The sequence below is a fragment of the Perognathus longimembris genome, chromosome 2 (genome assembly GCF_023159225.1).
Source record: "Perognathus longimembris pacificus isolate PPM17 chromosome 2, ASM2315922v1, whole genome shotgun sequence".
In the NCBI taxonomy this organism is placed as follows: Eukaryota; Metazoa; Chordata; class Mammalia; order Rodentia; family Heteromyidae; genus Perognathus; species Perognathus longimembris.
In genome coordinates this window covers 30,885,565-31,016,190 of record NC_063162.1, presented here as the reverse complement: position 1 = coordinate 31,016,190, position 130,626 = coordinate 30,885,565, and the positions used below count along the sequence as shown (strand labels likewise).

Here is a 130,626-nt window from a genome sequence, read left to right as displayed (position 1 = left end):
AGGCTGGGCCTGGAGCCCAGACTCCCTACAGGGAAAACAATAAAGGTAACCATTTAAAAAGATGTTTGTACATACAGCAGAACTAAGATATACATCAAAGTACTTATACTAGCTTTGTGTGTAATAGATAAACGTTGGGAAACTCCACTCTTCCAAATGTATAACTAGATAAACAATTTGTGGATAAACAAATCATCAGTGAAAAGGAATTAATGCACATGAACGGATGGCAAAATAACTCTCCTATGTTAAAGAAGGAAGGAGAGAGACAGAAAGATGGGCAGATACACACACCACACACACACACACACACACACACACACACACACACACACACAAAAGAATCAACGTAGTCTCACTCATTCATTTGAAATTTTGGCAGAAACCAGGTCATTTATATTGACAGAAAATACATTATTACCAGAGAAAGAAGGAACAGGAGAAAAGGCCTACCAAGTGAAATGCACCAGAAATAGGTTGCAGAGGCGATACATAGTTGTGCAACAATGTACACTTGTACACATATATTGAAACCCCACAAGACTATATTATTACTCCTACAGTATAATAATAATATCTCCACACCACTGTTTAAAAAATAAAATCCATGCTTAAACTAAGTAATCCAGGACTAACGAGAAAGTGATTCTTGGATTACAAAGGTCAATCAATCCTCCCCTTCTGATGCAATCCACCCTGGAGTAATTTTTCCAGGCAATAATACACCTCAAAATTCTAGTAAGGAGATCATATTATCATGAGTCTATATTGGCCCTGCATCCCATTGCTTTAAATTCTGACTGCATCTTTCTTTCTTTCTTTCTTTCTTTCCTTACTTACTTATTTGGTGCAGGCAATCAAATGAAAGGCCTTCTGGAAATTGGAAAACGTTCTACAACTGAGCTACATATTCACCCAGGGAAGAGCTGTTCAACTCTGGGCTACATATTATGCTAAATTCAATTCACCAAAAGGCCCTTATGACTGGAGAAAAATGCACTGACTGAAAAAGAAACAGCAAGTTTATTGTCACAGTTCAAGTTGGCATCTGTGAGTAGCTGCTTTCAACCTAGTGACTATTCTGTAGAACCTGGCACAGCAAACCAATGGGTGGCCATTAGAGTGGCAGATGATGCTACTGATATGAACATGTCATCCATTTACTCTTTCCTTCTCCCAAAACACTTCACTTTTCAACATGCTCCACAATTTGTTCTTCTAGAGAAGATGGTGTGAGAGTTAAAAACACTAGATTGAGACACGACTGGACCATGCTTGTAGTCCTTGCTAAATAAGAGGTTAAGATGGAAGGAAGTTGGTTTAAGGGGAGTCTGGGTAGCAAAGTCCATAGGACACATATCTCTAACCATGAAGAGCCAGAAGTGGAGCTGTGGATCAAGTAGTAGAACACTGCCTATGTGCAAACAACTGAAGGGACAGGTCCAAGGCCCAGTCCTGACATAAAACCAAAACAAAACAAAAATCTTGGGTTTAGAATATGCTTCTGGCCCTTATACTTTTATATGGGTTCTTTTGACTTTGTATAGACATGATGAAGTAGTGCTCCTTTTCTTTGATTTCACCCAAGGAGAAGGGAAGTGCAGTCTGGGGCCAAGTAAGAGCCAAGTGTGGCAGAAATATCAGATTCCCAACGAGGATTCTGAGAGGGAAGATGGAGCAGCCTAAGACAGCAGAATCAGAAGACTCCCAGCTTATCCTGTGGTTTTCTAGTGAATAACTGGCCTCACTAGCTGACAAATCCCAGACAGCCAGGAGGAGGCTGGACCAGTGCCCAGAGCCCCAACTCCAAAGTGTAGGGAGATGCATAGGATTACCTCTACACCCAGGTATCGCAGGAACCCTGCACAACAAATGCCCAGGCCCAGTAGGGAGGCGCAGGAACCCTGGGTCAGACTCCAGGCAGGACCTGTGCGCAACCACCTGTCTAGCCTGCAGAGACATGTAGAGCACCATCACCCCTGCACCAGACCTCATCCTGAGCACAGAGGGCTGCTACTCACCACAGCTGCCTTCCCGGCCGCAGTCCTGCATAGTACTGCTCACTCCAATAAGAAGGGTGTTGGTAGTGAATCTGTAGGTGGCCCAGGAGGATGGACAGGTACCAGCACAACCAATCAGGGTGGATTAGCTCAGCTGTCTTCAACAGCCTGCCACTGGGAAGTGCCCTGAGACTCTGCTCTGGCCAGGCCCTGCAGCTTCTGACAGAGCACCATGGTGAACCTTACCTGTAAACCAAGGAGATTGATCCCTGGGCAGCCCAGAGGCTGTGGGGTCATCACCACTGGGTCATCAGTCTTGTCCCCAGCACTCTCTGGCCCCTCACATGGCCCCTCCTCCCTGCAACCCAACCCACAGATCCTGTAAAGCTGGGTCCACTGATACTGGAAAAGAACACCTGGGTCCTCAAATAAACACAAATCACATCTCCACACAAACTGCTCAGTGGGATTCTGATGCAAAACAGACTATGTGCATTGTATTTACTGGTGTTAAATATTTGTGAAGAGGAGGAACATAGCATCATTCAACATGCCTGTATTGTATACTAATCAGAGCATTTACCAAAATTTTATAACGCACCTTTTAGAGGTTATACATTATTCAAACTGGAATATACTTAGGAAAATACTTACTATTTTGCTTGTAACCTAATGGGAAGAATAAACAACTATTGAAAGTTATAGAAAGCAATAAAACAGAAGGAAAGAATGGACAATAATAAAGTATTTTCTACACACATTTCCACACAGATTCAAACCATATGGATGTATATGGATGGATGGATATATATGTACATGTATGTAATACACATATGTATATACACATAAGAATATAAATATTAAAAATCACTAATCAAGTGGCATCTGAGCTCAGACAGAAAGAGATTGAGAGCCATGTGGACACCGGAAAAAAGAACTCTGGGTTGTTAACATCAAGTGCAAAGTCCCAGCCACTGCTATATCTCCTATAAATTCTTGAAACAGCTATGAGGTCAATGCAGCTCAAAGAAATACTGCTTTATGGAAAAGGAGAACTTGAGATACTGGAAGTCATTGGCTGGACAGAGAATCAAGACTCTGGGTTCTTCTGTATTTTCAGACCAAGGTAAGAATCCACTGCTAGGATTTTAGTCAAAGGCAACATAATGTGGTTAACATAAAGATCAATCTGGTTGCTGAGGTTAGCGATGAAGGAGGAAATCAGATCACTGTAGTGGCCCAACAAGGAGTTACTGGTGATTTAGGCAAACATAGTGGTTACTAGTAAGTACTGTTGTGGACAACGTGGTAGCTCTACATATGTTAGTGGTGAGTTGGGCAAGCATAGCTATTTTCAGTCAGTATTTCATACAAGAAGTGGTAAATCTAGAATTTGCTCAAAGAGATAAGCTAAGAGGATTGGCTTGGGAGAAGATGGATTAAAATATAAGAAGAAAAAAAACTTCAGGGATACAATCATTGCATCAGGTAAAGTGATGGTGCCATGAACTGAAACAGAGAAAGCACCAGAAAGGACAGCTACAAAGGAATTCAAAAGTAGGTTCCAAGTGTTTTGATTTTGACAACATTATTAGGGAATACCAGTTATGGCCACTGTAGAAAAAGAAGCTATTGATGGAATTCCAAGCAGAATAAATGGTCACACAGGTCATGCAACTGTTGGGAAGCCAAGTAGGGTTTGAGCAGGCACCCCAGGGTTTATTTAAAACAATAGGAAGGCTGGGGCAATACTGAGAGAAAATGTTATCAGACAATAGGGGTTAAGCTGCAGATTACCAAAACTACTACCCAAGTTTCCAAAACACAAAGTTAGTAACACCTTGGCTCTCCTTTCCCTGTGCCAGCCCATCTTCCCCCAACTTCCTCCTCTCGTCAAATGCAGCCAGAAGCTAGATGAATAGGGAGTCTAACAATTTAGGCTGCAAGAGTCAGACATCTATACCGTCTGAGACACAAAATAGAGTCAAGAAAGTACAGGAAATGATCTGAGGAAATAAGTAAGTAAGTAAATAAATGCAGAAGTATACAATACATCCACAAGAAATGTTCAGTAGGACCCAGAATATGTAGTATGCAAAGATTCAAAGTCATCTTTTAGACTAGACATAGCATTTGGGAAGAACCAGGTGAGAGACAGAATGTAATCTCATTAAATCATAACAACTGCCTAACAGCAAAAGAATTAAAGGCAGACTCAGAAAATGTAAAAACTGAGAGAAGAATTGGAGAACTGAAAGTGTTGCACTTGACATAATGTAAGGAACAAAACGTGAAGAAAGCAGAAATAATCAACTGAGGAAATTGCTAATTATACCTTCAGTGAAGCAAGTCCTAAGAATTGACCATTAATTTAGCAATACATCTGCATTTCAGACGTTGTGATATTTCTTTACATGAGGGTCTCATTTGTCCCTCAGTAGTTGTTTCATATTCTCTATTTATAGGTAAACAAATTGAGGTTGTCCAGGCTGAGAGTGGGAAGGCATCCCTGGCTCCAGGTACAACCATGGGTTAAGGAATGGGTCTCCCATGTTCATAATGTCTAAAGATACTTTATAAACCCAAAGAAAGCAAGTTTGTCTACTGACTGTGATACCTTCTCAGATGTACCATGGAGAGTCTATGTGGTAGACTCAAGGGCTGGAAGCCTTGAGGCCCAGAAGCGATGATGGAATATGCCAGAGAGGAAAGGAGATTTGAATTGTCTTTCTGGGACCTTTTTCTCATCCACCCTGAGAAAGTCTCAACCTGGATCAATTCTCAGGTCACATTGAGCACTGCTGCTCTTTCCTGTCCAACCTGTGGTATCTGAGAGCTGTTCAAAACCACACAGAGCCCTGCGTAGCTGGCTGGGTCTGTCCATCCCAAACTCCCAATGCCCCTAGTCCTCACATGCATTTCAGTGTTTAAGAATTCAAGGCAGGTCAGATGGCTAGAACAGATGAAGACAGAACCTGAGCCAGGTACGGGTAAGGGACACAGTTCTGCTGAGAGCCAAAGATGGCAATGAATGTATATTCAAGGTCAGTAACCAGTGTTAACCTAAGTCGACCTGATATGCTGGCCTGGATCAATGAGTCTCTACAGTTGAATCTGACAAAGATTGAACAGTTGTGCTCAGGTGCTGCCTATTGTCAATTTATGGACATGCAATTCCCTGGCTCTATTGCCTTGAAGAAAGTGAAATTCCAAGCAAAACTAGAACATGAATATATCCAGAACTTCTAACTACTACAAGCATATTTTAAGAGGATGGATGTTGACAAAATAATTCCTGTGGATAAATTAGTAAAAGGAAAGTTTCAGGACAACTTTGAATTTGTCCAGTGGTTCAAGAAATTTTTTGATGCGAACTATGATGGAAAAGACTATGACCCTGTAGCTGCCGGACAAGGTCACAAAATCATAGTGGATCCCACCCTTGTTTCTCCAGCTCTGAATAAACGCAAGAAACCTCTTGACTCTAGCGGTGCAACTCCACCGAGGCCCCCATTTCAACACAGAGAACTACTGCAACTCCTAAGGCTGGCCCAGTGGTGGTGTGACAGAATCCTGGCGTGGGCAACAGGAATGCCTGCCTTCTTTTTGCTCAAGGCTAGCACTCTACTACTAAGCCACCTTCCCAGCCCCAGTTTTCTGTGTGGTTTTTTTTTTTTTAAATCTCACAACTACTTTTGGGAACTTGCCCACATCTCTGGGATTCAAATGGGAGTTGTATCGCATGTTACTGTTTTTTAAAGTTTACATTGAACCTGTTTCTCTTCTCTGCTCCCTTTAAAGTCCACTGGGGCCTCCTCTTTGGCTGCTTCAGTTTGCTGCTTAGTGTTGGAAGTACTGCAGGCAGGTAATGATGCTGCAAGTTCTCACAGGACCTCTGGCACAGGGAATGACCATTGACAGCCATCGCGTCACCTTGGCTCTACAAGGCTGGATGTGTTCCACATCTGCTGTGCACAGCTCTCCACTGTTATCTGGATACTACTAATCTCTTTGGAGATAAAATTCACTAGTGTGTTATTGAATGTCAGTTTTCTTTTGCAGAAAATACAGTACTGTGTCTGAATTAATTATTAATATTTAAAAGATTTCATTCCCTCTCCCTCATTTGCTTTGCCCCTGGCCTACTGAGCCCCTTTGTTTGGCAGAATTCTGCAAAATGTTTCACCCACTACTGAGATTCTTCAGTCCCTGTTGTGTTTGTATTGATTTGTTTCTGGTGGTAGCTTGTCCGAAAATGCGTGTAGAAAGCAAGGTATTTTATGATAAAATTGTTGTGTAGTGCATGCTTTGTGTGGAATTCAGAGGGAACCCCAGAGTCATTGATTAACAATGCCGAAAATGCAAGTAACCAGCCATTGTTGAAAGGACAGTGGTGCTATTTCTCTTTTGTGGCCTTTTAGACTTTTGTTGCCCCCAAATTCCATTTTATTGTGAACACATTTTCCACCTGGTCTACTCTGACAGGGTCTTTTCTACTTTTAACAGTTTCTAAATAAAATTCTGTATTTCAAAAAAAAAAAAAAAAAGAAGAGCTCATGGCACACCCTCTCAAGGAACCCTGCCCTGCCTCCCACTCAGAGTGACTTTAAATGATTCTTATTTTTCTCATCTCCATTTCAACTCCGATGCAGTCATTATTGGCATGGTGTTGAAACAACCAAGCATATAAGTTAGGGAGACAGTAAAGGGTGCTGAGAGAGGATGAATGTAGTTGTGGAATCCAGAACATTGCAGGTATTGACCAATGAAAAAGGTAACCAGAACAGCTACTCTTTCCTTTTCTGAGTTTTGCAGGTTGTTCCATCACAATAAATATACAGGAACTGGGCATTTCCTGACACCAGACACTACTGAAATCATTGAAAAGAGGCCAACTCATTCCAGCATGTGATTGCCTTTGATTAGCATCCTCTACAGCCACCTCTTTTTTTTTTATTGTCAATCTGATATACAGAGCGGTTACAGTTTCATACGTTGAGCATTGGATACATTTCTTGTACTGTATGTTACCTCCTCCCTCATTCCCCTCTCCCCCCTCCCCCTTTCCCTTTCCCCCCATGAGTTGTTAAGTAGATTTACACTAAACAGTTTTGCAAGGATTGCTTTCGTAATTGTTTATCTTTTCTACCCTGTGTCTCACGATTTTGGTATTCCCTTTCACTTTCCTAGTTCTAATACTTGTATACACGGTTTCCAATGTACTCAGATAAGATACAGAGATAGTGCAGGTACAACCACAGGAATGAGATACAAGAGGATGATCAATCATAGAAGCTATGGTTTCACATGGCATGTTGAAAGTAATTATAACAGTAATATAACAGTCCTTTCCATAACATGGAGTTCATTCCACTTAGCATCATCTGTGTGTTCATAAGGGTATAGCTGTTGGGCTCTTGTGATCCTCTGCTGTGACTAGCCTAAACCTGTGCTGATTATTCCCTATGATGGAGACCATAGAGTCCATTTTTCTTTGGGTCTGGCTCACTTCACTTAGTATAATTTTTTCCAGGTCATTCCATTTCCTTATGAATGAGGCAATGTCATTCTTTCTGATAGACTCATAAAATTCCATTGTGTATATGTACCACATTTTCCTAATCCATTCGTCTACTGAGGGGCATCTGGGTTGGTTCCAAATTCTAGCTATGACAAATTGTGCTGCAATGAACATTGTTGTGCTGGTGGCTTTAGTGTGTTCTTGTTTGTGGTCTTTTGGGTAGATGCCCAAAAGTGGGGATGCTGGGTCATAGGGGAGCTCTATGTTTAGCCTTCTGAGGAAACTCCATACTGCTTTCCAGAGTGGCTGAACCAGTTTACATTCCCACCAACAATGAAGTAGGGTTCCCTTTTGGCCACATCCCCTCCAACATTTGTCATTGTTAGTTTTCTTGATATAGGATATTCTTACAGGGGTGAGATGGAATCTCAATGTTGTTTTGATTTGCATTTCTTTTATGGCCAGTGATGTAGAGCACTTTTTCATATGTCTCTTGGCCATTCTCATTTCCTCATCAGAGAAGTCTCTTTTTAAGTCTTTAGCCCACTTTTGAGGGGGCTATTGGTCCTTTGCGGTTTTGTTTTGGAGGAATGTAATTTTTTTTAGTTCTGCATATATTTTAAGTATGAGGCCTTCGTCCATTGAATGGCCGGTAAAGAACTTCTCCCAATCTGTGGGCTTTCTGTTTTTCTTGCGAGCTATGTCCTTTGCCCTGCAGAAGCTCTGCAGTTTGATGCAGTCCCATGTGTCCATCCTTTCTTTGATTTGTCGCATTTCTGGGTCTTTGTTAAGGAAGTTCTGTCCTGTGCCAAGGAGCCCAAGTGTTTCTCCTACTCCTTCCTTTAGTGTTTTCAGGGTATCAGTTTTAATTTCGAGGTCTTTAATCCATTTGGAATTCATTTTGGTGCAGGGTGATATATAAGGATCTAGTTTATTTTTTTGCATGTGTTGAGCCAGTTTTGCCAGCACCTTTTTTAAAGAGGCTGTCTTTCTTCCATCCTATTTTTTAGCTCCTTTATCAAAGATTAAGTAGGCATAGCTCTGTGGGTTCATTTCTGGGTCTTCAGTTCTGTTTCATTGGTCTTCAGGCCTGTTCCAGTGCCAATACCAAGCTGTTTTTATTACTATAGCTTTATAACATAGCTTGAAGTTGGGTATTATAATTCCTCCAGCACTGTTCTTTCTACTTAGGATTGTTTTTACTATCCTGGGTCTTTTATTGTTCCATATAAATATCTGGATTGCTTCCTCTATCTCATTAATAAATGTGTTGGGATATTAATGGGTATTGCATTGAATTTGTAGATAACCTTTGGCAATATTGCCATTTTGATTATATTAATCCTCCCAATACAGGAGCATGGGAGGTTTTCCATTTCCTTAGTTCTGCCTTAATTTCATTTTTCATGTTTTTAAAGTTCTCATCATAGAGGTCTTTCACTTCTTTGGTTAAGGCTATTTCTAGGTATTTTTTTTGGGGGGGGGGCAATTGCAAAAGTAGTTGCTTTCCTGATTTCTGCCTCGGCTTTTGGGTCATTAGCATATAGAAATGCTATTGATTTTTTGAGTGTTTATTTTATATCCTTCAACTTTTCCAAAGCTTTGGATCAGCTCTAGTAGCTTTGAAGAGTAGAGTAGAGACAATGGGGTTCTTTAGGTATAGGATCATGTCATCTGTGAAAAGAGAAAGTTTAACTTCATCTTTTCCTATTTGGATCCCCTTTATATTTTCTTCTTGCCTAATTTCTCTGGCTAGGAATTCTAGTACTATGTTGAAGAGAAGGGGAGAGAGCAGATATCCCTGTCTTGCTCCTGATTTTAAAGGGAATGGCTTTAGTTTTTCACCATTTATTATGCTTGCTGCTGGTTTGTCATAGACTGCCTTTATTATATTCAGGAGTGTTCCCTGGAATCCCAGTTTTTCCAGGGCTTTTAGCATAAATGGGTGCTGGATTTTATCGAATGCCTTTTCCACATCCAGAGATATATAGCCATGTGTTTTTTTTTTACTTTGCTCTGGTTGATATAGTGGATTATATTAATTGACTTGCGTATATTGAACCAACTTTGCATCCCTGGGATGAATTCAGTTTGTTCATGGTGTATGCTTTTTTTGATGACCTGTTGAAGTTGATTGGCGAGAAGTTTGGTGAGAATTTTTGCGTCTATGTTCATCAGGGAAATCAGTTTATACTTCTCTTTCCGTGATGCGTCCTTGCCTGGTTTTGGGATGAGGGTTATACTGGCTTCATAGAATGTGTCTGGTAGTGAACTTTATCTTTCAATTTCATTGAAGAGTTTGAGAAACATTGGTATGAGTTCTGTTTTGAAGGCCTTGAAGAATTCTGCTGTGAATCCATCTGGACCTGGGCTTTTCTTGGATGGGAAATCACTTATTGCTGTTTCTATTTCATCGCTGGATATGGGTCCGTTCAGAAGGTTTAAATCTTCATGGTTGAGTTTGGGGATATCAATTTTTTTCTAGGAAATCATCCATTTCTTCCAGGTTCTCGAATTTGTTGGCATAAAGGTTTGCAAAATAGTCCCTTATTGAGTTCTGAATTTTGTTGTTTCTGTGGTGATGTTAACTGTTTCATCTCTGAACTTGTTTATCTGGGTTTGCTGCTTTTGTTTTTTGGTCAGGCTTGCTAGGGGTTACAGACACCTCTTAAAGACCTACCCAGATGTTATGAATCTGTGCACTCCTACGTAAATGTAAGTACTTGGGCATGAGGTTTGATACAGAGGTCATTCCCAAAGAGCCTCAAGTGAGCTTTGCTTGCTAATATATCCAGGCCTAAAATCTGAATTAATGATTATTTAAAATTAGGCAAATGCTTATAAAAGTATATATAGTTCTGATTTTGATTTCTTTTTAAGTTTTTGTTTATTTCTTTATTGTCAAAGTGATGTACAGAGGAGTTACAGTTTCATACGTAAAGCAGTGCATATAATTTTTATCTAACCTGTTACTGCCTCCTTCATATTTCCCCCATCTTCTCCCCTCCACGGTTCCCTCCCCCCATGAGTTGCCCAGTTGGTTTACAGCATGTACTATTTGTAAATATTGCTGTTTCATTGGTTTGCCTTTTATCCTTTGTTTCTCCATTTTGATATTCCCCTTCCCTCCCCTAGTTCTAATACGCATATATACAATATCCAGGGTACCAAAATCAGTTACAGTGATATCAGGGGTTAAACCATGGGGAAGAAAGACAAAAGAAAAAGGCATAATTTGGGCTGGGGATATAGCCTAGTGGCAAGAGTGCCTGCCTCGGATACATGAGGCCCTAGGTTCGATTCCCCAGCACCACATATACAGAAAACGGCCAGAAGCAGCGCTGTGGCTCAAGTGGCAGAGTGCTAGCCTTGAGCAAAAAGAAGCCAGGGACAGTGCTCAGGCCCTGAGTCCAAGGCCCAGGACTGGCCAAAAAAAAAAAAAAAAAAAAAAGAAAAAGGCATAATTTCACACAGTATGTTGAAAATAAGAACAACAATGATGGAAACACTTGTTTCCATAACTTGAAGTTCATTTTGCTTAGCATCATCTTATGTGTTCATATGAATATAGCTATTGAGCTATTGTGATTCCTCTGCTAATGTACTAGTTATTCCCGATGAGAGAAACCAAAGAGTCTATGTTTATTTGGGTGTAATTTTGATTTCTTTTATCGTAAGGGCCACTAGGTCTTCATCATGTATAACAAGAATGTGTTCAGGCTGGGAATATGGCCTAGTGGTAGAGTGCTTGCCTCATATACATGAAGCCCTGGGTTCAATTCCCCAGCACCACATATATAGAAAAAGCCAGAAGTGGCACTGTGGCTCATGTGGTAGAGTGGTATCCCTGAGCAAAAAGAAGCCAGGAACAGTGCTCAGGCCCTGAGTTAAAGCCCTAGGAATGGCAAAAAAAAAAAAAAAAAAAAAAAGAATGTGTTCAACAGCAAATGCCAATTTTGACAAGAACTCCAATACTCCCTAAGTACCAACCCAATTTTTTCCCATTCATTATTGCTTCACTTTTGGAAGCTGTCTGACCACCTCTATCTAGGCCAACACCAGTGGGTCTCTGTGGCTTCCTTTGATTATTTCTTCAATAGCATTTCCAGCCATACCCTTTCTCTCTTTTCACTTTCCAACAGGTCATCCTTCTATAAATTGTGTCTCTACTTGGAATGGTTTTATCCATCACGCACACACACACACACACACACACACACACACACACACACACACACACACACACACAATCTAACCCACCCAACCAGCAGCTTGGCCTATGCCTAATCAAATTTTGAGATTTATCTCAAACATTATTTCTCCAGAAAATTTATTTCCCATGTCAAATGGTTTTTGAAAAATAAACTCATGCATATTTATTGATTCCAGATGAGTTGGTCAAAAACGAATTATAAAGTAAAATATTACTCAAAAGCAGTACTTCTAGAAATGAATATTTTTCTGCATTAGGAATTTATTGGACACAATGCAGGTGACATACAATGCATTCAATGCTTCTGGCTCTTTGTTGCAGAATCTATAAACTTGTGACAATAAGTGTTCACATCTGACAGGGTCCCTAATGGGACTAGCCTCTGACCATGTTTTCCTTACTGGACTCAGGCCAGTCTTAGACTGCTGACAAGTTGCTCTCTTGGTCTCTCCTTTCTTCTTTGGGCACTTGTTGGAGTCTCTCTTTCCTGGCTTCTATTTGCCCACAGACAAGGCTCCTCCTATAGGATCCCATAATAAACAAGTGATCATAGAGTGTCAACATCCTTTCTCCTCTGAATCACAGCTTTTCCAAGTGTGCCTTGGTTGCTCTCATTTCTTCATTCTTCAAGTCTCACCAGATTGCCCCAGCCTTAACAACCTTGCTGTGTGGACCAGCACATTGACATCAGCCTGGACTGAGCAAGAGATGCTCAGAATCATCACATTAGCACATTGCCACTCATTTGAAGAATGCTCAGGAAGCATTCTTGATAAGATTCCAATTCAAAGTGACATCAGTTTAAGATTCACAAATTGAACATACTTACCACATTATTCTAATAAATTATCTAAATACCTTACTAAACCTTTGCAAACATTTTATTAGAAATGACAGTCAGTTCTGGCTTGGATTTTTTCTGATCTGACAATGACTTTTTTTGTCAAAAGGACAATATAAATTGCCAAGCTACTAACTGAAGTACATTGACTCATGTTCACACAAAATTTTTGTCTTTATAGCATTGACACTCCTGAGTTTGAGTGTGAGGAAGGGTGGGCATAAAATGAAATGAAATGGCCAAAGTGTGTTTCCAGAAGGCTCTGGAAAAGAAGGCAAAACACCCAGACTCCACCTTTGGATGGGCCATAGCGAGCTACCATCTGGATTGCTACCCACCAGTTCAGTTCGAGTGCATGCTCTGAGGTGAGCCATTGAGTTGTATCCTGACAATAGTATGTTAAAGTATGTTAAAGTTAACAGTATGTTAACAGTATGTTAAAGTCCTCTTAGGTATCGAACTCCAAAATATGAATGAAGATGAAGGACATGAACTTGTTGAAGAAGCCATAAGGAAAGCCCCTGGTGCCACAGGTGTGTTACTCAGGGCTGCAAAGCTTTATCAAAGTCAAGGAGCCCTAGACAAAGAAATTGGGCTACTTTGAAAGGCTTTAGAATGCATGCCAAATAATGCTTATTTTCATTATAGTATTGGCTGCTGCTATAAGTCAAAAGTCCTCCTGTGCCCCGGCCACTACAAACCCCAGGAGAAAAAGGAGTTTGGGGTCTTCTGACATATTTTGGGTTCAAAACATAAAATGGGAAAGGCCCGAGCTTACAATTTATATACAAGAAAAGCCCTTCCGAGGCCTACTAGATACAGGAGCAGATGTGTCTGTGATAGCCAAGAGACATTGACCTTCCCACTGGCCCCTTACTGCATCTCTCACATCCTTATGGAGATTGGCCATGCCACAGATGCCCAACAAATCAGTGCCATCCCTAACTGGAGAGATGGTGAGGGCCATTCTGGGACTTTCCAACCTTATGCATTGGATCATTTGCCCATAAATTTGTGGGGCAGGGATATTATGGAAAAGATGGGAGTTTATTTGTTTAGCCCTAGTGACGCAATTACTTGTCAACTCTTAAGTCAAGGACTACTGCCTTCAGGGGGATTGGGAATTCATCAACAAGGAATTCGAGAACCCATTCGACCCCAGCCCTGACCTCATAGACAAGGGCTGGGATATTTTTACTGGGGACTGCTGCTCATCCTGCCCTTCATGCCGATCCTATCACATAGCTATCAGAGACTCCAGTGTGGGTGGATCAGTGGCCCCTATCAATTGAAAAGATTATTGTCACCCAACAGCTGGTGCAGGAACAGCTGGACTTGGGCCACATTGCTCCTTCTACTTTCCCATGGAATTCACCTACTTTTGTTATTAAAAAGACGGTAACAAACAGTACAAGAAATGTATCCAATGCCTAACGTATGAAACTGTAACCTCTCTGTACATCAGTTTGATAATAAAAACTTGAAAAAAAAAGTAGAAAAAAAATAAAAAAAAAAAGAAATCTGGTAAATGGAGACTTTTTCTTACAACCAGGTTTGCCCTCTCCTATGGAAATTCCTCAAAACACATACAAAATAATAATTGACTTAAAGGATTGTTTTTATACCATACCCCTTGCTCCTCAAGATTGCAAACACTTTGCATTTAGTGTCCCTTCAACTAATTTTAAAGAACCTATGAAATGATACCATTGGCTCGTGTTGCCTCGAGGCATGGCAAATAGCCTCACCTTGTGCCAAAGCTTTGTAGCACAAGCTCTCTCTTATACTCGCAAAAATTTTCCTTCTGTTTATATTATTCATTATATGGATGATATTTTATTAGCTCACCTAAACCCTGCAGTAGTACGCCAAGCTTTTGGACAATTAAATCAAGATCTCACCTCTTTTGGGTTAATAATGGCTAGTGAAAAGGTGCAAGAGCATCCTCCATATACTTATCTTGGTCATATTTTAGGTCCTTATTATTTTACTAGTCAGAAATTACAGATTAAGGCTTCTCATTTGCATACTTTGCATGATTTTCACTTCACTTTGCCTCTTCTTACACCTTTATATTTCCTCGGATTGTATCTCTATCACCTCTTTCTATGGCTGCCTTGATGTTTACAGACGGATCTTCTAGAGGAATAGCCGCTCTTACTATTGATAGTGAAACTAAATCTTGGGGCACTGGTCTTTCTTCAGCCCAGGAAGTTGAACTTCAAGCAGTTTCACAGGGCCTTACATTTTTACCTACTAAAGCTTTTAATTTATATTCGGATAGTCATTATGTTATTCGAGCCCTTCAGGTCATTGAAACTGTCCCTTTTCTTGGGACAGTTAATTCCACTATCCAAACTCTTTTTTACCAGATACAACTTCTTCTTCGCTCTTGCACCTGTCCATGCTTTTTTTGATTTATACGTGCTCATACTAAGCTTCCTGGACCATTAAGTGAGGGCAATGCTATTACGGATGAGACTACTCAAATTGACTTAGCAAAGCAATCACATGCTGCCCACCACCAAAACAGTCATGCCTTACGACAGCATTTTCATATTACATGTGAGGCAGCTCGTCAAATCGTAAAAACTTGTCCCAACTGTACTACCTTCCTACCTGCACCCTCCAAAGGCAATAACCCTCGAGGCTTAGTGGCCAACCATACTTAGCAAATGGATGTTACCACATTCCCTCTTTCGGACGGTTGCGCTTTGTCCATGTTACCATAGACACCTACTCTAATTTTATTATGGCTACTCCTCTTATCAGGGAAGCTAGCAAACATTGTATCTCCCATGCCTTATGCTGCTTTGCTACTGTGGGACTTCCTAAATATATTAAAACTGATAATGGTCTGGCATATGTCGGACGAGCTTTTCAAACTTTTTGCAAATCTTACTAAATTGTTCACTCTATAGGATTCCCTATAATCCTCAAGGTCAAGGAATTGTTGAACAGGCCAACGGTTTGTTACAACACCAAATTTCTAAATTAAAAGGGGGGGGAATTATACCCCTTTTTCCTGTTAATATTCTTCCTCATGCTTTATTCATACTAAATTTTTAAAATCTGAATTGTAATGGCCGTTCTGCAGCACAGTAGTTCTGGGAAAAGAGAGAGCAAAGAGCTTTTGCCCAAGTTAAGTGGAAAGATCCTTTAACAGGTGCCTGGCAAGGGCCGGATCCAATATTGACATGGAGTTGAGGACATGTCTGTGTTTTTTCACACGATGAAAATTACGCCGTCTGGCTACCTGAGTGTTGCATTCGGATTGTGGAAGCTCATCAGAATGGCACAAGCGCTGACTCACTGGGCTTACATGCCAGATCCACCGATTGTACACCCTGCGACTTGGGAAGGAGCTGAGGTGTTAGTGCATGTCAACAGATCAGCCTACAGTACAGCTCCAGATCCTTTTGTCCAACATGTTACAATGGGAGACTTTGCAGCTTCTGGCATTGGAACCCCTTTGTGTTTTACAACTGACTCCAACAGTTATATTCCTGGCTGTACTGTAATGCAATCCATCAATCATGGAATTTGGATTCCTGATAGCAATCAAGTATATAATATACGAATGACTTCATTGCCTACTGGGTTCCCTGTACATGCTAATTCTACATCATCCTTCATGATACCTCGCTGCATCAATTCTTCTCAAATTGTAGAATCCATGGGAGAACTGTACCCCATAAAGTGTAGACATGAACATCCTTTTATAACCAATATTTCAGGAACTAATTCTCAATTGATGGACTGGTCAGAAGCCAATCTCACCAACAAGTACAACCCAGGTCTGTGGAGGATAAATGGACACCCTCAACATCATGTCTGGATGTTAGTAGCTGCCCTAAATAATATCTCCTGGCCCACTTCTTCTTTAAAAAATATTGTGAGTTGTGTAACACCTCCTTATGCCATCATGTATGGACCTTTTAATATTTCTATAGGAGCCATGTATTTCAATGTTACTTGTACTAACTGTTCTTTTACAAATTGCTTGTATAGTGGTCTTACTGATTCTGTAATTGATATTATGCAGCCTCCATTTGTCATGCTTCCTGTGAACATATCTGAAGCTTGGTATGAAGAAACAGGTATTCAAGTGTTAAAACATTTAAAAGAGCTCATGCGCCCTAAACGATTTATAGGGCTATTGATAGCAGGCATTGTTGCCTTTATTTCCTTAGCTGCCTCTGCTGCAGCAGCTACCATGGCTTCAACACAAAGTGTGCAAGCAGCTCTCTATGTTAATCAGCTTTCTCATAATACTACACAAGCCCTGCACTTCCAAGGCAGGATTGATGATAAGGTAGAACAAAAATTAGAAGCATTGTATGAATCTGTGTTGTCTCTGGGAGTACAAATTTGTGCTTTACAAATCTTGCAATGGGTGCGCTGCCATGCTGGGTTTGACTTTATTTGTGTGACCCTTCATAAATATAATGGGTCAAGCTATCCTTGGGAACAAGTTGTAGCACATCTTAATGGTATTTGGCACCATAATAATTTGTCCTTAGATCTCTTTCAACCCCATAGGCAAATAGCGGCACTAGAACAAGCTCCACCTCTGGAATCTGAAGTGGCAAAAACAGCAAAAGAAGTGTTTGAACAACTTCAACAGTATATCCCTTCCTTGACAAATGTTAAGGGGCTGCTAATGACATTGCTCGGCCCAGGTATACTTTTGCTGTTGGTTTTCCTATGCCTTCCTGGCATTGTATGTTTATTGCAAAACTCTTTTATGAGTTTAGCCAGCCAGTTGCATAAGATCAAGCTCCAAGAAAATGAATTTCCCCTGAGAGGAACTGCAGCCAGAGACAGGTAAGAGGGGGTCCCAGTCTGACCAAACTAAGACAGGGCCTTCAGCTTCGCTCTGAACAAGTTCCCCATGACTGGTAAGGCAGACAAGGCAACACACCCAACCTAAGACAGGCGGGTTCGCTTCTTTAAACAATGACAGGGGAAATGTTGGGAGCCAAGCGGCAGCTAAATTCTTCCTGACCTCTGCCTGTGTTTTCAAGGACGTGCAAGGACATGGCTTAATGGAAAATTGGAAATGCTTTACTATGTCTGCCAGAGTCCATTCTTATGTTAACCAACCTCATCCTGTCTTAGCTATCGTAGGGTATTTCTAATTCCAAGCCTTTTTGTGTTCCGGAATTTAAACATATGCTATACACTGGTTTTCAAAGTGCATATAAACTGGAAGTTAAGAATAAACATGGCTGCAGTCTTGAGATACAATCTTGAGCTGCAGACCTCCCAGACCCCATATTTGTCTCTTGTATTTTTCGATGGTCTTGTATTTTTCCTTGTCCTTAATCTTTGCCCCCCTCATTCAGGATTCCCTTTCATTGCCAGCTGGCTCCAGCATACCCCTTGCAAGAATTACAAAAAAAGAAGAGAAGAGACTCATATCTGTAAGATCAGGGACTCCACCGGAAAAATTACAACAAATACATACGATATTCAAACAAACATAAGAAATTATTTCCAGAACTTTACTCACTGAAGAGCAATAATTTTACAGAAATGGATCAATTCTTAGAGAAGTATAAACTGCCCAAACTGAATCAAGAAGAAATAAATCAACTAAATAAACCAACAACTTACAGAGAGATACAGGAGGTAATCAAGAGCCTCCCAACAAAGAAAAGCCCAGGCCTGGATGGATTCACCAATGAATACTTCAGTGAGGAGCTAATACCAATACTCCTCAAACTCTTCTGTGAAATAGAAACAGAGTGAGAAATCCCAAATTCATTCTATGAAGCCAATATTATAATCATCCCCAACCCAGGCAAAGACCCAACGAAAAAAGAGAACAACAGACCAATATCACTAATTAATACAGAAGCAAAGCTGCTTAACAAAATATTAGCTAACAGGATCCCAAAACTGATCAAGAAAATTATACATCATGATCAAGTAGGCTTCATCCCACAGACAAAAGGATGGTTCAACATCCGTAAAATGATAAGTGTAATACACCACATAAACAGAGCTAAGACCAAGAATCACATTGTCATCTCAGTTGATGCCCAAAATGCCTTTGACAACATACAACATCCATACATGTTAAATAGCCCTGGAGAGAACAGGAATAGAGGGAAAATTCTTTAAAACAATAAAAGCCATACACAACACACCAACTGCTGATATCATATTACATGGGGAGAAACTAAAACCATTTCCCCTAAACTCAGGAACAAGACAAGGATGCCCACTCTCCCCACTTCTTTTCAATATAGTGCAGGAATCCCTAGCCATAGCAATAAGGCAAGAGGAAGGTATCAAAGGGATCCACATTGGCAAAGAAGAAATCAAACTATCCCTATTAGCAGATGACATGATCTTATATCTGAAGGACCCAGGAAAAATTAGTCCCCATACTCCTAGACCTAATGAACCATTTTGGCAAAGTAGCCGGATACAAAATCAACCCACAAAAGTCAGCAGCTTTTCTGTACACCAGCAATGAACAAGCAGAAAAAGAAATTATGGAAATAATACCATTTACAATAACTTAAAAAAGAATAAATTACCTAGGGATTAACCTAAATAAGACCGGAATGACCTATTTTATGATAACTATAAAAATCTAAAAAGGGAAATCAAAGAGGATACAAGGAGTTGAAAAGACCTCCCATGCTCATGGGTAAGCAGAATCAATATAGTCAAAATGTCCATATTGCCCAAAATGTTATACAAATTCAATGCAATCCTCAACACAATACCAGCTACATTCTTCACTGAAATAGAGAAAACAACCCATAAATTCCTATGGAACAGCAAAAGACCTAGAATAGCCAAAGCAATTCTAGGCAAAAGAAGCAGCACAGGAGGAATCACAATACCAGACTTCAAGCTCTATTATAGAGCCATCATAACAAAACCAGCCTGGTATTGGTATAGAAACAGACCTGAAGACCAATGGAATAGAATTGAAGACCCAGAAATAAAGCCGCATTCCTACAGGCAGCTGATATTCAACAAAGGAGCTAGAGACATACAATGGAGAAAACATAGCCTCTTCAACTATTGGTGCTGGGAAAACTGGGCAGGCACATGTAGAAAACTCAAAGTAAACCCTAGCCTATCACCATGCACCAAGATCAACTCAAAATGGATTAAGGGCCTCAACATCAGACCTGAATCCTTGAAATTACTGAAGGACAGAGTAGGAGAGATGCTAGAACTTATAGGCACAGGAAGGAACTTCCTGAATAGAGTCCCAGGGGCACAACAGATAGGGGAGAGTCTCAACAAATGGGACTACTACAAAATAAAAAGTTACTGCATAGCTAAAGACATAGCCATCAAACTAGAAAGACAGCCAACCATATGGGAAAATATCTTCACCAGCACAGCAACAAAGGCCTAATATCCATCATCTACAGAGAACTCAAAAATCTAAGCCACTCCAAACCCAATAAACCAATTACTAAATGGGCAAAGGAGCTAAAGATAGACTTCACAGGAGAAGAGATAAAAATGGCAAAGAAACATATGAGGAAATGTTCAACATCCCTGGCAGTAAAGGAAATGCAAATAAAAACTACCCTAAGATACCACCTCCCTCCAGTTAGAATGGCCTATACTCTGAAGACAGGCAACAACAAATACTGGAGGAGATGCGGGGAAAGAGGAACCCTTCTCCACTGTTGGTGGGAATGCAAATTAGTACAACCACTTTGGAGAACAGTATGGAGTTTCTTCAAAAAGCTCAGCATAGACATACCCTCTGACCCAGCCATACCACTCTTAAGCATACATCCTGAATAACAGGTCTCAGGATATCAAAAAGACATCTGCACATCCATGTTTATCGCTGCACAATTCACAATAGCCAAAATATGGAAACAACCCAGATTGCCCCTCTACAGATGAATGGATCCAACAAATGTGGTACCCATACACAATGGAATACTACATAGCGATTAGAAATGATTAAAAAATATTGATATTCGCAGAGAAATGGTCAGAACTTGAACAAATAATTTTGAGCAAGACAAGCCTAGAACACAGAGAAAAAAGGGGCATGTTCTGCTTCATATATAACTGTTGGGGGTGGGGGCAGTAGAGACCAGATCTGCGAAACATAAAACATCTTTTCAAATGGTATTTCCCACATGTTTGAGTCAGCGACCTTACATTATGTATCTAAAACCAAACAACTAGTAAACATAAAAAGGTCTAGAATAGACCTCTCAGTGGAATACAATAGCTCAAGAGCTATGTAGATATGATCATTTAAGACAAGGATAAGCAAAAACAACCCCAAGAGAAGGACACAGGAGGACTCTATTGTTGACATCACATTTAAAGTTCTAGGTGAATTTCCTTTGTCATACGCCGCGTGGTTACTGTATATGATTTTGGTACACTGGTATTGTATATATGCCTACGTGATCTAGAGAAGGGAAAGAAAAATGAGGGTGTAAGATATCACAAGATATGTACTCACTGCCTTATTAGGTAACTGTAGCCCTTTTGCACAACACCTTGTCAACAAAATTTAATTGATTAAAAAAAGGAAAAAAAGAGAAAGAAAGAAAATAACAAAAATAAAAAAGGAGAAAAAGCTAAAGGGTAGAGTCCAGGCCCTGAGCTTAGGACCCATTAACTGGTACATGTACACACTTAAGCAGTAAAAGTGTTTATTGAATTTTAATTTTCAAAAAAGAAAAAAAGAACAGAACAAGCTATAGATCACTTAAGAAAAGCTGAAGATCTCAATGTGAATTTTGTGCATTTAGGTATCTATCCTGGTGGTATTTATGCCATCCCAGGTCAGTACAAAGAAGCAGACTTTTACTTCCAAAAAGAATTTAGCAAGGAACCTGCTCCTGTACCTAAACAACTGCTTCATCTACACTATGGCAATTTTCAGGGGTATCACATGAAACGCGAAGACAAAGCCATCCACCAGTTTATAGAAGGTGTAAAAATAAACCAGAAATCAAAGGCAAAGAAAAAATGAAAAGCAAACCAAAAACATATTGCTCAAACATGACTTTGGGTCTTGGCCTTTCTTCAGGAGTTAGATGGAGAGGCAGAGCAAACAGATGAAGACTCTGAAATGGTTGCAAACTCTGGAAGCCATGCTCCTTCCACATCATTAAATGAGATGGAGAATGCAGATTAAGGACCTGATGCCATAAGCCACTTCCCATCCATAAGACTGGATGGAAGTTGAAACCCCTCCACCAATTCATGGTGCAGAGATTTAACTGGAATAATATAAACATGTATGAAGACATAGGTCATTTTAGTGGATCAATATTATGGGAGAATCTTTTTGTGCCAGATGTGAGCATGTGAATTGCTGGATCATGGTGCATGCTAGCAGAAGGTTTACTTGGAGCATGTACCAAGGGCTTAGTGAACAGACTGTTCCCACTTCTGTCTCTCAGATGAAGTGGCATTCTTTACCTACCTTTGATATAATGATGACTTACACTTATTTCTATGTTTATGTTTATGTAAACCACTTAGATCTTTCACCTCTGTGGTGTTTTTCTATTGCTTACATCATTTTTTTTTTATTCTTCACTGGCTGTTCCTGCTTAGCCATTTATGTTCCATTTTAAATGATTACTCACGGCCATTATCTAGGTAGCATTTAGTATTTTTTTTACTAATATTATTACTAATTACTATCGTTTATTGTTTTTTTTCTCTGTGGCTTTCTCAAGAACTCGGTGTGGAAGAGCAGCAAGAGGCAGACAATGTTGTGCATCATCTGGAGCAGCTCCAGACTTTGGATGGCAGCAGCATGGGGCTCTGCACCCAGCTAAGCACCTTGGTGAAGAACAGGAACACCACATCACATGCCAGTAGAGCTTCGGTCCCAGGCAGGGGAGCAGCTGCAGTGGAGATGGAGAAAAGTCCGGGTGGGTTTTGTAGGTCTCAACTCAAGCATCCAGGGACACAGGGTGTCCACAAAGGCAGGCAGAAGCCCATTTAAGTAGTGCTCGAAAAGAAGACTGGGAAACAGGGCAGTTGGGTAAGCCAATCCCAGAGGGGCTGCAGGAACAGCTGGCCAGAACTGCCAGAGACCAGGAGCTCAGAGTTGCTGCAGCAACTCATGGCAAGACAGTGCCTGGCATCTGCTGCAGCTGCTTGCTTCCCATTGACTTTTCTTAGGACTGGCTCCAGCCCCAATTGATAAGAGGAGCCTTTAATTTATCCCCCTTTTCTGGCTGGGGGAATCTTGCATAAATAAACCTAGGAGTTATGCCTCCTTGCTACAGGTATGCTCATTCAGAGTTGCTTTAATATTTGCTTCTATGAAAGTGCAACTTCATGGCTTTTCATAAGCATACAGAGATTTGTTTGTGGTTTCTTCAGTTGAAATAGAATTTACACATGATACATCGTATACAGACTTACTGCAGAGAGCTTCTGAGGTTTTCTTTGTGCTTACCACAAAAGTGTTGCTCTGTAGCCTAGGTTGACCTGGAACTCTTTTTGATCCCCTTGTCTGAAGCTTTCCCAATGCTGGATTACGAGAATCTCTCACCACACCTGGCTGTTTCTGTGTTTTGACAACTTCATCCACCAGTGTCATCACAGCTTCCACACTAATGTCCTCAACACACTAGAAAATGCTGCTTGCAATCAATGCAGAATTACCTATATGCTAAAATGCATCAATTGGCAGAATTATTTCTATATTAAAATGCATAGAAGGAACAGTGTCATTTTGCTTTAGACAAGACACAAACTCTGCTCATATGAAACACGCAGAAACAACATACCTTGTGCAAGTAGGGTCTTTTCTGTGTGCCCAGCGTCTAGCACTATAACCAATTGCCAATTGCAAAATGATTCCTTTGCAGAGGGAATCATGGTCCAGGAGTCCCAGTGTCCGTCAGCTGAGGAGATCCTACAGGACAGATGGCTAGATGGAGACTTCTGCAGGACATACCTGCCTGGCCGACTAACCACAAGCTCCAGTTTCCTGAAGCAAACAGATTTGTTTTGGAAACTAAAGATGACTGACACTGACCATCATTCACAGTGACCCTGAGGTCTCTAAACTAGCTGCATAGGACTCAGAGGCACAGCACTGTTTAGGAGATGGGGAAGGATGGAAAGATACAGAGGAGGCCGGCGGGGGGGTGGGAGGCAAAGAAAGTGGAGAGTGGGAGAACTAAGACTGCTAGTTTGGCTTGGGAGTGGGAAAATGCTGGGCTTTATAGCCAGAGCCTCCACTGAGCTGCCTAAAAAGACATCTTAGCCAAAAGCCAGGAAGCAGCAGTCAAATCTAGTGAGTGGTTTGGGCTATCCTTAAAGTCTCCTGCTGGGTAAATGCCTGCAGTGTTCCATGTCCCCATCCTGCCCTTACCTGATGCCTACCTCTGACCTTCCTCCTGATTCCCTTAAAATTCTCCTAGCACAGAGAAAGCTAGCAGCAACTCCTGGTCACCCCCTGACCTGCCTCTCCACGCCCAAACTGGGATTATTGTGCTAGAGACTGAGGACCAGTAGGTCTGTCTAAAAAAGGCTGGGGAGATGGTGGGGCCAGAACAGAAACCAACCTCTCAGCCTTTGCCATGGTGACTCATACCATACAAGGAAAGTTTCAAAGATGGCCATTTGGGACAAAACAGAAAGCAGAGAACACTTGAGTCCTGCTTTAATTTCAGTATCTATATCATTGGGGCCGGCCAGCCCTTAGCCCCAAAGCTTACAGTTTTCTTATCCACCCAAAGGAAAACAACAGGCAATTATCTTCCAAATCCGTTGTATGGAAAGTGTAATAGACCTGCTCTCTCATTTCTCATAGACATGCTCCTGTCCATGGGGCAGCATCATGGACAGCAGAAGAGGATTTGTGATTCCCACACTCCCAGGTCCCTCGGGGACCCGCCAGGGCCCCCCAGAGCTCCCTTTATCAGAATTACAAATGAATGTCCTTCATGAAAACCACTCATATTTACCCTCCACTCAAGTTCAACTGGTGTGCAAAAATCCTACCAGAACACACCATGCTTCTTACACTGCAGTCTTAGCTCCCATGCCTGAGGGCCTCAAGTGTTTTTGCAGATTTTCTGAAGTGGATAATCTCGGAAGATTTTCTTGATTAGCATTTAGTTATGAGATTGACTGTCCCAAATGGGTCTTTTGAGTCTTCAGCCAAAACCAATCCATATCCTTCCTGTGTTGGTAGCTCTGTCTTTATCATTCTCAATGGATGCCATGAGCTAGTGACAAAGCCCTGTGAAGCAGCCCTGGAAGCCAGGGACAGTGACGACTAAATGAACCAGAGTAAAAGTGAATCCTATATTGTGCTGACTAAAGCAGGCAAGTGCATGCCTTTCAATATTTTCTATTTGTGTGAAATGCACTAGCTTGGCTTGACAAATTGGTCGTTCTAGAACCTCAGATGTATCTTTGAAACAAGCTCTCTATACATCTTTCTTCTTTTTCTTTTCTTTTCTTTTTTTTTTTTTTTTTTTTTGGTTCTGGGTATTGAACCCAGGACAATTTTTATGCTATGCATGCACTCTACCTAAGCTACACCTCTAGCCACAGCCATGGGCATTGTACCTAGCAATGAAAAGATAGTCGGTTCTTATTTTTAACTATATCAGCTCAAAACTGAAATGAAACTGTAGAATTACATTTTAATCTGGAACACTGATTGATGTAGTTTGGGTTTGTTCAGGTATTTTCCTCATGAGGACTGTTTTCTGTAATTAGATGACACTGGTACTTTGGTCACACTGTCTTTAACAGGAATCCTTTCTTTAGTTATCCTAGGGATCTACATATGGTTAACTCAGTGTCAAACTTATTTAGAACCAACTCAATGGAATACTTTAGATACTGCCCACCATCCTGTCATCAAAAAACACTGTTGGTAAACCAGTCACCAACCTTATTTTCTCTATTTTTTTCATGGTTGTGTAAGTCATTGCTTGTTTGTTTGTTTTTTACTTTCCAGTGTGAAGTGGACTGTCTACCTGGGACAGTTATTCCTGGATCTCAGAGATATGTAGTGTTGCATAACCCATGAGAATCAGAGTTGGAAAAATCTCCTAGGCTAAATCTAGTCCTGCACCTTAAAGATCAAGGATTCAGTCTCAGAAAGCCAAGACTAGGCAGTCTTAAATAGAAAACGAAAGCCAAATCAAGAGTGAAATTATGTCAGTGTAAATCCCACAAAGTATTGGACAGGAGTTTGATGTCAGGAGATGACCTGGAGCTACTTTTATGCAGCAATTTACAAAAGAATAAGAAAGCATGCATTAGGAATATTAATACCATAAGCTCTATTCAATGTTGGTGACACTTCTTTGATGCTTCTATTAATGTAACTTTTGAGACATCTAATTTTGGCTCTCATGCCACATGTAAGCAGCCACTACTACTTTTACTGTAGGGACTCATTTCTAAAACGTGGAAAGCACAGGGCTGGGAATATGGCTCAGTGGCAAGAGTACTTACCTCATATACATGAAGCCCTGGTTCGATTCCTCAGCACCACATATGTAGAAAATGCCCAGAAGTGGTGCTGTGGCTCAAGTGGCAGAGTGCTAGCCTTGAGCAAAAAGAAGCCAGGGGCAGTGCTCAGGCCCTGAGTTCAAGGCCCAGGAGTGACAAAAAAAAAAGTAGAAAGCACAGAAAATCATTCCCAATGAAAGGCATACTATGATCTGCAGAGAAGAGGAAATGAAGATCCTCACTGTTAAAGGGTCTGCTACAATGATCAAAGCCTTATGAGAAGGCTCTAACAACCCAGAAATGCATATGTTTAAATAAAAAGTATTATTTGTAGTCACGCTAAAAAGAGAAAGTTTTGACTTTCATGGTTTGGAAGTGAATTAGAAATTAAAATACAAGACATATTCAATGCACAATCAGATGCAATAAATATGCTTGAATGAGTGATTGACAACTTTTAAAAAATCAGAATATATTAACTTCTGATGTTACCGTTCATTTGCCACAAGATTATTTTGGAAATCTCACTATAGGACAAAAATTAAATGAGAAGATACCATCAAGTTATACTTAACTATTACATGTAGTAAATGAATCATTTAATATCCCAGGGCACAAAAAAAAATGATCTTCTCTGTTCACTAACTTAAGCCTGAGATTAAAGCCTTCTCCTCTCCCAATCTACCTACCACCCATGCCCAAGATTCTGATCATTCACTTATATTTATTTTCAAAGCAGATTTTTTTTTGGGGGGACAGCTATTCCTTGAGAATATTTTCTTGATGTTATACATCAGGAGAAATTTTTCATCATAATCCCAGATAGTAATGTCACAGCCATTGCTGGCCTTACCCATAATCAAAATACGAGCTGGCCCATCAATCCTTTTCTGTGTTCCCTAGACATAGGGCTCAGAGAAATGTTCCTCCTAAAAAAAATTATTAGGAAGTGGGATAGACAATCTCAGCACTTAGAAGAAAAGATAGGAAAATCAGGAGTTTGACATTAGCCTAACAACATGAATGAAACTGTTACATTTCTTGCCAAACACCACTCCCAACAAAAAAAAATAAGACAGGGAAGATGAGGAGCTTGCTGCTATTCCCAAGAAAGGCTGTTGGTGCCCTCTTGTGGTAAATGCAAAAAGAAATGTTCCTTATTATGACTTTTAAAGTTCCATTAAAATATAGTATCTTTTCATATGTTGTGTACAATAATGATGGTTATGGAAAATATAAATGAGGCACAGGGAGATAAAGGATGCATGTTCTATTTAAACTTCCCAAGTAGGTCTAATTTGTATATATTTAACTAAAAATATACAGAGATGCATGCATGTGTATTAAATGTATTAACCAAGTATGGAATGCACATGGAGACTTCTAATGCTTTAATTCCCTTAGAACAACTAACTCATAGGCTCACACAAGAACTGCCAAGGGCTGGGGATGTGGCCTAGTGGCAAGAGTGCCTGCCTCAGATACACGAGGCCCTGGGTTCGATTCCCCAGCACCACATATACAGAAAACGGCCAGAAGCGGCGCTGTGGCTCAAGTGGCAGAGTGCTAGCCTTGAGCGGGAAGAGGCCAGGGACAGTGCTCAGGCCCTGAGTCCAAGGCCTAGGACTGGCCAAAAAAAAAAAAAAAAGAACTGCCAAGATGCTGGCACTTGAAGTGTATAGGGTCCTCTCCTCAGATAGTGGGTTGCAGCGATAATTGTATGAACCACAAAAGTTCACAAAAAATAGTTGAAAAGAACAGAGACAGAAGCTTATGCTTTAATCCTAGCTACTCAGGAGGTTATGATCTGAAATTGTGGTTCAACTCCAGGCCAGGCAGGAAAGTCTGTGAAACTCTTATTCCAATTAACCAGAAAAATTCCAGATGAGGAATGCTGTGGAGCTGGTAGAGCTCTTGCCTTAAGCAAAAAAGCTAAGGGAAAGTTTCCAGGCCCTGAGTTCAAATCCCAGTACTGGTACAACACACTTTACAAGAAAAATACAGACCTAGATTCCCTGTCAAATTGTCACAGGCCTGTGATGAAGTTTGGTCAGCAAATCATGAAGCAAAACTACATGAATTCAGCCAGAATATGAAGGCGATAAAGAGTTTTGCAACTTCATCTGAGGTAAGAGGGCACGGCCAAAACCAAATGAACAATGTAATACAAACTTCACAAAGAGTGGCTATGCAGTATCTCCCCCATTACCTTGGTCTAGCCACTTGTCCTTGGAAACATCCCTAGTGAAAAGTTGGTAAAGAAGATAAAAAGGAGAAAAGACACCAGTGGAAATCATTCCCCTGCATCTTGTCTCTATGGGATGTTAGAAAACCACAACTTCTCAAGGGAACTGCTGCATCTTCTTCTGTGACACTAGCCCCCAACTAGAGAAACCAAGTCGCCTGCATCACTGAAGCCACACTCTGACAAGCTCTCCCTACTACTGGACAAGACAACAAACAGAAACACTCACTCTGTCCCTTTCTTTTTTGTCCTACCCAGGTATCCATACTTGGTTGGCTAGGATGCCTTTATCAAAGGAGAAAGATGAGCTCCCTGATGAGCTATGGCCAGGAAGAAGTTTGACATCCTCCTAGCTTGCCACCCTCACCACATCTCACTCTTCTGTGGCTGTCATGATAGATCAGGTTGGTGCTATGTCAGCTGCTAGGCCCTCCCAAAAGTTACCTGTGAATCCAATTTCATTTAGCTAAATGGAGATTCCACTATTATCACATACATCTGTCATAGATATTGACTCACAATTTCTCAAACGCTGTTATTGGGCTCTTGATTTACAAAGATCAATAAAAATACAGTCTTGGTACACAAAGAGACTACCCATAGGACTCACATCTGTGTTTTAGAGGCTGAAAGCACATGTTAGCTGGTAGTTTTAGTGAGGAAGGGAGTGGGATAGACAGGCCTTGAACTATGTTTCTGCTGCCTTCTGGGGTTCATTAATTCCTAAACTCCATTCACAGTTTCCAATGGAGGAGGCTATGTTTCCAAACTAGCCTCTTTTTAGCTTTGGTATTTATTTTCTTTTCTCCATGGGATTACAAAAATGCATGGACTGCATAAATTAAGTTTCCAAGGAGGAAGGACAAAGGACAGAGGAGAAAATCAGAAGTCCTGCTAAAAGTAAATCCTTTAACCATCAAGAAAGAAACACAGGGGCTGGGGACATGGCCTAGTGGCAAGAGTGCTTGCCTCATATACAGGAAGCCCTGGGTTCAATCCCCCAGCCCCACATATATAGAATATGCCCAGTAGTGGTGCTGTGGCTCAAGTGTCAGAGTGCTAGCCTTGAGCAAAAAGAAGCCAGGGACAGTGCTCAGGCCTTGAGTCCAAGCCGCAGGACTGGAAAAGAAAGGAAAGAAGGAAAGAAAGAAAGAAGGAAAGAAAGAAAGAAAGAAAGAAAGAAAGAAAGAAAGAAAGAAAGAAAGAAAGAAAGAAAGAAAGAAAGAAAGAAATACAGAAAGAGAGAGAGAGAAAGAAAGAAAGAAAGAAAGAAAGAAAGAAAGAAAGAAAGAAAGAAAGAAAGAAAGAAAGAAAGAAAGAAAGAAGGAAGGAAGGAAGGAAAGAAAGAAAGAAGGAAAGAAAGAAAGAAGGAAAGAAAGAGAGAGAGAGAAAGAAAGAAAGAAAGAAAGAGAGAAAGAAAGAAAGAAAGAAAGAAAAGAAAGAAAGAAAGAAAGAAAGAAAGAAAGAAAGAAAGAAAGAAAGAAAGAAAGAAAAGAAAAGAAAGAAAAGAAAGGAATACACACAATCCTTCAGGCCTATGAGGCTGAGTTTTATTGGAAATATTAAATATGATCTTTCAAATGTTAAAATGTTATTATTCTCCCTGAGTCAGTCAATGACAAGCACTAGTTTGCTGTTGTTAAGTAGCTATGACACAACGACCTATCAAGTTCCATTCTGTTCCTCACACAGTAATGCAGAGGCAACATGGAGGCAGGTGAACATGGGCTTCCACATGCAAAGCTGCATTGTTAAAAAATAGGAGCAAAAAAAAAAAATAGGAGCAAAAATAAATCAAAAACAATCCATGAGCTGAGCTTTACTCTGAAATCGTTCCTGTGCTTAGTTTCTGTGAATGTACATGAACTTGGACACTTTGCATGGGCGCTGGCTTCACATGGGCAGGCAGAGCCTACAGGACTGGTTCAGAGGCTATTATAATAGGGAGAGGGGTAGTGGTTTACTCTCTGTAGCACTTTTCTTAAAGTGTATGTCATCAAAATAACACAGACTCCATATGTCGTTAAGCTATTCATAATGACATAGACCTTTAAAAGTCTGTTTAGTCTACTATTTGAAGACTCCAGAGCACTATTTTGTGCAGGTTGAACCGTTACCTAATTTTGATTAAAATAGCTGGGATACCATTGGGCTTGACAAGGTACTTAGTAGAAAAAAACAACAGATAACAGTGTAATTTGATACATAAGTACAAGGTAATTACACAGGTGATTTTTCAGTTTTAGAAAAAGATGACAAAAACTAGGTACATTTTATATTGCACTCAAGTCAGCAACAGATTATCGATGACTACCAACAGTTTCAAATTTTCCAACATGATAATTTGCCTTCAGTGTGCGTAAAAAGACCACTGAGAAGACTTTAAATTGTGAGGATAAAAAGATAGGCATAATGACTTTTTCATGCTCTATGGTATTTTTTTAATAGACTACAAAATTAACACTATGCTTGAGTCCCTAACATGATTTATATAGTCATAATTAGAAAAAATATACCTAGTGTGTGTGCTTCTAATTTTATCTAATGAAGGTCATTCATCTTTAAAACCATGTTATCATGAATATAAAAATACAAATGACCTGGGAAAAGTGAACAATCATTTTACAGCAATTAAGCAAATACTCTTTTGTGTATCTCTGACTCTCACTGGTATTTCTTCATCAGAGTGATAATTTCATCATACAACCTCCAGGGGGCGTTCAAGCCCCAGATAAAGTCGATATGATTATAAGTAGGAATTTCTTTGTGGTAAACCAAGTTGGTGATCTGAGTCAGTAAGATATGGACATCACTGGTATCTGCCAGCCAATCTTGACCCCCATTCCACAAGGCCGTGGGCACCAGCATGTCTTTCACGTTGTACATGGGAGGGTAACTCTACAATTAAAAAGAAAGAAAGAAAAAAGGTTTATAATAATTTTCAAAACTACAATCAACACAATCTCAGTTAAACATTGTCCAATTAGTCTGATTTGAGAATAATTGACTCCACATTGAAAATCTATTTCAATAGTCTTTTTGGGTTGCCATTGCAACTACTAAACATAAAAAGGTCTAAAATAGACCTCTCAGTGGATCACAATAGCTCAAAAGCTATATATGTATGATCATATAAGACAAGGATAAGCAAACTCTATTGTTGACGTTATATTTAAAGTTCTCACTGAATTACCTTTGGCGTATGCCACGTGGCTACTGCATATATTTTTGGTACACTGGGTATTGTATATATGCTACCTGTTCTAGGGAAGGGAAAAATAAATGGGGGTGTAAGATATCACAAGAAATGTACTCACTGCCCTATTATGTAACTGTACCCCTTTTGCACAACATCTTGTCAACAAAATTTAATTAATAAATAAAAAATTAAAATATGCCCAGGTATAATTGCATTTGTCAAGGTATTTGGTACATAGAAACATAAAATGTATCATTTGATACTCAAGTACAAGTTAATTACACTCAAAAGTTTGCAAATTTGGAAAAGATGATAAGAACTAGGTACTGTTTATATTGATTTTAAATTAGTGTAAGATTATCAACTATCAACATTTAAAATTTTTCCAAGAAGTTAATTTGTCTGAGGTATGCATAAAAAAGACAAATGGGTATATTTTTAAATAGAGAAGAAACAGAGACTCATAACATTTTCATACCACTGTAGTATTTTTAAGAGACTACAAAGATGCCACTATGCTTGAGACCCTAACACCATGTATATGCATAATTACACCAAAGGGAGGCACTGTGGGCTTGGAATTCTAGCTAATGAAAATAGGTCACCTATAATAACAAGTTTTCTTTCAAATAAATGTATCAAAGAATTAAGAATAGAAAACAATCCCTTTACAACAATTAAGCAAACATCTTTTCCTATGAATGATCTCTGGCTCTCACTGGTATTTCTTCATCAGAGTGATCATTTCATCATACACCACCCAGGGGGCATTCAAGCCCCAGATAAAGTTCATATGATGATAGTCAGGAATTTCCTTGTGATAGAGCAAGTTGGTGATCTGAGGCAGTAAGGCATGAACATCACCAGCATCTGCCACAGAGTCCTGAGCCCCGTTCCACAAGGCACAGGGCACGGGCATGTCTTTCACATTGTACTTGGGAGGGGAAGGCTACAATTTAAATTAAAGAAAGAAACAAAGGATGATTAAAATTTTCAAGACAGCAATAAACAATCTTCATTAAGCACTATCCAATAAATCTGATCTGAGAATTACTAAAGCAGTTTTGAATAACTCTAGGTAAACTTTTTTCAGGTTGTCATTCAGAACAAAAAGAAATCCAACCCCCAAGTATAGAATGCAAGCTACAGAGTTACTACAATGGACTTAATCAGCAGGGCCTGTTGAAATCCAGGCAAGGGAAGCCCTACTCTCTAGAGGTGGACAGAGAGAACTGGAGGCCCAAGTAGGTGGGGAGGGCCTCTGAGATAGACCCTCCTACTTTCTCCTTTTGGTTAGGAAAGACAAGGAAGAAAAATTCAACCTCAATTTCTGCATCTTGAAATCAAAAGTAACTAGCTGTGGGTCACAGGGATGGTGTGAGTACGAAATAAGAAACACAGATAAAGTAGCTCACACATTAGTGTGCTTGGTACATAAAGAAACTAATTCTATCTATATAGGGAAGGGCTCGCACAGAGTCCAGGACTCCACAGCTAGTGAGCCTGTGCTAGACCTAAAACTACTTGATTCTGTAGTGTCTGTGCTCATGCTCACTCTCAATAACCTGTGGCTCTTACTTAGAGTCAAGGGAAGAGTGGAGAGAGAAAGGTTGGTCCACAACACCAAACCTGTGAGCTTCTGGAAAGGATGAAGGGAAATCAAGTACTACCTAGGCAACCCTTAGTAGCTAAGCATAGCCATAACCCCAGTAAGGCAGGCCAGTTTCATAGATGTGTTATTTTGGGGGTCCATTTCCATTAAAACAGAGAAACCTTTACCTGGTGGTAGTGTAGGTAGTTTTTGTCACTGCTTCCCCAGTCAAAGGCTTGAAACCTACCAAATTTTGCAAGCTAAAAGGAAGACAATTTGAGAAGTAAGAAATTCAACAAGTAAAGATATCATTAGAGATCACTAAAGTTATCTAGGTCTTCATATTGAGTGTTATACCAACATCCAAATATAATCTTGATTTTAAAAGAAAATGAAATGAATCCATTCTGCTTTACACTATGGCTCAATTTCTCACCGTATACTTGGAAGAATGTGATTTTATCTCAAAGGACAGCAGTTACAAATGTTTTGAATTTCACTGTGTCCATGTTTATGAGTGTTATGTTAATATTTTATTGTTGTGATCATTATTGTTATTTTGGCAGTCTTGGACTTTGAAACCAGGGCTTTACACTTCATTCCTTTTGGCAAATTTTCTACCATTTCAAGCATGCCTCCAACCTATTTTACTTTAGTGTATTTTCTGTATCCTCAACACTTTTAGCATAGGGCCCGCCTTATACGACAATCCTCCTCCCTGTGATTCCTCCACAACTGGGATTTTAGGCCTGTGCCTCTATGCCTAGCCCAAAGTAAGATTCTTTACACAAAAAATTTTCTAGTGAAACTTTCCTCTTCTCTTTCTTAAAAGAAACAGTGGTTTTAGGTATTGATACACAAGCATGATGACAATTCAGAAGTAATGGACTATTACTGTAGCACAATGATATGACATCACTGAGTGACATCATAGAAACCAATGTTTCAGAAGAAGCAATGTGATGTTCACACAATGACAAGATTGCCTAGTGGTGCATCTTTCTAAATGTTCCTGTGTTTAGAGATGATGATTTTACTTATGCATAATCTTATTTGAAATATATGTATGTGTCTATGTGTTTATACATACATATGTACACATCTATATACACATGTGCACATACACAAATACATAAACATAAACAAACATATATGCAGAAACCCACACAGAGATTCACAACAGGTCTTAGATATGCCCAATAATCTCTGTGTTTTTTTTAACACCTTAAGTAGCTGTGAATGACACTACAAAGGTCAGTTAAGCCAGACATCCACTCCAGAGGACCAAGTACCTCGGGGCTGCACAGGAATAAGGAACATGAGCTAATGCCCACAAGCTAAATTTTGGCAATCTCTGAAGCTCATCCAGTTCATAAAGAAAATAGGAAGACATGCTCTAAATTTGAAAGCACTGGATTAGGTTTGGGGGTGTGAGTCTGTGCCTTATTTAGCAAAAGTAAACCTAAGAACATATTGTGAATAAAAAGGCCTTAAAAGGCGCCCCCAACATCATATGGGAAGACTCCTCAAAATGCTCCCTGAAACTGAAGGCTGTGCTTGGTCAGTCCAGGTCCTTCCCACCTCAGAGGAAGCCAATCCCAGCAGGCACCAAGGCTGCTGCTGGACACAATGGTAGTCCCTGCCAAAGACCACAGGATGAGCAACCAAAGGGAGAAGGTGAAGGAAAAGCCCTTGTTCAGAAAGAGGCCTGGACCAGTCAGTACACAGAAGGGAAAAAGTCCAGATTACTTCTGGGAATCAGGACTTTAGAAGTCATCATCAGGCACTTTCTAGGATGATTAGAGAGAAGCAAAATCCCCTAGGTCACAGCTGGGAAAGAGACTTTAGACTGTAGCCTTTGACTTGCCTGGTATCTGGACAAAAGGATGTGCAATCCGTTCAGGAAGAAGCTTGTGGCCAAGACAACCACTCTACCATGAGCACAGTGTCCAGTGACATGGGCCCCAAGGAATGTGACTAGAACACCAAAGAGTGGAATAATATCACCCTGTGACATAAATGAGAACAGTCCTTTGCTGCCTGGGATTTCCGTATTCCCAAAGCTAGGGCTGGTGGAATTAGGGTAGTAACTGGAGCTTTGCCAAGGGGTGGTGTGTGCCACTAAACTGGACAGCAGCTGGGCCCTTGCTCTCAGCCTGGCTCAATCTTCCTCCTTGCATCTCTGGAGTGCACGCAGTCCTCAGGTGACAGAAATTGGGCCTATCTAACACATAGTCTATTAGGTAGGAGTCAACAAGGTTCATCAATGTTGGGGAAGGGTTTTGTTAGCATATGTGACATAAACAAGAGATGACAAACTGAAATGTAGCTAAAGAGACAAGAGATGACAAACTGAAATGTAGCTAAAGAGATAGCCTAAAGGAAGCACATGTGTGAATAAGTGGACTTTCAAAGGCCCAGGCCACAGCTAAGTGAGCTCTGCCAGCATGGTAGGAACAATTTGAATTCCAGGGGCTCCTCTTCTAAGCCACAACAAACTCTGATATTTAGCCTTTCAGTCTCTATAAGCTAAGACCTTGAAGCCAGAAAATTACTCCTTATAGCTGATCCACAGCAGAGGGCTCAGGTCAGTGATGTTAAAGCCATAGTTCCAGTAGACAGGGCTCAGATGAAGGAGACTAAATCCACAGTGATATTCCACACCGGGATATCCCACAGGTGGTTAGTAGAGGAATCTTCTAGGCAGATTATTCAGAAATACAGATTTCAGGAGCAAAATTTCACTACATAACAAGTACACGATGTACAGAATATAGCAAGTTTCAAACCAATTATGATGAGTGAAAAAGCTAGACCAACATATTCTCTGTGACTGCATAAAATACTACAAAAAAAGAAAAAAAGAAAAAAAAGAGGCACACTAACCTAAAGTGACAGATAGCAAATGAGTTACTGGAGTGGGAGGAGGGGCAGAGGAGGAGAAATTGAGGAATTGAGAACACTTTGGAGGGCAGATGGTAAGTTCATTATCTTCATTATATTCATTGATATGGATTTTGCAAGTGAAGATCTATGGAAAATTTTATCAAGTTATAATCATTGAGTATTATTAGGTCATTTACATCTCAATGATACTATCAAAGATCAAAAATAGAAGAGAGAAAGATGGCGCCGACAGAGTAGGGAGGCACCCCGACTCGCTCCAACTGAATAGCGAGCTGGGAACTCCAACACCCAAAACCCCATCAAGAACCCAGCAAAACCAGCAGCCAGAAGCAGTGGAGAAACGCAGGAAAACAAAAAGGAGCAAAAAAGAAGAACCGAAAACCTACATGGAGCCGGAGAATCTCCGGGGCACCCTCCCCCCACCAGCCGACCCTGGCCCAAACAGGGCCAGGCTGGGAAAGGGGAACCAGGGGATCGGCAGACAGGCTTCCAGGAGCGCAGAATTCATATAGCGGGAGACCCCACGGTCACAAGGCAGGGTGCGGACCAAGACACACACTGGCAGCGACGAGAAGTTTGGGTCCACACCGGGTTCGGACAAGGGAACTCAGCGCGGCAGAAAGAGGGAACCAGGGAAGCCACCACGACACTTCGCCAACCCCTGAAGGGCCAACGGCTGAGTGGGACACACACACAAAGCAGCAACTGTGAGTCCCCCATTATCCCCTACCCCAACGGGAGACCAGCTATCAGAGACCCAAGCCCAACAAAGAAGCTAGATCTCCCTCCCTCCCCCTCCCCACCCCGAGGGAACAAAGAACCCCCAAATCAGGCGGGGAGCCCCCATCAGGCGCTGGGAAGTCAGTTTAGCAGGGAAAGGGCAGAGCAGCCCCAAGGCCCCACAGGTTCTTCAACTGGCAGAACCGGCCCCGACCCCTTCCCAACAGGGGCCGGGGGACGGCTGGCAGGGCAAGCCTCACCCGAGGCGCCTGGACCTCGCAGACTCTTACAACCAAAATCACAGGCGCTGGTGGGCAATACCAGCCCAGCAGGGTCACCTGAGCCTGATCACGTCCCCCCCTCGCAGCGGAGGCAAGGTCTGAGGGTGCCAAGCAACACCCCCACAGTCAATCCCACTGGACCCCACACATACTGCCCCACCCCAACGGACTCGCAGGAGGGCGCAAGCACAACCCAACAACCTGGGGCTCGCTCTGGGAGGCATATCCCGCTAAAGTGCCTGTTGTAGTGGACGCACAGATCACAGGAGGGCGCCCTCTCCACCCCCCCCCCCCGCGACAGCGCCTGCTCTGGTAGGCGTACCCTGCACTGGTGGGCGGGGCCACAGCGACAGCACCTGCTGCCGTAGACACGCCTACACAGGAGGGAGGGAAGATCTACACAGACCTCCAGATGCGCAAATCACAAAGAAACATAACTCAGTTCATCAAAGGGCAAGCCAACTCGCCAGCTCCAAAAAGCAGCGCGACTGAAGAGGAGATGGAGACTAAAAAAGCAAATGAGGCCATGTTAACAGGAATGATCAAAAGCGTCAGAAATGAAATCAGAAAACAATTCCAGGAGTTTAGAGCGGAAATCTGGAAGGACACCCAGGAAGCCAAGAAAGAGATGGAAGCAAAAATGGATACAATGCAAGCCTCAATTAAAGAAATGGAAGCAAAAATGGATACAATGCAAGCCGCCTTTAAAGAAAATCTCCACATCCTGAGAATTGAAATGCATGAAAAAATAGATTTAAAATACAACTCTTTAAAGGAAGAAATTTCCACGATCAGAGCTGATATGACAACCATAAATAGCATTCTGACATCCATAAACTCCGCAATTGAAACCATAACACAAAGAGTGGACCATATAGAATCCAGAATCTCTCGCCTGGACGATGAAGCAGCTGACAACAACCAGAAAATGACCACACTCCAAGAAAAGGTGAAGCTTCAGGGAAGACTAATCCAGGAACTAATGGACAAAGACAAGAGATATAATCTGCGTATAATTGGAATAGAAGAAGGAGCCGAATATCAGAGCAGAGGGCTTAATCATGTTCTCAATAAAGTTATTGCAGAAAACTTCCCCAATCTCACAGGGGACCCCATCCAGGTAACCGAAGCCTATAGGACACCTGGCAGGCCAGACCCCAGGAAAACCACCCCAAGGCACATAATATTCAAGACTACAGACCTCAAGATTAAAGAGCAAATTCTGAATTCAGCCAAAGCGAAGAAGGAAACTTTTTTCAATGGGAAGAGGATTCGAATAACATCCGACTTATCCACACAAACTTACCAAGCTCGAAGTGAGTGGAAGAACACCATCCAAGTACTTCAGAATAACAATTTACAACCTCGGATCAAATATCCAGCGAAACTGGAGTTCACATTCGAAGGGAGAACCAGATCTTTCCACACCAAAGAGGAGCTAAAGGAGTATGTGAATAAAAAACCAGCCCTACAGCGAATATTAAGAGGGGAAGCCCACCCAACAGAGATCGTAAAAGACACACAGACAGATTCAGAAAGAAACTTCAATAGCCAAAGTCCAGCAGAAACACAAGCTCACTAAAGACAAGAAGAAAAAAAAAAAAACAACAGGAAAAAACAGCCCAACAAGAAAATGGAAGGAGAAAAAACACCCTTATCCTTGATCTCTTTAAATATAAATGGTTTAAAGTCCCCGATAAAGAGGAGCAGACTGGCAGAATGGATTTGCAAACAAAGAGTTGACATCTGCTGTCTACAAGAGATCCACCTTACAGCAAGGGACAAAAACAGGCTTCGAATGAAAGGATGGAGCAAGATCTACCAAGCAAATGCACCCACCAAAACGGCAGGTGTAGCCATTCTGATCTCAGACAAGCTGGACTTCTCATTAAAGTCCACTCAAAAAGACAAAGAAGGACACTACATATTAATACAAGGAAAAATCCAGAATCAAGAAATCATGGTGATAAATGTATACTCACCGAACAAAAGAGGCCCTACATATGTCAAGCAAATTCTCACAGAATTACAGAGCAAGATAGACGCAAACACAATCATAGTGGGTGACTTTAATACTCCTCTCTCTCCAAGAGACAGATCCAACACCCAGAGGATTAGTAAGGGAGCTGTGGACCTAAATAACACCATTTCCCAAATGGATCTAACAGACCTATATAGAACTTTTCACCCTACAGAGACCCAATACACCTTCTTTTCAGCAGCCCATGGATCATATTCCAAAATAGACCACGTCATAGCCCACACAAAGAACCTCAGCAAATACAAAAGTATTGACATCCCATGTATTATATCTGTTCACAGTGGATTAAAGGTAACCCTCAACAACAAAGGATACCACAGAGACTATACACACTCTTGGAGGCTAAACGCCACGCTGCTATCCAACACTTGGGCCACCGACCAAATTAAAGATGAAATCAACGAATTCATAAGCCACAATGACAAAGAAAACACATCACAAAGAAACCTATGGGACACAGCTAAGGCAGTACTGAGGAGCAAGATCATTGCACTCAGCACCCACATTAAAAGAAGGGAAGCAGAGCAGGTGAATAACCTCATGATGAAACTAAAACAACTGGAGAAACAAGAAATGACAGAATCTAAAACGACTAGGAGGGGAGAGATCACAAAGATTAAAGAAGAGATAAATCTGATTGAAAATAGAAAGACCATTCAACAAATAAATAAGACTAAAAGCTGGTTCTTTGAGAAAATAAACAAAATTGACAGACCCCTTGAAAGACTTACAAAAAAAAAGAAGAGAAGAGACTCATTTACGTAAAATCAGGGACTCCATCGGAAAAATTACAAGTACACACGATATTCAAACAATCATAAGGAGCTATTTCCAAAACCTCTACTCAGCAAAAAACAATAACTTTACAGAAATGGATCAATTCTTAGAGAAGTACAAACTGCCCAAACTGAACCAAGAAGAAATAAATCAACTAAATAAACCAATAACTTACAGTGAGATACAGGAGGTAATCAAGAACCTCCCTACTAAGAAAAGCCCAGGCCCAGATGGATTCAACAACGAATTCTACAAAACCTTTAGTGAGGAGCTAATACCAATACTCCTCAACCTCTTCCGCGAAATAGAAACAGAGGGAGAAATCCCAAACTCATTCTACAAAGTTAATATCATACTCATTCCCAAACCAGGCAAAGACCCAACAAAAAAAGAGAACTACAGACCAATATCACTAATGAACACAGACGCAAAGCTCCTTAATAAAATATTAGCTAACAGGATCCAGAAACTGATCAAGAAAATCATACATCATGACCAAGTAGGCTTCATCCTTCAGTCACAAGGATGGTTCAACATCCGTAAATCAATCAACGTAATTCACCACATAAACAGATCTAAAATTAAGAATTACATTGTTATCTCAGTCGATGCCCAAAAAGCCTTTGACAAAATACAACATCCATACCTATTAAAAGCTTTGGAGAGAACAGGAATAGATTGAACATTCCTCAAAACAATAAAAGCCATATACAACAGACCAACTGCTAATATCATATTAAATGGAGAGAAACTTAAATCATTCCCCCTAAACTCAGGAACAAGACAAGGTTGCCCACTCTCCCCACTTCTGTTCAACATAGTGCTGGAATCCCTAGCCATAGCAATAAGGCAAGAGGAGGGCATCAAAGGGATCCACATCGGCAAGGAAGAAATCAAGTTATCTCTATTCGCAGACGACATGATCTTATATCTGAAGGACCCAAAAAACTCAGTACCCAAACTCCTACACCTAATAAACCAATTCGGCAAAGTAGCAGGATACAAAATCAATCCACAAAAATCAGCAGCTTTTCTGTACACCAGCAATAGACAAACACAAAAGGAAATTATGGAAACAATTCCATTTACAGTAGCCAAAAAAGAATAAAGTACCTAGGGATCAACTTAACCAAGGACGTGACAGACCTATTCAATGAAAACTACAAAAATCTAATAAGGGAAATCAAAGAAGACACAAGGAGATGGAAAGACCTCCCATGCTCATGGGTAGGCAGAATCAATATAGTGAAAATGGCCATATTGCCCAAATTGTTATACAAATTCAATGCAATACCTATCAAAATCCCAGCCACATTTTTCACTGAAATAGAGAAACCAATCCATAAATTCATATGGAACAGCAAAAAACCTAGAATAGCCAAAGCAATTCTAGACAAAAAAAAATAGTGCTGGAGGTATCACAATACCAGACCTCAAGCTCTACTACAAGGCCATCATAACAAAAACAGCATGGTATTGGTATAAAAACAGATCGGAAGACCAGTGGATTAGAACTGAAGACCCAGAAATAAAACCGCACTCTTACAGCCAACTGATATTCGACAAAGGAGCTAAAGATATACAATGGAATAAACATAGCCTCTTTAACTACTGGTGCTGGGAGAACTGGGCAGCCATATGCAGAAAACTTAAAGTAGAACCAAGCCTATCACCATGCACCAAGATCAACTCAAAATGGATCAAGGACCTCAACATCAGACCTGAATCCTTGAAACTACTGAAGGACAGAGTAGGAAAGACACTAGAACTTATAGGCACAGGAAGGAACTTCCTGAATAGAGTCCCAGGGGCACAACAAATACGGGAAAGACTCGACAAATGGGACTACTACAAATTAAAAAGTTTCTACACAGCTAAGGTCATAGCCACCAAAATAGAAAGACAGTCAACGATATGGGAAAGGATATTTACCAGCACAGCAACAGACAAAGGCCTGATATCGGTCATCTACAGAGAACTAAAAAAACTAAGCCCCTCCAAGCCCAATAAACCTATTAGGAAATGGGCAAAAGAGCTAAAGAGAGACTTCACAAGAGAAGATATAAAAATGGCAAAGAAACACGTGAGGAAATGCTCAACATCCCTGCTAGTAAAGGAAATGCAAATAAAAACAACCCTGAGATACCACCTCACCCCAGTTAGAATGGCCTATACTCTGAACTCAGGAAACAACAAATGCTGGAGGGACTGTGGGGAAAGAGGAACCCTTCTCCCTTGTTGGTGGGAGTGCAAATTAGTACAACCACTTTGGAAAACAGTATGGAGGTTTCTCAAAAAGCTCAATATAGACCTAACCTATGACCCAGCCATACCACTCCTAGGCATCTATCCTAAACAGCAAAACCTAAGATATCAAAAAGACATTTGTACTTCCATGTTTATCGCGGCACAATTCACAATAGCCAAAATATGGAAACAACCCAGATGCCCCTCCACAGACGAATGGATCCAAAAAATATGGTACTTATACACAATGGAATACTACATAGCGATTAGGAATGGTGAAATATTGTTATTCGCAGGGAAATGGTCAGAACTTGAACAAATAATGTTGAGTGAGACAAGCCTAGAACACAGAAAACAAAGGGGCATGATCTCCCTGATATATAACTGTTAACAAAGGGAGACGGAGAGACAGTAGAGACCGAGTCTGTGAATACTGTATATGTTCTTGATATATTGTATATTGCATATATGTCTACCTGACCTAGACAAGGGATAGAAAAACTGGTCGTAAGATATCACAAGAAATGTACACACTGCCCTACTATGTAACTGCACCCTCTTTGCACAACACCTTGTAAAAAAATTTATGTTCAATTAATTTTAAAAAAGCCCTTTATATAAGCTCTTAAGGATATTTTAAAAAATGAAATCAAAATTCTCCTGTAGTTTCTCCAGTACAAATGAATCTGAGTTGCTGCACACATAGTAGTCTGTAATTTTTTTGTTTTAATAATTACATTAAATTTTAAGTATTTGCAAAATGTGCTTTCAATTGAATACATGATTAGGATTCCAGTGCATCTTTTTCAGTTGTTGTTGGACTAGGAGCTTGAATTCAGGTTCTGAGCACTGTCTCTGAGCTCTTTCTCTAAAGGCTAGCACTCTACCTCTTGAGACACAGAGCCACTTCTGGCTTTTCTATATATGTGGTGCTGGGGAATCAAACCCAGGGCTTCATGTATGCAAGGCAAGCACTCTTCCACTAGGCCATATCCCTGCCCCAAGTCTTTTATACACATTTATACACAGCTTATGTACACATACTTATATACGCATTTATACACAGTAGTACAAACCCAAACCTAATTATGTTTTCACAGCAAAGTTTAATTAAAAGAGGTCATTTTCAGAAGCAATCCAGTCAATTGCTATAATACTTGCTATGCGGGAGGCTGATGTGTGAGGACTAGATTCTAAGCAAGCCTGGGAAGAATATTTCATCCTTAAGCTCAGGAGTCAAGTATGAAATAAAAAACCAAATAGAAGCTCAAGACTTTGAGTAAAAGCTTCAGTACCAACACACAAACACACACACACATACATACACATATTCAAATAAACAAAACAATTACTAGTCCATTAAATCGTCCTGGCTGACTGACTTCCCAAAGCTTGAAAATTATATTGTGAAACACTTCTAATAAGGTTGTTTAAAATTTAATTGTGAATTATTTTACATATAAGATAAAATTGCCTGGGAAAAATCTCAAAGATGTCTAGACTTGCAAAAAATTCCTGACATATTGAAAAGGAAGAAAAAAATAAGAACAAAATAATCTATTTGTATATCTATTGCTATGTGTATATATACTTGTATCAATCATTTTATGAATATATAGCAGAATATAGAGGTATTTGATAACTCTAAATACACATTTTTAATTTGTGAATGTATATATGTAAATTATTTTCATTATAAAGTAATGCCCCTAGTTTGCGAGTATATGATATGGAGCAAGCATGTTACTTTTGTGATTAAATGAGCAAACTCTATTTTCAAAGTTAGTGTTTCCACTCCATGCTCATGCTTGGTGTGGCATTCCAAACACTTTGTACTCATAGGCGAGAGCAGAAATAACAGCTCCTATCTCCATTGCTACTCCCAAATCTTACGTTATGAAACAACACAGAATTAAAATAAATCTGTGATCCAAATGAACATGAGATGGAGAGGGAGGAAAGACAAGTAAGTAGGAAATAGTAACTGAGAGGCAAACTAAGTAGAAGGCAGGGGAAGAGAGGAAGAAGACAGAAGACAAAGCTCAAAGCTGTTTGGTGACCTCATCATCAACATTGGTGGCTCACATAGGAAACACAGACAACACAAACACAGGAATGAAACCTCATGAGATTTCTAATGAAACTGTCTTTCAAGTGTGAGAAAAGCTGGAGAGAGAGGTACATCAGCCAATGCTTGCCACTTTCCAACATCTCAGTTTACCCAAATCCAGCTATACTCCTAAAATGCCTACCTGCTTCCAGTGTAACAAGTTTTGCACAGAAGTTCCAGCAGGATTGTGTGCCACATACACATCCACTCTCGACTGAATGAGAAACATGACAAATTAAAGAATGAAAAACAGCACTAAGGTTATACTAAAAATCAACACATTTTGTCCTGCCAAGAATTAAACACTACAGAGCTACAATCTCAAATATATGAGAATACCATGAAAAAGAATTTTTTATTGTAAATATGTCCAATAAATTATGAATATGCATTGAGTGCATATGGAACAATATAGTTGGCAATCACAGGCCATTTTCATTTTCTTCTTTATGCTCTCCTGAACTTGCAAAATTTTAAATGACAATCAAGTTTCCTTTAACAAAAAGAAAGAAAATAGGGGCTGAAGATATGGTCTAGTGGCAAGAGTGCTTGCCTCCTATACATGAGGCCCAGGGTTCAATTCCCCAGAACCACATATACAGAAAACGGCCAGAAGTGGCGCTGTGGCTCAAGTGACATAGTGCTAGCCTTGAGCAAAAAGAAGCCAGGGACAGTGCTCAGGCCCTGAGTCCAAGGTCCAGGACTGGCCAAAAAAAAAAAAAAAAAAAAAAAGCTAAAAAATATAAAAATAAAAAAGAAAGAAAATGATTGTAATTGCCCTTACTACACAAATTTTTGTTTTGACACAGAGCTGCTAATTAGGCCCAGCTCGCCTCAAACTCATGATCCTCTGGCCGTCATCCCTCAAATCCTGGGACTATACAAAGGGCCAAAATACCTGGCTTTGTTTCAGACTTTTAGAACCTATTTTCAACCTCATCATTTCTAACTGGACATAGGTATATAAAAAGGTTATTTCTGCCCAATGATTTGCATTTAATAAAACAAATGAATACATATATAACATAAATCTATAAGAATTTCTATAACATGTATTTGTTATTAAAATATATATATACCTATCTATATCAGTATGTGCAACAATTAACATATATGTACATATGTATATACAAATATACATAAGTATTTGTTTATATATAATGGAAACTACAAATTGAAATAAACACTTTTGTTAAAAGAAATATATAAATATAATGGCTTAAATTGTGACATGTCCTTATATTCAACTCTCCACATGAGATAAAAGCAACTATGTGGAAGAGATGCCACCATAACCACTGGCTGAAAATCGTTCTTGTTCCTGTTCGAAGAAAGGACTTTCAGATCTAACAAGGTCATAATTGTGTCCTCTTCATCATCTGAAATAAGCACATTCAAAGAAAAAACCATAGAATACATAAATCAATCCTAAATAAGCACATTCAAAGAAAAAAAACATAGAATACATAAATCAATTCTAAGTGTCACTCTACATACCATATTTAAATTCCTCTCATCAAATCCAAACAAGAGGTAAAGGAAATTTCCACAAAGCTCTTTCAGAATAACATGGGAGCAAAAGTGGGTGCTGAGCCACTTTGTGACTATACTTTGCGGAAGGAGTTCATTGTGCCCACATATGTCCTAGAAAACACAAAGAATCCCACCATTATCTCAGCATTTCCTGCTGCAATGGAAGCTTCCACAACTCCCTGCAGAAGCACAGACCCAAAAGTCTTTTTGCCTGATGTCACTGTAACTGAATTTGGTACCTTTTGTATTGAGTACATGTTTATCAGAAGGACGGAAGGGAACAGGATCTTCAAAATGGAGAGAGACACAAAGGGTAAAACATGAACCAATGCAACAACAATACTTACAAAACTATATGCTGTAACCAACTGTACAACTCATGGAGGGAGGGGAAGGGAATTTGGTTTTTTTTTTGTTTTTGTTTTTGTTTCTTTGCCAGTCCTGGGGCTTGGACTCAGGGCCTGAGCACTGTCCCTGGCTTCTTTTTGCTCAAGGCTAGCACTCTGCCACTTGAGCCACAGCGCCACTTCTGGCCATTTTCTGTATATGTGGTGCTGGGGAATAGAACCCAGGGCCTCATGTATACAGGGCAAGCACTCTTGCCACTAGGCCATAGCCCCAGCCCCTGGGGAAGGGAATTTGGGAGGGAGGAAGGTGTGAGAAAAATGAGGGAGGAGGTAACAAGATTGATAAGAAATTTACTCACTGCCTTATGTATGAAGCTATAACCCCTCTGTATACCACTTTGACAATAAATAAGCCAATTTAAAAATAAAATATAAATAAGAAAATAATCCAAGGTATTTCAGTGTTGCCTGCTGGGATGGAAGGTTCCCAACTCCCTGAGGAAGCACAGACCCACAAACGTCTCAATCTGTAGCCTCAGGAGCAAAATGGAGACAAGGCAACGTCCAAACCAGGATACTCAACAAATTCAGGTATGTTAGACATGGAATTGGGTTTCAGAGTGAAAATGCAGACAATTAAATATGACTATAGCAGAAGTTTACAAGGGCAAGTGTAAGGACCCTCAGTCATACGGCCAAACCCAGTCAGTTTTCTGTGATGGCTGATAGTGACTTCTGGATAGTGAGACTGTGCATGTTGGGATAGATCAGTGCCATTCTAGACCTGTGCACATATGCACCAATACGAGCCACACACAGCCCCTGCTGGGAATTTTTAAGTGTTTCTTGCAATGATAAATAGTGTTTAATGCAAAACTTTTTCATTTTAATCATTTTTATATAATCAGATCAGCTGCAGCATGTATATTTGCAAAAATCACCATTATCTATTTCCAGAACACGCTCCATCTCCTAATATCAAACTGTTTCCTTTAATTAATCTGTTTCATCTCTTCCTCCTGCTCCCTTCATAGCATACCTATATATGGATAGTTTTATTGAAACAGACACATTATGTGTTACTGCTGGATGTTTTCATTCTACAAGAGCAGAGTGGAATCCTTACAAACGATAACAGGTGACATGCCTAATAGTTTAGAAAAGATGTTTGTTGAAACCAGTCTACAGTGTGCCTAACCAGTTCAGGAATCTGTGACCAGGTCCTACCAGGGAAATCATTACATTCTCAAGGTATGCAATGAGCAACAGGAAATGGGAAAAATCTCATTCTGTATTAAAATCAAATCAATCTCTTGCTCATGACACTTAGAAATGGAAGGCAATTTCAGAGATTATTATTATTATTCCTTTATAAAATGGATATACAGTTTTTAACTGCCGGTATTTTAGAAAGTCATTACTTGGAGATAGGATCTTTATAGCAGAATAAGGCAAAAATGGATAGCCACAAGGACAGGGAAAATGTGGAGATGGAAATAGCTAGACACAGAGAGAAAGACCAAGAGAAGAGGAAGGCAAAAATTGGAATGATGCTTCCACCAACAGGAATAGCCAAAGATTGCCAACAACTACCAGTAGGGAAGAGGCATGGAGCACATTTGTCCTCTGAGCTCTAGCAAACTAATACAAGTGGTCACCTAAATATGAAAGGGTAGACCTGAAGAGCACAAATGCCACCTGTCTCAGGCTTGATGAGTACAGTGTTCTTTCACAACCTAGTTGTACAGGGAAACCTCTTGCTTCAGTGACTATGAGCTGTGAGGTTTTGCTTGCACACAACATAATCCATTAGACAGAACTTTCCTTTCATAAGTAGGAGTAAACTCAAAAATAATGATCAGAATCATACTAAGGTAAGTACACAAGCTAGGGATAGTTGCTTATTATCATTCATAAATTATACTGATAGACTATTATACATGCTTGGGAATATCTAAATTGGTTTGAACCACCATCACAAATATAATAGTTTGAACATTGACTTCTCAAGTTATCAGGAAATGTTCAGTTCTATTAGAATCTTAGAGAGGAAAGCTTTGACATGTGGACCCATATTTAATGAAAGCACCTTGCATGTTCCATGATCCTGTAGCTTTGTGGACAACATTTCATTTGTGTACATGTGTGTGTAAAAATGCATGAAACAGGGCTGGGAACATGGCTTAGCAGTAGAGTACTTGCCTAGCAAGCATGAACCCCTAGGTTGGAGTCCTCACAAACAGAAAAGGCCAGAAGTGGTTCTGTGGCTCAAGTGGTAGAGTGCTAGCCTTAAGCAAAAAGAAACCAGAGACAGTGCTCAGGCCCTGAGTTCGAGTCCCTAACCTGGAAAAAATGCAGAAACCATGTAATACACACATAAAGTCCATTACATTTACAGAGGGCTTAAAATATCTTCTTTTGGGGCTGGGAATATGGCCTAGTGGCAAGAGCGCTTGCCTCATATACATGAAGCCCTGGGTTCGATTCCCCAGGACCACATATATAGAAGATGGCCAGAAGTGGCACTGTGGCTCAAGTGGTAGAGTACTAGCCTTGAGCAAAAAGAAGCCAGGGACAGTGCTCAGGCCCTGAGTCCAGCCCCAGGAGTGACAGAAAAAGTCTCATGATTCAATCAAGATTCCAAGTGAAGGTGTATCAAAAATATCATATTGTGCACAAGTATTATTATGCCCTAAACATTGTCAAATAAATGTACACCATTACTGAAAAAACAAATATCTTCTCTTGAATGCTGCTTCTCCATTGACTAGAACTTTGGCCTGCAGATTTATATGTTGAGGGCTGATATCTGTGGTAGACATATTGGAAAAAACAATTAAATAATATCTTTAGATCATCTTTGTGTGCATAAGATGGCCTATGGAAATGGTGCATATCCTGTCTCTCATTTCCCCTCACTCTCTTATACAAGAACTTATGTCCTGGAATAGAAAGCTACCCAGGCTCATATTAAATAGCATTTCCTCTGGAATGGGTAGAGAGCTGGACTAGCATGCTGGCAATGAGTACCACAGCTGCAGTATCTGAAAATGCTATGCCTCCAAAGGTCCCCAGTCATAGCAAGGAGGGGTGAAAGAAAGAAGAGAAACCCATTACTTCACTAAGAGCAAACAAGGAGGACAGCAGAATCTCCTTCCAAAGAGCAGTGCTTCAAACTAAACAAGAAATCTGTGAGGAGGGAAAAGATGGGGGGCAGCCAATTACCTCAATGACAACATCTGGGACGTCAGATAACTTGATTTCAGGGTTCAAATTGAAATCCAGTGAAATCAAAGGACCCAAGGCATAGAACATTTTGATTTTCTGGGTCAGCTCAGGAATCTGTGAAAATCCTAAGAAGCCTGTGGGAATAAAAAGGAAGATAAAAGGAATTGCACCTTATACAACATTTCTTCTCAGAAAATCTCAATCTCTTGAATCTCCAAGTCTGCCCTCCATCCCTAATTCACAGACCATACAAATAGCCAGCCATCACCCAAGGGGAACTCAAACATTTAGAAGTCCCTGTCACTAAGGTATTATATAGCCTGCTCCTTGGTCACTTCTTACAACTTGGCTCCTGGATATTACTTTAGGAAACCCTGGGACAGAAGTGGCTCTGTGGCTCAAGTGATAGGGTGCTAGAAGCAAAAAGAAGCCAGGGAGAGTGCTCAGCCTGAGTTCAAGCCCCAGGACGGGCAAAAAAAAAAAATGAAATAACTTAAAAAATGTACTATCTTAAAAAAAGAAAACCCTGGGACACGGGATGGAAGTAAAGTGGACTTGAAGGAGAAATGGAGAAGGATATCCACTTCCATGCTCCTGAAAGTGGGGTAATTTAACCAGATATCAATATATCAATATGACTAAAATCATTCAAACCATCCTGACTAATTCTCCATGTAGCAATGGATTGTAAACAGATCACATGATATGAAGACAAAGGTGTTCTTCATTAAAGACTAAAGAGGGCAATTAATTGAATTATGAAGCAGGTCCCTAGAGTCTCCTTAGAGAAATTTGCTTATTAGGATGATGGATAATATATTTTTTCTTAAAACTTTTCTACGTTTTTAATTTTTCCACATGTTCATTTTGTAATCATCTTAAAATAAAATATGCATCTAGATTCTTAAAAGTGTAAATAAAGTATAACTTGTCACACAAATTTTACCTCTTTTATTCCTTCTCTCTCCTTATTTATTTATTTAGTTACTTAGTTACTTACTCAAATTTTGTGTACTATGTATTACCCAAAGCTTTGCATACGCTGAGCAATTGGCTCTGTGATTTAGCCACACCCCCAATCTCACCACTAAACATGAAACTGTAACCCCTCTGCACACCACTTTGACAATAAATAAATTTTTTTAAAGAAATAGGAATAAAAAGCTAGCATGTCCTCTTGCTTCCATTTTTAAGTCTCTAACCTTAGAAAAGTTACCTCACTTCATCCCTCTCACATGCTTGCATTGCTTTACTGGAAAAATATATAAAAAAAAATGTGGGTCACATTAATCCTTTCAGTTTGAAGGGAACTATAAATACCATATTTAGAAATTTATAGCAAAATATGAATTTTGATATTACATGAAACTCGAATATCCTTTGACCATTCATAATCACTTCTTGGCATTAAAAAAGAACTAGATTTGAACTTGTGAGATGTTTATATTTGTCTTATAAAAATGAATGTGAACTCTGTATTATAGCCATTATATCAACTTTCAAGTCCTTACTACATACATACCGATGGTGCTACCTTGGGAATAACCCACATAATTCAATTGCTCTTGGCCAGTTTTATTCAGAATGTAGTCAATGGAAGCTGGGAGATCATATTTTGCCATCTCATCAAAACTATAATCCAAAAACAAACAAACAAGAACTCTTTCATTGAACTGGTACATAAACAGAAGATAACACAAATACTAAGCTTAGAACTTGAGGCACTGTCACATAATGACCTAGGTAAATCAGCTCTAGCTCAGGAAACTAAACCTTACTTAGGATACAGATTCCACTCCAGGTGTGCCTGTGAAACAGAACTATTAACCTGACCTTTCTGTGTACTGTCTGTGGCTATACTTAGTTTCATCCACGTTGGTGCATGGAGTTGTAGTAATTTAGTCACAGCTTATTACATTAATATACCACATTCTCATTGCCCGTTTATGACACTTATTACTGGCATACAATTGTGTACTTTCCAGTTTTTCACTATCACAAACAGGTAACAATAAACTAACTCTGATAGAGGCCTTTTGATAGAAGTTCTTATATGATTCCATGTCCCTAGAGAGACTCTGGTTGTATAAATAGAAGGCAAGACTAGAGAAACCCACAATGCTGACTTTTGCTAATACCTCAATCTAACTATAGCCAAAAACCAGATAGGTGGGTACTTGCTTGTGTTTGAGTATATGCGCGCGCGCGCGTGTGTGTGTGTGTGTGTGTGTGTGTGTGTGTGTGTGTGTGTGTGTGACATCAAGATCAGAAAAGCCAATTGTTCCCCCTTTTTTTTTTTTTTTTTTGGCCAGTCCTGGGGCTTGGACTCAGGGCCTGAGCACTGTCCCTGGCTTCTTTTTGCTCAAGGCTAGCACTCTGCCACTTGAGCCACAGCGCCACTTCTGGCCATTTTCTGTATATGTGGTGCTGGGGAATTGAACCCAGGGCCTCATGTATAGGAGGCAAGCACTCTTGCCACTAGGCCATATCCCCAGCCCGTTCCCATATATTTTACAACATGCAAGGCTCTGGGAAAGTTCTTTACCTGGACCTTCTACTATCAGCCTTCCAAAAACATTATGAGATAGGTGTTCATTATTCCCATGTCATAAATAATGAATCAGATATGAGGTTTTTTAATACATACACTATCATATGTCCCCTGTTGAGGGAGACAGAAGTAAGAGACAGAGAAGAGTTTCTGAAAGGAAGAAAAATGAGCACCTTGGGAATGTGTTTATGGAAGAGATAGGAAGGGTATCAGACTCTATAGAACCCGACACACAGAAATGCCAAAATTCCCAACTGAATCTAATTATTAATGTTCTTATTTCTTTCTAACTTACCTTAATATTAACTAGTAAGTTCTTGGCAAGGTTTAAATCTTTCAAAAAACACTAGTATCTTCACTCAAACAGTTTGATTATTATTTATGGATGGCCTCTTCTGTTGAATTCCTATGTATCTGCCTGCTTCTTAAGTGCTACAGAAACAAACCCAAATCATAAGCAACTCTAATGTACCTGAAAGCCCAGAATTCATCCTGAGTAACTGAGAGAATCTTGTGTTTCCGAGACCATGTGTTTCCTCGACTGTTTCCCATCCACACATCAAAACCAGCATCAGCAAGGATGAAGGCCAGACTGCTATTGTCCAAGTTTGTGACCCAGTTACTGGAATCACCTAGCAGACCATGCTGAAGATACACAACTGGTTTGGGAACTGAAAAAAAAAATTCACTTTTAAGGATGGGAAGGAACTATGTTTCAAACCGAATATGATATCTAAATACACAGAATTGATATAAAACTACTAAAACATATAATGAAATTAAAACTAATTAAAATGTTGAGGTGATATTTCCCATTACACAGCACTAAATATGTTGGAAACAGTATCTACAAGTTAGAAACAAAACCGGATTACTTTGTATGTGTGTTTGGAAGAGGCAGGGGAGGTATCCTGGGGCTTGAACTCAGGGCCTGTGTACTGTGCTGTGCCATTTGAGTCATAGCTCTATTACAAGCCTTTTCTCAGTTAATTGAAGTTAAGTGTCTCATGACCTTTCCTATCTGGACTGCCTTTAAACCATGATCCTCAGGTCTCTGCCGCCTGAGTAGCTAGGACTACAGAGATAAACTACCAGTGCCCAGCTTAATCTACGTTACTTTAACATGTCTGGAAAAATAAACACTGACTTAATCCTCAAAAATATTTTACTTCTTTTTAAAAATGTGCCATGTGTTTCTATACTTTGCTCCAATAATTGAATTCCTCACAATAATTTATAAGTAAATAAGTCAAGCAAAATGGTTGTAAATGTCAAGCACCAGCAATCCCAGCTATACATGAGGCTGTGATCTGAAGATTAAGGGTCAAAAGCCTACTAGGGGAGGAAAGTCTGTGAGGTTCCATCCCACATTAAAATGTTGGACTTAAGTGACTGCATCAGCCACTGAGCTGGAAAGATAAGTGTGACACCCCTGAGTATACACCCTGTGCCAAAAAGAAAAATCAAATACTAACACACAACAATGAGATGCCACTACAGGCATAAAGACCTAAAAGCTGAAAACACTGACACCACCAATGACTGTCAAGGAGGAAGAACAATAAAAATTCACATCGCTGCTAGTAGGAAAGCAAAATGGCAGAGCTACTTTGTAAGCACTTTGGTCATTTCTTACAGAAGCAAACAATCTTTTCTTTTTAAATGCCTTGTCAAGGTACAGAAGGGTTACAATTATTTCGGTAAGGTAATGAGTACATTTCTTGTCAAACTGTTTACCTCCCCCTCATTTTTCTCCCACCTTCCCTCTTCCCCAACCCCCTCACCCTAAGATAGACAGTTAGTTTAGAACATACTGTGTTGTAAGTATTCCTGTTGCATTGGTTTGCCTTTTACCCTTTTTTTTCACCGTTTTGAAGTTCTCCTTCACTTCCCTAATTCAGAAAAACATATATTCAATACCCAGTGTACCAAAATCAAATAGAGTGACAACAGAGGCTAAACCATAGGGAAGATAAACAAAAGAAAAAGAAGTAATTTCACATAGTATGTTAAAAATAACTGCAACAATGATAAGAGACTATAAACTTGTCTTCACACAAGAATATATACAAAGGGGGCTCTGTTGTAGCTCAGTGATAAAGTGTGTGTTCAGCACATGCAACTTTGTACATTGAATCCCAGTACAAAGACAAAAATTAAGGAATATGTAAAAAGATAAACATTTATATACATATTTAAGTGATTCATTACATTTCAAAGCCTATCTAAAGATTTATGAAAGATCAGGATTAATGCCCTGATGTTCCTAATTTTGTCTCTTTTAAAATAAATGTATGTTTTTAAACTTCTCAAGATTAAACAAACACTCACACACACACACACACACACACACACACACACACACAGCACACACAAGAAGACATCCTCAATGGTAACTAAGTCAGAGTTCACTTGTCTGCTCATGTCAAGAACCTTTAAATCATCACTTTTAGTTGATTAAATATGGAAAAACTATAATGCCAATGGTTGATGTCTAATATTTCTTTTCCTCAAGTATATAACTACCTCAGATATAAAGTTAAAAAGATATTACCGAACCAAGCAGGGACCTTCTAAAATAATGTGACTACATGAAACAGGCTTGAGTCCATGTGTTCCTTGTAGATATAATAAAAAAGAGTTAAATGACATCTATAATGTCAATATTAACTAGTATCATAAAATACTATCTGCAACAGAAATACCAACATTGTTTAACCAGTTATTGTTCAGACATTCACCATAGCTAATTTTAAGTCTCTTGTCATTGCAGACTTAATCTTCCTCTGGAACACTTGCACTTAAGCTTATACAAGGTGGTCTCTCAGTGTCACGTTGTCAGCAATTTTGGGAAACCATAATTGGGAGATAGTTCTTTGTTCTTTTTTTTTTTTTTACCAGTCTTGTGGTTTGAACTCAGGGTCTGAGCACTATCCCTGGCTTCCTTTTGCTCAAGGCTAGGACTCTACCACTTGAGCCACAGGGCCACTTCTGGCTTTTTCTGTGTATGTGGTACTGAGGAATCAAACCCAGGGATTCATGCATGCTAGGGAAGTACTCTACCTCTAACCCATATTCCCAGCCCCGGATGATGTTTCTGGTGGTAACTTATTGCTTAAATTTATAACCACTTGTATGTCTTACGGTACAGACTCACACTTGAACTGACAGTCACCTGCTCTAGTGTGAGATAAATACAGAGAGAGACAGACAGACAAACAGACAGACAGACAGACAGAGACAAAGAGAGAGAGAGAGAGAGAGAGAGAGAGAGGTATCCTCCCACCCATGAAAACCAACTGAGAGGGCTGGGAATACGGCCGAGTGGCAAGAGTGCATGAAGCCCTGGGTTCTATTCCTCAGCACCACATATATAGAAAAGGAACTCTGTGTTAAGGAAACGACTGTTATATCACTGTTGTAATTACTTTCAACATGCCATGTGAAACCGTAGCTTCTTTTGTTGATGATCCTCTTGTATCCTCCTGTGGTTATACCTGCATAACTACCACTGTATCTCATTTGAGTACACTGGAAACTGTATATAATGGTATTCGAACTAGGGAAGTGAAAGGGAATATCAAAATCGAGAGACAAAGGATAAAAAGACAAATGACTCCAAAAGCAATACTTGCAAAACCATTTGGTGTAAACCAACTGAACAACTCATGGGGGGAGAGGGAAAGGGGAAGGAGGAGGGGGCAATGAGGGTCAGGAAACAATACAAGAAATGTACCCAAGGTCTAATGTATGAAATTGTAACCTCTCTGTACATCACTTTGACAATAAATAATAAAAACATAAAATAAAATTTAAAAAAAAATAAGGAAAAGTTAATTTTTTTTCTTAAAAAAAAAAAAGGCCAGAAATGGAGTTGTAGGCTCAAATGACAGAGTGCTAGCGTTGAGCAAAAAGAATTCAGGGACAGTGCTCAGACCCTGAGTTCAAGCCCCAGGACTGGCAAAAAAAGAAAGAAAGAAAAGAAAACCAGCTGAGAGCCTGGCACTAATGGCTCACACCTGGAATCCTAGTTACTCTGGGAGCTTGATGATTTTGGATCAAAAAGGGCAATGCAAGCCCTTCCTCTTCTACCTGCAGTCAAGGAGTGCAAGTGGAATGGACATTGGAATATCAGGTACTATTACCACTCAAATACACAATCAATCTCTTTCAACAGCGGTTCAAACATCCATAGATTACATATTCATCCGGTATAACTGACCTCCAGAGAGAAAAGATCCCTGGAAGCCATGAGATTTCAAACTGCAGGAGAATGGACTTACTTAGCCCAACAAAGAGTAGAATCAGTGTCTTCTGAAGGGAAGAATGTTGCCTTTTTGTGAATGAGATTGGCACCTCCAAGAGACAACAAAGTAGCTCAAAGTCCTCAGTTTCCCCTTCAGAGAATTAACAGCCCACTCCAGGGATGGCTGCTCTTCACTGTCTACATGGCTCATTTGTGTAGTACCAAAACTGAGGTCCCTAATTATATTACTCCTAAAATGGGTTAAGTTCATACATTATTAACCTTGTCTCCAAAAATTTTTTCCAACATCTGGATCCTTTTTTTGTGAAAGACATCCCCACAAAACATGTCGACAATATTCTTCTCAAATGGCTTCATTAGCAGCAGGTTCCTCAGCTCCTGGGCCAGGAATACCTAACCAGACCTCCCGCCTTTAATCCGGAACCCCACCACTGACAATATTGCTCCTCTAGCCAGAGAGCCTTCCTCCCTTCTTTTATCTTACCTGTCCTAATTAGTAATAAAAACAAAACGCACTTGGGTAATCTCCACATGGCCAGATGTCCTTATCTTAAGGCCATAGAACAGTTCCTTGATTCACTGACACTCTCACCTTGCCCTCTTTCTCAGGCTACATAAATGTACCTAGCAGATACCAGATCTGAATCTCCTCCCAGTTTAATTGTTGAGCAGAAATCCTGGCCCTACTCCATTTCTGCCTTCAACCTTGACCTTAATTCTCAGCATTTCTTTCACCATTAATTACCTTCAAATGCCTCCACTAGATAATTCTAGCATTCTCTCAAACCCACTATAAACAGTTGAGATTGTAAAGCAAAGAGAGAGTCTCTAGTTTTGGATGCAAGCCTACCCTTGCAGTTGTTTTTTTTTTTTTTTTCATAACAAACCTGTGCTGGTGTTGAGCCATCTGTGTACTCTTTTTCTTCCCTTATTTTCCTCTTTTTGAACTTAATATGAGGATCAAAGCCAGACCAGACATAAAAATCCCTAAGACTCTTATGTCCAATTAACTAGCAAAAAACTAGCAGTGGAGCTCTGGCTCAAGTGGTAGAGTGCCAGCCTTGAGCGAAAAAGCTTAAGAAGGGTTACAGGGCCCCCAGTTGAAGCCCTCATATCTGCACAAACAAACAGCAAGCCAGCCACACACACACATGCACACACACACACACCACAAACACACGTGTAAAACTTAAATTGACTAAAATTTAAACTAAAGAAACACCCTGAATTCATAAATGTGTCTACATACACTTATTTTCTATTCATCTGAGATAGTGAAAGAGCATGAGAAAAACAAGACTTGGAAATGAAAGAAACCTGAGCTCAACTCCCCAAAGTGTTGAAAACATTCAATAGCTAAACAATCCTTAACTCAACGCCAACTATATGTTAGGCATCTTTTTAAGCATGAGAAGCTACAGTACATGCATGTATAGAAATATCCCAGGGATATGTACATATGTACATATTGTACATATATTAATTAATATAGGTAAAATGTGTTGAATTAGGGACAGAGCAAAGAACAAAAGTTGCAGGAACAAAACACTATCCCCATATAGCTTACATTATATATCCTGAGTCAGACAGACCTGGGCTCAGCACAGGTTCTCCTCAAGCTTTGACAGGAAACCTTGAATAATATTCAAAATGTCTATCATCCCTGCAGAGTAACTATGATAATATGGACCTTATAAGGAACAATGATCTGTGAAATTCTTCTGTGAGAAATTACAAACCAAGTGATTGACATACAGACAGGGTGCAATCTATATCAGCTTCAAATATTCATTTGCTGTTTAGCCAGCCTGAGCCACAGATTCATAAATAATAGTTCAAGAGAATGAATGAGATCACTGAGCTTGGCATTGTGGGGAATGTCCGTGGTAGTAGCAATGAGAGGCTATTGTAAGAGGATAAAGGGTTTAAGGCCAGCCTGGACTCCACAGTGAGACCATCTTAAAACAAAACAAAACAACAACACACACACACACAAAAAAAAAACCCTGTGGCTCAAATTGGTAGAATGTTAGCCTTGAACAGAAAAGCTCAGAGTTAATGTCTAGCTCCCAAGTGTAAGCCCCACAACATATGTAAAATAAATAAAGTGAAAGTCAAAAATGAAGAAAAGGAAGATAATAAAGTATGAAGGACAGTACATGACACATTGTTCAAACTGAACAAATAGCTCCCTGTGCTTTCAATTCATTCTTTATCATAGCAAAACAATAAGCTAATTGTCAACTGGACAAATAATTAAAGTGCAATCCATGTGGTGTAATAAATCAGCCATCAACAATGAGAGTGACTGTGCAAAAAGCTAAGAGGATAACAAAAAATAGAGGCAGAATTCAAAATGATAGACTATGCTAAACTATGCCCATGCAAAAGGAGCAAAAAAGGAGAAAAAGGCCTCATATCTAAAGTATACGCAGAACTAAAAAAAATTCCTCCATAAAAAACCCTCAAAGAACCAACAGCCCCCTGAACAAGTGGGCTAAAGACTTAAAAGGAGACTTCTCTGATGAGGAAATGAGAATGGCCAAGAGACATATGAAAAACTGCTCTATTTCACTGGCCATGAAAGAAATGCAAATCAAAACAACATTGAGATTCCATCTCACCCCAGTAAGAATGTCCTATATCAAGAAAACTAACAATGACAAATGTGGCCAAAAGGGAATCCTACTTCATTGTTGGTGGGAATGTAAACTGGTTCAGCCACTCTGGAAAGCAGTATGGAGTTTCCTCAGAAGGCTAAACATAGAGCTCCCCTATGACCCAGCATCCCCACTTTTGGGCATCTACCCAAAAGACCTCAAACAAGAACACACTAAAGCCACCAGCACAACAATGTTCATCGCAGCCCAATTTGTCATAGCTAAAATATGGAACCAACCCAGATGCCCCTCAGTAGATAAATGGATCAGGAAAATGTGGTACATATACACAATGGAATTTTATGCCTCTATCGGAAAGAATGACATTGCCACATTCATAAGGAAATGGAAGGACTTGGAAAAAAATTGTACTTATTGTTATCAGCCATATCCAAAGAAGCATAAACTCTATTGTTTCCCTCATAGGGAATAATTAGCACCAGTTTAGGCTAGCCACAGCAGAGGATCACAAGAGCCTAACAGCTATACCCTTATGAACGCATAAGATGATGCTAAGTGAAATGAACTCCATGTTATGGAAATGACTGTTATATCACTGTTTTAATTACTTTCAACATGCTATGTGAAACTGTATCTTCTATTGTTGATGATCCTCTTGTATCCTTTCCTGTGGTTGTACTAGTACTATCACTATATCTCATCTGAATACACTGGATACTGTATATACTGGTATTAAAACTAGGGAAGTGAAAGGGAATATCAAAATCAGCAAAACCATTTGGTGTAAACCAACTGAACAACTCATGGAGGAAGAGGGAAAGGGCGTAGGGGGATTGAGGGAGGAGGTAACAAACATTACAGGAAATGTACCCAAGGCCTAATATATGAAGCTGTAACCTCTCTGTACATCAATTTGACAATAAAATAAAATAAAAATTTAAATGTCCAGAAAAAGAAATGGGAAGAATGACTTCTTGGTGCTTCTCAGTGGACAAATGGATCAATTGAATGTGGAATGGAATTCTACTATTTCATCAGAAAGAATGATATTTTACCATTCATAAAGAAATTGAGAGACTTGCAAAAAATTATGTTAAGCCAAGAAAGCTAGAACTTTAGAAACATTGTTTGCACGTTTTCCTTCATTTGTGGTAACTAGAGTGTGCCTATAAATCTACAAGTTGAACACAATGAATGATAAAAGACAAAAAAATACACTGGGACGTGTTAAAGTTTGTAAGTCTCTAGGTATTCACAGGGAGTAAGACTAAAGGAGGATATACCTAGGAGAGGATCACAAGCCTCATTAGCTATGTGCATATGATCATATAAAATAATATTTTTCAAAATGAACCCCAAGAAACAAAAACAAGCAGTGGCTACTAAAAAAAAACCAAAAACACAGTTGATGATAAAGTTGAACTAAGGGGAGGCTTCTAGCTGTGTAATATGTATAGGAATTAAAAGTTTTTCTTTAAGAAACACAAAAGAATGACTTCTTGGAAGGAGACTAGAATTGAGCTGATGAATGTTAAGGTAGCTTAAAGAGGTTACTTGAAGAGCTCTTCTCTCTTACCGCACAAAACACCATACCTTGCTCAGAGTGGTTCTTTTTCCCATGAGGGATTCGGTGAACACCCAGAATATACCCATCCTCTGTCTCCACGAAATGTTCCTCACCAGCGTATCCCCAGTATCTTATCATTTGAATCTGGGAGGAGAAAAGGCAACATGCATTCTATGGACAGAATCTGGTCCAATTTCCCTTATGAACAGGAAAAGGATAAAACAGCACATAATAACATTCTCTGGGTTGTTATTTAGGAAATTAACTGTTACTGATATTTGTGTCTCTTCACCATAGCCAACAGCTCATCATATAACTAAATCCTCTACAAGAACAGATATATTCTTAAACTTTGTTTTCATCATTCTAGCAGGTTCTATACCAAGTTATCTAATATTGCTGTAGCACTTGGATTTAGGCCTTCATTCTATCCTGCATACCACGTCAAAAGAAACTCTTTACACTAGTTGGTAGTGTCTCATGCCTCTAATCCTAGCTACCCAGGAGGCAAAGAATTAGGTATCACAGTCATAGCCAGCCTGAACAGGAAACTCCACGAGACTCTTAGCTCCCATAAGCCACCAGAAAACTATAGGTGGCCCTGTGGCTCAAGTTGAAGAGTGCTAGCTTTGAGCTGAAAAACTCAGAGAGCGCCCATTCTGAGTTCAAACCCATAACCATCCAAAAATAAATAAATACACCATAACTTCCTTTTTTTCTAAATATGTAAACAAGTATTACTTTGTTTTCATGATCCTAGCATAAGAAATCAAACCGCAAAAAAAAATTCATTTTCATCAACAGACCAATAACAGTTACACTAGAAAGTCCAGGGGCAGTTAAGGCAGACTCTCAGTCTCTCTAGGTCTCTGACTCTGACTCTCCTCTCTCTTTCTCTTTCTCTCTCTGTAAAAGTTAACCTCAAGAACTCATTATGAGGGCTGGGAATGTGGCTTCACGGTAGAGTGTTTGTGCAGCATACATGAAGTCCTGGGTTTGAATTCTCAGTGCTAAATAAATAGAAATCAAACAGAAAAAGGGCTCAAGTGGTAGAGTGCTAGCCTTGAGCAAAAGAAACTCAGAGACAGTGCCCAGGCCCTGAGGCCATGACCCAAGACTGGCAAAAAAAAAAAAAAAGACCCTGTTATCAGGCTATCAACTTTTCCAACTCCTAACCTCATTATTCAGCTGGATTCCTTCATCCTCTAGTTTAGAGCTATTGTGTGCTTTAGTAAACTGTATCATTCTGATATTAGGCCTAAATATATTTTCAAGGTTTTTAATTGACATGAGAATAACTGTGAAATGCAAGAAATAATTATGGGTATATTTTTATTTCACCTAAACTTCTTTTCAGACACTTTGATTTTGGGGATAAAGCATGGGCACTAGAAATTCTTAATCATGATCTTTGTTCCAAGTATCATTTAGACAACTATTAGTAATAATGCTCTTAAGGAGCTGTAATATCCTTTCATACTGCTCTTTAATGAAATTCTGTGAAACTCAACACCCAAATAGATTAATAAAAAAAAAAACAGTATCTTAACAAGTACAGAGTTCTCAACAAACACATGAAGTTCATTTCATAAATGTGACTTATTACAGAATCTAAGATTCAGAGGAAGTGGAGAAAACTTAATGAGCTATTAAGAGATCACGGTTTTGCTTTCATACAGCTATATAGCTATAATTAAGGGAACCACATTTGTCATGCTTGCATTTTAAGAGCATGTAACTTGGGAAAACTTACCACAGTCATGCTTACTTCAGGATTCACAGCTGATACTGTCCCTCTGCTCCCCTGGGAGTGCAGGATCCCCAGGACCAAACACACCAGGAACTCCAGGAAGTGCATTGTCATCTAAACAAAGCAATCCATTATTACTTCTCCACAATTACACTAGAGCTTAATGTACTCACAAAAACTTTCTGGAAAGCAGAATCCTGTGAAAGAAAAAAGAGGCAATATTCATTTCCTAAAAAATTCTCCTGCTGAGTTAACATGTACCAAATTAAGCATAGCACATCCACTTAGTAACTCACCTTAAATTTAAAGGGTCCCCAGAGAAGTGTGGGTGGGTCATACACTTGGATAGGGTGAGAAACAGGGAGAGGAAAAAAGTGCCAAAGCAGCTTAGCTTCGCACCTGTCCCCTTTCATGTGGAACTCAAATCTTTTTGTGTTCTTTCAGGCACTATGAGCCCTTATGTCCCGCTAGCTACTCACTTCTATTCTTCACCTAAACTCTATGTCAAGATTTAAGTTTGTCACTTGGGTGGGGAAAAAATGGGAAGAAAGAATCACTCTGTCTTCTCTAAGTCTCCAACCATCACCTGAGGATATCCTAGTTTCTGGCAGGTTTACTCGAAATCGCAGTATAGCAAAGACCCCAGGAACACTGAGGATGTAGTGGTATGACACTCCTCAACACATGCAAATGCTTAGGGAAAAAAGGCTGGGCCTGGAGCCCAGACTCCCTACAGGGAAAACAATAAAGGTAACCATTTAAAAATATGTTTGTACATACAGCAGAACTAAGATATACATCAAAGTGCTTATACTAGCTTTGTGTGTAATAGATAAACGTTGGGAAACTCCACTCTTCCAAATGTATAACTAGATAAACAATTTGTGGATAAACAAATCATCAGTGAAAAGGAATTAATGCACATGAACGGATCGCAAAATAACTCTCCTATGTTAAAGAAGGAAGTACAGAGACAGACAGACAGACAGATACACACAAACACACACACACACACACACACACACACAAGAGAATCAACGTAGTCTCACTCATTCATTTGAAATATTGGCAGAAACCAGGTCATTTATATTGACAGTAAATACATTATTACCAGAGAAAGAAGGAACAGGAGAAAAGGCCTACCAAGTGAAATGCACCAGAAATATGTTGCAGAGGTGATACATAGTTGTACAACAATGTACACTTATACAAATATATTGAAACCCCACAAGACTATATTATTACTCCTACAGTATAATAATAACCTCCACACAACTGTTTAAATAACAAAAGCCATGCTTAAACTAAGTAATCCAGGACTAATGAGAAAGTGATTCTTGGATTACAAAGGTCAATCAATCCTCCCCTTCTGATGCAATCCACCATGGAGTAATTTTTCCAGGCAATAACACACCTCAAAATTCTAGTAAGGAGGTCATATTATCATGAGTCTATATTGGCCCTGCAACCCATTGATTTAAATTCTGACTGCATCTTTATTTATTTATTTATTTACTTACTTACTTACTTATTTGGTGCAGGCAATCAAAATAAAGGCTTCTGGAAATTGGTAAAAGTTCTACTACTGAGCTACATATTCACCCAGGGAAGAGCTGTTCAACTCTGGGCTACATATTATTCTAAATTCACTTCACCAAAAGGCCCTTCCGACTAGAGAAAAATGCACTGACTGATAAAGAAACAGCAAGTTTATTGTCACAGTTCAAGTTGGCATCTGTGAGTAGCTGCTTTCAACCTAGTGTCTATTCTATAGAACCTGGCACAGCAAACCAATGGGTGGCCATTAGAGTGGCAGATGATGCTACTGATATGAACATGTCATCCATTTACTCTTTCCTTCTCCCAAAACACTTCACTTTTCAACATACTCCACAATTTGTTCTTCTAGAGAAGATGGTGTGAGAATTAAAAACACTAGATTGAGACACGACTGGACCATGCTTGTAGTCCTTGCTAAATAAGAGGTTAAGATGGAAGGAAGGTGGTTTAAAGGGAGTCTGGGTAGCAAAGTCCATAGGACACATATCTCTAATTAACCATGAAGAGCCAGAAGTGGAGCTGTGGATCAAGTAGTAGAACACTGCCCATGTGCAAACAATTGAAGGGACAGGTCCAAGGCCCAGTACTGATATAAAACCAAAACAAAACAAAAATCTTTAAGTTGGGTTTAGAATGTGCTTCTGGCCCTTATACTTTTTTGTGGGTTCTTTTGACTTTGTACAGATATAATAAAGTAGTGCTCCTTCTCTTTAATTTCACCCAAGGAGAAGGGAAGTGCAGTCTGGGGCCAAGTAAGAGCCAAGTGTGGCAGAAATATCAGATGCCCAATGAGGATTCTGAGAGGGAAGATGGAGCAGCCTAAGACAACAGAATCAGAAGACTTCAAGCTTGTCCTGTGGCTTTCTACTGAATAACTGGCCTCACTAGTTGACAAATCCCAGACAGCCAGGAGGAGGCTGGACCAGTGCCCAGAGCCCCAACTCCAAAGTGTGGGGAGATGCCTAGGATTACCCTCTGCACCCAGGTATCCCAGGAGCCCTGCACAACAAATGCTCAGGCCCAGTAGGGAGGCGCAGGAACCCTGGGTCAGATTCCAGGCAGGACCTGTGCGCAACCACCTGCCTAGCCTGCAGAGACACGTAGAGCACCATCACCCCTGCACCAGACCTCATCCTGAGCACAGAGGGCTGCTACTCACCACAGCTGCCTTCCCGGCCGCAGTCCTGATAGCACTGCTCACTCCAATAAGAAGGGTGTTGGTAGTGAATCTGTAGGTGGCCCAGGAGGATGGACAGGTACCAGCACAACCAATCAGGGTGGATTAGCTCAGCTGTCATCAACAGCCTGCCACTGAGTGCCCTGAGACTCTGCTCTAGCCAGGCCCTGCAGCTTCTGACAGAGCACCATGGTGAACCTTACCTGTAAACCAAGGAGATTGATCCCTGGGCAGCCCAGAGGCTGTGGGGTCATCACAACTGGGTCATCAGTCTTGTCCCCAGCACTCTCTATCCCCTCACATGGCCCCTCCTCCCTGCAACCCAAACCACAGATCCTGAAAAACTGGTGTCCACTGATACTGGAAAAGAACACCTGGGTCCTCAAATAAACACAAATCACATCTCCACACAAACTGCTCAGTGGGATTCTGATGTCAAACAGTCTATGTGCATTGTATTTATTTGTGTTAAATATTTGTGAAGAGGAGGAACATAGCATCATTCAACATGCCTGTATTGTATACTAATCAGAGCATTTACCAAAATTTGATAATGCACCTATTAGAGGTTATACATTATTCAAACTGGAATATACTTAGGAAAATACTTTCTATTTTGCTTGTAACCTAATGGGAAGAATAAACAACTATCGAAAGTTATAGAAAGCAATAAAACAGAGGGAAGGAATACACAATAATAAAGTATTTTCTACACACATTTCCACACAGATTCAAACCATATGGATGTATAAGTATGGATGGATATATATATGTACATGTATGTATATACAGATATATATACACATAAGAATATAAATATTAAAAATGACTAATGAAGTGGCATCTGAGCTCAGACAGAGATTGAGAGCCATGTGGACTCTGGGAAAAAGCACTCTGAGATGATAACATCAAATGCAAAGTCCCAGCCACTGGTATATCACCTATAAATTCTTGAAACAGCTATGAGGTCAATGCAGCTCAAATAAACTCTGCTTTATGGAAAAGGAGAACTTGAGGTACTGGAAGTCATTGGCTGGACAGAGAATCAAGACTCTGGGTTCTTCTGTATTTTCAGACCAAGGTAAGAATCCACTGCTAGGATTTTAGTCAAAGGCAACATAATGTGGTTAACATAAAGATCAATCTGGTTGCTGAGGTTAGCGATGAAGGAGGAAATCAGATTACCACAGTGGCCCAACAAAGAGTTACTGGTGATTTAAGGAAGCATAGTAGTTACTAGTAAGTACTGTTGTGGAAAACATGGTAGCTCTAGATATGTTAGTGGTGAGTTGGACAAGCATAGCTATTTTCAGTCAGTATTTCACACAAGAAGTGGTAAATCTAGAATTACTCAAAGAGATAAGCTAAGAGGATTGGCTTGGGAGAAGATGGATTGACATATAAGAAGAAAAACAACTTCAGGGATACTAACATTGCATCAGGTAAAGTGATGGTTCCATGAACTGAAACAGAGAAAGCACCAGAAAGGATAGCTACAGAGGAATTCAAAAGTAGGTTCCAGGTGTTTTGATTTTGATAACATTATTAGGGAATACCAGTTATGGCCACTGTAGAAAAAGAAGCCATTGATGGAATTCCAAGCAGAATAAATAGTCACGCAGATCATGCAACTGAAGCCAAGTAGGGTTTGAGCAGGCACCCCAGGGTTTATTTAAAACAATAGGAAGGCTGGGGCTAGGTTGAGAGAAAATGTCAACAGAGAATAGGGGTTAAGCTACAGATTACCAAAACTGCTTTCCAAGTTTCCAAAACAGAAGAGTTAGTAACACCTTGGCTCTCCTTTCCCTGTGCCAGCCCATCTTCCCCCAGCTTCCTCCTGTCGTCAAATGCAGCCAGAAGCTGGCAGAATAGGGAGATTAACAATTTAGGCTGCAAGAGTCAGACATCTATACCTTCTGAGACACAAAATATAGTCAAGAAAGTACAGGAAATGATCTGAGGAAATAAGTAAGTAAATAAATGCAGAAGTAAACAATACATCCACAAGAAATGTTCAGTTGGAACCAGAATGTGTAGTATGCAAAGTTTCAAAGTCATCTTTTAGACTAGACATAGCATTTGGGAAGAACCAGGTGAGAGACAGAATGTAAACTCATTAAATCATAACAACTGCCTAACAGCAAAAGAATTAAAGGCAGACTCAGAAAATGTAAAAACTGAGAGGAGAATTGGAGAACTGAGAGTGTTGCACTTGATATAATGTAAGGAACAAAATGTGAAGAAAGCAGAAATGATCAGCTGAGGTAATTGCTAATTATACCTTCAGTGAAGCAAGTCCTGAGAATTGACCATTAATTTAGCAATACATCTGCATTTCAGACGTTGTGATATTTCTTTACATGAGGGTCTCATTTGTCCCTCAGTAGTTGTTTCATATTCTCTATTTATAGGTAAACAAATTGAGGTTGTCCAGGCTGAGAGTGGGAAGGCACCGCTGGCTCCAGGAACAACTATGGATTAAGGAATTAAGGATTAAGGATTATGGATTAAGGAATGTTCATAATGGCTAAAGATACTTTATATACCCAAAGAAAGCAAATTTGTCTACTGACTGTTATGGAGAGTCTACATGGTAGCCTCAAGGACTGGAAGCCTTGAGGCCCTGAAGTGATGATGGAATATGCCAGAGAGGAAAGGAGATTTGAATTGTCTTTCTGGGACCTTTTTCTCACCCACCCTGAGAAAGTCTCAACCTGGATCAATTCTCAGGTCACGTTGAGCACTGCTGCTCTTTCCTGTCCAACCTGTGGTATCTGAGAGCTGTTCAAAACCACATAGAGCCCTGGGTAGCTGGCTGGGTCTGTCCATCCCAAACTCCCAATGCCCCTAGTCCTCACATGCATTTCAATGTTTAAGAATTCAAGGCAGGTCAGATGGTTTGAACAGATGAAGACAGAACCTGAGCCAGGTACGGGTAAGGGACACAGTTCTGCTGAGAGCCAAAGATGGCAGTGAACGTATATTCAATGTCAGTAACCAGTGATAACCTAAGTCGACATGATATGCTGGCCTGGATCAGTGAGTCTCTACAGTTGAATCTGACAAAGATTGAACAGTTGTGCTCAGATGCTGCCTATTGTCAGTTTATGGACATGCTATTCCCTGGCTCTATTGCCTTGAAGAAAGTGAAATTCCAAGCTAAACTAGAACATGAATATATCCAGAACTTCAAAATACTACAAGCATATTTTAAGAGGATGGGTGTTGACAAAATAATTCCTGTGGATAAATTAGTAAAAGGAAAGTTTCAGAACAACTTTGAATTTGTCCAGTGGTTCAAGAAATTTTTTTATGTGAACTATGATGGAAAAGACTATGACCCTGTAGCTGCCAGACAAGGCCAAGAAACCGCAGTGGCTCCCACCCTTGTTTCTCCAGCTCTGAATAAACCCAAGAACCCTCTTGGCTCTAGCAGCGCAGCTCCGACAAGGCCCCCATTTCAACACAGAGAACTACTGCAACTCCTAAGGCTGGCCCAGGGGTGGTGTGAAAGAATCCTGGGGTGGGCAACAGGAATGATGAAGCAGCCGAATTGATGCATCAGGTCAAAGTATTGAAACTTATTGTGGAAGATTCCTACTTCAGAAAGCTAAGGAACGTTGAACTGATTTGCCAGGAGAATGAAGGGGAAAATGACCCTGTATTGCAGAGGATTGTAGATATTCTCTATGCCACAGATGAAGGCTTTGTGATACCTGATGAAGAGGGCCCACAGGAAGAGCAAGAAGAGTATTAACAGCCTGGACCAGCAGATCAACATTGAATTCTTCACTCCAAAATCATGTGCTTAACTGTAAAATACTCCTTTATTGTTCCTAAAGGATTCACTGGTTTCTTTTCATAAGCAAAAAGTACCTCTTCTTAAAAGTGCACTTGGCAGGAATTTTACTCCTTTTCCAATAAGTTTGAGTTAGGAGCTTATAGCAGAAGCAGTATTAACATCTATGTGGTTCACCTGGGAACAGAGAGGCTGACCATGGGGCTCAGCATGTGGACACTGGTCATACTGATGGCTAAAGAAGGTGTTTGATGTAACACTGAGGTGGCAGCCTCAGTAGAGATATGTAAAGACTTAATTGAATTTTAAGCTAATGTGAAATCCTGACCAAGAACAATTTAACACATAAGTGCCCTGAGAGTATTTAAAATCTGCTTCCAGGGATAGGAATATGGCCTAGTGGTAGAGTGCCTGCCTCGTATACATGAACTTCAATTCCTCAGCACCACATATACGGAAAAAGATAGAAGTAGCACTGTGGCTCAAGTGGAAGATTGCTAGCCTTGAGCTAAAAGAAACCAGGGACAGTGCCCAGGCCCTGAGTCTAAGCCCCAAGACTGGCAAAAAACAAACCAACAAACAAAATATGCTTCCATATTTCAAAATAGAAAATGAACATGACAGGAGATATCATGTGTCTGACTTTGTGGTCTGGGAAGGAGGGGCCAGACTTTGGGACCTTTGGAGCCTGCTGCCTCAGGCCTTACAGGGCTGCTTAAATCCTCACAGGCCACATCTTTGGCCCCAAAGTGAAGTCTAAAAAATTGCTCTATAAGGCCATTTGGTGTCATTGGCCATAGGCATCCCTGCTACAAACAAGTGGCATGGCTGCCTGGGTGAATAGTGTGCTTCAACCCTGAGATGGTTTGAGGTGAAGACCTAGATTTTCATCAATCAGTCCACTGATTTTTTCCAATTGTCCTTGAAATTGCTTTGTATTGTGTTTTTTGGGAAATGAGATATGCCCAGGTTTGGGTTTTTTTGTTTTTTGTTTTTTGGTGTTGTTGTTGTTGTTTTTTTCGGTTGTTGTTTTGCCAGTCTTGGGGCTTGGACTCAGGGCCTGAGCACTGCTCCTGGCTTCTTTTTACTCAAGGCTAGCACTCTACCACTTGAGACACAGCGCCAGTTCCAGCCTTTCCTGTTTATGTGATGCTGAGGAATTGAACCGAGGGCTTCATGCATGCTAGGCAAGCACTCTACTGCTAAGTCACATTCCCAGGCACAGTTTTCTGTGTGGATTTTTTAAAAATCTAACAACTAATTTTGGGAACTTGCCCACATCTCTGGGATTCAAATGGGAGTTGCATTGCATGTTACTGTTTTTTAAAGTTTACATTGAACATGTTTCTCTTCTCTGCTCCCTTTAAAGTCCACTGGAGGGTCCTCTTTGGCTCCTTCAGTTTGCTGCTTAGTGTTGGAAGTACAGCAGGCAGGTAATGATGCTGCAAGTTCTCACAGGACTTCTGGCACAGGGAGTGACCCTGACAGCCATCGCTGGATGTGTTCCGCGTATGCTGTTCACAGCTCTCAACTGTTATCTGGATACTTTGCCAGTGCACTAATCTCTTTGAAGATAAAATTCACTAGTTTGTTATTACATGTCAGTTTTCTTTTGCAGAAAATACAGTACTGTGTCTGAATTAATTATTAATATTTAAAAGATTTCATTCCCTCTCCCTCATTTGCTTTGCCCCTGGCCTACTCAACCCCTTTGTTTGGCAGAATTCTGCAAAATGTATTTCACTCACTACTGAGATTCTTCAGTCCCTGATGTGTTTGTATTGATTTGTTTCTGGTGGTAGCTTGTCAAAAAATGTGTGTGGAAAGCAAGTTATTTTATGATAAAATTGTTGTGTAGTGCATGCTTTGTGTGGAATTCACAGGGAAACCCAGAGTCATTGATTAACAATGCCAAAAATGAAAGTAACCAGCCATTGTTGAAAGGACCATGGTGCTATTTCTTTTAGACTTTTGTTGCCCCAAAATTCCATTTTATTGGGAACACATTTTCCACCTGGTCTATTCTGACAGGGTTTTTTGTACTTTTAACAGTTTCTAAATAAAATTCTGTATTTCCAAAAAAAAAAAAAGGAGAAGAAGAGTTCAAGGCACACCCTCTCAATGAACCCTGCCCTGCCTCCCACTCAGAGTTACTTTAAATGATTCTTATTTTTCTCATTTCCATTTCAATTCAGATGCAGTCTATATTGGCATGGTGTTGAAACAACCAAGCATATAAGTTAGAGGGACAGTAGAGGGTGCTGAGAGAGGATGAATGTAGTTGAGGAATCCAGAACATTGCAGGTATTGACCAATGAAAAAGGAAACCAGAACAGCTACTTTTTCCTGTTCTGAGCTTTCCAGGTGGTTCCATCATAATAAATAGACAGGAACTGGGCATTTCCTGACACCAGACACTATTGAAATCATTGAAAAGAGGCCAACTCATTCCAGCATGTGATCGCCTTTGATTAGCATCCTCTACAGCCACCTCTTTTTTTTTCTTAATTTTTATTGTCAATCTGATATACAGAGGGGTTACAGTTTCATACTTTGGGCATTGGATATATTTCTTGTACTGTTTGTGAGATCCACCCTCATTACCCCCTCCTTCTCCCCCTTTCCTTTTCCCCCCATGAGATATTCATTAGATTTACACTAAACAATTTTGCAAGTATTGCTTCTGTAATCTTTTGTCTGTTTTACCCTGTGATTCACGATTTTGGTATTCCCTTTCACTTTCCTAGTTCTAATACTTGTATCCACAGTTTCCAATGTACTGATAAGATACAGAGATAGTGCAGGTACAACCACAGGAAGGGGATACAAGAGGATCATCAATAATGGAAGCTATGGTTTCACATCACATGTTGAAAGTAATTATAACAGTGATATAACAGTCGTTTCCATAACATGGAGTTCATTTCACTTAGCATCATCTTTTGTGTTCATAAAGGTATAGCTGTTGGGATCTGTGATCCTCTGCTTTGACTAGCCCAAACCTGTGCTAATTATTTCCTATGAGGGAGACCATAGAGTCCATGTTTCTTTGGGTCTGGCTCACTTCATTTAGTATAATTTTTTCCTAGCCCTTCCATTTCCTTATGAATGGGGCAATGTCATTCTTTCTGATAGAGGCATAAAATTCCATTGTGTATATGTACCACATTTTCCTGATTTATTCGTCTACTGAGGGGCATCTAGGTTGATTCCAAATTCTAACTATGACAAATTGTGCTGCAATGAACATTGTTGTGCTGTGGATTTAGTGTGTTCTTGTTTGTGGTCTTTTGGGTAGATGCCCAAAAGTGAGGCAGCTGGGTCATAGGGGAGTTCTATGTTTAGCCTTCTGAGGAAACTCCATACTGCTTTCCAGAGTGGCTGAACCAGTTTACATTGATGTAGAGCACTTTTTCACATGCCTCTTGGCCGTTCTCATTTCCTCATCAGAAAAGTCTCTTTTTAAGTCTTTAACCCACTTTTGAGGCGGCTATTGGTTCTTTGCGGTTTTGTTTTGGAGGAATGTAATTTTTTTAGTTCTGCATATATTTTAGATATGAGGCCTTTGTCCATTGTATGGCCGGTAAATATCTTTTCCTAATTTGTGGGCTTTCTGTTTATCTTGCGAGCTATGTCCTTTACCCTGCAGAAGCTCTGCAGTTTGATGCAGTCCCATGAGTCCATCCTTTCTTTGATTTGTCGCATTTCTCGGTCTTTGTTAAGGAAGTTCCGTCCTGTGCCAAGGAGCCCAAGTGTTTCTCCTACTCTTTCCTTTAGTGTTTTCAGGGTATCTCTTTTAATTTCGAGGTCTTTGATCCATTTGGAATTGATTTTGGTGCAGGGTGATATATAAGGATCTAGTTCTAGTTTGTTGCATGTGTTGAACCAGTTTTGCCAGAACCATTTGTTAAAGAGGCTGTCTTTCTTCCATCCTATTTTTTTAGTTCCTTTACCAAAGATTAAGTAGGCATCAATCTGTGGGTTAATTTCTGGGTCTTCAATTCTGTTCCATTGGTCTTCAGGCCTGTTCTGGTGTCAATACCAAGCTGTTTTTATTACTATAGCTTTATAATACAGCTTGAAGTTGGGTATTGTAATTCCTCCAGCACTGTTCTTTCTGCTTAGGATTGTTTTTGCTATTCTGGGTATTTAATTGTTCCATATAAATTTCTGGATTGCTTCCTCTCTTTCATTAAAAAATTGTGTTGGGATATGAATGGGTATTGCATTGAATTTGTAGATAGACTTTGGCAATATTGCCATTTTGATTATATTAATCCTCCCAATCCAGAAGCATGGGAGGTTTTTTCATTTCCTTACTTCTGCCTTAATTTCATTTTTCATGTTTTTAAAGTTCTCATCATAGAGGTCTTTCACTTCTTTGGTTAAGGTTATTCCTAGGTATTTTATGTTTTTTGAAGCTATTGCAAAAGAAGTTGCTTTCCTGATTTCAGCCTCGGCGTTAGGGTCATTAGCATATAGAAATGCCAATAATTTTTGAGGTTTTATCTTATATCCTGCAACTTTGCCAAAGTTTTGGATCAGCTCTAGTAGCTTGGGAGAGTAAAGGTAATGGGGTTCTTTAGGTATAGGATCATGTCATCTGCGAAGAGAGAAAGTTTAACTTCATCTTGTCCTATTTGGATCCCCTTTGTATTTTCTTCTTGCCTAATTGGTCTCCCTAGGAATTCTAGTACTATGTTGAAGAGAAGGGGAGAGATTGGACATCCCTGCCTTGTTTCTGATTTTAAAGGGAATGGCTTTAGTTTTTCACCATTTAGAGTTATGCTTGCTGTTGGTTTGTCATATTTGTTATTACATTCACGAGTGTTCCCTGGAATCCCAGTTTTTCCAGGGCTTTTAGCATAAACGAGTGCTGGATTTTATCGAATGCCTTTTCCACATCCAGAGATATATACCCATGTGTTTTTTTTACCTTGCTCCTGTTGATGTGGTGGATTACATTAATTGACTTGCGTATATTGAACCAACTTTGCATCTCTGGGATGAATCTAATTTGATCATGGTGTATGCTTTCTTTGATGACCTGATGAAGCTGATTGGCCAGAATTTTGTTGAGAATTTTTGCATCTATGTTCATCAGGGAAATCGTTCTATAGTTCTCTTTCCATGATGAGTCCTTGACTGGTTTTGGGATGAGGGTTATACTGGCTTCATAAAATGTGTCTGGTAGTGAACTTTCTCTTTCAATTTCATTGAATAGTTTGAGAAACATTGGTGTGAGTTCTGTTTTGAAGGCCTTGAAGAATTCTGCTGTGAATCCATCTGGACCTGGGCTTTTCTTGGAAGGCAGATCACTTATTGCAGTTTCTATCTCAATGCTGGATATGGGTCTGTTCAGAAGGTTTAAATCTTCATGGTTGAGTTTGGGGATATCAATTTTTTCTAGGAAATCATCTATTTCGTTCAGGCTCTCGAATTTGTTGGCATAAAGGTTTGCAAACTAGTCCCTTATTGAGATCTGAATTTTGGTTGTCTCTGTGGTGATGTTACCTGTTTCATCTCTGAACTTGTTTATCTGGGTTTGCTGCTTTCGTTTTTTGGTCAGGTTTGCTATGGGTTATACACACCTCTTAAAGACCTACCCTGAGGTTATAAATCCGTGCACTCCTACATAAATGTAAGTACCTGGGCATGAGGTTTGGCACAGAGGTCATTCGCAAAGAGCCCCAAGTGAGCTTTTCTTGATAATATATACAGTCCAGAAATCTGAATTAATGATTATTTAAAATTAGGCAAATGCTTATGAAAACATATATAGTTCCCCCTCCCCCCCAGCGGCAATGCCCGCTCTGATAGGCACACTCTGTACAGATGGGCGGGCCACACCTGCAACACCTGCTCTCACAGGTACACTCCTCACAGGTGGGAAAGCCGCCCCTCAGCAGCAACACTCAATCTCAGGGGTGAGCGCTCTTGACCCATAGCAACTAGTGGGGAAAGAATCAAAGAAGAGAAAAGTCTCCAGGCCACACTGAAAAAGCGATCCGCATACCCCCAACAGGGGCCCACAAGGGTCTGCACAACACAGTGGCAGAGCACAGTCCTGCGGAGAAAGCCACAGAATGTACCCACCCCTAACTGCAGTGAGGGTAACCGCCTCAGCTACATCTGAGATGGATACACTCACCCAAGGAGCAGTAAGGTTCAACAGCCGAACTCAAACTCGGAGCCAGTATACAAACAAGTCCCTGCTGGCACACCAATGGGAACCAGCACAAAGCCAAGCCAAGACCCCCACCTACAGGCCCCTGAAAGGAAGTGCAAAAACTCCAGATGTGTAAATCACAAAGAAATATTACAAGTTTTATGAAAGGTCAAGCCAACTCGCCAGCTCCAAAAAGCAGTACGACCGAAGAGGAATGGAGAATAAAAAAACAGCTGTGGGTAAGATAACAGAAATGATCAAAAGCCTTAGGAACGAATTCAGAAAACAATTCCAGGAGTTTAGAATGGAAGTCTCGAAGGACCTTCAGGAAGTCAAGAAAGAAATGGAAGCAAAAATAGATACAGTCTACTCCTCCGTTGAAGAAGACCTTAACATCCTGAGAAATGAAATGCATGAAAAAATAGATTCAAAACATAACTCATTAAAAGAAGAAATTACCACAATGAGAGCTGATCTGGCAACCATAAGCAGCTCACTTGCCTCAATGCAAACCACACTCGAAGCCACACTCGAAGTCTCTCTTTTGGATGATGATTCAGCTGATAAGGACTAGAAGATTACCGTACTCCAAGAAATTGTCAAACTCCAGGGCAGACTAATCCAGTAGATAGTGGACAGGGAGAAGAGATATAATCTACTTATAATCAGAATAGATGAAGGAGAGGAGTACCAGAGCAAAGGTATACAACACATATTCAATAGAATTATTACAGAGAATTTTCTCAATCTCAAAAGGGAAAACCTCACCCAAATAACAGAAGCATATAGAACACCTGGCAGACCAGACCCTAGAAGATACACCCCCAGACACATTATAATCAAGGCCTCAGATTTCAACAATAAGGAGCAAATTTTGAATGCACAAAACAAATAAAGAACTATATTACAATGGAAAAAAGATCAGAATCACAGAAGACCTCTCCACACAAAATTACAACGCACAAAGAGCCTGGAAGAACACAATCCAAGTACTCCAGGCCAACAACTGCCAACCCAGAATTAGATACCCAGAAAAGGTAGAAATTACTTTTGAGGGAAAAACCAGATCTTTCCACAGCAAAGAGGAACTAAAGGAATATGTGAATAAAAAATCAGCTTTACAGTGAAATCTAAGAGTGGAACCCTACCCAACAGAAAATGTACAGGACCTCCAGAGAGAAACAGAAAGAAAGTACAATAGCCAGAGCCCAACAGGAAGAGAAGCTCAAGAAAGACAAGAAAGAAGGGAGAGGAAACATAGCCTAACAGGAAAACGGAAGGGAAAAGAACCACACCTATCCGTGATCTCTTTGATTATAAATGGTTTAAATTCTCTGATAAAGAGGAGCAGATTGACAGAGTGGATCCGTAAACAGAAAATTGCTATCTATTGTTTTTAAGAGACCCATCTTATAGCAAGGGACAAAAACAGGCTCTGAATGAAAGGATGGAGCAAGATCTTCCAAGCAAATGCACCTACCAAAACGGCCAGGGTAGCCATCCTGATTTCAGACAAGCTAGACGTCTCATTAAAATCAGTTCCAAAAGATAAAGAAATGCACTACATTCTAATACAAAGAAAAATCATGAATCAAGATAACACAGTGATAAATTTATGCTCACCAAACAAAAGAGGCCCTAAATATGTCAAACAAATGCTTTCAGAACTACAGAACAAGATAGACCCAAATACAATCATAGTGGGAGACTTTAATATTCCAGTCTCTCCAAGAGACAGATCCAACACACAGAGGATTAGCAAGGGAGCCAAAGACCTAAGTAACACCAAATCTCACATGGATCTGACAGATCTGTACAGAGTTTTTCACCCTACAGAGACCCAATACACATCCTTCTCAGCAGCCCATGGAACATACTCCAAAATAGATCATGTCATAGTCCACACAAAGAACCTCAGCAAATACACGAATATTGACATTATCCCATGTATACTACCAGATCACAATGGAATCAAGGTAACCCTCAATAACAAAGGATATCACAGAAACTACACAAATACTTGGAGGCTAAACACCTCCCTGTTATCTAACACTTGGGTCACAGAGCAAATTAAGAATAAAATTAATGAATTCGTAAGCCACACGACAATGAAAATATATCACAAAGTAACCTGTGGGATACAGCTAAGGCAGTGCTGAGGGGCAAGATAATTGCCCTCAGTGTACACATTAAAGAATGGAATCAGAACAGGTAAATAACCCCATGATGCAGCTAAAATATCTGGAGAAAGAAGAAAAAATTGAATCTAAAACGACTAGGAGGAGAGAGATCACAAAGATTAAAGGAGAGATAAATCTGATTGAGAATAGAAAGACCATTCAACAAATAAATAAAACTGAAAGCTTGTTCTTTGAGAAAATAAATAAAATTGACAGAACCCTTGCAAGAATTACAAAAAAAAAAAAAAAGAAGAGACTCATATCTGTAAGATCAGGGACTCCACCAGAAAAATTACAACAAATACACAGGATATTCAAACAATCATAAGAAACTATTTCCAGAACCTCTACTCACTAAAGAACGATAATTTTACAGAAATTGATCAATTCTTAGAGAAGTATAAAAAGCCCAAACTGAATCAAGAAGAAATAAATCAACTAAATAAACCAATGACTTACAGAAAGATACAGGAGGTAATCAAGAGCCTCCCAACAAAGAAAAGCCCAGGCCAGGATGGATTCACCAATGAATTCTGTAAGACCTTCAGTGAGGAGCTAATACCAATACTCCTCAAACTCTTCCACAAAATAGAAACAGAGGGAGAAATCCCAAACTCATTCTATGAAGCTAATATTATAATCATCCCCAAACCAGGCAAAGACCCAACAAAAAAAGAGAACAACAAACCAATATCACTAAAGAATACAGACGCAAAGCTGCTCAACAAAATATTAGCTAACAGGATCCAGAAACTGATCAAGAGAATTATACATCATGAGCAAGTAGGCTTCATCCCATAGACAAAAGGATGGTTCAACATCTGTAAATCGATAAATGTAATACACCACATAAACAGAGCTAAGACCAAGAATCACATCGTCATCTCAGTCGATGCCCAAAAGGCCTTTGACAAAATACAACATCCATACATGTTAAAAGCCCTGGAGAGAACAGGAATAGAGGGAACATTCTTTAAAACAATAAAAGCCATACACAACACACCAACTGCTGATATCATATTACATGGGGAGAAACTAAAACCATTTCTCCTAAACTCAGGAACAATACAAGGATGCCCACTCTCCCCACTTCTTTTCAACATAGTGCTGGAATACCTAGCCATAGCAATAAGGCAAGAGGAAAGTATCAAAGGGATCCACATTGGCAAAGAAGAAATCAAACTGTCCCTATTAGCAGATGAAATGATCTTATATCTGAAGGACCCAAGAAAAATTAGTCCCCAAACTCCTAGACCTAATAAACCATTTTGGCAATGCAGCAGGATACAAAATCAACCCACAAAAGTCAGCAGCTTTTCTGTACACCAGCAATGTACAAGCAGAAAAAGTAATTACGGAACTAATACCATTTACAATAACTTAAAAAAGAATAAATTACCTAGGGATTAACCTAACTAAAGACATGAATGACCTATTAATGAGAACTATAAAAATCTAAAAAGGGAAATCAATGAGGACACAAGGAGTTGAAAAGACCTCCCATGCTCATGGGTAGGCAGAATCAATATAGTCAAAATGTCCATATTGCCCCAAATGTTATAAAAATCAATGCAATCCTCATCACAATCCCAGTTACATTCTTCACTGAAATAGAGAGGAAAAAAAAACCATAAATTCATATGGAACAGCAAAAGACCTAGAATAGCCAAAGCAATTCTAGGCAAAAGAAGCAACACAGGAGGAATCACAATACCAGACTTCAAGCTCTATTATAGAGCCATCATAACAAAACCAGCCTGGTATTGGTATAAAAACAGACCTGAAGACCAATGGAATAGAATTGAAGACCCAAAAATAAAGCCTCATTCCTAAAGGCAGCTGATATTCAACAAAGGAGCTAAAGACATACAATGGAAAAAACATAGCCTCTTCAACTATTGGTGCTTGGAAAACTGGGCAGCCACATGTAGAAAACTCAAAGTAAACCCTAGCCTATCACCATGCACCAAGATCAACTCAAAATGGACTAAGGACCTCAACATCAGACCTGAATCCTTGAAACTACTGAAGGACAGAGTAGGAGAGACGCTAGAACTTATAGGCACAGGAAGGAACTTCCTGAATAGAGTCCCAGGGGCACAACAGATAGGGGAGAATCTCAACAAATGGGACTACTACAAAATAAAAAGTTTCTGCATACCTAAGACATAGCCACCAAACTAGAAAGACAGCCAACCATATGGGAAAGTATCTTCACCAGCATAGCAACAGACAAAGGCCTAATATCCGTCATCTACAGAGAACTCAAAAACCTAAGCCCCTCCAAACCCATGAAACCAATTATTAAATGGGCAAAGGAGCTAAAGAGAGACTTCACAGGAGAAGAGATAAAAATGGCAAAGAAACATATGAGGAAATGTTCAACATTCCTGGTAGTAAAGGAAACGCAAATAAAAACTACCCTGAGATATCTCCTCCCTCCAGTTAGAATGGCCTATACTCTGAACTCAGGCAACAACAAAAGCTGGAGGGGATGCGGGGAAAGAGGAACCCTTCTCCACTGTTGGTGGGAATGCAAATTAGTACAACCACTTTGGAGAGCAGTATGGAGGTTCCTCACAAAGCTCAGCATAGACATACCCTCTGACCCAGCCATACCACTCCTAGGCATCTATGCTTAACAATAGGTCTCAGGATATCAAAAAGGCATCTGCACATCCATATTTATCGCTGCACAATTCACAATAGCCAAAATATGGAAAAAACCCAGATTGCCCCTCTACAGAAGAATGGATCCAAAAAATGTGGTACCTACATACAATGTAATACTACATAGCGATTAGAAATGATTTAAAAAAATTGATATTCGCAGGGAAATGGCCAGAACTTGAACAAATAATGTTGAGCGAGACAAGCCAAGAACACAGAGAACAAAGGGGCACGGTCTGCTTGATATATAACTGTTGGGGGGGGGGGGAAGTAGAGACCAGGTCTGTGAAACAAAAAATGTCTTTTCAAATGGTATTTCCCACATATTTGGGTCAGCGACCTTACATTATGTATCTAAAACCAAACAACTAGTAAACATAAAAAGGTCTAGAATAGACCTCTCAGTGGATAACAGTAGCTCAACAGCTATGTAGATATGATCATTTAAGACAAGGATAAGCAAAAACAACCCCAAGAGAAGAACACAGGAAGACTCTATTGTTGACGTTACATTGAAAGCTCTAGGTGAATTTTCAGTGTAATACGCCACGTGGTTACTGTATATGAGTTTGGTACACTGGTATTGTATATATGCCTACCTGATCTAGAGAAGGGAAAGAAAAATGAGGGTGTAAGATATCACAATATATGTACTCACTGCCTTACTATATAACAGTACCCCTTTTGCACAACACCTTGTCAACAAAATTTAATTGATTAAAAAAGGAAAAAAAAAGAAAGAAAGAAAATAACAAAACAAAAAAGAAGAGAAAAAGCTAAAGGGTGTCTAGGCCCTGAGATTAGGACCCATTAACTGGTACATGTACATACTTAAGCAATAAAAGTGTTTATTGAATTTTAATTTTCAAAAAAAAAAAAAGAACTAACAGAACATGCTATAGGTCACTTAAGAAAAGCTGAAGATCTCAATGTGAATTTTGTGCATTTAGGTATCTATCCTGGCGGTATTTATGTCATCCCAGGTCAGTACAAAGAAGCAGACTTTTACTTCCAAAAAGAATTTAGCAAGGAACCTGCTCCTGTACCTAAACAACTGCTTCATCTACACTATGGCAATTTTCAGGGGTATCACACGTTACACGAAGACAAAGCCATCCAGCAGTTTATAGAAGGTGTAAAAATAAACCAGAAATCAAACGCAAAAGAAAAAATGAAAAGAAAACCAAAAAAATTTTGCTCAAACATGACTTTGGGTCTTGGCCTTTCTTCAGGAGTTAGATGGAGAGGCAGAGGAAACAGATGAAGACTCTGAAATGGCTGCAAACTCTGGAAGCCATGCTCCTTCCACATCATTAGATGAGATGGAGAATGCAGATTAAGGACCTGATGCCATGAGCCACTTCCCATCCATAAGACTGTATGGAAGTTGAAACCCCTCCACCAATTCATGGTGCAGAGATTTAACTGGAATAATATAAACGTGTATAAAGACATAGGTCATTTTAGTGGATCAATATTATGGGAGAATCTTTTTGTGCCAGATGTGAGCATGTGAATCGCTGGATCATGGGGCATGCTAGCAGAAGTTCCACTTGGAGCATGTACCAAGGGCTTAGTGAACAGACTGTTCCCACTTCTGTCTCTCAGATGAAGTGGCAATCTTTACCCACCTTTGATATAATGATGACTTACACTTATTTCTATGTTTATGTTTATGTAAACCAGTTAGATCTTTCACCTCTGTGGTGTTTCTCTAGTGCTTACATCATTTCTTATTCTTCACTGGCTGTTCCTGCTTAGCCATTTATGTTCCATGTTAAATGAATATTCACGGCCCATTATCTAGGTAGGATTTAGTTTATTTTTTTACTAATATTATTACTAATTACTATCATTTGTTGTTTGTTTGTTTGTTTTTTCTCTGTGGCTTTCTCAAGAACTCGGTGTGAAAGAGCAGCAAGCGGCAGACAACGTGGCGTAGCATCTGGAGCAGCTCCTGGCTTTGGATGGCAGCAACACGGGGCTCTGCGCCCAGCTCAGCACCTTGGTGAAGAACAGGAACACCACATGGCATGCCGGTAGAGCATCTGTTCCAGGCAGGGGAGCACCTGCAGCAGAGATGGAGAAAAGTCCGGGTGGGTTTTGTAGGTCTCAGCTCAGGCATCCAGGGACACAGGGTGTCCACAAAGGCAGGCAGAAGCCCATTTAAGTGGTGCTCGAAAAGAAGACCGGGAAACAGGGAAGTCGGGTAAGCCAATCCCAGAGGGGCTGCAGGAACAGCTGGCCAGAACTGCCAGAGACCAGGAGCTCAGAGTTGCTGTAGCAACTCATGGCAAGACAGTGCCTGGCATCTGCTGCAGCTGCTTGCTTCCCATTGACTTTTCTTAGGACTGACTCCAGTCCCAATTGATAGGAGGAGCCTTTAATTTATCCCCCTTTTCTGGCTGGGGGAATCTTGCATAAATAAACCTAGGAGTTATGCCTCCTTGCTACAGGTATGCTCATTCAGAGCTGCTTTAATATTTGCTTCTATGAAAGTGCAACTTAGTGGCTTTTCATAAGTATGCAGAGTTTTGTTTGTAATTTCTTCAGTTGAAATAAAATTTACACATGATACATCGTATACAGACTTACTGCAGAGAGCTTCTGAGGTTTTCTTTTGTGCTTACCACAAGAGTCTTGCTCTGTAGCCTAGGCTGACCTGGAACTCTTTTTGATCCCCTTGTCTGAAGCTTTCCCAATGCTGGATTACGAGAATCTCTCACCACACCTGGCTGTTTCTGAGTTTTGACAACTCCATCCACCAGTGTCATCACAGCTTCTACACTAATGTCCTCAACACACTAGAAAATGCTGCTTGCAATCAATGCAGAATTACCTGTATGCTAAAATGCATCAATTGGCAGAATTATTTCTATGTTAAAATGCATAGAAGGAACTGTGTCATTTTGCTTTAGACAAGACACAAACTCTCTGCTCATATCAAAACACTCATAAGCAACATACCTTGTGCAAGTAGGGTCTTTTCTGTGTGCCCAGCGTCTAGCGCTATAACCAGTTGCCAAATGCAAATTGATTCCTTTACAGAGGGAATCATGGTCCAGGAGTCCCAGTGTCCGTCAGCTGAGGAGATCCTACAGGACAGATGGCTAGATGGGGACTTCTGCAGGACATACCTGCCTGGCCGACTAACCACAAGCTCCCGTTTCCTGAAGCAAACAGATTTGTTTTGGAAACTAAAGCTGACTGACACTGACCATCATTGTCGGTGACCCTGAGGCCTCTAAACTAGCTGCATAGGACTCAGAGGCACAGCACTGTTTAGGAGATGGGGAAGGATGGAAAGATACAGAAGGAGCGGGGCGGGGAGGGGGAGGCAAAGAAAGTGGAGAGTGGGAGAACTTAGACTGCTAGTTTGGCTTGGGAATGGGAAAATGCTGGGATTTATAGCCAGAGCCTCCACTGAGCTGCCTAAAAAGCCATCTTAGCCAAAAGCCAGGAAGCAGCAGTCAAATCTAGTGAGTGGTTTGGGCTATCCTTAAAGTCTCCTGCTGGGTAAATGCCTCCAGTGTTCCATGTCCCCATCCTGCCCTTAGCTGATGCCTAGCTCCAATCTTCCTCCGGATTCCCTTAAAATTCTCCTAGCACAGAGAAAGCTAGCAGCAACTCCTGGTCACCCCCTGACCTGCCCCTCCACCCCCAAACTGGGATTATTGGGCCAGAGACTGAGGACCAGTAGGTCTGTCTAAAAAAGGCTGGGGAGATGGTGGGGCCAGAACAGAAACCAACCACTCAGCCTTTGCCCTGGTGACTCATACCATACAAGGAAAGTTTCAAAGATGGCCATTTGGGACAAAACAGAAAGCAGGGAACACTTGAGTCCTGCTTTAATTTCAATATCTATATCATTGGGGCCAGCCCTTAGCCCCAAGGCTTACAGTTTTCTTATCCACCCAAAGGAAAACAACAGGCAATTATCTTCCAAATCCGTTGTATGGAAAGTGTAAAAGACCTGCTCTCTCATTTCTCATAGACATGCTCCTGTCCATGGGGCAGCATCATGAACAGCAGAAGAGGATTTGTGATTCCCACACTCCCAGGTCTCTCGGGGACCCGCCAGGGCCCCCCAGAGCTCCCATTATCAGAATTACAAATGAATGTCCATCATTAATACCACTCACATTTACCTTCCACTCCAGTTCCACTGGTGTGCAAAAATCCTACCAGAACACACCATGCTTCTTACACTGCAGTCTTAGCTCCCATGCCTGAGGGCCTCAAGTGTTTTTGCAGATTTTCTGAAGTGGATAATCTCGGAAGATTTTCTTGATTAGCATTTAGTTATGAGATTGACTGTCCCAAATGGGTCTTTTGAGTCTTCAGCCAAAACCAATCCATATCCTTCCTGTGTTGGTAGCTCTGTCTTTATCATTCTCAATGGATGCCATGAGCTAGTGACAAAGCCCTGTGAAGCAGCCCTGGAAGCCAGGGACAGTGACGACTAAATGAACCAGAGTAAAAGTGAATCCTATATTGTGCTGACTAAAGCAGGCAAGTGCATGCCTTTCAATATTTTCTATTTGTGTGAAATGCACTAGCTTGGCTTGACAAATTGGTCGTTCTAGAACCTCAGATGTATCTTTGAAACAAGCTCTCTATACATCTTTCTTCTTTTTCTTTTCTTTTCTTTTTTTTTTTTTTTTTTTTTTTTGGTTCTGGGTATTGAACCCAGGACAATTTTTATGCTATGCATGCACTCTACCTAAGCTACACCTCTAGCCACAGCCATGGGCATTGTACCTAGCAATGAAAAGATAGTCGGTTCTTATTTTTAACTATATCAGCTCAAAACTGAAATGAAACTGTAGAATTACATTTTAATCTGGAACACTGATTGATGTAGTTTGGGTTTGTTCAGGTGTTTTCCTCATGAGGACTGTTTTCTGTAATTAGATGACACTGGTACTTTGGTCACACTGTCTTTAACAGGAATCCTTTCTTTAGTTATCCTAGGGATCTACATATGGTTAACTCAGTGTCAAACTTATTTAGAACCAACTCAATGGAATACTTTAGATACTGCCCACCATCCTGTCATCAAAAAACACTGTTGGTAAACCAGTCACCAACCTTATTTTCTCTATTTTTTTCATGGTTGTGTAAGTCATTGCTTGTTTGTTTGTTTTTTACTTTCCAGTGTGAAGTGGACTGTCTACCTGGGACAGTTATTCCTGGATCTCAGAGATATGTAGTGTTGCATAACCCATGAGAATCAGAGTTGGAAAAATCTCCTAGGCTAAATCAAGTCCTGCACCTTAAAGATCAAGGATTCAGTCTCAGAAAGCCAAGACTAGGCAGTCTTAAATAGAAAACGAAAGCCAAATCAAGAGTGAAATTATGTCAGTATAAATCCCACAAAGTATTAGACAGGAGTTTGGTGTCAGGAGATGACCTGGAGCTACTTTTATGCAGCAATTTACAAAAGATTAAGAAAGCATTCATTAGGAAAATTAATACCATAAGCTCTAGTCAATGTTGGTGACACTTCTTTGATGCTTCTATTAATGTAACTTTTGAGACATCTAATTTTGGCTCTCATGCCTCATGTAAGCAGCCACTACTACTTTTACTGTAGGGACTCTTATCAACTTCTCTAAAAAGTGGAAAGCACAGGACTGGGAATATGGCCCAGTGGCAAGAGTACTTACCTCATATACATGAATCCCTGGTTCAATTCCTCAGCACCACATATATAGAAAATGCCCAGAAGTGGTGCTGTGGCTCAAGTGGCAGAGTGCTAGCATTGAGCAAAAAAAAGCCAGGGACAGTGCTCAGGCCCTGACTTCAAGGCCCAGGACTGGCAAAAAAAAAAAAAGTGGAAAGCACAGAAAATCATTCCCAATAAAAGGCATACTATGATCTGTAGAGAAGAGGAAATGAAGATCCTCACTGTCAAAGGGTCTGCTACAATGATCAAAGCCTTATGAGAAGGCTCTAACAACCCAGAAAGACATATGGTTAAATAAAAAGTATTATTTGTAGTCAAGCTAAAAAGAGAAAATTTTGACTTTCATGGTTTGGAAGTAAATTAGAAATTAAAATACAAGACATATCTAATGCACAATCAGATGCAATAAATATGCTTGAATGAGTAATTGACAACTTTTTAAAAATCAGAATATATTAACTTCTGATGTTACCGTTCATTTGTCACGAGATTATTTTGGAAATCTCACTATAGGACAAAAATTAAATGACAAGATACCATCAAGTTATACTTAAATATTACATGTAGTAAATGAAACATTTAATATCCCAGGACACAAAAAAAATGATCTCCTCTGTTCACTAACTTAAGCCTGAGATTAAAGCCTTCTCCTCTCCCAATCTACCTACCACCCATGCCCAAGGTTCTGATCATTCACTTATATTTATTTTCAAAGCAGATTTTTTTTTGGGGGGACAGCTATTCCTTGAGAATATTTTCTTGATGTTATACATCAGGAGAAATTTTTCATCATAATCCAAGATAGTAATGTCACAGCCATTGCTGGCCTTACCCATAATCAAAATACGAGCTGGTCCATCAATCCTTTTCTGTGTTCCCTAGACATAGGGCTCAGAGAAATCCTCCTCCTAAAAAAAAAATTATTAGGAGGTGGGATAGACAATCTCAGCACTTAGAAGAAAAGATAGGAAAATCAGGAGTTTGACATTAGCCTAACAACATGAATGAAACCGTTACATTTCTTGCCAAACACCACTCCCAACAAAAAAATAAGACAAGGAAGATGAGGAGCTTGCTGCTATTCCCAAGCAAGGCTGTGGGTGCCCTCTTGTGGTGAATGCAAAAAGAAATGTTCATTATGATGACTTTTAAAGTTCCATTAAAATATAGTATCTTTTCATATGCTGTGTAAAATAATGATGGTTATGGAAAATATAAATGAGGCACAGGGAGATAAAGGATGCATGTTCTCTTTAAAATGCCCAAGTAGGTCTAATCTGTATATATTTAACTAAAAATATACAGAGATGCATGCATGTGTATCAAATGTATTAACCAAGTATGGAATGTACATGGAGACTTGTAATGCTTTAATTCCTTTAGAACAACTAACTCATCGGCTAACACAAGAACTGCCAAGATGCTGGCATTTGAAATGTATCGGGTCCTCTCCTCAGATAGAGACTTGTGGAGATAATTGTGTGAATCAGAAATGTTCACAAAAAATAGTTGAAAAGAACAGAGACAGAAGCTTATGCTTTAATCCTAGCTACTCAGGAGGTTATGATCTGAAATTGTGGTTCAAATCCAGGCAAGGCAGGAAAGTCTGTGAGACTCTTATTCCAATTAACCAGAAAAATTCCAGAAGTGGAAATGTTGTGGAGGTGGTAGAGCTCTTGCCTTAAGCAAAAAAGCTAAGGGAAAGTGTCCAGGCCCTGAGTTCAAGTCCCAGTACTGGTACAACACACTTTAAAAAAAAACAGACCTAGATTCCCTGTCAAATTGTCACAGGCCTGTGGTGAAGTTTGGTCAGCTAATCATGAGGCAAAACTACATGAATTCAGCCAGAATATGAAGGCGATAAAGAGTTTTGCAACTTCATCTGAGGCAAGAGGGCACGGCCAAAACCAAATGAGCAATGTAATACAAACTTCACAAAGAGTGGCTATGCAGTATCTCCCCCATTACCTTGGTCTAGCCACTTGTCCTTGGAAACATCCCTAGTGAAAAGTTGGTAAAGAAGATAAAAAGGAGAAAAGACACCAGTGGAAATCATTCCCCTGCTTCTTGTCTCTGTGGGATGTTAGAAAACCACAACTTCTCAAGGGAATTGCTGGATCTTCTTCTGTGACACTGGCCCCCAACTAGAGAAACCAAGTCACCTGCATCACTGAAGCCACACTCTGACAAGCTCTCACTACTACTGGACAAGACAACAAACAGAAACACTCACTCTGTCCCTTTCTTTTTTGTCCTACCCAGGTATCCATACTTGGTTGGCTAGAATGCTTTGATCAAAGGAGAAAGATGAGCTCCCTGATGAGCTATGGCCAGGAAGAAGTTTGACATCCTCCTGGCGTGCCACCCTCACAGCATCTCACTCTTCTGTGGCTGTCATGATAGATCAGGTTGGTGCTATGTCAGCTGTTAGGCCCTCCCAAAAGTTACCTGTGAATCCAATTTCATTTAGCTAAATGGAGATTCCACTATTATCACATACATCTGTCATAGATATTGACTCACAATTTCTCAAACGCTGTTATTGGGCTCTTGATTTACAAAGACCAATAAAAATACAGTCTTGGTACACAAAGAGACTACCCATAGGACTCACATCTCTGTTTTAGAGGCTGAACACACATGTTAGCTGCTAGTTCTAGTGAGGAAGGGAGTAAGATGGACAGGCCTTGAACTATGTTTCTGCTGCTATGTTTCTGGGGTTCATTACTTCCTGAACTCCATTCACAGTTTCCAATGGAGAAGACTACGTTTCCAAAGTAGCTCTCTTTAGCTTTGGTATTTATTTTCTTTCTCCATGGGATTAAAAAAAATGCATGGACTGCCTAAATTAAGTTTCCAAAGAGGAAGAACAAAGGACAGAGGAGAAAATCAGAAGTCCTGCCAAAAATAAATACTTCGACCATCAAGAAAGAAACACAGGGGCTGGGGACATGGCCTAGTGGCAAGAGTGCTTGCCTCATATACATGAAGCCCTAGGTTCAATTCCCCAGCATCACATAAACAGAATATGGCCAGAAGTGGCGCTGTGGCTCAAGTAGCAGAGTGCTAGCCTTGAGCGAAAAGAAGCCAGGGACAGTGCTCAGACCCTGAGTCCAAGCCCCAGGACTGGTGGAAGGAAGGAAGGGAAGAAGGAAGGGAGGAAGGAAGGAAGGGAGGGAAAGAAGGAAGGAAGGCAGGCAATCCTTCAGGCCTATGAGGCTGAGTTTTATTGGAAATATTAAATATGATCTTTCAAATGTTACAAATGTTATTTATTCTCCCTGAGTCAGTCAATGACAAGTACTAGTTTGCTGTTGTTTAGTAGCTATGACACAACGACCTATCAAGTTCCATTCTGTTCCTCACACAGTAATGCAGAGGCAACATGGAAGCAGGTGAACATGGGCTTCCACATGCAAAGCTGCATTGTTAAAAAATAGGAGCAAAACGAAATGAAAAACAATTCATGAGCTGAGCTTTACTCTAAAATCGTTCCTGTGCTTAGTTTCTGTGAGTGTAAATGAACTTGGACACTTCTCATGGGCGCTGGCTTCACATGGACAGGCAGAGCCTAGAGGACTGGTTCAGAGGCTATTATAATAGGGAGAGGGGTAGTGGTTTACTCTCTGTAGCACTTTTCTTAAAGTGTATGTCATCAAAATAACACAGACTCCATATGTCGTTAAGCTATTCATAATGACATAGACCTTTAAAAGTCTGTTTAGTCTACTATTTGAAGACTCCAGAGCACTATTTTGTGCAGGTTGAACCGTTACCTAATTTTGATTAAAATAGCTGGGATACCATTGGACTTGACAAGGTACTTACTAGAAAAAAAAACAGATAACAGTGTAATTTGATACATAAGTACAAGGTAATTACACAGGTAAGTTTTCATTTTAAGAAAAAAATGACAAAAACTAGGTACATTTTATATTGCACTCAAGTCAGAGACGGATTATTGATAACTACCAACAGTTTAAAATTTTCCAACATGATAATTTGCCTTCAATGAGAATAAAAAGACAACTGAGTAGACTTTAAATTGTGAGGAGAAAAAGATAGGCATAATGACTTTTTCATGCCCTATGGCATTTTTTTAATAGACTACAAAATTAACACTATGCTTGAGTCCCTAACTTGATATATATTGTCATAATTAGAAAAAATATAGCTAGTGTGTGCGCTTCTAATTAAGATCGTTCATCTTTAAAACCATGTTATCATGAATATAAAAGTACAAATGATCTGGGAAAAGTAAACAATCATTTTACAGCAATTAAGCAAATACTCTTTTGTGTATCTCTGGCTCTCACTGGTATTTCTTCATCAGAGTGATAATTTCATCATACAACCTCCAGGGGGCGTTCAAGCCCCAGATAAAGTCGATATGATTATAATCAGGAATTTCTTTGTGGTAAACCAAGTTGGTGATCTGAGTCAGTAAGATATGGACATCACTGGCATCTGCCAGCCAGTCTCGACCCCCATTCCACAAGGCCGTGGGCACCGGCATGTCTTTCACGTTGTACATGGGAGGGTAACTCTACAATTAAAAAAAAAGAAAGACAAAAGGTTTATTATAATTTTCAAAACTACAATCAACACAATCTCAGTTAAACATTGTCCAATTAGTCTGATTTGAGAATAATTGACTCCGCTTTGAAAATCTATTTCAATATTTTTTTCGGGTTGCCATTGCAAGAACAAAAAGTAATCCATAGCTGGCTGCCAGTGGTGTTTGCCTTTAATCCTAGCTATTCTGGAGGCTGGGATCTGAGGATCAAGGTTCCAAGCCAGCCCGGGCAGGAAAGTCCATGAGCTTCTTATCTTCAATTAACCACGAGAAAACCAGAAGTGGTGCTTGGGTTCAAAGTGGTAGAACCACAGCCTTGAGAGTAAACACTTGCAAAAGCACTGTTCTCCTGAGATGCAGACACAGAACCATAGGCATAACTAAGGGGCTATTGAGCCAGACCCCCCAACTTTCTTCTTTTGGAGGGAACCAGCAAGTCAGAAAAATTCAGCCTGTTTCCTCATTTTTTTTTTTTTTTCAGTACTGGGTCCTGAACTCAAGGCCTGGGCACTGTCCTGAGCATTTTGGCTCAAGGCTAGTGCTAAACCACTTTGCGCAAAAGTGCCATTTATAGTTTTCTGATGGTTATTTTGAGATCTGAATCTCACAGACTTCCCTGCCAGGACTGGCTTTGAGCCATGTTCATCTGATCTCAGCTTCTTGACTTTCTAGGATCACAGCCATGAGACACCAGGGCCAGCTTCTCATCTTTAAGTGAAATTTCAGGGTGCTGTGAAAATGAAATAAGAAAACACAGCTAAAGTAGCTCACACATTAGAGTAATTGGTGCTCAAAGATGCTAATTCTATCCATACAGGGATAGGCATACACAATATCCAAGACCCAACAGTTAGTAAGCCTGCAATAGATCTAGAACTTCTTGATTCTACAGTGTCTGTGTTCATGCTCACTCTGAATACAGCATGGCTTTAACTTGGAGTCAGGAAGGGTTAGAGAGCAAGGCCAGTCCACAATACCAACTGCAAGCCTGTGAGCTTCTGGAGAGAATAAACAGAAATCAAATAATACCTAGGCAATCCTTAGTATCGAAGCACAGCCAGAATCTCACTAAGGCAGGCCAGTTTCCTAGGTGTGTTATTTTGGTGTGCATTTACATTGAAAGAGTGAAACCTTTACCTGGTTGTAGTGTAGGTAGTTCTTGGCACTGCTTCCCCAGTCAAAAGCTTGAAACTTATTAAGTTTAACAACCTAAGAGGAGGGAAAACAAAAAAAAAAGTGGAGATATTAGAGATCACTGAACTTAGCCAGGTCCTCAGAATTCAGAACCTTGGTTGCCGCTGCTCACTAATCTGAAGAATAACCAGGCCCTTGCCCTCAGTCTGGCTCAGTCTTCCTCCTTGCATCTCTGAAGGCCCGCACTCCCCAGGTGACAGAAATTGGGCCTCTCTAACACATAGTCTATTTGGTAGGAGTTAACAGTTGTCAGCAACGTAGGGCAATGGTTTTGTTAGCATATGTGAAACAAACAAGAGATGATAAACTGAAATATGGCTGAGGGAGATAGTCAATACCTAAAAGAAGCACATGTGTGAATAAGGGGACTTTCAAAGGCCCAGGCCACCCTTAAATGCTAAGTGAGCTCTGCCAGCATGGTAGGAACAATCTGCATTCCAGGGGCTCCTCTTCTAAGCCACAACAAACTCTGATATTTAGCCTTTCAGTCTCTACCAGCTAAGACCTTGAGTCCAGGAAATGACTCCTTATAACTGATCCACAGCAGAGGGCTCAGGTCAGGAAGTGTTAAAGCCATAGTTCTAGTAGACAGGGCTCTGAGGAAAGAGACTAAATCCACAGTGATATTCCATACCAGGATATCCAACAGGTGGTTAGGTAGAGGAATCTCCTAGGTAGATTTTTAAAAAACAGATTTCTCAGGAGCAAAAAGTTTACAGCATAACATGTACACACACATGATGTACAGAATATAGCAAATTTCAAACCAATTATGATGAGTGAAAAAGCCAGACAAACGTATACTATCTGATTGCATTAAATATGAAGTGGACCCTGAACTAGTGGATCCTGAGCTAGTGAAGCTCCATTTTAAATTTAGAGCGTTCATCTTAGCTGATGGGGGCAATGTGACCTTTGCTTGCCTTTGCTTGCTTGCAAAGAAACATCCAGCCCACATCCTGATAGAGGCCAGATTCCCAAAATGTGAAGAGCACCTGGCCCCTATCTCCCTGGGCAACTTAATTACAAAACTTTCCTGTTTGTTTTAAGAATGTGGTGAAGCTAACAAAGATCAAGCAAACCAGAAAAACAAACATGTAATCTTACTCAACCACCTGCACAGGGGGTTTGAGCCAACCTGTCAGTACACACCAATTTAGAGTAAAAGGATAGGTTAGTTTTAAGCAGAAACTATATGATAACTTGTGACCTTATTGGACGCCTGTGTGTGGCCAGGTAAGACTATGCAGTTTTCTATATGTGTTTTAATCCCATTGGCCACCTGCATGTGGCTCGGACTAGATGTGTGATTTTGCTATAAAACTAGCCTGTAAGATCAGACGGGATTGCAGTATCTACTCCTGAGCTAGTGCTGCGGCCCTGACTGGTCAGTGTAGGAACTCTCTCAATAAAGTTGTTTTCATTTTTTCAACTTTGTTACAGTGGGTCGGTGGTGCTAGCTGGGCTTGCCTGCTGACCGGGTGGGCTTTTTCCCACTACAATATCTAGAAAATGCAAAATACCCTAAGGTGACAGAAAACAGGTAGGATGGGAGGAGGGGAAGAGGAAAAGGTATTGCAAATGGGCTTGAGAACCCTTTTGAGGGTTGATGGTATCTTCACTATCTTCATTGACACAATGGTGTTGCAACAGTATACCTACGGCAAAATCTATCAAGTTATAGAGTTTGGGTAGCATTATATCATTTAAGCCTAAACAATGCAGTTAAAAATCAAAAATACTGGGCTGGGGATATAGCCTAGTGGCAAGAGTGCCTGCCTCGGATACACGAGGCCCTAGGTTCGATTCCCCAGCACCACATATACAGAAAACGGCCAGAAGCGGCACTGTGGCTCAAGTGGCAGAGTGCTAGCCTTGAGCGGGAAGAAGCCAGGGACAGTGCTCAGGCCCTGAGTCCAAGGCCCAGGACTGGCCAAAAAAAAAAAAAAAATCAAAAATACTCCTTTGTAAACTACTGAACAATAATAAAAAAATTAATAATGCTAATATAGATACTCCAGTGCAAAAGAATCTGGATTGCTGCATACAAAGGAATCTGGTTTTTGTTTTATTTTAATTATTTTCCTTTAAGTATTTGTAAAAAGGTGTTTCATTTTTCAATTCAATAAATGATTAGGAGTACAATGAATTATTTTTGTCAGTCATGAAGTTAGAACTGAGGGCCTAGGTTCTGTCTCTGAACTCTTTTTTCTGGTGGTTAATTGGATATAAGTTTCTCACAGAGACTTTTCTGCCTGGGCTGGGCTTGAATCTCCATTCTAAGATCTCAGCCTTCTGAGTAGCTAGGATTACAGGCGTGAGCCTCCAGCACCCAGCAACAACACATCTTGATAAATGTCACTCTCCCTCATCCCATTATTCCCCCAGAAGTCTCTATTTTCAAAAGTCTTCATTTGTAGATAGTATAAATCTGAATCCCATTATTTTTTAAGCAATATTTTAGGAAAAGATGTCCTTTTCAAAAGCAATCCTGTCTAATGCTATAGCATTAGCTTCATGAGAGGCTGATATTTGACAACTAAGGTTTGAAGTCAAAATCAAATTGGGCAGAAAATTCTATGAGATCTTATCTCTAATTCATGAGCAGAAAGGTGGACGTGGAGGTGTGGTTCAAGCAGTAGAATTGCCGCTTAAGCTAAAGAGCCAAGCATGAGCTAAAGAGCCAAATACAAGATTGAGGACCTGAGTTCAAGCCTCACACACACACACACACACACACACACACACACACACACACACACACACACACAGTGTGACTCTGCCTGCCTATTGGCTGGAAATTGTGCAGTAAAACAGTTATAGTACCTTTCCTTGAAGTTTAACCATAAATTATTTATATTTAAAATAAAATTGCCTGGAAAAAAATCTCACAGTTGTCTGGAGTTGGACATAAGCCTCCTGATATAGTGTCAAGGAAAAGTGAAAAAAAAATGGAGAAAAATAACGTATTTGTACATCCACTGCTGTGCTAAAGTATATAGCAGAATATAGAGATATCTCCTAACTCTAAATACATATTTCAAACAGTGCCAAGCTATAGAACTATTATTTCATTGAAAGATAATGCTCCTATTTTGCTAATATATGATCTGGAACAAGCATGTATTACTTCTGTGATAACATGAGAAAAACTCTATTTTCAAAGGTAGTGATTCTCCTCCACGTTCATGTTTGGTGTGACTGTCTATCCACTGACATTCCAAACATATCATGATCACAGGCGACTGTGGAAATAGCAGCCCCTGTCTCCATCACTACTCCAAAATCATGCTTTATGAAATAATACAGAAATAAAATAAATCTGTGAATCAATGACAAACAGATGGAGAAGGAGGAAAGAGAAGCAGGAAGGAAATAGATAACTGAGAGGTAAGTAAAGGAGAAGGAAAGGGAAGAAAAGAAGATACAAGACAAAGCTCACAGCTGTTTGGTGACCATATGATATGTGTGTCTCACGGAGGATAACACAGACAATACAAGCATAGTGACGAGACCAGAAAGGAAACCAGATCACACTTCTACTACACAGACTGTCAGCTTAAGAAGTTGGATACAGAGGTTCATCAATGAAGACCCATTCCTTTCCAAAAACTTAATGTACCCAACCTCAGCTGCCTTCTGAAAGGCCTACCTGCCTCCAGTGTAACATGTCTTGCACAGAAGTTCCGGCAGGATTGTGTGCTCCATACACATCCACTCTTGACTGTACAGTAAACATGAAAAATTAAAGAATGAAAACAGCATTAAGGTGATATTAAAAATCAACATTTTTTGTCCTTCAAAGAATTAAAAACTACAGAGCCACAATCACAAATATATGAGATTGGGAGGAAAAAAGAATTGTCTAACTACAAATATGTCCTATAAAATATGAATAAGCATAAGGTGAGTGTGGAACTATACAGGTTCCAACCACAGGCCATTTTTATTTTCTTCTTTATGCTTTCCTGAACTTGCAAAATTATAAATGACAATCACCCTTCCTTTAACATTAAGAAAAAAGTGATATTATTTTGAAAGATTCACCACAGCCTTTACTGCAGAATTGTTTTTTGAGACAAGGTCTGCTAGGTAACCAAGGCTGGCCTCAAATTTATGATCCTTCTGCCCTAGTATCTGAAATCTTGGGGTTACAGGGGGTAGCCACAATGTCTGGCTGCATTTCAGACTTTTAAAATCTATTTTCAAAATTCATCATTATAAACTACATGTAGTTTCATAAACAAAAGTTTATTCTGGCCAATGATTTGTATTTCATAAAGAAAAAATATATAACATACATGTATTGCAAATATTCACATATATGAATGTGGTATATGTATGTGTGTATATATAATAAAAACTTCAAACTTGAACCCACATATTTGTCAAAAGAATATTGTGGCTTAAATTGTGCCAGCTCCTCATACTCAATTCTCCACAGAGGTTCAGTAGAAAATAACAGCCACCACGAGGACAGATGTGACCACAACCACTTGCTGAAAATCACTATTGTTCCTCTTGAAAGAAAGGCCCTTCAGAGCTCTAACAAGGTCATTTCTGTGTCTCCCACATCATCCAAAGTAAGCACATTCAAAAATCAAAACCACTGAGTGTTTAAATCAATTGTTATTATGACTATACATACCATATTTAAATTCCTCTCGTCAAATCCACAGAGGAGAAAAAAGAAATTTCCACAAAGCTCCTTCAGAATGGCATGGGTGCAAAAGTGGGTACTGAGCCACTTTGTGATTGGATTCTCAGGAAAGAATTCTTTGTGTCCAAATATGTCCTAGAAAATATAAAGAATCCCAGATTATCTCAGCATTGCTGGGATGGAAGCTTCCACAACTCCCTGCAGAGGCACAGACCAACAAACGTCTACCAGTAGCCTCAGGAATAAAATGGAGACTAGTTAATATTCAAACCAGGATACTCAACAAGAATAGATATGTTAGAGACATAGAGGATTTTCAGAGTGAAATACAGAAAATTAAATAAGTTTATAGCAGATGTTTACAAAGTACAGGAGCTAGTACCCTTGGTTCTAGGGCCACACCCAGTTAGTCTTCTGTGATGAATGGTACTGACCTATGGACAAATAGTCAGTGTGGGGAATGGTCAGTGCTATTCTAGACCAGTGTGCATGTACACCAATATGAGCCACAGTGAGGTATTTTTATAGTGATAAAACATGTGCAATGCAAAATTTATCATTTTATTCATTTTTATGTGTTCAGTCAAGTTGTAGCAAGTATAGTCACACTGTTGTGGAACAACCACCATTTCCAGAACATTCTGAGCCTTCTAATCTCAAACTCTGTTCCCATTAATTAAACTATTTCATCTCCATCCTCCTTCTCCCATCATTCATGCTAAAGTTTTATCAAAAAAGAGTCACACTTTCTATTACTGTTGTATATTTTCATTCTGAAAGGGTAGAATATAGTTCTTACCTAATAGTTTAGAAAAGAAGTTTGTGAAACACTGGTCTATGGCAACCCTACCTAATTCAGCAAATCTGTGACTAACTACCAGGGCAATCATTACATTCTAACAACATGCAGTGTGTAACAGGGAATGGGAGAAATGCCTTCCTGTATTCAAATCAAATCTGTCTCTTGCTCATGTCTACCATCTATATTGACAAGTGGAAATGGAAGGCAGTTTCAGGGGTTAAATGAGTACTCCATTAAAAAAAACTAGACATAGAGTTCTTAACTGCCAGTACTTTAGAATGGCCTTACTTAGGGTCTTCATAGAAGAATCAAAGTGAAAGTCGATGTCCTTAAGGAAAGGGGAAGTGGACATGGAGCTAGGTAGACACAAAGGGAAACACTATGAGAAGAGGAATGCAGAAATTGGAATGATGCTTCCACCAACAGGAATGGCCAAAGATTGCCAACAACTACCAATAGGGGAGAGGCATGAAAAAGATTGGTCCTCATAGCTCTAGTAAGCTAATACAAGTGGGAGTGTAAGTATAAATGGGTAGACCTCAAGAGAGCAAGTGCCATCATTCTCAGATTTGACTGGTAAAAGTGATGGTAAGATTGAGGATTTTGCCAGCTAACAGCATACTCCTTTAGTCCAAACTCTCCTTTTATAAGTAATAGCAATATACCCTAAAATAATAATGAGAAGCATACAATGATAAATACAGTGATAGTTGTCTATTATCATTATCTGGTGTTATGCACTGTACATAAATTGCATGTGCTAGACTTTTCGATAGGAATGGAATTATAGTAGGTTGGTTTACACCAGAATCACCAGTATAATAGGTTGAATTGTGACTTCACGGACAGGAAATGCTCATCTCTATTATGAACTTACAGGGATACCACCCAATATGTGATCCCTTATTAAATGAAAGTACATTGTATGTTGCAGGATCCTGTAGCTTTGTGGAGAAGATTCCAATTGAGTATATACATGTGCACAAATGCACAAATCACCTAATGCATGAATTAAGGGCCTTCTGTTTTCAGGGGGCTTAAAATACCTTCTCAGGAATGTAATTCTTTCCTGAATAGAACTTGGGCCTGCAAAGCTATGGGCTGAGGGCTGATGTGCTCAATGGCCCTTTTGGGGAATATAATTAAATACTATCTTTAGATCATCTTCGTGTGCTTAGAGATGGGCCAGTGGGAATGGCTCATACCCATTTCCCACCCACAGTTATGCAAGAGCTCACCTCCTGGAATAAAAGGCTAGCCGTGCTCATGTTTAAATAACATTCCTCTGTAGTGGATACAGACCTAGACTAGCATGTTAGCTATGAGTACACACAGATGCAGTATTCACAAATTCTATGCCTTCACAGGCCCCAGTCATAGCAAGTAGGGGTGAAAGAACGAAGAGAAATCCATTGCTCCCCTAAGAGCAAACACAGAGGACAGCAGTGTCTCCCTCCAAGGAGCAGTGCTTCATGAAGAGGAAATCTGTGAAGAAGGGAAAGGTGAGGGCAGCCATATACCTCAACAAAAACTTCGGGGAAGATTTCTAACTTGGTTAGAGGGCTGGAACTGAAATCCAGTGAAACCACAGGAGCCAAGGCAAAGAACACTTTGATTTTTTTGGCCAGATCAGGAATCTGCGAAAATCCTATAAAACCTGTGGGAACAAAAAGGAAGATAAAAGGAATTGCATCTCATAGGACACTTCTTCTCAGAAAAGGCAAGAGTGAATGTGGGAGGCCCTTGAGTAGCAGCCAGGAGACAGAGCACCTGAAATGATGCCCTCACCAGCTGCAAGCAAGGAATTTCATCAAACTAGAAAATCAAGCATTTGCCAAGTGCTTATTTCCAATCTAAAACTTAGAAAATGTCTGTAAAGAAGTCCAGGATGAGAGATACACAAAATCTTTCCATGTTTTTTAACAATGTGAACTCTAAGTCTGTAACATGTCAAGAGCTCTGCTCTCAATCTCTTGAATCTCCTGGCCCTCCCTCCATCCCTAATTCACAGATCATACAAATAGACAGCCATAACCCGAGGGAAACTCAAACATTCAGAATTCCTTGTCTTTAAGGTATCAGTTAGCCTTCTCTCTGGTCACTTCTTGCAACTTGGCCCCAGAATGTCACTTTAGGAAACAAGTAAACTGGACATGAAAGAAGGATCAGAAATGCAGAAGAATACCCAGTTCCATTTTCCTGAAGGTGGGGTAATTTAACCACACATATCAATATGACTAAAATCATTCATATCAGCCACAGTAATTCACCTTGTAGGAATGTACTGTAAACAGATCACATGATATGAAGACAGAGGTGTTATTCATTAAACACTAAAGAAGGGAATTAATTGAATTATGAAACAGGTCCTTAGAGTCTCCTTAGAGAAACTTACCTGTTAGAATGATGGGTAATTTGTAATTTCTTAAAAGTTTACTACATTCTTAATTTTTCTAAAACATACTCATTTTATAATGAGCATAAAATAAATTTGCATATAGATTTTTTAAACTATAAAGTATAACTTGTCAGACTTGTATTCAACTTAGATTTAATTCCTTTTCTCCTCCTCTCTCCTTATTTAGTTAGTTAATTACTTACTTACTCAAATTTTGTGTACTAGGCATAACCCAGAGCTTTACATAAGCTGAGCAACTGCTCTGGAACTTAGCCACACCCCCAAGCTCTCCACTGAACTTTAAAAGTGAGCATATCCTCTTGTTTCCATTTTGAAGTCTCTGACCTTAGAAAACTTCCCTCACTTCACCCATCTCACATCCTTATATTGTTTTACTGGAAAAAATACATAAAAGGATGTTGGTCACATTAATCCTTTCAATTAGAAGAGAACCACATATACCATATTTAGCAATTTATAGCAAAATCTGAATTTCCATATAAGATCAAATTTCAAAATCCTTTAACCCTTCCATGATTTCTTCTTGACATTAGAAAAAGAACTAGATTAGAACAATGTGACTTTCTTATAGTTCTCTTATAAAAACAAATGTAAACTCCATATTATAGCCATTATATCAACTTTCAGTCCTTACTGCATACATACCGATGGTGGTACCTTGAGAATGACCCACATAATACAACTGCTCTTGGCCGGTTTTATTCAGAATATAGTCAATGGAAGCTGGGAGATCATATTTTGCCATTTCATCAAAACTATAATCCAAAAACAAACAAACAAGAACTCTTTTGTTTAACTGGTACATAAATAGAAGATAACATGAATACTAAGCTTAAAACTTGAGGCACTGTCACATAATGAACTGGGTAAGCCAGCTCTGAGCTCAGGAAACTAAACCTTACCTAGGCTAAAAAACATCCCTGGACTCCATTCCATATACGCCTCTCAAACAGAACTAGTACCCTGATCTTTCTGTGTACTGTCTGAGTGGCTATACTTGGTTTTATCCTTGTTGGTACCAGTTGGTACCTTGTTGGTATCCAGTTGGTTAGTCCCATTTTATTATGTTAAAACACCACACTCTCATTGTCCATTTATGACATTCATCACTGAATTGCAACTGGGTAGCTTCCAGTTTCTCACTGTTACAAACAGATGACAAGAAACATTCTGATACATTCCTTGTGGTAGAAGTTCTTATTCTTGAGTTTCATATCCTTAGGGAGGCTCTGGTTGTATGATTGGAAAGAGAAACTAGAGATACCCACAATGCTGACCTCTGCTAATACCTCAGACATCAAGCTGTAGCCCAAAACCAGGTAGTTAAGTGTGTTTGTGTATGTGTGGGTGTGTGTACATGCGTGTATGTGTGTGATCACTCTCAGAAGAGCCAATTTTTCTCATATATTTTATAATATGCCAGTCTCAGGGGAATTTCTTTTCCTGTACCTTCTACTATCACATTTCCAAAAACCTTATGAGATAGATGTTCTTTATCCCCACGTCATAAATAAATAATCAGATACTATGGTTTATGTAATATGTCCAGTGTCCTATGACACCTATCGATGGATCCAGAAGTAAGAGACAGAGAAGAGTTTCTGAGAGGAAGAAAAATGAACACCTAGAAAATGTGTTTATGGTGGAACAGGGCAGGGCATCTGACTCCAAATGCTTATAACACAAGGAATGCCAAAATTCCCAATTAGATGTAGTTATTTGTGTACTTATTTCTTTCTAATTTACCTTAATATTTATTATTAAATTCCTGGCAAGGTTTAAAACTTTCAAAAGACAAGACTCTCTCCTCTCATACAACTTCAGGGGTGTTTATGAATGGCCTCGTCTGTTGAATTCCTTTGTATCTATCTGCTTCTTAAGTGTCACAGAAACAAACCCAAGTCATAAGCAACTGCAAAGTACCTGAAAGCCCAGAATTCATCCTGAGAAATGGAGAAAGTCTTGTGTTTCCGAGACCACGTGTTTCCTCGACTGTTCCCCATCCACACATCAAAACCGGCATCAGCAAGGAGGAAGCCCAGGCTGTTCTCATCTGTGTTTGTAACCCAGTTACTGGAATCTGCCATCAAACCATGCTGAAGATAGACAACTGGTTTGTGAGCTGAAAAACATTTATGTTAAAGGATAGTAACTATAAATTTCCAAACAACATGACTATCTTGATGAGTACAGAATTCTTTTTAAAACTACAAAAAAAAACAATGAAATTGAAGTAAATTAAAATACTGAGGTAGGCCAAGCACCAGTGACTCACGCCTATAATCCTAGCTACTCAGGAGGCTAAGATCTGAGGATCGCATTTCAAAGCTAGCCCAGGTAGAAATGCACATGAAACTCTTATCTCCAATTAACCACTCAAAAGCTGAAAGTGGTGCTGTGACTCAAGTGGTAGAGTGCTAGCCTTGAGCACAACGAGGCTCAGGGACAGTGCCCAGGCACACGCGTGCGTGCGTGCGTGCGTGTGTGTGGGTGGGTGTATCTGCATATAACAAGTTGTACTTCCATAAGTAAATCAATAAGTATATCCATATAACAATAAAATCTAACTCTAAAACAATATGAGATATCAAGTTGAGAAAAGACATAGACGACCCTTAAATACCATACTGCCAAGTTAAAAAGCCACTCTGAAAGGTTACAGTCTCTATATACATTGTGGAAAACTTGAAAAGATGACAAAAGATCACTGGTTACCAAGGGTTGGGCAAAAAGGATGGAATAAACAGGCAGAGCCAAAGAAAAAGTTCAAAACAGTGAAGCTATGAAGGTATATATGATACCATGGTAGTCAGCAAATGTCATTATATATTGTTCCAATCCACAGAACAGACTGAGATGTCCTTAATGTACAATGAATTTTGGGTGACAAACACGTGTCAATTTAAATTTAACAATTATAACAAATACGCAATGAAAAGATGTTCATAAAATGAGAGGTATGGAAAATCTCTGCCTGTTGAGGTCTAGGGTAGTTTGATTCAGAATTGTCAATTTTTGCAAGTTCTTGGTTACTCAGTTCTTATTAATTTTGCTATGAACCTAAAGCTTCTCTAAAAAAAATGAGGCTAATAAGAATTTTCTGGGTAACATTGAACAGGGTATACTGTATTCATGACCTGCTTTGTCACATAGCAACTACTTATACAACTACTTAAGTTACTTGTAAAAACTTAAGGTGAAGCCAGGAGCCAATGGCTCAATTCTATAAATCTAGCTACTCAGTAAGCTGAGAGCTGAGGTGTTCGGTCCAAATTGTCAGATGTCCTTATCCTGAGGCCACAGAACAGTGCCTTGACTGACTAACACTCTGGCAAAAGACCTAAATCTATTTCCAGTTTGGACCTTGAGCAGATATCTTGGTTTGGCTCCCACACTGCCTCCAACTGTGACCTATTTCCTATTTATCCCATCATTAATTACTTTCAAACCAACTCCACTTGATAATTCAAGCAATATTTTCTTGGTAACTCAACTACCTATAGCCTTCCTTAAAAAAGGTTTAATGAGGGCTGGGGATATGGCCTAGTGGCAAGAGTGCTTGCCTCGTATACATGAGGCCCTGGGTTCAATTCCCCACAACCACATACACAGAAAATGGCCAGAGGTGGCGCTGTGGCTCAAGTGGCAGAGTGCTAGCCTTGAGCAAAAAGAAGCCAGGGACAGTGCTCAGGCCCTGAGTCCAAGCCCCAGGACTGGCAAAAAAAAAAAAAAAGGTTTAATGACATCTATAATGCTGTCAATCTTAATTAATATCATAAAACACTATATGCAACAGAAATAACTAGATTGTGGAATCAGTTATTGTTTTAAACTTTCACTATTGCTATTCTTAAGGTTTTTGCCATTGAAGATTTAATCCTACTGTACAACATTGGCAGTTAGGCACATATAAGGTCAACTTGTCAAACAGCATAGGGAAACCCTGCTTGGGTAGTATTTCTGTTGATACCACTATTGCTTAAATTTTTGGATACTTTTCTGTGTTAGTGGCACAGACTCATACTTGGCCGGCCAGTCACTCCCTCCTCTGTGGGATCAAAACTAACAGAAATGTATCTTACAAGCAACAAAAACCTACTGAGCTATCTGGTTCCAGCAACAAACAAACAAATAAAAATTAACAAACAACCCCCCTGAAACAAAGTTTATCCTGATGATGAGGGCCCATACAAAGACAGTTGAAAAACTACTCAGAAGAGGGGATGTTGTGAGATTCCAAATGGAGTCACATGTGCTTGCTCTTCCCAAAGTAACTAAAGCCAAGAGGTTAAGAAAAATCTCTCTTAAGGAAGGCTACCTGATGCTCAGGTCTATCTACTTTCCTACAGAATAGGGACTTACACGATTGCCTTTCCATCACTTGTTATTTCTATAAGCACATGAAAAACTTAGAGGCTCCATCGCCTTTATTCAAAAAAGGCTCACTCAAGACAGCTTACAAACACTCTAAATTAGATGTCTACCGTTACTTACACTGGCCTTCACATTTCTGGTCTCTTCTTCCTCTGTGGCATCTTACAGATGCCTACTAAACCAATTGGACTGGTGTTGGCACTTTGGTTCATTTGTTTCCCTCTATACCAGTTTTCTCAGAGGTCTAAGTCCTTGTTGTTCCCTGACAGCCCCCATTTCACTCTTGGCCGCTCTTCAGCCTTTCCTCTTGTAGCTGCAGTCAAAGGTCGCCAAGTGGATTAAGCAGAGGAATAGCAGGCATTACTACCTGTCAAATAAATTATCAATCTCTTTCAACAGCCTTTCAAGCATCAATAGAGAACCTGTTCACCTCCACAATTGACCTCCAGAGACAGAAAAATTCCCTCACAGCCATCACAGCCATGGTACTTCAAAACTCTGGGACTGGGCTTAGAGAGCAGCAAGGGGTAGAATCAGTGTCTTCTTATGTTTAGAATGTTGCCTTCATTTAAATGAGACTGGCCTGTCCTAGAGACAGCAAAGAGCTCAAAGACCTGGCTTCCTGGCTCCGAGAATTAACAGTCCACTCCAGGGATAGCTGCTCTTCACTCTTTAGCTGGCTCCCTTGGCTGACACCAATTTGAGGCCCTTATTTCTATGACTTCTCTTTCTAGAATGATATTTTGGTCGATCCATTATTAATCTTGTCCCAAAAAACTTTTCCCAACCGAAAAACAAGTAGACAATATTCTTCTCAAATGGCTTCATTACCAGCAGGTTCCTCAGGTCCTGCACCAGGAATATCTAACCAGTTCTCCTGCCTTTAATCCAGTACCCCACCACTGACAATATTCCTCCTCTGCAGGAAGTAGTCAGAGAATCTTCCTTCCCTGCTCCTATTTTACCCATCCTAGTAATAAAAACAAAAAGCACTTAGGTGCAGTCCAAATGGCCAGATGACCTTATCTTAAGGCCACAGTATAATGCCTTGATTCACTGACACTCTCACCTTGCTCTCTTTCCCAGGCCACATAAACTCTTCAGTGGGCCCCTGACCAAAATCTACTCCCAATTTAATCTTTGAGCAGGTATCTTGTTTCTGCTCCCTGCCTACCTACAGCTATGATCTTATTTCCCACCATTTGTCCCATCATAACTACTTTCAAACCACAGGAAGGAGTTTAGTCTCCAACTTTGATTAGGAGCCTACCCTTGCAGATTTTTCTTAATAAACTCGTGCTGACATTGAGCCATCTCCTTGTCTACTCTTTCTTCTTACCTTTTTCCCTCCTTTTGAACCTAACAGCAGTGGAGATCTGGTAGAGTACCAGCCTTTAATGGAAAACCTTAAGAAAGAGCACAGGGCCCTGAGTTCGAGCCCTAGTACTGGCACACACAAATAACACATAAATGGAATAACATTTAAATAGGAAAAAAACCACATAAACTCATAAATGTGTCTACATACATTTATTTTCTACTCACCTGAGACAGAAATAGTGGAAAAAACACATGACTCAGAAATAAAAGAAGCCTGAGCTCAAGCTCCTTCAAGTGTTGAGACCATCCAATGACTAAGGGAACCTTAATTCAGCACCAACTATAAGCCAGGCATCTTTCTAAGAATGAGGAAGTATACTAAATGAATGTTTGAAAATATCCCAGTGAAATTCCTTTGCACATATATTAATTTATGCTAAATTAATAAATAAATAAAACAGGTGGAACTGGGGACACAACAAAGAACAAAAATGGCAGGAACAAAACATCATCCCTATAAATCTGGCATTACATTGACCATGAGTCAGACAGACCTGAGTTCAACTCTGTTCTTGCCAAGTTTTGACAAGACACCTTGAACAATATTCAAAATGGCTATCATCTCTTCAGAGTGAAAACAATAATATATACCTTATAAGGAGCAATGATCTGTGGGAATCTTCTCTGAGAAGTTCTGAACCAAGTGTCTAACAAACAGGAAGGGTGCAATCTACATCAGCAACTAATATTTGTTTGCTGTTTAGCCACCCTGAGCCTCGGTTTTGTAAGTGACTGCTCAGAGGACTGAATGAAATCACTGAGCCAGTCATAATAGGGTATGGTTGTATGTAGTACCATCAATCAGAAGGCTAGGGCAAGAGGATCAAGGGTCAAGGCCAGCCTGAGCCATCTCAAAAGAAAATAAAAGAGAAAGAAAGAAAGAGAGAGAGAGAGAGAGAGAGAGAGAGAGAGAGGAAGGAAGGAAGATTGTGAAGTGTGAAGCACTGTAAATGACACATAGTTCAAACTAAACAAGTAAGAGCTTACTGTGTCTTCTGCTAACCATTTATAATAGTAAGCCAATGGAAATAAGCTAATTGTCAAGTGGCCTGATAATTAAAATGCAATCCATGTGATATAAGAAATCCTCCACCAATAATGAAAATGCAAAAAGCTAAGAGAATAACTTTAAAAAAAAAAAAAAAGCATGATCCAAAATCAGACTACCCTAGACTGTAGTGGTATAAAAACAGTACAAGCAAAATTCCAAGAAAAAAAATAGGAAGAATGACTTGTCAGAAGGAGACTAGAACTGAAATGACAAATTTTAATACTGTTGTGTCTTAATATCTATAGCAGTTCCTTGGTATCCCCAGGGTATTGGCTCCAGTTAACTCAAGGCAACTCAAAACCCATGGGTGCTCCAGTTCTTACAGAAAACATGGTCATGTGTGTCTGTAGCTTGTGTACAACTTCCACATATTTAAATCCATTCTAGATAACTTACAACTAATGCACTGTAAATGTTCATTTTTTAATGTTATACTGTATTGTTCAAGGAGGTGTGTGTGTGTGTGTGTGTGTGTGTGTGTGTGTGTGTACACTCAGGCTTGAGGTCCAGGCCTCCTGCTCCCATTTGTTTTTTGTTTGTTTGTTTTTACTCACTGCTAGCACTCTACTACTACTTGAGCCATACGTCTACTTCTGCCTTTATTTTTTTTTTTAATTGGAAAAAGCATCTTGCAATCTTTCCTGCCCATGCTGGCTCCAAACTGTAATCCTCAGATCTCAGCCTCCTGGTTAGCTAGAATTACAGGTGCGAGCCACAGGCACCCAACTCAGGTGCAACTTTTTACAGTTATTTTCAATCTATAGTTGGCTAAATCTACAAATGCAAACTTCACAAGCATGGAAAGCCAACTCTATTTGGCAATTAATAAATTGTTTTTCAATTGGGTTCCTCTGATACAAGATAGCTAATATGAAGGACATGCTCCAGAGCTGGGAAAGCAGGGGTACAGATTCCCTCACAAAGCTAAAAGGAGGGAGGGGAAGAGTCCAAAGTAAAAAAGACTCCAAGGATTTCTTAGCCAAATGCATGCAGCCCTGTGTACTTATGGGGACAACATATGTCCTTCCTTTTGGGAAAAGACTCAAACAGGCCAAGACTGGAGCTGATAATCTTGCCTTTGAATGTCCATTTTAATGCTACATTAAGAAGACTAAATTTCTTATGAAAAGTACAATGGCACTGTGATAGATACAGCATCTATGAACAAGCTCTCTGCCTTCAATGAGGATTCTCATTCATCTCCAGAAAGAAGAAAAGGCAATCATTACAAAAGGACTGGAATTATGAACATCAGATTGACAGTAATGATGGAGTCCCATCCCCCGCAGTGTGCTGATAGGAAGGCCAGTGAACCTCTGGCCTTAGCCTGCCAGGTGCAACAACTGCAAGTATGCACTTTGTACCTGGTGAGTTTCTGCTTTTAATCAATTCTCGGAAGAAAACTTCACTGAAAACGGCAGTGAGAAAACAAAGGCTTTTGCATACAGATATTTGGTCTGTTTCTAGCGATTTCAAAGCAAGCCAAACAGCATTCCCCCAAACCAACTACATATGGAAATCAATGAAAGTGCTTATAAAACACACATTCCTGACCCTGAACCTCTGGAAGTGCCTGCTTTTTGACAAGCTCCCATAGCTCTTCTGAGCAAGCCCATCCACAGCCATTCAAACCAAACAGCAAGTTCAGCCATCTACTCTTCTGAGCTGGCCCAGAGAAGAATGTGCATGGTTAACACTGAACATATCCCTGCGGTGACTTCTCGCCTGGGGCCTCCTTCTCCGGGATCACTAAGAGCAGCCGTGGCAGTGAGTGGTGTAGCATGCTTGAAGCCCTGGGTTCATAGTCTAGTGCCACAAAAAGGAAAACGAAACAAATTTCGGTTTATCCAAAGGAGGAGGCTACTGAATGAAGCTTTACAATCCAATTCTATTTTATAGAGTCTTCCTCAAACAACAGGCTGAAACACTTTAGTCTTAGTTTTGTGCTGCAAAAACAAAAAATCCCAGAAATGAATACATGTATAGCAAAAGAGAGACTGGTTGCTTCCAGGTAGAGACTACGGTTGAAGAACCCACATCTCCGGAGGGCCTTCTTGTTGTACATCTTATGGTAGAAGGTGGAGGGGAAAAACAAGCACATAAAAAAAGGAAAATGGTCAGACCCTTCCTTCATTAGAATCCTATCTCCTCTATCCTGGGCATGTATCACTGGGGACTGAGTTTACAACACGTGAATTTTGTAGGGTACATTCAAACCTCAGCAACTACAAACAAATAACGTTGGTAGGAAGCCTCATTCCTGGGAGGAATGCCTACAAATCTTTGTGGTAAACAAGGAGTAGCTTAGCTCCAAAGCAAGTATCCCAAAAAACCTGGACAACAGAAGCTCATCTGAAGAACACACTTTCCAGCCTTTATCAGGGACATCTCTGCAATTCCTTAGCCTGAAAAGGGAAGTGTTACAGGGTTCGAAGGAGGGGAGTCTCCTTCCCTCCAAGAGTCCACCACCACTCAGACACAGTCTCAAGCAAAAAGATGGATTTCTTGGGAAAGCAAAAAGAGAACTGACCAGCCAAGGACGCAGCACAGACTAGGGAGCTGAAACAGCGACAGTGAAAAGCAGGCTCACCGGCCAGGGACACAGTGCAGACTCAGGCACTGACACTGTATCAGTGAAAAGCCGGCTGACCTCCAAGGACATAGTGCAGACTCAGAAGCTAACATCGTGACCCTGAGCAGTCCTCAAATTGGGGTTTATGAAGGTTAAAGCATAGCACAGATGTAGGGGGTTGACGCAGGGAGGTAGAGTAAGCAACAAACAAGTTAGGCAAACCATTTACAGAAGCAGAATTTTGGGGGTCAGCTCTACTCCCCCCTACATTACCTACCATGTTTCACTGGTCAAGATGGAGTCATCTCTGCTCCCTACAACAGGAAGGGGGGCATTATATATCTTGGTTTCTTCATCTATAACACAGGAGGTAGAATCCTTCTGTCTCCTAGTGTGTGAGTCACTCAATGACTGGAGGAAAAGATCAGGAAGATGTGCATGCGACCTTTGTCATTATTCAGACTGACAGATGCATATTCTAGTCACCCTCAAGGAAAGGAAATGAACCCAAGAAAGAATGCAAAGATGTTGTGCCTCATGGAACAAGTAGGAAGCCTAAATGCTACTCTTCCCACTACTAATAACTATCAATGCCATTGTTAGGCAACAGAAGGCAGCCTCCTTGCCTGCCTCCTGCAATGTCTTGCTCCTTGCATCTGATAAGCCTGGCACCCAGTGCACACATGGGAAAAAGTTATGAGCACATGACATACAGCAGCTCTCCCTCCATTCCAAGGTATCGCTTCCTGCAGTATCAGCTACCAGCAGTCAGCCACAGTCCTCAAAAATATTGAACTGAAAATTTTATGAGACTCAAAGTATGCACTGTTCTAAGTGGCATAACACTCTACATATATACGGAGGAAAAAACATACTATATGTAGAGTTCAGTACAGAGTTTAGCATCCACTGGCAAAGAGGCCTGTCTTGGAATGTATCTCCCACAGATGAGGAAGAACAAATGAAAGGGGAAACAGTTACCTAATTACCTGCAGAGAAATGCATATGCCATGCACACCTCATGCACTCAACAGGGCACTGTCTTAGAATTTGTAATGTAGTCAGGATGGTGTTGAGCCACCAACATTATTATTCTTGCATTGGTGATGAGTAAGCATGCCTTGTTTTTGTTATTTTTATTTTATGTATTTTATACTAAAGGCTGTCACAACCAGAATTTCCATTTTAACTAACTAAAATACATAGTAGGACCATCATGAGATTAGTTTGTTTAATACTTCTTACATAAGGCTATATTCACAAACTCAGGGAACATTAATTCTTTTGTCAGACTGACCAGATGGATTACCCTATGGCCTATGCATCTCTTTGACCTTGGCTGTCTAGCTCATTGGGCAAATAAAAGCATTAACTTAGAATAAAAGATCTAGCTGCTTTAGTATTCACTAGAGAAATGTATTAAAATATATATATATATATATATAATCTCTCCAAATCCTTAATTCAAGAAGAAATTGCAGATCCTTCTAGCACCAATATCCTATGACTTTGAGTATTAAGGCTGAGCAGACACAAAAAAATACAAAAAAAACGCTTCCCTACAAATGAATGATTTCTGAATTCAGTTGCCTTGAGGAGTCTTCAAAGAGCAAGAGTCACTCACCCCTTGAAGGAAAGATTTCTTAAGAGTACAAAACAGAGTGTATATGCTGTTAGCAGCCAAAGGCCACCTCTGGATAGAATGAAGGTTAAAGGTTGAGATACCAGCTAGGACAGAGTAAAAACAGAGGCACCTACTTCATCCATGAGACCCAAAAGATTTTAGTCTAACAAAATCACATCATTATAGCTGGATAAAGCAACTTCATCTTACAAAAACATGTAGAATTGACAAAAACAAGAAGTCTGGCAAAGAGCCACTTACAATGGGCACAAAAGCATGTTGGTGCAGTTGAGTGTTTACACAGAATCTTCTATGACCCCTAAGTGAGGCTGCATACCATGTCGGTGAAGCCCACTGCAATAGGACTGAAAGATGCTCACTATTAATGCATGTTCCCCAAGAAATGTGGTCAGAATAAAGGAATAATATCTAACATACTTATCAAAGTAAGACAATTATATGGTACTGAGAATATACCAAGATGGTAATAGTGCTAATGGTATTATTTTCTGTATATTAAAAGTTTCTTTAAAACTTAAGCAGCCAGGCAATGGTGTGTCATGCCTATAATCCTAGCTAGTTGGGATGCTGATAACTGAAGATTTCTATTCAAAGCCAACCCTGGTAGATATGGCCTAGAGATTTTATTTCTGATTAACCAACAAAATGTCAAACTGGAAATGTGGCTCAAGTAGTAGAACAGCAGCCATGAGCAAGTGAGCTGAACATGAGCAAGAGAGTGAGAGTACTCAGGCTCTGAATTCAGGCCCCATAAAGGGGGTGTGGGGAAACAAAACAAACCAACAAAAAATAGTAAGCAAGCTGGGCACTGCTGGCATACTCCTGCAATCCTAAGTATTCAAAAGGCTAAGATCTGAGCATCGCAGCTCAAATCCAACCCAAGCGAAAAGTTCTTGTAAAACTCTCATCTCCAAATAACCACTCACTCATAAACTGTATCTAGAGCTGTGACTCAAAGTGGTAGAGCATGAGCCTTGAGCAAAGGAGCCCAGATGTGTTCAAGCCTTATAACCCACAAGAAATAAATTTTAAAAAATTTTAAAGCAGAATAAATGTCCATATTTCAACTTCTAAATTTTGATATGGGAATATAAAATATATGTAATATATAAATATATGGGAAGCTTCAAAAAGGATGTCACACATATACTATTTCAGGCATCCAGTTAAGCAAGAGCAACAAAGGGTGAAAAAATGCAGCAGTGATATTCACTAGACACTATGTTGAAAATGAACTATAGAACTTGTAGAGGAAGAGGAGAGCAGAGGGAAATAGAGAAAGGGAGGGAAGGGGTAACACTGTTCAAAAAGAAATGTACATATTACCTGGCTTATGTAACTGTAACTTCTCTGTACATCATCATCTTTACATGAACAATTTTCAAAAAGTCAGGAAAAACAAGAGTAGTCAGGGAACATGAGAAAGGGATTCACAGAGAGGATACAACATGGGTGGCCCAGAGAGGCCCTGACAGCTGCTTGAGGAGTGTAAAGAATGATCCTGCATGGGCAGTGGTTATAGAGAAGTAGAAGGGTGCTAGCCTAGAATGTGGAAGGGCTTCAGTTCAATGGCCAGCACTACAGAGAAGATTTTTAAAGAAGGAGGAGGAGAAGGAGAAGCAGGAGGAGGAGGAGGAAGAGAAAGAGGAAGAATGAAAGGAGAATGAGGAAGAGGAAGAGGAGGCAGCCTGGAGGAAAGAATGACTTGACAGTATCAAGTCCAGGTCACTGGGAGGGTGATGGTGCTATTTATAGAAATCAGGAGGAAAAGTGGTTTGCATAAGAAAATGAATTCCATGTTCCCTGCAAAGGGCTTTGTGTATTCTTTTCATCTATTTGGCTTTCCATTAGCTAAAGTAAAAGCAATGACAACATTGCTCTTCAATGACAGGTAGGACAATGAAGATCTTTTGTTGTGGACAATGAATATTAAAACATCAAGAAAGGGGGGAATGAGGGAGGAGGTAACAAATAGTACAAGAAATGTAACCATGGCCTAACGTATGAAACTGTAAAAAAAATTTAAAAAATCAAGAAAGCACCCACACAATACTTAGAAAAATCACAATTCCTTCAGAGAACTGAATGACTTATCACACATTTCTTGAAAAGTCCCCTATGAGGTTGGGTCAGATACTTTGACTTTTGTTAGGAAGCATGGTCCCTAGACATTTATTTATTCATTTTTAGTTTTATTCTAAAAGTAATGTACAGAGGGGTCACTGGTACTAAGCAGGCATTAAATATGTATTAAACACATCAAGATTCTCTACCAGGGGAGTCCCACAAAAGAGGAAGAAATGGGCTGCTAATGATATGGGAAAGAGAACTTAGAGTAGGTGATTTCAGTCTATGTTCCCCATTCTGATGTATACACTTCCTCATTCCCCATCACCCTGCCCTACAAAGAAAAAACATAGAGTAACTTGTAAATGGAAACCTGGAGATCACTGTATTCAGTCTATCCTCATAACAGTCATAGAACTCGTGGAAGACTCACAGTGGAGAGAACGCACAAGGAGTCAGAGGTAGCCCTGGGTCTGGACTGGGGTACCCTAGTGCTTCTTCTCATGACCTGGGAGCATCTCAAAACTCATGCTTCCTTTCTGCATGTTCCAGGACAAGGCCCCTTGGGTTGCAGCAGTGTGATGCACACACAGCCCAGAAGCCTTGCCTGCTAATTGTTGTACAGATGGAGGAGCCTGGAAGTGCTTGCAGGAAAGCAGCGGTCCATGCTCACAGCATGTTTAATGAGATCCCCAGTGCCAGCTGTGAGCCACTGGCACCTGACTGAGGTTACTTGAAGAGCTCTTCTCTCTTATCACATAAAACACCGTACCTTGCTCAGAGTGGTTCTTCTTCCCATGAGGGATTCGGTGAAGGCCCAGGATATACCCATCCTCTGTCTCCACAAAATGTTCCTCACTGGGGTATCCCCAGTATCTTATCATTTGAATCTGGGAGGAGAAAAGGCAATATGCATTCTATAGATAGAATCTGGTTCAATTTCCCACATGAACAGGCAAAGAAGAAAACAGTACATAGTAACATTCTCCAGGATGAACTTAGGAAATCAACTGTTTCTGACCTTTGTTTCTCTTCAGTGTAACCAACAGTCCATCATGAAATGAAATCCTCAATACTTACAGATACATGGTTAAACTTTGTTATCATTATTCTAGCATGTTCTGTACCAAGTGTATCTAATATGATTGTAGCATTTGGATTTTGGCCGTCATTCTATCCTGCATACCAGGCAAAAAGAAATGTCTTTCCTTTCTATTTATTTTGCCAGTCCTGGGGCTTGACCTCAGGGTCTGAGCACTGTCCCTGGCTTCTTTTTTACTCAAGGCTAGCACTCTACCACTTGAGCCACAGTGCCACTTCCAGCTTTTTATGTTTATGTGGTGCTAAGGACTCAAACCCAGGGCTTCATGCATGCTAGGCAAGCACTCTACCATTAAGCCACATTCCCAGCCCCTCTTTCCTTTCTAAATATGTTAACACTATCCTTGTTTTCAAAGTTCTATCCTAGGAAATCAAACAGTAAAAAAAGAAAGAGGAAATAAAATCAATTCATTTTCACCAGCAGACTAAAAATAATTGCACTAGAATGTTGAAGTATGAGTGTGTGTGTGCGTGCACATGCACACACACACACACACACACATACCCACACACCAAAACTTAACCTTAAGACACACCGTTACCAGGCTATTAATTTTTCCAAGTCTCTAAGCTGATTCTTTCAGCTGATTCTTAGTTAATATTTGCTTTAATAATCTGAATTTTTTGATATTTCATATTTAAATTTATTCTCAAGATTTGATTATTTACCTAAGAGAAATAAGCTTGAAAGGCTTTAGTAATTAATTAAGGTGCTATTTTTGCTTATTCCTTCTAACTTATTTTGCAGATACTTTGACTTTTGTTAAGGATAGTCTCTATTCATTCTTTCATTTTTTTATTTTTACTCTAATGGTGTATGTACAAAAGGTTACAATTCTATACAAGACAAAAGGTAGAGAAATCAAAAGCAGAAATAAAGAAAAAAATCAGCAAAATAAAAAACAAAACACTTGTTTCCATTTCTTGAAGTTCATGTCAGAAAACATCATTTTATACCAACATATGCACAAAGATATTGAGCCTTTGAGATCATCTTCTAAGAATATCCTCCTTTGGTCTCACTGTGTGAATGTTTAGTAATCCAAAATTTCAGATAGAATAATAAAAGACCCCCAAATAGTGAAAACAGTCCTTAGCAGGAAGAACAGTGTTGGAAGAATTTCAATACCAAACTTTAAACTCTATTACAAAGCCACAGTAATATAAACAGATTTATACTGGCACAAGAATAGGTCCAAGGACCAATGGACTACAAGACCCAGAAATGAGCCCACAGACCTATAGCCACTAACATTTGACAAAGGAGCCAAAAGCATAGAATGGAAGAAGGACAGCCTCTTTAACAAATGATGTTGGCAGAACTGCCTAGACATTCTTAATCATAATCTTTGTTCAGTGTATTTTAAAACCAATCCTAGTTAGTAAGGCTCTGAAAAAGTTGTGACACCTATTCTTACTGTTCTTTACATAAATTCTGTGAGACTCAAAAATGAAATGGATTAATAAAAATTACTATCTTAAGAAGTGCATAGTTTTCAACAACCACATGAGGTTCATTCCTTACACATAACATATTCCAGAATCTAAGATTCAGAGAAAGTGAAAAACATGATGAGCTATAAAGAGATCACAGTTGTGGCCTCATACAGCTATATAACTATAATTAAGGGAACCACATTTGTCATGCTTGCATTTTAAAAGCATGTAACTTGAGAAAACTTACCACAGTCATGTTTGCTTCAGGATTCATAGCTGATACCATCCCTCTGCTCCCCTGGGAGTGTAGGATCCCCAGGACCAAACACACCAGGAACTCCAGGAAGTACATTGTCATCTAAACAAAGCAATCCATTATGACTTCTCCACAATTACACTAGAGCTTACTCTAGTCATAAAAATTTTAAGAAGAAGAATACTGTGAAGGACAGAAGTGAAATAATTGACTCCAGTTGTATCTCAATTTTAAAAAAAAGAGGCAATACATATTTATTAAAAACCTCCCACCCAGGTAACATGCGAGTTTTGGAGCCCAGCACACCCACATAGTAATGCACCACAAATTTAAAAGGTTCCTAAAGAAATAACAGAGAGCAGGACTTACACTTGGATAAAGTGATAAAAAGAAAGAGACAAAAGATGCCAGAGTTGGTTAATTTCCCACCTTTCCCCTTTCATGTGGAATTTAAACATTTTAATGTTCTTTCAGGCACTATGAGCCCTTACCTCCCACTAGCTACTCACTTCTGTTTTTGACCCAAAGTATGTGTCAAGATTCAAGTCTGTCACTTGAGTGTGTGTAGGGAGCAGGGGTGTGTGTGTTGGCGGGGGGTGGGGGGGGGGGTAGGGGGTGGGGGCTGGGGTGGAGGATGGAGTGAAAGAAAGGAGCCTGCAAGAGAAACAAGGAGAAAGAAGTCAATCTCCTTCAAAAACTCCCCAACCATCAGACATTCTACTTTCTGATAGGTTTGGCTAAAAATCACAGTGTAGCAAAGACCCGGTGGGACACTGCAGATGAAGTGAATGACACTCCTCAAGACACACAAATGCTTCGGAAAAAATGCTGGGCCTACAGCCCAGGCTCCCTACATGTATAAATATGTGTGTGTGTGTGTGTGTGTGTATTCACTTAAAAATATGTGTAGTAGACCAAATTTGGTAAAATTCTAGTGTTCCAAGCGGGTGAATAGATAAACAATTTATGGATAAACAAATTCAGCATTATATTATACTATATTATATATAGTATATATTACATTAAATATATATACTACATTAAATACATATAGTACACACACGACATTAAAGAAGCCAGACAAGACACACACACACACACACACACACACACACACACACACAGAAACAGAGACAGAGACAGAGAGATAGAGAGAGAAACAGCTAAACAGAAACAGACACAGAAGAGATAGAGAAAATGAACATTGTTTGATCTCATTCATTCCAAACTTTGGGAAATACAATCTAATCTATATTAACAGAAAACAGATTATTCCAAGGGGAGAGAAGGGATAGCAGGAAAGGCTTACCAAAGCATACACAGAAGAAATATTTTGAGAGTGACATACAGGTGTACAATAATTTACAATTTTATACATATATCAAAAGTTCTATATGATGCCATCTACAGTATATTAATAATACCTCAACATTACTATTCAAAGAATAAGCCAGGCATGGTGGCTCACACCTATAATCCTAGCTACTCAGTTGGCTGAGATCTGAGGATCGAGGTCTGAAGACAGCCTAGGGAAGGAAAGTCTGTGAGACTCTTCCAAAAACTACTCAGAAAAAGCCAGAAATGGTGCTCTGGCTCAAGTGCTAGCGTTGAACACAAAGAAGTTCAGGGACAGCACACAGGCCCCTGAGTTCAAGTCCAAGGATCAGAAAAAAAAAAAGTGTGCACTTAAATTAAGTATTTTATATGTGTTCAGAAATTGATTCTCGAATTTAAAAAGTCAATCAGTTCCTATCTTTGGATGCAATCCCCCCGAGTTATTTTTCCAGGCAATAAAACACCTCAGAATTCTAGAAAGGAGGTCACATTATCTTGAGTCTGTATTGGCCAAACAAGCTCATTGCTTTTAATTCTGAGTACATCTCAGGGCCTTGTAAATATTAGGTAAATAAATGTTCTGTGTTTGAGCTACATATTCACCCAAGGAAGGGCTGTACAGCTCTGGGCCACGTCTTATCCTAAATTCCACTCACCCAAAGTCCTGTATGATTAGAGAAAAGAACATTCACTAAAAAGAAGAAATGAAAGTTTATTGTCACAGTTCAAATTAGCATCTGTCAGTAGCTGCTTCCAACCTAGTGACCATTCTACAGAACCTGGAGCAGCAAACCAGTGGGTGGCTATTAGAGTGACAGATAATGTTACTGATATGATCATGTCATCCATTTACTGTTTCTTTCTTCCACAACACATTGCTTCTCAACATACTCCACAAGTTGTTCTCCTAGGGGAGACTGCATGAGAAATAAAAACACTAGAGCGACATGCTCTAGTGGAAGGAAGGTGGTTTGAAGGTAGTCTGGGTAGCAAAGTCCATAGGACACGTATCTCCAATTAACCACTAAAGATCAGGAAGTCGAGCTGTGTGTATCACGAAGTAGAGCTCTAGCCTAGAGCACAAAAAGCTAAAGAACAGCACCCAGGTCCCGGACTGGCATAAACCAAACCGAAAGAAATAAATGCTCTTCTGTCTCTTAGTACCTTTATCCTGCTTCTTGGACTTTGTAACAATCTAATATAAAGTAGTGCTCCTTTTCCTTCTTTGCACCCCAGGAGAAGAAAGGCAGAGAGTCTGGGGCCAGGTGAGAGCCAAGTGCCATGCACCTATCAGATGCCCAATGAAGGTTCTGAAAACTACGATGGAGCAGCCCAAGAGTCCAGTGTCAGAAGACACTCAGCTTGTCCTGTAGCTTTCTAGTGAATAACCACACAGTAACCACTAAGCTCACCCACAGACAACGCTTCCCACAGTAGATCAATGTCTCCATCTAGTCCGTCAATGACAAGATAGCCACTTTTCACGAAAAGGGGATGAAGGGGGTCCACTCTCCATGGAGAGACTAATTAGAAGTAAAGTGCCAGCTGATTGAATTTAACCAGAACCCAAGTCCAAGCTCTGCTTCTGACCACACACCGTTAACTAACAAATTAAGGGACAGAAGCCAGGCTGTCCCAAGGAGCTCAAGCAGAAGAGAAACATGGAGGAAGGAGGGCTGAGAACTCGGCATCCTGGCCGTCTCCGCTGTCCTGGCCGCTGGACAGCCGCCCTGGCCGAGAAATTCGAGAGCGCCGGGGAAGGCTGGAGCGGTGCCCGGCGCCCCAACTCCACAGTGCGGGGGGAGACACGCCCAAGGTACAGCAGGGGCCCTGCAGCACCAAGCGCCCAGGCGTAGCAGGGGGACACGGGTACCGGGGACCAGATCCCCGGCAGGATGTGCGATGCCGCCACCCTCCAAGGCCCCGAAGACAGGCGGGGCAGCAGCTCCCCGGCCACCGCACCGCAGCGCACCGCACCGCATTCTCAGCGCCGTGGGCCCGGACTCACGACAGTCACTCACCCAGCTGCGCTCCCGGGTCGCACTCCCAGGAGCGAAGGGCCACTCGCAAACCTGCAGGGCCTGGGCGACCCGGGAGGGAGGGGTCCCCACCCAATCAGGGGCTTAGCGCAGCCAACCAGAGCAGCCCGCCACCGGGAAGTGCTCCGGAGGCTCCGCCCCAGCCCGGCCCCGCAGCTTCCGAGTGAACCCCACGGAGAGCCCTGCCCGGGAACCGAAGAGCATGCGCGTGGGCAGCCCGGGGCTCCGGGATCACCGCCACTGTGCCATGCGACCCCCGTTCTCCCTGCTGGCCGAACCTGGAAGCGGCTTCCTGCACCCCCCTCAACCCCACCTCCAGGAGCTCTGCAGGGCAGGTGCCCCCTGCTTCCATATCCATACAAGCTGCTAAGCAGGATTTCTGATGCAAACCAGTCGTGTGTTTTGTACTTAATTATTAGTAAAAGTTTGTGAAGAGGAGGAACATAGATAGCATCACTCAAAATGCTCATATTGTGAACTAATCAATGCGTTTAACCAAAATTTAACTGCACACCTATCTACTGATAGGCACTATTTTTTATTTATTTATAATTTTTTTGCTAATCCTGGGGCTTGGACTCAGGGCCTTGAGCATTGTCCCTGGCTTCTTTTTGCTAAGGCTAGCAATTTACCACTTGAGCCACAGCGCCACTTCTGGACATTTTCTATATATGTGGTGCTCAGAAATCGAACCCAGGGCTTCATGTATAGGAGGCAATCATTCTTGCCACGAGGCCATATTCCCAGCCCCTGATAGGCACTATTGAAATTGGGATATAGTTACTACAATCCTGGCTCACTTGCCTGTATCCTAATGAAGAGTAAGCAACTCCATAATGTTGTAGAAAACAATAAAACAGGGAAAAGGAGTAGAGAATAATAATATGCTTTCTACACACACATACACACAGATTCAGAAATACATGGCTGTATACATGTATATACACACGCAGATAATCACACATACATATATGTATAAACATATACATATTCTGATATGCATATGTATATGTGAAGTGATGAAGATAATTATCTGTTGCTATGCTAGCTTTCAACAACAAAGTATTGCTAAAACTTTTTCTTTTACTGGTCTGTATTGTTCAATGTAAAACTTTTCTGAAGTTGGCCCCTGCTATGAAGTTATGTAGTTTTATTTACCCAACTTGCTTTGAATTGGTTTTACTGTTTTGACCACACCTATATATCCCCCCTGGAGAGTTTCATCCTGTTTTGCCACCTGATGGTTAGATGATTTCCAGTGATAATCAAGACGCCTTGACCTGTTTGTGTGACGGACACTCCTAGAAACTAAAGAGCCACTATAGTTAAGCTAAAGAGAAAATTCCTGTCATTTGGGGGATTATAAGCAGCCTTCTGAGAGTGCCGGGACTGCATCTTGAGATCCCAACCTGCAGTCCTGGCACACCAGTACTTTCTCATTCAATAAAATCTATTTTTAATGCTTCTAATCTGAGAGTGTCATTGCCTGTTGAGCCATGGACCCCACAACATATGTATATCAGAAAAAAAATAACTAATGAGGTGACAATCTGAGCACAACCAGAAAGTGATTGAGAGCCATGTGGATTCTGGGGAAAAGCACTCTGGGATGATACTATCAAGTGCAAAGGCCCTGGGACTGTCACATCTCCTGTAAGTTCTTACATGAGCAATGAGGTCAATGCAGCTGAAATGAAATGTGCTTCATGGAAAAGGAGAGCTTGGAATACTAGAGGTAGCTGCATTGGGACTCAAGACTCTAGATTCTCCTTTTTCTTCTCACAAAGATAAGAATTGACTGAGAGGTTTTCAGTGGGAGGCAGCATATTCTGGCTTACAGAAAGATCAGTCTAGTTGCTGAGGTTAGGTATAGAATGAGGAAACCAGACTACTGCAGTGGTCCAAGCAGGAGCTACTGGTGGCTTGGGCAAGCATAGTTGTTAGCAATCAGTATTGTTGTTGGAAAAGTGGTCAACTGTAGATATGTTCATCAAGATAAGCTAAAAGGATTGGCTGGGGGTTTATATAGAGGTATAAGAAGAAAGACAATGTCAAGGATGATGTCATTGCATCAGGTAAGAGGGTGGTACCATGAACTGAAACAGAGAAAGCTCCAGGAAGAGCAGCTACAGAGGAATTCAAAAGTACGTTCCAGGTGTTTTGATTTTGACAACATTATTAGAGAATACCAGTTATTGCCTCTGCAGAAAAAGAAGCCACTGATGGAATTCCACACAGAGGAAATTGTCACAGAGGTAATGCAATTGCTGGGAAGCAAAGTGGCGTTTGAGCAGACACCCCCAGGATTATTTACAATAGGAAGATTGGGGCAATATTGAGGAAAAAATATTATCATAAGTAGAGGTTAAGCTTCTGACCCTGTCAAAAACCACTCCCCAAATGGCCAAAACAAAAGAATTAGAAACACCTTGGCTTTCCTTTCCTTCTGCCATCCCATCTTTCACCAGCTCCTCCTCCTGTAGTCAAATGCAGCCTGAAGCTGGTGAGTATCAGACAACTTCACCCTCTGAGACAGACACACAGTAGAGTCAAGGAAGGACAGGGAATGATCTGAGGAAATATATGTTATACCTACAGTGAAGCAAATCTTGAGAACTGAGCATCAGCTGTAATAAAATTTCTGAGTGTCAGACATTGTGCTTAGTTCTTTCCATGCAGGATGTCATTTTGTCCTCAGTAGGAGCTTCATATTCTCCATTTACAAGTAAAGAAAATGAAGTTGGCCAGAATAGGAGTGGGGCTGGACTATCGGGTCTAGGCAAGATGTACAAATAAATGTTCATAATGGTCAAACATACATTTAAAAATCTCCCCAAAGCAAGTTTGTCTATTGTGCTGTGTTACCTTCACACATGTTCCATGGAGATGTCTGTGTATAAGTTACAGGAGTGCAGAGCCTTGGAGGCAAGAAGTGATCATAGAACAAGCCAGGGAGGAAGGAAGAGTTGAATCCTCTGATGTCTTTCTGGGACCAGTTTCTTACCTACCTGTAGTCGCTCTTGTCCCAGATTAATCTTCAGGTCACACTGAGCACAGCTACTCTTTCTGTCCAAGTTGTGGCATCTGAGAGCTGTCCGAAGCCACAGAGAGCCCATGGTAGCTAACTGTGTTTTGTCCACCTCAAACTCCCAGTGCCCCTGGCTCTCACATGCATTTCAATGCTTAAGTGTTCAAGGCACACCCTCTCTCTGGGCACTGCCCTGCCTCCCACTCAGTCATTTTAACTGGATCTTGGTGTCTTTCATTTCCATTGACAACTCAGATGCAGCCTTTATTGGAATGTTCTCGAAACAAACAAGTATAACAAATTAGGGAGACAGAGGAGGGTACTGACAGAGGATGGATGTAGTTATGGAAGACACAACACTCCAGGGGTTGACTTTATAGGAGAAAAACAAGGGCAGCTTCCTTGTCCTGTTCTGGGTTTTCCAGGTAGTTCCATCACAATAAGTAGATGGGGACTGGGATGGCATCAGACATTATTGAAATCATTGAAAAGAAGACAACCCATTCCAGCATGCAATTGCCTTTAATTCTCATTAGCATCCTCTGCAGATACCTCCTAAAGACCTACCTGGAGATAATGGGTAGGTCCAAGTCTCCAGTGCACTCCTACATAAATGTAAATACCTGGGCACGAGGTTTAACACAGAGGTCATTCCCAGAGGCCCTCAGATGGGTTTTGTCTGCTAACATAGCCAGTCCAGAAAAATTCCAGACATTTGAATCCATATCTATTTGTTAAAAATTAGAGAAATGCTCACAAATGTGTATAGTTCTAGTTTTTCTTTGTTTTATCTTAAGGATCTCTAGGCCTTCATCACATATGACAAGAATCTGTTGAGAAGCAAATGTCACTTTTGACAAGAGCTCCAGTACTCTCCTAAGTACCAACCCATCTTTTCTGACATTCATTGTTGCTTCCTTTCAGGAGCATGTCTGCATACACCATCCATGCCAACACACAAACCTGCTCCTCATGTCATGTGTCTTTCAAAAATAACTCATGCATATATTGATTCCAGCTGAATTAGTGAAAAAGACATTATGAAGTAAAACATCACTCAAAAGCAGTACTTCTAGCAACTGATGTTTTTCTGCATTAGTAATTTATTGGGCACCAAGCAGGTGACACACAATATATTCAATGCTTCTGACTCTTTCCTTATTGCAGAATCTATAAACTTGAGACTGTAAGAGTTCCCATCTGACAGGGTTCCTAATGGGACTGGCCTCTGAAAATGTTTCCCTTACTGGCCCCAGGCCAGTCTTAGACTGCTGACAGGCTGCTCTCTTGGCCTCTTCTTTTTATTTGCCCACTGACAAGGCTCCTCGTATAGGATCCCATGATGACCAAGTGATCATGGAGTTTCAACATCCTTCCTCCTCTCTGAAACACAGCTTTTCCAAGTGTGCCTTGACTGTTGTCATCCCTTCACTCTTCAAGTCTCACCAGATTGACCCAGCCTTAACAATCTTGCTGTGTGGACCAGCACATTGACATCAACTGTAATTGAGCAAGGGATTCAGGGCTTGCCTCTGGTCTACTGAATCAGAATCTTCACATTAGGAAGATACTCCTCCTGTGCCATTCATTTGAGTAATGTTCAGGAAGCATCCTTTGTAAGATTCCAAGTCATATCAGTTTACCTTTCATGGATTGAGCATATTTCTCATATTATTCTAGTAAACTCTATGAAAGCATTGCTAACCCTTTGACATAGATTTCATTAGAAATCACACTGCACTATATAGTCTAGGATTTTTTTCCCATCTGATAATGACTTTGTGACAAAGGGACAATGTAAATTGCCAAGCCTCTGACTGGAGAACATTGGCCCATGCTCACATGCAGCTGCGGATAGTGGAGGTACAATAAATGAATAAGCGGGGAGAGTCAGCAAGAGCTTCCATGGAGCTTTTGTTAAGTCCCTCATTCGTTCTCCCAGAAACTGGTCCTTACATACTAGAGATGCTCAGATGGGCAGCATGACCAATTTGGCCTGGACTTTTCCTTTGCTTCCTCCTAGTCATCCTCCTCCACCTTCCCAATGTTCTCAGTGACCTACGAGAAAACCAGAAACAGTTAATCCAGCTATAATGCAGGAGTATTTGATAATATAGCCAGATCCCCAGCACTGAACAAGATACAAGAAGGGTGAGCTTTATTCTAACTTTAGAAAGACATCCAAAATTAATATTGGACTTCATCCTCTAAATGTTCCATTTTGAGGGAAACTGTATGAAAGATCTTTTGGTGCATGTGCTACCAAATTACTAAAGATATTAATGTTAACATGCTTGATATATTTCTTGGTTCTTTGTATAGGAAAACAACTTATTTAGGTGATCCATTCTATTTATTCTGGTAGAAATTATATCTGACTTATAACTCTGCAAAACATACCTTATAAAAGCAATTAGTAAACATACGCAGAAAATTATGATTCACTAGAAGTTGCTCGAGAGGAATTACAAGAATTCATTACAAGAATTAGTAACAGAACATAGAATAGTTACACATATCCTCTTATGCAGAAAAAATTATTTCATACAGCATTCCTGCATGAGCCAGGAACTACAGAAACAATGCGTCTATTTTCCAGGACTTGGACAGAAATCTTTTCTTTCACAATACAAACTTTGCTCATTGAATCAGTCTATTGAGCTTTGACTTTGTGGGTGGGCTAATGTTGAAAAGTCGGTGGTAATAGAAACTCACAGACATTGCTTCTGTATAGATTTCAGAAAATTTAACAAACTATTGCATTAAAAGTATGTTTAGAGATCAGGTGAGCCAATTCAAAAGCAACCTATGTCAAAACAATGTACACATATGAAAAGGGAATGATTTCGCTTCTTGAAATTGGCTTGGAAAGTAGGGAGTAGAAATGTAGTAAAGTGGAGTCTAATCAAGTAAGTTACATTACATGGACACATCACAATGAACCCCGTGGTTCAACCAACCAATACTTAAAAATAAAGTGGGAAAAGAAGTGACCTGCCCGGCAGTTTACCAACTACCTTGTCATATTGTTGCTAAAACTTTATAATTAAGTAGCTGTAAAGAACACTCAAAGTACCATGGCATACAACCTCAGGATCCTACAGAATGTATAGTAGAGAGTTTGTTAAATGACTCATTTCCCTAAAATTGTTATAGTTGTGTTCTGAATAAGAATTCGGTCTAAGTGCTTGCACTATATGCAATGAAGTCAGAGAAAATGCTTACTATTTCTGAAAAATTCCTGTAAAGGAAATTCAAAAGTCTGGATAAGGCTGGTTGACCCATGTGATTTCCACTCTTTCATGGAGTGTTTTATGCATTTGATCCTTGGATAAAATTTTATTAGACTTAGTAATAGAACTAGAAAATACTGACTTTAAAATGTATATATTAGATGGGCCAGAAAGAGGGCCACTGTCCTTTATGATAAACCTAACTAATCCTCCTGGAATGCATCTTACTCGTGGTTTGTGAAGCCTCTTGAATACATGATTTCAGTTTGGGAATAATTAATTCTCTTTGCAAGTATTACTTTTAATCTCATTTTACCTCTTCTACTTCTTGGTCTCCAGTTACACACCTAATTGACCTGTCCCAAGGCATATAATTCTCAGGCTTCTTTTCTCCCTGTGTTTCCTCCATGCTCTGGGCTAGATATTTTCGACTGATCTATTTTCTTGTGTTATATAATTCTGTTCTCATTTGCCCTAAATGCCTACTTAGTCTCTTAATCTCTTAATTTTGCTATACTCTACCTAGGCTAACTCACCTTAAATGAACTGTGGACAGAAAAAGTGGCTCAGGAGTCTACCAGATCAGATGGAAAACCCATAAAATGGGATACCACTAGCTCCCCTCCAACCATCCCTGCTTCCCCCCTTGTCTCCAGCAGCATCTTATCTTCCCAGATGAGGTCAGAAGCCCCTACAGCTTAGTAATTCTTGTGAGCAGAAGTGGGACCCAATCTTGTCCTTGTTAGCAGGGGCCCGCCTGGAATGGACAGAAGGAGGTGGCACAGGCCCAGGCAACCACAGTGGACCTTGGAGGGACGGGAGGTGCCACTAGGGGGCGCACGTGGCCATCTCCTGGTGGCCTCATTCCTGATAGGCAATCCCATTTCCTTTTTTGTATTTCTTGGTTGAAAAGGAATGTATCTAAAATTGCAAAAATACACATATATGTGTGTATATATATGTGTGTATATAATACATATAAAACATATATGTATATTTAGTATATAATAAATACATACATTATCATATATATATATTTTTTTTTTTAGTCCAACTCTAGGGTGGTATTTACAATTTCTCATGTGTCTACTGATGGAGTACTCTTTAAATTAAAGTACCAGCTAGCACCAAAATTCTTATGGTGGGAATGACGTACTAGAGATACTTCCCAATGATAGACTGTATGCTGTACAGGCTCAAGCACCTCCCATCCGAGGGGAGAAAAAAAAAAAAACACCAAAAACTAAGAATGTGGGTTAGGAAGAAGAAAGATAAGAAAGTAATGTAGGGATAAATATAACCCAGGTAATAATATACATATGTTTGGAAATACTCCTCACTTTGTACAGATAATAAGAGCTAATATAAACAGATTTTAAAAGTAATTCCTCTTTCGGTAGGAATGGAAGTCAAAGAAATTCTTTTTGCTTTTAGAAAAATAGATGACAGTCTCTGGATTGAGGGTAGGAAACTGTATGTACGTGATGTAGGAAGGGGGTAGGGGAAGGGTAGGAGCTAGCAGAGGAATTTCAAAGAGGAGAAGCTGGATAGCACAGGGAGTCTTTAGTGGCCCTGTGCGAGTGGGTATTTAGGTTAAACAATGAGTAGGACAAAGGAAGCAATATAAACATGGTGGCAGGGAAGCATAGTGTGGGACGCCATGAGCCTCATACCCATTTATAGATCTTTGAAATACTAGCAACGACTGTAAGAAAAGAGATCTGATGATAAGCTACATTTTTTTAAATTTTTTTTTCCAAGCCTGGGGCTTGGACTCTGGGCCTGAGCACTGTCCCTGGCTTCTTTTTCTTCAAGCACTCTACCTCTTGAGCCACAGCACCACTTCTGGCTTTTTCTGTTTATGTGGTGCTGAGAAATTGAACTCAGGGCTTCGTGCATGCTAGGCAGGCACTCTACCTCTAAGCCACATTCCCAGCCCGATTAGCTACATTTTGATGTCCTGTAAAGTACTAGGAAAAATATTCAAAAATGAGAAGCATGTGAGTGAATAACACAAGGGCCTTATTTCCTCAAGATGTTCTGGGCAAATGCATAATGTATAGGGCCATATTAAAAAAGCTAATTTACTGTAGTTCATAGTCTGTGTATAGGCCAACAGCTATATTTGTAAAGATTTACTGGAACATATGTTTCAATTTCTGGTATGTTACGACACTTCAGAGTTGAGACATTCATTTTATCTGTCACAAAGCCAAAGGAAGTATTTACTATTTGACCCTTGAAAATTTGCGATCCCCATTCTAAAACATCTTCATAGCCATGATTCGCATTCCTGGGATCTTGAGACTTAGAAGACTACTGGGAATATAGAGACCCTTAGAAAAAAAGGGCAGAAATTCATTTGATTTCTTTTGGTTACTTGAAATGTTTGTTTTATGAATGATAGCATTTCATTTAATAATAGCAAGGATCTAAAATAGAAACAATGAGCCCTAGCATCAGACATGAAGACAAAAAAAAACTTAAAAAGACTGCTTTATCAGCTAATTCCCATGATTGCAAAACACCAATTTCCTGTAACCAATACACTTAGAGGTTCTGTTTCTCTTTCTAAACCCTGAGTGTTACGCAAAAAAACTACACAAAACTGAGAAGTTGAAAGTTAGTCATCTAGTTTCTTTTCTGCCAACTCTGATAATTGCTTTATGGAAGTTATTTTCCAGAGTTTTAATAAATGATTCTCTTGTACCCCATCTCCAGGACTCTGAGATGGCTTCAGGCATGCTCAGATATGCCAAATAGTTCATATATAGCTCTCTATCTGCAGTGTATGGAGATTGTACTATGACTTCATTTTCTATTCTCTTTGACCCTTCCCCAAGCTGTGTGACAGTAATGTGATTCTGATTAGAGTATGATTCTTATATTCCATCTTATTATTTTGTAGTATGCCAAGCAGGAGTGGATTAAGCTGTAGAGTTTTTAAAAGATAAATTGTATAGCCCTGTGGCTGAAAGTGAGTGAGGTTATATATAGTAGGTACTGTAAAGTAAGTGAGGCTCTAAAGGCACATTTAAGGCATCATTCACTCTTGAGTTTTTATGAGGATGGAATTAGCACCTTGCAAATGAGTGTCCTCTTACATTTTATGCTGTGGGTCGTTACTCAGCTCACTCTATTCTTGGTTGTGGAGCCTGATTATGAGAATAGAAGCAAAGATTTACAATCGTATGCAATTTATATAATCCCTTTGTAGTCAGTTTTCTATCATCTACCACGTGTATCAACCTTAAGCTCTAGCTGCTTGAGAGACTGAACACACAATATATGTAGAGCACCTAAAACAATTCCTAGAACACATTTGTGGATTCACTTTTCCAAAGATTGACACTGAGATCAAAAGAAATTGCATTTGTCTGTGAGACAAAGAATTTTGATTCAGGAGCAGTAAATATCAGGCAGCCCTGGATAGTGTCCCACAAGCAAATGCAGGAGTAGATTTCTAAGGATATGTCCACAGTTGTGAGGCAATTTATTGGCTGAGCTGAAATTCTAAATTCCAAGTCCAATCCCATTGGTTGGTGTGTGATTCAAACTTTTTTTGTCACTATGGCAAATCGCTGAGAGAAACTACTTAAGGGAAGAAGTATCTGGTTTGTGACATGGCTTTCAAGGTTTTAATCTGTGTTCTCTTCACTTCGTTACTTTTAGACAAAATGTAGCAAGACAAAAATATAGTGGCTGAAGGGCAAGGCAGAGAAGAACTTCTTGTGTCCTGTCAGTCAGGAAGCAGAGAGAGGGAGAGATGGAGAGAGCAGAAACATTCCTGGTGAACTATTTTCAAGCTCCACTAGTTTCTATCACCTCCCAGTAATGCCACCAGTTTATGAAATTGTCTGTGGACTAATCTATTCATTAGGTGAGAGTCCTTATGATCCAGTAACTTTTTAATGTTTGGATCCACCAGCTAGACCAAACCTTCAACATAGGAGACTTCTTGGCACCACTTCATACCCAAACCACCACAGCGAGTTAATGAGGCTATTCCTGATTGAATGATGCTAAAGGTCATAGGATATTGCCTTCACTCAATTCACATAAATTAGAACACTCTGTGATTTGACTTTTAGCAAGTGTGAGCATATTCCTGTCTGGTCTCTAAAAAGATTTTATCCTACTTCTTTTATTTTTGCCACAGGATCAGTAAATAGTTCCAGTATTTATTTTCACTTCCATTATCTTCAGAACATTAGAGACACAAAATGGTATCTAACACATGTTTGAAATGTAATAAATACTGACTGGAGTAATGAAGGAAGAGTTACTTATTATGAATGTATAAGGGTAGACCCTCAGGGCTGGGAATATAGCCCAGTGGCAAGAGAGCTTGTCTCATATACATGAAGCCCTGGATTCGATTCCCCAGCACCACATATACAAAAATGGCCAGAAGTGGCGCTGTGGCTCAAGTGGCAGAGTGCTAGCCTTGAGCAAAAGGAAGCCAGGGACAATGCTCAGGCCCTAGTTCAAGGCCCAGGACGGGCAAAAAAAGAAGAAAAAAAAAAGGATAGACCCTTAAAGCTAGAGGGATGGAATAATTGGGAAAGTATGTTTCTCTTGTTAGTTCAGTTGCATTGTAACTCTCCTCAGCCATTCAGAAAAATAAAAATAAGAGAATAATCAAATTAGTGATAACTATCTGTACATGGAGAAACTGCTTTAAACAACTGCCCCTGGTCATGATGGGGTTTAGGCATTGGAGGCAGTCGAAGACATTCATCCACTTATCTTAAAACAATAACCACACAATTTTCAGTTTGATCTTGTACTCCATGGTTATGCCAAAAATAATATTTACTCCCCTTAACCATCCACAGAATTTCCTAATGAGATTATGAACTTTGTTTTTCCTTTACTGTTTTACAAGTGGTTCCAGTCTCCCTTATCTGTACTGCAAATACAAAATGAAAACCCAAAGCTACACAAACGAGGGATAAGAGATGGCATATTCCCATTCTGAGAGGCCCTCTTACAATCCCATCTCCTTTTTCCAGTTTCCCTTTCCTGGCTCAGAGTATATTCCTGGTGTGAATGAGGCTCAGGGCCAATCTCCCTTGCAACATCAGCCAGCAGATCACAGCCTGAGCAAGAAGCGCAATCTTCACCAAAGCAATGTGTTCTCTGTCTTTTTCTTAGGAAGTAATAACAGGGCTGTTTTCATGTTCTCCATTTAATGACTTTATCCATGATGACAGAAAAGGAAAAGTAAGTCATAAGATTAGTTGTCTCCACAGCTGGACTGACTCCAAAGCTGAAAACTAAAGCAAGAGTTGAGGGAAGGGGAAAGGGGGCACTGTGCCCAGAAGAGCATAAGCAAAACATAAGCAACAAGCCTCTCCACCTCAGTGAGCAGGAAGGGGCGGGGAGGACCCATTAACATCTGCCAGTTTACAACTTGCCAGCACCAGCCTTAGGTGTCTCCTGGTTTATCTCACTTAATCCTTATAACAAATGTATTTGATAGGAATCAAAGGCAGAAAGAGACTAAGTAACTTTTCCAAAGTGACACAAGAAGGAGGTTGCCCTATTTTACTTCAAGAACTAGAAAATCTAAAAATATTTTTACTGTAACTACTACCCTAAGATATAAAATTATAAATGGATAGGGTTCAAATAGTTCTTCATGCTTTGGGAAAAAAATATTATGAAATCTAAGTGAATGGTTAAAAAAAAAAGGTGTCTGAAAACAGTAACAGAAACATATAGAATATATACCACAAACATACATGCATATCACATATAAAATATGATAGCATACTACAAAAAGTACAGTTAAGTTGCTTTTACATATTATAGACAAGATACATTGCAATAATATGTAAATAGTAAAAACTGATGTAAATATGTACATATTTCTAACATTTATATTATATTTAAATATAGTCATTATATATTAGTATTTATAGTATGAAATAAAATTCCTTTTTATATTATAGAGTCAAAATCTATTATTGCATGAAAAATGAATCTAAAACTAATAAAAGGCATATGAAAAGCTAATGGATAATATTCCAATGTCACACTGGGTAAAGAATTGTTATTTTAAATGCTAAAAAGGTTTCCAGAAAAAAAATAAATTGTCCTGTGAACAACTTGGCCAAATTCAGGAACAGAGAGAAAAATGCAAGGCCTTTAAGTGTATGAAAAGATGTCAATGACTCTAAGTTGGAAGCA

The 130,626-nt window shown here is 40.0% G+C and overlaps 2 protein-coding genes, 1 long non-coding RNA gene and 1 pseudogene across 3 annotated transcripts; 2 read left to right on the top strand and 2 right to left on the bottom strand.

Annotated features, from left to right (window-relative positions):
• Window positions 1-30,805: 30,805 nt before the first annotated feature.
• LOC125346305 (lysosomal acid lipase/cholesteryl ester hydrolase-like) lies at window positions 30,806-62,132 on the bottom strand. Its single transcript, XM_048338746.1, has 9 exons — window positions 62,022-62,132; window positions 60,295-60,412; window positions 52,286-52,484; window positions 50,785-50,894; window positions 49,260-49,396; window positions 45,652-45,798; window positions 44,297-44,368; window positions 33,260-33,331; window positions 30,806-31,179 (listed from the first exon to the last, which is right to left on the bottom strand). The coding sequence occupies exons 1-9, from the start codon at window positions 62,130-62,132 to the stop codon at window positions 30,946-30,948; spliced, it is 1,200 nt and encodes a 399-aa protein (XP_048194703.1). The 3' UTR covers window positions 30,806-30,945.
• Window positions 62,133-67,721: 5,589 nt separating this feature from the next.
• On the top strand, window positions 67,722-68,575 carry LOC125346309 (annotated as a pseudogene).
• A 3,974-nt stretch (window positions 68,576-72,549) lies between these two features.
• Window positions 72,550-89,537, top strand: LOC125346312. The gene is made up of 4 exons (XR_007209903.1): window positions 72,550-72,559; window positions 74,852-74,855; window positions 75,027-75,033; window positions 89,461-89,537. It is a non-coding gene; the product is annotated as an uncharacterized LOC125346312 (long non-coding RNA).
• Window positions 88,470-118,250, bottom strand: LOC125346302 (lysosomal acid lipase/cholesteryl ester hydrolase-like). The gene is made up of 10 exons (XM_048338743.1): window positions 118,153-118,250; window positions 114,788-114,898; window positions 112,775-112,892; window positions 100,837-101,035; window positions 99,559-99,668; window positions 98,015-98,151; window positions 95,681-95,827; window positions 94,685-94,756; window positions 90,976-91,047; window positions 88,470-89,808 (listed from the first exon to the last, which is right to left on the bottom strand). Exons 2-10 carry the CDS (start codon window positions 114,896-114,898, stop codon window positions 89,575-89,577), a joined length of 1,200 nt encoding a protein of 399 aa, XP_048194700.1. The 5' UTR covers window positions 118,153-118,250; the 3' UTR covers window positions 88,470-89,574.
• Window positions 118,251-130,626: the final 12,376 nt, after the last annotated feature.

Bases quoted from the DNA above. Each gene is read 5' to 3' on its own strand.
- LOC125346305 (XM_048338746.1), bottom strand. From the start codon at position 62,132: ATGACAATGCACTTCCTGGAGTTCCTGGTGTGTTTGGTCCTGGGGATC. The intron at 44,369-45,651 runs GTATGTAGAGTG...TTTCTCATTCAG, and splicing joins ATGAGAGGAATTTAAATATG to TCGAGAGTGGATGTGTATGT. The intron at 33,332-44,296 runs GTAGGCATTTTA...TCTTCCTTTTAG, and splicing joins ACTTGTTACACTGGAAGCAG to CTTGCAAAATTTGGTAGGTT.
- LOC125346302 (XM_048338743.1), bottom strand. From the start codon at position 114,898: ATGACAATGTACTTCCTGGAGTTCCTGGTGTGTTTGGTCCTGGGGATC. The intron at 101,036-112,774 runs GTACGGTGTTTT...AATGTTTTTCAG, and splicing joins GAAGAACCACTCTGAGCAAG to CTCACAAACCAGTTGTCTAT. The intron at 94,757-95,680 runs GTATGTATAGTC...TTTACTGTACAG, and splicing joins ACGAGAGGAATTTAAATATG to TCAAGAGTGGATGTGTATGG.